This window comes from Drosophila elegans, unplaced genomic scaffold, assembly GCF_018152505.1.
Source record: "Drosophila elegans isolate 14027-0461.03 unplaced genomic scaffold, ASM1815250v1 contig_476, whole genome shotgun sequence".
NCBI classification, from domain to species: domain Eukaryota; kingdom Metazoa; phylum Arthropoda; class Insecta; order Diptera; family Drosophilidae; genus Drosophila; species Drosophila elegans.
The window spans coordinates 15,601,021-15,740,223 of NW_024545863.1; the positions used below are offsets into that span (position 1 = coordinate 15,601,021).

At 41.2% G+C, this 139,203-nt stretch overlaps 18 protein-coding genes and 1 long non-coding RNA gene across 26 annotated transcripts; 10 read left to right on the forward strand and 9 right to left on the reverse strand.

Moving 5' to 3' along the window:
* Positions 1-7,150: 7,150 nt before the first annotated feature.
* Positions 7,151-7,419, forward strand: LOC108150184. Its single transcript, XM_017278181.1, has one exon. The coding sequence runs from the start codon at positions 7,177-7,179 to the stop codon at positions 7,333-7,335; it is 159 nt and encodes a 52-aa protein (XP_017133670.1). The 5' UTR covers positions 7,151-7,176; the 3' UTR covers positions 7,336-7,419.
* Positions 7,420-8,943: 1,524 nt separating this feature from the next.
* Positions 8,944-9,196, forward strand: LOC108134953. The gene has a single exon (XM_017255478.2). It carries the CDS (start codon positions 8,974-8,976, stop codon positions 9,133-9,135), a length of 162 nt encoding a protein of 53 aa, XP_017110967.1. The 5' UTR covers positions 8,944-8,973; the 3' UTR covers positions 9,136-9,196.
* A 78-nt stretch (positions 9,197-9,274) lies between these two features.
* LOC108134917 (glutamyl aminopeptidase) lies at positions 9,275-22,108 on the reverse strand. 5 transcript variants are annotated; one of them, XM_017255458.2, is made up of 7 exons: positions 22,032-22,108; positions 21,585-21,973; positions 20,278-20,648; positions 11,303-12,265; positions 11,093-11,236; positions 10,530-11,021; positions 9,275-10,117 (listed from the first exon to the last, which is right to left on the reverse strand). In XM_017255458.2, the coding sequence occupies exons 1-7, from the start codon at positions 22,039-22,041 to the stop codon at positions 9,442-9,444; spliced, it is 3,045 nt and encodes a 1,014-aa protein (XP_017110947.1). In that variant the 5' UTR covers positions 22,042-22,108; the 3' UTR covers positions 9,275-9,441. The 5 variants fall into 5 exon arrangements, with proteins under 5 accessions (XP_017110947.1, XP_017110932.1, XP_041565536.1 ...); XM_017255443.2 differs by lacking the exons at positions 20,278-20,648; positions 21,585-21,973; positions 22,032-22,108 and adding exons at positions 13,110-13,596; positions 14,397-14,821; positions 19,004-19,226; XM_041709602.1 differs by lacking the exons at positions 20,278-20,648; positions 21,585-21,973; positions 22,032-22,108 and adding exons at positions 13,110-13,596; positions 14,397-14,837; positions 19,004-19,226.
* LOC108134942 lies at positions 20,825-21,219 on the reverse strand. The gene is made up of 2 exons (XM_017255469.2): positions 21,171-21,219; positions 20,825-21,108 (listed from the first exon to the last, which is right to left on the reverse strand). Exons 1-2 carry the CDS (start codon positions 21,196-21,198, stop codon positions 20,921-20,923), a joined length of 216 nt encoding a protein of 71 aa, XP_017110958.1. The 5' UTR covers positions 21,199-21,219; the 3' UTR covers positions 20,825-20,920.
* A 323-nt stretch (positions 22,109-22,431) lies between the features above and the next one.
* LOC108135588 (glutamyl aminopeptidase) lies at positions 22,432-26,378 on the reverse strand. Its single transcript, XM_017256391.2, has 6 exons — positions 26,083-26,378; positions 25,662-26,017; positions 25,416-25,560; positions 24,810-25,343; positions 23,830-24,755; positions 22,432-23,225 (listed from the first exon to the last, which is right to left on the reverse strand). Exons 1-6 carry the CDS (start codon positions 26,221-26,223, stop codon positions 22,553-22,555), a joined length of 2,775 nt encoding a protein of 924 aa, XP_017111880.1. The 5' UTR covers positions 26,224-26,378; the 3' UTR covers positions 22,432-22,552.
* Positions 26,379-27,224: 846 nt separating this feature from the next.
* Positions 27,225-31,554, reverse strand: LOC108135416 (glutamyl aminopeptidase). Its single transcript, XM_017256129.2, has 7 exons — positions 30,212-31,554; positions 29,297-29,394; positions 28,918-29,235; positions 28,729-28,847; positions 28,574-28,659; positions 28,080-28,485; positions 27,225-28,006 (listed from the first exon to the last, which is right to left on the reverse strand). Exons 1-7 carry the CDS (start codon positions 31,512-31,514, stop codon positions 27,358-27,360), a joined length of 2,979 nt encoding a protein of 992 aa, XP_017111618.1. The 5' UTR covers positions 31,515-31,554; the 3' UTR covers positions 27,225-27,357.
* Positions 31,555-32,511: 957 nt separating this feature from the next.
* LOC108150013 (wnt inhibitor of Dorsal protein) lies at positions 32,512-34,361 on the forward strand. Its single transcript, XM_017277969.2, has one exon. The coding sequence runs from the start codon at positions 33,325-33,327 to the stop codon at positions 34,258-34,260; it is 936 nt and encodes a 311-aa protein (XP_017133458.1). The 5' UTR covers positions 32,512-33,324; the 3' UTR covers positions 34,261-34,361.
* An 808-nt stretch (positions 34,362-35,169) lies between these two features.
* Positions 35,170-36,241, reverse strand: LOC108150306. Its single transcript, XM_017278423.1, has 2 exons — positions 35,560-36,241; positions 35,170-35,495 (listed from the first exon to the last, which is right to left on the reverse strand). Exons 1-2 carry the CDS (start codon positions 36,239-36,241, stop codon positions 35,170-35,172), a joined length of 1,008 nt encoding a protein of 335 aa, XP_017133912.1.
* Positions 36,242-38,358: 2,117 nt separating this feature from the next.
* Positions 38,359-39,700, forward strand: LOC108150094 (protein apnoia). Its single transcript, XM_017278061.2, has 2 exons — positions 38,359-38,578; positions 39,116-39,700. Exons 1-2 carry the CDS (start codon positions 38,464-38,466, stop codon positions 39,412-39,414), a joined length of 414 nt encoding a protein of 137 aa, XP_017133550.1. The 5' UTR covers positions 38,359-38,463; the 3' UTR covers positions 39,415-39,700.
* A 2,370-nt stretch (positions 39,701-42,070) lies between these two features.
* Positions 42,071-44,012, forward strand: LOC108150234. The gene is made up of 2 exons (XM_017278294.2): positions 42,071-42,616; positions 43,550-44,012. The coding sequence occupies exons 1-2, from the start codon at positions 42,097-42,099 to the stop codon at positions 43,996-43,998; spliced, it is 969 nt and encodes a 322-aa protein (XP_017133783.1). The 5' UTR covers positions 42,071-42,096; the 3' UTR covers positions 43,999-44,012.
* Positions 44,013-45,074: 1,062 nt separating this feature from the next.
* Positions 45,075-50,541, reverse strand: LOC108134709 (acyl-CoA Delta12-desaturase). Its single transcript, XM_017255108.2, has 5 exons — positions 50,168-50,541; positions 47,369-47,657; positions 46,966-47,302; positions 46,039-46,385; positions 45,075-45,967 (listed from the first exon to the last, which is right to left on the reverse strand). Exons 2-5 carry the CDS (start codon positions 47,655-47,657, stop codon positions 45,708-45,710), a joined length of 1,233 nt encoding a protein of 410 aa, XP_017110597.1. The 5' UTR covers positions 50,168-50,541; the 3' UTR covers positions 45,075-45,707.
* A 9,142-nt stretch (positions 50,542-59,683) lies between these two features.
* LOC108134698 (TBC1 domain family member 5) lies at positions 59,684-63,470 on the forward strand. 2 transcript variants are annotated; one of them, XM_041709676.1, is made up of 6 exons: positions 59,684-60,607; positions 60,669-60,765; positions 60,834-60,976; positions 61,389-61,535; positions 61,602-61,954; positions 62,810-62,921. In XM_041709676.1, coding segments are annotated over exons 1-6 (1,491 nt in total). In that variant the 5' UTR covers positions 59,684-59,858; the 3' UTR covers positions 62,812-62,921. The 2 variants fall into 2 exon arrangements, with proteins under 2 accessions (XP_041565610.1, XP_017110587.1); XM_017255098.2 differs by having other exon boundaries at positions 59,686-60,607; positions 61,389-61,531; positions 62,810-63,470.
* LOC108134687 (protein suppressor of variegation 3-7) lies at positions 63,399-69,366 on the reverse strand. Its single transcript, XM_017255088.2, has 5 exons — positions 68,398-69,366; positions 67,065-67,661; positions 66,549-66,947; positions 64,985-65,980; positions 63,399-64,910 (listed from the first exon to the last, which is right to left on the reverse strand). Exons 1-5 carry the CDS (start codon positions 69,198-69,200, stop codon positions 63,806-63,808), a joined length of 3,900 nt encoding a protein of 1,299 aa, XP_017110577.1. The 5' UTR covers positions 69,201-69,366; the 3' UTR covers positions 63,399-63,805.
* A 789-nt stretch (positions 69,367-70,155) lies between these two features.
* Positions 70,156-71,484, forward strand: LOC108149960 (protein suppressor of variegation 3-7). The gene is made up of 2 exons (XM_017277881.2): positions 70,156-70,239; positions 70,299-71,484. Exons 1-2 carry the CDS (start codon positions 70,208-70,210, stop codon positions 71,359-71,361), a joined length of 1,095 nt encoding a protein of 364 aa, XP_017133370.2. The 5' UTR covers positions 70,156-70,207; the 3' UTR covers positions 71,362-71,484.
* Positions 71,485-72,437: 953 nt separating this feature from the next.
* Positions 72,438-74,227, reverse strand: LOC108149993. The gene is made up of 3 exons (XM_017277929.2): positions 74,125-74,227; positions 72,887-73,052; positions 72,438-72,643 (listed from the first exon to the last, which is right to left on the reverse strand). The coding sequence occupies exons 2-3, from the start codon at positions 73,013-73,015 to the stop codon at positions 72,560-72,562; spliced, it is 213 nt and encodes a 70-aa protein (XP_017133418.1). The 5' UTR covers positions 73,016-73,052; positions 74,125-74,227; the 3' UTR covers positions 72,438-72,559.
* Positions 74,228-74,717: 490 nt separating this feature from the next.
* On the reverse strand, positions 74,718-76,137 carry LOC121467554. Its single transcript, XR_005977605.1, has 2 exons — positions 75,589-76,137; positions 74,718-75,450 (listed from the first exon to the last, which is right to left on the reverse strand). It is a non-coding gene; the product is annotated as an uncharacterized LOC121467554 (long non-coding RNA).
* Positions 76,138-76,200: 63 nt separating this feature from the next.
* On the forward strand, positions 76,201-109,980 carry LOC108134785 (acetylcholinesterase). Of its 3 annotated transcripts, none has more exons than XM_041709153.1 (11): positions 76,202-76,394; positions 76,590-76,696; positions 89,792-90,603; positions 92,129-92,267; positions 92,429-92,974; positions 93,426-93,633; positions 99,202-99,344; positions 100,513-100,662; positions 105,167-105,330; positions 105,442-105,605; positions 108,577-109,980. In XM_041709153.1, exons 3-11 carry the CDS (start codon positions 90,278-90,280, stop codon positions 108,690-108,692), a joined length of 1,956 nt encoding a protein of 651 aa, XP_041565087.1. In that variant the 5' UTR covers positions 76,202-76,394; positions 76,590-76,696; positions 89,792-90,277; the 3' UTR covers positions 108,693-109,980. The 3 variants fall into 3 exon arrangements, with proteins under 3 accessions (XP_041565088.1, XP_041565087.1, XP_017110726.1); XM_017255237.2 differs by having other exon boundaries at positions 76,202-76,360; XM_041709154.1 differs by having other exon boundaries at positions 76,201-76,696; positions 108,583-109,980.
* An 8,571-nt stretch (positions 109,981-118,551) lies between these two features.
* Positions 118,552-119,520, forward strand: LOC108150136 (chaperone protein DnaJ). The gene has a single exon (XM_017278107.2). The coding sequence runs from the start codon at positions 118,713-118,715 to the stop codon at positions 119,400-119,402; it is 690 nt and encodes a 229-aa protein (XP_017133596.1). The 5' UTR covers positions 118,552-118,712; the 3' UTR covers positions 119,403-119,520.
* Positions 119,521-124,991: 5,471 nt separating this feature from the next.
* On the forward strand, positions 124,992-130,991 carry LOC108135936 (scoloptoxin SSD552). The gene is made up of 4 exons (XM_017256888.2): positions 124,992-125,377; positions 128,467-128,667; positions 129,214-129,472; positions 129,947-130,991. Exons 1-4 carry the CDS (start codon positions 125,293-125,295, stop codon positions 130,587-130,589), a joined length of 1,188 nt encoding a protein of 395 aa, XP_017112377.1. The 5' UTR covers positions 124,992-125,292; the 3' UTR covers positions 130,590-130,991.
* Positions 130,992-139,203: the final 8,212 nt, after the last annotated feature.

Consider the following 139,203-nt stretch of genomic DNA (forward strand, 5'->3'; position numbering starts at 1 on the left):
ATCACGTATACGCCATGCATGCCGATGCCGAAGGAGAATGAGAGCGACAGCGCGTGTGGGATTTTAATTACAGACAGTCGCGCCATTAAAGGCTTTTATGGCACTTCTTTACCAACAATTTTACTGCCAGCGACAAGCCCGAATAAATTTTATGCACTTTTTCACAACAAGGATCAAGCAGATACGAGTAGTGGCATCAGGACGATGCTAAAAGGCGTAATCTGCATACAACTATAAGCCAGCGATGGTCAAGTGATTTTGCCAGCAACCACCTAAATACAGAACAGTTTAGTTGCTCTCTGCACCACTTGAGAATTTAATTGTTTTTTAATTGGGATATTTAAATCGCTATTGATTTTCGCTGTGGTATTTACAGACAATCACTACTTTGAATTTCTAAAAAAAATATAAATAAACCAAAGCGGTGGATGAGTAAAAAATTAAAATTTATAGATAAACAAAGCTGTGTAAATAAAAAGCACTTTTAGAAACAAAAATATATTATTTTCCTTTTAGATGCCATGGAAAGTATTGTTATTCTCTACAGTTTTACAAGTACTATTTTGTGTAAGGTTTTCATTAGTAAAAAAAAATACTAAAATCCTTTCAATAAATTATGTAAATTTATACGGCAATTATATATTTATTAAAATCTTTTTATTTCACAAAGATTAAAATGTATTTCAATTAAATTTAGAGTGCCAAAGAAAAAACTTTTGTTTTTAAAGCATGCAAGAAATCTTTGTCAAGATATTTAGCGTTGTGAAACAGAATTGTTCACAATCAACATTATCCATGCTCCGTTAAATCGTTTTTTCCGCCTCGACTTTCCTCAATATTGCCAATAGTTCTCGATTTGCATCGGCCATTAAGTTTTTTGTAATGGAGCAGGAGCCATGGACACGGTGCAGATATTCTCCAACCGGGCCTTTAAGTGGCACTTTAATTTTAACGAGCGCTTAATGTGTCTTTAATTACGAAAGCCGCTTGTGTCCCCCTTTGGGTTGATTGAATGTTTGCCGTTGAAATTGAGATTAATGGCCGGGGCGGAGGAGCCGGACCGGAAAGGAAGACTCTATTCATACAGCTTTAACGAGGGTAGAGCCTGCCTTTTCCGGACCTTCGTCTGTTCGCCTGTTATTTACCCTTAAGGTCTGTGAGTCCATTCATCCAAGTGGGCTGTTTTTTGTATCGTCGCTGACAAAATGCAATATTAATCATGTCGAGAGCTCAACCGGCTGCTGAAACTCCTGCTGATTTCCCTTAGCTCCATTCAGGAGGTAGCCAATTCAATTAGCAGCTAATGAAGTAATTTCGCCAGGTCACCAATTAATTTACTTTATTCTTAAGCCATCAGACTACGCTTCAACAGGTTTTGTGGTCATCAAAGTGTCCCTGCAGCAAATTGGGGAAATATTCCATACGACTGTCATTTCAGATGTGAGATACCAAAAGTAAACACTTCAACGTGAGCACGACAATCCTGGAATTTCACTTTTTTTCGTCTACTGACGCCTTGATTTTATGGTGTTTGGGGGGATAGGCAATTATTTTTTATTGACCGACCAGCAAGTGAGTGCATGTAAATGGCTATCACGATCAGATTATTTAGGCCGCCCATTTGCTTCTTGGAACGTTAATATTAATGTCACAATAACCACATTTATATTTTAAAAATGTTTACAAATTAGCTTAACAGCTTTTAATAAATCTAAAGTTAAATCGTTTGTAACTAAGCCTTTAACAAAGCTGTTTGTATACAATTCTACAGAATGAATATGCAAAAGAGTTTAATTTAAAGTTGCTCTTATTTTGATTACAACTGACTGACTTTGCGCCCTTTGCTGCTGGAAGAGGCCAGCTTTGTTTGCCTGGCCCAGGGCCAACTATTTATTACACTTTTAAAATATTGTTTAATTTTGAAAAGTGTACTTTAATGTTGGAAAACTTAAATAAATTGGTTTGTTTAAAAATTAAACTAAACTTTATTCTTTTCGTAATTCTATATTTTTCTTTGTGGTTTTTCCGATATTAACCAAACCAAATAAATTAAAATTGCATATTAATTTAAGCACACCAAATGGATGGTATTTTGGTTAAAATGTATATTCATTTTAAACTTTTTTTGTGCGCCATTGTATGAAAAGCTGCCAATGTCAAACAAGCAGTACTGGTTTCTTTGAGTGTACACTTTTGTGAGCGAGTGCGGCGGTGGGGCAAACTTTATGGCACACAGGGGCATAGACAAAGGCCAAATGAGATGGCTTGCATTGGTAGCCGACTCCTGTCGGATGGCCAATTTGGACGCCTGCAGCTGTTACAGTTCCAGAAGTTGGCCGTCTACTTGATTCGGCCCGATGTTCATTATCTTGTCTCAATTGGGCCTCGTACAATGCATTAATAGTTGGCCCAGACAAGTCGATTGTGCGACCTTGGCGTTGGCGTGTGGCTGCTAAATGGTTCTTAAAGATTTCGGCAAACTGATATTTATATTTAACCTTAAATCGTAACCCGGGAAATTTATGATCGAAATCAAAGCGAAACACTCGCATATAAAGATAAATGGTTGCCATGGCGGCAGAAGATTATTGGGGCGCAACTTGAACTGCCATTGCTGCTGGAAAATATTGTCATTTATTGTGCCAATGATGGCGATTACTCAGCGATGCCGAATCGAAATTTATGCAGTCCCATGGGCCGCCATCGATGCAGATACATGTGGCCCCATGACACATGTCGTCGTCATTTTTGCGTATTGGCCACGGCCCATTTGGATGATTCTGATTGACTTTCGAGCGGCCTCCTAATCGGTTACGCAGCGTTATCAATTCCACTCGTAAACAATTTCGGAAAGTGTCCTGTTTGCGTCAGGCCCTGTCAACAAAAACACAGTTTGATGTCCTCCTGCTGGCCACACTTTTGGCCCTATAGCATCGGTCATAAAATCCGTCGATAAAACGACACCGAAACGGAATTAAACAAACACTAGCGCGCCGTTAGTTATTTCCGGTTCCGCAATTTCATCAGTTTCAACAGCCGACCAGCCAAAAAGTATGCATCGAATATTTCCCTCGTGTCCGGATAATAAACACATAAATATGGACAGAGTTTCTGCTCAAGGTCAGAACCAGGCAATCAACGGATTTAGTTACAATCGAAGCCAATAATGTGCGTGTGCCGAGAAACGAACCATAAAAATCCACATAAAATATAATTGAAAGACTTGTTAGTTTCTCTTTGAACTGCTTAAGCTCGAGTTGTCTTTCAGGCTGATGCGATTTTCACCAAAGATATTGTTTTGAACTTTCGTTTTTCAAGGATGCCAAAAAGGGAGTAGTAGATATTTGAAAGAGAGAAAGTTTGCGGCCTAACGGCTAAATACACAATTATAAGCTCTAATTTTCTGTGTCTTATCTCTATCGTTTGTCCTTGAATTTAGTTTTTTTTATGTTACATTGTCGGATTCACTGCACCCCTATACACCCCACCATTAAATAATACAAATACTAGTAAGGCACCCAGATCATTTCTCTTTTTCACATAGATTTACAAAGAAGTAAATTAGCTTAAATTAGCCAGTCATTATTTTTAAAGGTAAATTGCTATTTAAAAAAATTATATCTTAAATACAAACAAGCCAGAGAATAAATATTTTTACAATTTTATTTTCTGAAAAAACATTTACTTATCGTTTATGACGCATACAAAACTGCACTTTTGTTTTATTTTCCCTCATACGCTGTTTTTATGTATTCTAATGTAACATATTTGCCAATTAGATTTCGCACATTACCCCCAATGACAGTTAAACAAATATTGAACTAACTTAAGTCATCTCACCTATTTCACACTGCGCGTGCCTTTAGTTTAACTTGGCAGTCGTTAGCATTGCACATTCTGATCAACTTTTTTCAAAAGGCAATCACTATGGAAAAGCTTAGAAGCTGGAACTGTTCACTTTGCAAGTCTAAGTCCCGACGGTTAGTACTACGATGCACTCTGTAATTCTGTTTATAAATGCAATCATAAATGGTTAAATTAAATTAAATTAAATTAATTAAATTATTGATAATAATCGGCTTTTTATACTCTTGCAGAGGGTATTATAATTTTAGTTAGAAGTTGCAACGCAGTGAAGGAGACATTTCCGACCCTATAAAGTATATATATTCTTGATCAGCATCACTTGGAGAGTCGATCTAGCCAAGTCCGATTGTCCGTCTGTTCGTCCGTTTTTACGCAAACTAGTCCCTCAGTTCTAAAGCTATCTGCACGAAAAAATCAGAAACATTAAGAAAAAACATAATAATGTTGCTGTTTTTTATATTTTATTTTAGTTCTTCGAGATGTAGTAATGGTTAAATATTTCAGACAGCTTAGAATTACGCTTTGATTTTTATTTAAACGGAAAACGATATCATATAGCCACCATAAGAACTATCGAATTGAACTGCAATTCATCATAGCTGCAAAGTTTTTAAATATAAGAGGGAAATTCATAATTTTAATGTATTCAAGAATATTTAATTTTTGCAATAGCTGCAAGGGTATATAAACTTCGGATTGCCGAAGTTTGCTTCCTTTCTTGTTTTTAGCTCAAATTCCAGACTGGCCAGCTGACTCGCTTGATTTAAGGGATTATATATGGTTCCAACGTCCTTCACATTCTGCTGGGAGGCATTGTGCCCGTGTACCAGGCTTCCAAGAAAAACCCCAAAGACCATCAATCCCAAATAAGGGCCAGCAACGGACTTATGATCGGTAGAAAACGGAGCGGACAAAAACCCCCATTTTTCATCCAGGGAACCTGTGCGCCTATAAGGATACCATCACTTTACATTTGCCAGAAGGCGTCAGTATGCACTTGCTGTGGGACCTTGTTTCGAACTACGGTATTAAATTTGCTCTAAATCTTAAAGGAAGTTTTAAAGTTGAAGGAAAATAAATTGTTAAGTTAAGTAATTTATAATTTAAAATTAATCCTAGCAATAAAATTACAATTTTACTAAGAAACAAGAAGAAATGCAAGCTTCGGCAATCCAAACTTAATATACCTTTGCAATATACCAAAAATGTTGTGTAGTTTATGCGTTTATGTTTTAGGTTGAAATAATGGTTTTTCCGTTACATGTTTCTATTCTTCGATGGCATGTTGTTTTTAAACATACACGCACATACTTTGAGATACAGATTTTTAATATATATGTCACAGACAAGATCTGAAAAAATCGACTACCTTTCTTGTTGTAAACTGTTACGCTAGTCTACAGATCAGATGCCTAAAGCTGGAAAATCGAGGAATATAAAAGTTGTTTAAGCAAAAATAAACAATAAACAAGCTTAATACTTTTAAATTTTAAAACAAGTATTAATAAAACAGTTATTAACCTTTATTAAAACTATCATTCTTTAAATGGTTGTTTTTGTTGTTGCAATACACCTTGAATTTTATAACAAAAATACTTCACCAAAACACCTGGAAAATTTGATGATTTATTTAAAAGGCTTTTCATTCTACAAGCCAATTAAAATTTGCTTTTGGCTTCCAAGTGTTTTTAATAAGGGGAAACAATTAAAAAATACACTCAATAAATTTATTTGGAGAAACTTGTCCGCTAAACAAAGCATTTTGCATAGCTCATTTAAAAATAATTAAAATTCAATTATAAAAAACAATATAAACCCATTAGTTTTGTTTTTAAATTAACCAGGATTTTTTTTACTGTTCATATTTATACAAAATGGAAATTATTAAATAAAATTATCCGAAACATACAAAATTAAATTAATTGATAATAAAGAACTGCCAAGTGAAAATCCCATACAAACTTATGTTCCATTAGCTAAGGGTTCCGAGGAAGAGCAAATATTGTGTAAAATCAGATACTTAAAATTTTACTACATTTTCCTGCTTACTGTAGAAAAAGTGCCTTTTTCAACATTCAATTTTCACTGCTAAAAATTGAACCTTAGTAAACAGCGAAACATATATTTTTCGCTGGCGCTTTTATTCATTTTAAAAATGAAATTTTTAAATTTTTTAAAATTTTTCGTTACATTTTTTTTGAATTGATGTTATTATCTGAATATTTATTTTAAATATGAACCATATTAAACTATTACACATTTAAAATCAATCAATTCAATATGCGTTGTGTTAGTGATTTTATTATTTTTATACCCTTGCAGAGGGTATTATAATTTCAGTCAGAAGTTTGCAACGCAGTGAAGGAGACATCTCCGACCCTATAAAGTATATATATTCTTGATCAGCATCACTAGGCGAGTCGATCTAGCCATGTCCGTCTGTCCGTCCGTCTGTCCGTCCGTTTATATGCAAACTAGTCTCTCAGTTTTAAAGCTATCTGCATGAAACTTTCCCAAAAGCTGTCTTTCAATTGCAGGTAGTATATAAGTCGGAACGAGCCGGATCGGACGACTATAGCATATAGCTCCCATAGGAACAATCGGAAAAATAAATGAAAAAAAATTATAACTTTGCTGTTTTTTAATTTTTTGTTTAGTTCTTCGACATTTAGTAATGGTTAAATATTTTCGATTTACGGTTTAAATTTCATCAAAGTCGGACGACTATATCATATAGGTCCCATAGGAACAATCGGAGAAATAAATGAAAAAAAATTATAACTTTTCTGTTTTTTAATTTTTTGTTTAGTTCTTCGACATATGGCAATGTTTAATTATTTCAGAATTATGGTTTAAATTTTATCAAAATCGGGCGTCTATATCATATAGCTCCCATAGAACTAATAAAAATATATAAAATAACTATCTAATAATTGAGCTGCAAATCATCATAGCTTCACTGTTTTTCAGTATATACTCAAGTAAATCATAATTTAAATGTTTTCAAAAGTATTTAATTCATGCAATAGCTGCAAGGGTATATGAACTTCGGCTTGCCGAAGTTTGCTTTCTTTCTTGTTTTTTTTAACACAACTTTATTAATTCAATATCTAGATGTTCGTTCTTACTGTTCGATTTTTTTTATCAGTGTACACTTAAGTTAATATTTGTGAACAATTAAAGAATCATTTAAGCAAACTTAATCGGCCAGCGCGAAGAAATGTTATTTTGTTTTATGGTACTTTGGAAGCACATATAAATAGCAGCCCGTTTCAATCTAAAGGTAGGTATAGTCCGAAACAAGTCACCATGCAGTTCTCCACTTTCCTGATGGCCATCTTTGTGGTAACTACGCTGTTGTTGTTCAGCGCTCCAGCAACTGAGGGCACCATTATTTTCATCGCTTGCATGCTGCGGTCACCATTGTGCCCATGGATCACCACAGCTACACCTAAAAAAGTTACATGATTGGATCTGCTGCCGATTTAGCTCACCCTTGATACGATACTTAACATGCACCTCAACTTAATAAAATTATTTTTTGTCGCATTACATTACTGCATTTATACTTTGTCTGTTATAAATCAAACCAAAAAAAACTTTAAAATGTTTATGGTGGTGCCAGCTATCTGAGTTTTAAGAAGGATATTTATTGCACCTCCCCCAGCCTTATTTGCATATCGTAGGTGTCTGTCGACCCAAGGTTTTTATTCTTTGAGCAGTGGGAAGGAAAATATAGCATGATTATAAGAATAACTATTTGGGTGATTTCCGAGCTAAAGCTAACTGTCACTAGGCCTTTTAACGACTAATCTGTTGTCACTATAAGATAATGGTTTTTGTTAATTCCTTGATATTAATACCAAAATTATATTTTTTGTCATTTTTATAAATTTATTAAAAAAATAACAGAATAAATTTTGACATCGGTTTTACAATGTGAGTTTCGGATATTCTGTAAACGTTTAAACGTATGACACCTAAAGGATATAGTCTTCCGATCGTTATATTTTCTTAACATGATCATAAAAAAATACGATACGATACGGAAAGACTCAATAATTTAGTTCCGGTGCAAGTGGACTCATTGTTTAAAAAAACGATACTCTAAATTTTTTTTTATTGTACCATTTTTTAGCTTTTTTCCGCTTTTCACCTTTTGTATGCCTATTTTATTTTTTAAATCCAGTTCCGGCTAACCAATTGCGGTCATCGATAGCTTATTTTACGAGAAATGGAACATTCTTTAACTTTCCCATACATTTCCCAGTATAGATGCTAGCGTTCGACGAAGTTTGAATAAATTGCTAAAACTGAAAATCCTTCCTCATAAACTAGTTCTTAACAAATACACGCCTTAAGACCGAAAATAATTTTATCACATTATCTTAGAGTTGGAACATTCACGAATCTAACAAGCTATTAACCTCAACAATTCGCCAATAAATCTATGTTATAAGGTTCTTTCTGTCGGCACTTTTAAGCACATAGCTTTTAAGCGGTATAGTAACATACGGGCATGGCTATATCAACCCGTCTAGTCATGCTGATCAAGAATATATATATGAGGAAATTTGCTTTAATGTTACATGTGTTTGTTCATAAATATTTAAATCTATAGTAAAAGATGAAGCAGAATCGATTGATATACTAGAGCTGCAATAAGCTTTGCCTTCTTTAATGGCTATCTGACAATTTCTCATAAAACAATATTTGTAACCAATCCAAAGTGCATTGTTAAATATGTTACTGTAATAAAAATTAAGGTAACCCGTACGTTTTCCGAACAATTCGATGTTTCTCAAAATATTTTTTCTTTAAATGATTAACCAATGAATTTATTTTTATTAAATAGATTCTTGGGCTGATTTCTCTTAAGAAATACTTTTTAGCCGTAGAAACTAGGAAAATTGACTGATAATTGCGTAGAAGTGTTGATAGTTTGATATCATTGTTTAAATGCATTCATTTAATGCAAATATTTGTAAGCAATTGCAGAAACATCTAAACAAACTTGCTCGGCCAGTGCTAAGAAATACTTTAGAAGCAGGTATAAATAGCAGCCCGTTTCAATCTAAAGCTAGGTATAGTCCGAAACAAGTCACCATGCAGTTCTCCACTTTCCTGATGGCCATCTTTGTGGTTGCTACGCTGATGTTGTTCAGCGCTCCAGCAACTGAAGCCACTTTCCTTCTCATCGCTTGCATGCTGCGGTCACCATTGTGCCCATGGGTCACCACAGCTGCAGGCAATACCGCTGGCGGTTGATACTTGATACGATACCTAACACATGTACCTTAACTAAATAAAACTATTTTTTGTTGCATTACATTGTTCAAGCCTAACTGCTTTAAGTCTAAGCAAAAGCATTAAAAAGTATCCCATTTTCAAGAAAATGGAGGTAGGGTAAATTTGTTGTCTTGTATTTTCTTCAAAAATATCATAAGCATTCACAATTCTTCGTTCACATTTGAAATGCAATTGCTGCACTAGTTAGCTAAGACTATGTTCAATTCCATTGGTAGTTTTTACATTATTGGTATTTTACAGGGTGCAAATGGCCGAGTGGTCGACTCATTGAATGCGATTGGTGACGGCGGACTGTTGGACATAGTTGGCCAACCACTCGCCCACCTGGGCCTTGTTCACCGATAGCCACTTGATGTTGGCCTTCACCGTTTCCAGCGCCTGTTGGCGGGCCGCAGTTCCGGCTCCCGCCTCGGGATACTTGGCGAAGAACTGCTGCATCTCCTCCAGCTTCGTCTGCGTGGAGAAGCGGGCCGTGATCGTGGGTATCAGTCGGCCCAGAGTGCGCTCGTTGATGCCGAAACGCTCCACCAGCTGCTCCCAGTTCTCGCGCACGTAGTCCCACACCAGGCTCTGACCCACCGGGTTGGAGGAGATGTAGCCCAGCAGCGTGAAGTAGTCCTGGCGGCGCACATTGCTCTCGTCCCAGGCCCAGTTGATGTACCGTTGCAGCAGCCACGGCACCTGCACGGCGGCCAGGCTGTTCATCAGCTTCAGCTTCTCCTGGGCATCGGCCTCGTCCACGTACAGCTTCCACACCTGATCCCACGCAGCCTCCGTGTTCACCTGCTGCAGGCCGTAGTAGTAGACCACGTCCCGGATATCCGGACTGGGTCTTGTCTCCGGACTGGCCAGCCACTGGTTGAACAGCGTGACAGCCTGCTGCAGAGAGCTCTCGTGTCCCAAACTGCAGGCGGAGCTCAGCACCTTGATGCGGAGGCGACTGTAAACAATTGAAAGTTTAAATCGGTTATTAAAGGTGAGTTGAAGTTAAATTAGCCTTAGCCTTAAAATGTAGGGTTTCTGGGTATGAAATTTACTACATATATATTTAAATTTACTATCTTAGTGAAAACATTTATGAATGGAACTTAAATTTTTAAATTTAAGAGGGAAAAGTTTGTATTATAAAACATTATTATTAGATACAAATATGGAATAACTTTTTTTTATGATTTAAATTTCACAATATTTAAAGGGAACAAGTGTTTCACAAAACTTTGTATAGGTAGAGCATTATTATTGGGCAATACATTTTCTTTTTCAACCAAAATTTTGAGATTTCTGTTGATTAATTTGCATTTTAATATTAGAAAGTAATAAAACAATAAATAAAGTAAATAAAACTTTCTTACTTTTGCAGATGATCAGTGCCGACGGTAAAGGTTACGCTCTCCACAATTGGCGTAAGCAGTTTACGGGCGTAGGTGGTAAAGTTGCTGTACAGATCCGTGTAGTGGACGCGGTTCCTCAGAGTTGCCAAAGAGGAGGTGCCGACGCTCCAGGGCACGTAGTCCTTCTCGCTCTCCAGGTAAGTGCTCAGATCGAGAGCCACGGCGTAGTTCAGCTGTCCGGCAGCGGCCAAAGTGTTGGCATCGTTCAGCAGATGAGCACGATCGGCGGTGCTGAAGGTTTCCCGGGACGCCTTGAGCGCAGTGGTCAGCGCTGCCCACTGCTCGTCCGCATAGTTGACCCGGTAGTAGCCCACCTGATCCTTGTTGAACTTGATCCAGCTGGCATCGCCCGAGAGCGTGATGCTGGCCTCGTTGTCGTTGTGGTTGAAGATCGTGGACTGGACCTCGCTGCTGAGGCTGCTTGTGTAGGTGATGGGAATCGACCAACGGTAGCTGTTGAAAGAGGAATCTTATAAGTATGTCATTCTATAACGTAGGGTATAAATTATATATAATCGACTAACTTGAATGACGATGGTTCAGCCTCCGCTGCGTAGTCATCCTCATTGGCCAGGAAGCGCTTTTGAGTGAGCTTGTAGGTGTTTCCACTTTTCACTACCTCCACCACAGGAAGACCCATCTGCTCCGTCCAGGTTTGCATGATCTGTCTGCAGGTTACATTAGAAAATGAAAGCTTGATGAAGGCATCTTTACATTAAGTAAGCAATACTTACTTCACATCAAAGTCGAGTCCTTCCTCCTCCTCGACGGCAGTGAGGTAATCCTCGGTGGTGGCAGTGCTGTAGATGTGACGCACCAAATAGCGAGTGGTGGCATTCTTCAGCTTGGGCTCGCCCACCAGGTTCTCCAGCATGCGAACCAAGGCGGCTCCCTTGGAGTAGGTGATGGTATCGAAGTACTCGGTGATCTCGGCAGGGCTCTCAATCGACTTGACAATCGGATGGGAGGCCAGGGTGGCATCGATGGTCAGCACCGGATGCAGCTCCTCAATCACAAACTGGTTGTCCATGTCCCATTCCGGGTGCATGTGCTTCACACCCTTGTACTCCACAAAGGAGGCGAATCCCTCGTTCAGCCACAGGTCGCTCCACCAGTTCATGGTCACCAGGTTGCCGAACCACTGGTGCGCCAGCTCGTGCGCCACCACGATGGCCACGCGCTGCTTATTGACGCTGGAACTGGTGGACTCGTCGTACAGGAGCGCCGTCTCCCGGAAGGTGACCAATCCCCAGTTCTCCATGGCACCGGACACGAAATCGGGTATGGCCACCATGTCCAGTTTGGGCAGCGGGTACGAGATGTTGAAGTAGTCGATGTAGTAGGCCGTCACTCCGGCTCCAGTCTCCAAAGCGTACTGCGTTTTCTCGACCTGTGCAGGCGGAGCATATACCCTCAACTCAATGCTGGTACCCGCCACCGTGGTGGTCTTGTACGCAAAATCAGACACTACAAAGGCGGCCAGGTATGTGCTCATGGGCAGGGTCTCCGCGAAGGTCACCTCGGTGAGATCGCCATCGACGTACTCACTGGCCACCGGCATGTTGGACAGCACGTGGTACTCATCGCCACTGGGACGAGCCACCGTGATGGTGAACTGGGCCTTCAGAGCGGGCTCATCGAAGCAGGGGAAGGCCAATCGGGCGTAGGTGGGCTCGAACTTGGTGCTCACAATCGATCTGGAAGGGAATCAATGGGCAATGTTAGTGGTGTATATTTATGTGGGATTAAACATGAAACCTTATCGATTATGTTACATATCTTATCACTTTTTAACCCTTTTCAAAGAGCAAAAATCAAAAATTTGTTTAAGTCCATTTACCGTTGATTAAATTTTTAAAAACATTTCTAAAGTAACTTTAAAAAGGAAAATTAAATATTTTTAATAATATGTTAAAAACAGATCAATGCAATAAATATCTCAAAATGCTAACCATTTTTTAAGATATTTTTTATAAGAGGTAGAATTTGGAAGAATAAATAACATTTAATAAAAATTTAAACTTATGTTTTTTAGCTGGGTTTAATTAGGTTGCTTTATCAGAAAAGAAAATAAAATTTGGTTGCGCTTAAAAAGTATGTTGTTTAAGATTTTTAAGTTGCCTCAGTGTTATTATTTTGACCGTGACGATATAGTAGTAACATTAGAAGGAATATTGTTTGGAGATTCTATTCACAGATAGTTTTAACATCTCTATTAACTTATAAGTAACGTAAGCTTAAAATATTTAATATTTTAAAAGCCTTACAAAATAAACTACAGTATGAAACCTTTAAAAACGCTAGTTAATCTAAAATAAAATCTTTGCATTTATATCGTTAAAGTGATCATAAAGTAAAACTTAAAAAAACCGGAAAAGTAGATTTGGGGTTGTAGCCTTAAAGTTTGGATTGGTTAGCTATTTTAGTTTTACCAATTTAAATTAGAAGACCAAAGTCAGCTCCTTAAAGCTAGGTTAGTGGGGTGCATGCTGGGGGCATTGGGTATAGCAGTTAGTAGTTATTAGTTAGTAGCCTGGCTACCTGGAGCGGTTCTTCAGCTTGTCCAAGTAGGAGCTCTGGTACATGCCCGTGATGCGGTCCGTCAGCGATCCGTTGAAGCTGAGGCGCAGCGAGTAGTTACCCACCGCGAGGGGCTGCTCGAACTCGGTCACCCAGTACTCGAAATCCGGGTGGGCAAAGGTCAGCGAGGGGGTGATCTCGTTGAGCGGCGACCCCGAGTCGTCCAGGTGCTGCACCGCCACGGTGCTCACGTTCAGCTGCTTCACGTGCACCGGAATGAAGGCGATGGGCTCCAGGACCTGCAGGCTGATGCTGATGTTGCCGGAGAAGTTCTTCCGGTCGAGATCGGGGCGCAGGTGGAGGCGGTACTTGCTGGGCTTTATCTGCTTGGGCAGCCGGAATCCCAGTTTCTCGAGCACCTTGCTCGCGGCTTTGATGGCGGGCGCCAGGGTGGCCATAATACTCGATTTTCTGCTGGCAGGCACTTGTGTGGTGTGAACGCGATTATCTGCGTTTAATATGCGGTTAAATTATCAGTTATTAGTCTCTTTTAATCTCCTATAATATATGAGTCTCATAAAAGCTAAGAACAGTGTGGCAGTTTTTCCAAAATATGCTTTGTAATGCAGAAAACACACTTTAAAATACCACAAAAAAAGGTTTAGAACTTGGATAAATGCATTTGGTATTATTTACCGCAGAGGTTGCGCGCCAAATTCAAACATGATTTTATGTAACTCATGAATTTTTCTTGCATTAATCTGAAGTCTGACACTTAATGAAAATATATGCTTGATTTGTATAACATTGAATATGATTGATTTTTTACACAAAAATATTGTTTTAAATTCATATAAACAAAAAGAAATTCAATTTTTAAATTTGGGATTATACATACAATAATACATTTTCTATTATTATATTATCCAGAATTTTAAAAATATTTATTTATTTAATTCTTCAAAAATTCCCTTTAAAGTGTGTTATAATTTTTCAAAATTATATGACAAAGAGTCTTCATAAATTGACTAGTAGACAATTGACTGTATTAAAGTTTTGTGAAACAAGCTGTAACTTTATTATTCCCTTTTGAGCCCCAGTTAAATATTATTACTCATTTTCTAACACAAATAAAGGGTCACATCATATTTAAAAAAAAAGCTTTCACCTTACTTTTTACTGCCTCACTGTCTGTTCTTTCTGCCGCTTTCTATACACCTTTGAGCTTGCAATTATCAGATACACTCAAATATTTGATATTTTGATATATATTTTGATCATTTTCCCGACCATAGGGGACCATCGTACCTGAGAGTACGCTCAGAATGGGCTTCGTGGAGAGCAACTGGTCCCGATCCACGTACACGGTGCGTATGGTGGAGTTGAGGGCCCACTGGGAGGCGTTCGAGGGCTGCTGCTGCTGCTGCCGCTGGTGTTCCTCGGCTATGTTCTTGCCCACGTAGACGAGGGCGCCCAGCAGGAAGCCGCAGAGGACGAGCAGGAAGACGCAGAAGGCCGCCAGGGTCAGGATCGTGTTGCTGGGGGCCTTGTGCGGCCGATTGGTGTCCTTGATCCGGTGGTTATCGTCTGCGGAGAGACTGCTGCGCGGGCGGACGTTTTTTGCTGCATACATGCTGACTTTTGATTTCGTTTCACCTTATTGTGTATTTTTTTTAAACTTTTTTGCTATAACTATTTACACTGGTTTTTTGGGTGCTGTATGACTCGTCGTTCTACAACAGTAAATCACTTGGAAATATTATTAAAGGTTTTTTTTTTTTTTTTTTGTGAATTGTCACTGCCGCGATCGGTAAGCTCCGCTTTAACTGTAGTTTTATCACGAACTGAGGCTGCCCCAAAAGGCCACAACTTCATCCAATCTATTGTGTCATCGGCGAGGTAACTCGAGAGCATCATAAAAAGCCGCGTACTGAATTACATGCGTCGCCGGCGCTGCCATCATCAGTTTTTATAATCTCCGAGCTGCTTATAAACAAACCCGGGTTTATTTGCCCGTCCTTTTTATGGCGAGAAGGTGGCGGGGCAGCTCAGCTTCCGTCACATTTCACATTTCACTCCATCTCCAGGTGGAGATTGCCTCAATTTTGTCTCGCTGCAGATCAATCAGATGCCTGTAATTTTCGTCCCCCAATCCCCGCCAATGGTCACGTAATGAAGTTGGTCATTTCGTGAAATTGTTACTACAAATACTCGAAGCCGTTTTTTAGTTTAGTTGCTGGTTGGTGTTGGAACTGGGCTACCCAACCGCAAGAGTTGCAAAGTTGCAATTCGAATCTTCGGGCTTGTTGCAATGATACGGCCACCACAGGCCACTTTCTACAGAGGCGTCTTTTCACAGCAAATTGCGATATGAAATATTGATTTTTTAAGGTTGATCAACTCAGTGACATTATATGCATACGTCAATACAATAAGATTGAAAAAATTCACTTAGTACGAAAGGCGATTGTCAAAATAAGTAATAAGGAGATACAGGTTTTTTTCAAATTTACAAACCACCTCCTAAATGGCAATTAATGTTACCAAATGTTACGATAACAAGTATAGTTCAGCGTATTTCAAATATTTTTCATTAATCAATTTAATATTAATATCATAAATAAATGCAAAGAATTTTCTTCCCGTGTGCAATTGATTGATGGATCACAAAAGGTTGTTGGCTTTTTGACTGACAATTTACCGGGCAGACTAACGACTTTGTTGCACAAATCTCCGGAGCTTGAGCGATGGGAAGAAATTGCAGATGCCATTATTAGCAATGGAAATGAATTGAATTGGCCACAGAGCAAAGGTACACGGCTTGTGCCCTGACAATTATGTCAGGATATAGGAGTATTAAGGCATCGTACCAAGGCATATATTAAAAGAGAACAATATGCGATGCAGCTGCAATATCACACGGAACCTCGCATACACCCGAACCCTATTCACTTTAAATTGTGCGAAATGGGGAATTCGAGACTGCAGAATATGCTAATTTTTCCCCAGCCGCCAGGCAATTGTCTCTGATACCCAAAGCCCACCCCCTCGAATCTTCCGCGGATGATGTAATGCTGACTCAATTAGGGAGCGCACATCGCACAAAGCCACCGCACATCGCCGGCAACCAAATTGCATGACTACTACCTTATGAGAGGCTGAAAAAAAAGAGCCAGAAGATCTGCAGACAATGCCAGCGGCTCTAGAGTACGTATATGCATTATATGTATATATCGCCGACTTTCAAGAGGCAATCGGACACGCCCCATTGCTCAAACGTGGATGTCTTCGCATTCTGAGCCCGATGAAGCGATGATCGCGGGGGCACAAGCCATAACATAACAGTTCTCATGCTTCGCTAATGAGTGGCATAAATTTCACTTCTTTGATGATCGAGTCGAATGTACACAGACGAAATTTTAATAGATGTTTGAAGACCAGTAAAACTTTTAACGGGCACTACGCTTACAATGTCTTACATTTCGCTGTTTTAACATATAGCAGTTTAATAAAAATGATTATGTAAATAATGATCCAGTTGGATAAAGTATTGTTAATTTAAAGTACTTAATTTCAAAACGGTAGCACCGTGATAATTGGGATCATGACTTTTATTTGTTCAATCCTTAAGATTATTTTGTTATTCAGAGAATTTGGAAAAAAGAAAAAAAGTAAACAAATATTCTATAACAAAAGTAATTCATTTTTCTCCAATGCATCGTTTTGTTTACTTCAGAGCTCAATTGCATACAATTTTTGAAATTTGAAATTGAAAGCTTTGATTTGAAACACGTTCTTCGGGCTTTTTAAGGTCATAACTTTCACAATACACAAAGTCGCCGGAGAAAAAGCCGCAAAAATGCAAATCGCTTTACGTGACAAGTGCGCCCCAGAAACACCCAAAAATACAAAATAAAAACCCAGAGTAGTAAAAAATACAGCCTGTAACACCCGCGATGGGATGACACTTGACAAAGGTCGTCTATACGTGCCTGTAATTTACGATATTCACAAAGGAAAAATTAAAATAAAAACAATAAAAAGGCGCAAATCGGTGGACAAAGAAATGATTGCCTCAATTTGCATGTTTGGGGTTAACGGAATGCGAAATACATTTATTATCAATCAAAGAGTTGCATCACTATAAACAAAAATAGACTATGAAATCGGCATACGAAACATCAGCCTTGAAAGCTTTATTTGAATATAGTTAAATGCCCTAAGGTCTGAAATTTAATTAAATTAATCAATTAATTTCAAATCTAAGGCCCAGTTCAGAAATATAGTTATGAATAAAGTAGTCATATACCAATACATACATTAAATATCAAAATCAAAGATCATAATTTACTGCAAGTTGATCCATATTAGGAACAAACAACGCTTGTGCTTACGGTCTAGAATTATAAGCAACTCACTTCAATAAATAACTTGTCAATTAACAAGTCAATTAAAAATAGAACATCAATAAGCGTAATAAAGAAAATCAAAGACCCAGCTAATTAAAACATTAAATTTTAAAGGGCATTGAACTTCAAAGCGTCTAATTGTTTAATTTACACCACACAAAAGGTGTCAAATGCCTTATCAATTCCGCCAACAGCAATTAATTTACATTATTAGCATACAAATCCAATTAAAAACCTTGCACTTTCGAAGGTTTTTTCCCACACTTGAGCGGAATTTCTATTTCGCCCAAGAAGAACAAAAAAGAAATCAGTGTCAATGAAAACGAAAAAAAGGTTTGACCACCGGGCTTCGGCTGAACTTTCAAGAACAAAACAAAACGAGAAAACACAGTGAGAAACGGTGTGGAGAAAAAGACTATACTACGACAACAAGTTGTTTGGCAGTCAATGATGTCGACCCATTTTGTTTCGACTTTTGGAAGAAAGTATTTTCTCAGCGGCCATTGAGTATCCGCCGCATTGGAGATGTAAACACGACGCATTTCTTGGCCAGCAGCCAGTTATACACAGCAAAAAAAAAAGTACTACAATGTGATTTGCACCTTTTTCATAAACAAGTTTTTATATACCTTAAACTCGAAAGTAAAATTGAAAAATAAATTTAATAATGTTTATCCATTCATTAGTTTGGCAATTAATTATTATTATTATTTAAGCTAAAGGGTTGTAAACATGTTTTTCTAGATAACTCATTTTATACCTGATGTATAATTAAGAAAAACAAAAATAAAAAAGCAAAGGAAACAGTCTTTAAAAAAAAATTTGACAATAAAAATTAATGTGATAAGGAATTTGAGAGTCGTTATCTTAGTTGTCTGATTGATAAGCCCGGTTAAAGAATGTTTGAAAGAAAAAAAAGTGCAATTCAAATTTATCACGGAATGCAAGTAAGGTCACAGATGAAAATAAATTTGGATTATCTTAAAAGATCACTCAGAAATCAGCCATAGATAAGCCACACCCCGTTATATAGAAAATTGTTAACCCAATTGCTTTTGCAGTGCAGCGACAGTGGCCGATTTAAGGCCAAGAACTTGCGCGGCAAGTGAACTATGTATGCATTCGGCTCCAAGCCTGTTTGCAGCGGGCCAAATGGTGGGGAAAGGGGCGGGGGGGGGGGGAGCGCTGCAACCTGTTTGATTTAGCCTCGTGGTGGAGTTCTCTTGGCCAGCTTGCGATGGCTCGTTGTTTACCGGACTGCCTGCTGAAAGTCAAAGTTGGCTTAGAATCCGGTGGCCGGTCGCATTTCAGCGAATAAAAAATATTAAAATTAGTAATCGCATCAATGCGTCCAACTAAAAAAGCCCGAATCTCGATCGCATAACGGACTGGGCGACAATGGAGCTTTTGGAGCGGACTCAACGGTATCCGATTGATCTGGGCCACTTATTATCTATTATTTCTGTCGCATTTCGCATTTCGCACTATGCCTTTTACTTGATTTACAGTTGAAATCACAGCTTTTCGTGTCACGTTTTATGTACGACTGGCATTAATTGTCACTTTGCCGGGTCCAAAAAAAGATTCTCTCGTCTAATTTGATAACGGCAATTGCCGGAATGATATCTATTCTTGATTCAAATCGTAAGCGCGCACACGAGAAACACGAGAAGAGCGGAGAGGGGGGATCGGAATAGAGAATCGTACTGCAGACAACTGAGATCGTGTTTCAAGACGCGAGCCGCTCTTTTGCGACCGTCGCTCTCGGCTTTAAACTTCCAACTGAAGCGCGGCTCCAAAGCGGCCACGATCTTCGATCCACGAGCTTCGCCGAAAAGCTCTCTCATCAGCTGAGACCGGCTTTTGGCCCGATGGCCCCAAACAAAACCGTAAACTCCAACATTGGGGGTATTCTTAATTGAGCTGGGGACTGTGTGATAAGCACACAGTCACGGGCAACACAATAGTACATAGCCCAACAAATACTGGTATATAATTGTTATAAGGTTTAAAAATATTTGAAAATTTGTTCATCTTATAAAAGATTTAAATTGACAAGATCATGTTTTTTGTATACACCCAGAGAAAATACCATGGTCATCCCTAATACTTTCACTTTAAATCAAATATTTTTGATACTGATTTAGCCTCGAGGGGTGTTGTGTTTAAATCAAAGTGTGTTACAGTTTCATTTTTATTTTTAAGTATGGAAAAATTTAGTTTTAAATTAGAAAAAAAATGAAATCTACAATTTTCATATTATATTTTCAAAATCAATAATTGTGCTATGTGGTTTTTCTCTGGGTGTAGTACTCTCACTAATATGAATAATTGCAAATTGAGCATTGACTATAACGGAAAGTAAATGATTTGTCTATGTAGTACATTTAAAAAGTTGATCCTTAACATAATATTGTATATAAATAAAGAGTTTTAAAGCTAGCTTAAACTGTTATAAATAAATTAATATATAACGAGCTTCAGTACGTACACTCAGAATATAAAAATCCCTACCTGTAAAATAAAATTTAAAAATTACCTAAGGTTATTTGTGCAACTTTACTGACTAAAGTTATTTAGCATAAAATATGTTCCCAAATGTATATGGAGGGAATAAAACTGACTTACTAAAACAATGAATATTTGCCTTAAATTTCGATTTTTTCTGATTCGTTCTTCTTAAAAATAAAGCTAAAATAAATATACCGAGAAACTTAATAACAAGCAGACATGTGACTTTCGCTTATATCATTTTACTAAAACTTTAAATGGCTACTTACTTTTCGACACCTTCGGCATTTGTGTAGCTGCTGAGATAGCTGCCCACCAGATTGCTAAGGCTGCAATCGAAGCTGGCGGACAGGGTGAAGGCCTTGTTCATGCTGAGGACCTCCCGCAGCTGGATCAAGATCAACTCGCGGCTGGCGTCCGTGGTGACCTTTTCGATGGCCACGCGCATGCGCGCCATCATGTTCAGGATGCTGATGCTGTGCACATTGAGGTCCTTGGCGTGCAGGACGATCAGGTTGGTGGCGTTGTTCAGCTGGAACTGGATGGAGACGGTTCCCTCGCAGGCGCCCGTCTTCAGATCGGGCTGGATGTACAGCTTGTACTTGATGGGCCGCAGCTCCGTGGGCAGTCGCCATTCGATCTGCGGGAGTTGTAAAGATTACTAAACATATCCACCACATCGATAATTAGCTGGGGTCCTATAAAGTGAGCAATGCGGTGATAAGGTGGCGATAGAAACGGCCAAAGTTGTAGTCAGGTCGTTAACAAAGTGGACTTCGTTGCAACAAAGCAACCTTGAGGGGCTGTGAATTTATGTGATATGCACCATTATTATTTTATTATTCTTACGCCATTATTCAAAATACAGTATGTAATATAAAAAAGGCTAATTTTTGTTATTTATCTATCTATCTATCTATTAGAAAGGGTGGCCAGCAAGTGGCTTTGAATGTAGTCCTCCAGCACATCCAACTTCCTTTTGGCTTCATCCAACTCTATCCACAAATTATCCCTGTGGACGAGCACAACTACGAGGGCTACAATCAGACAGGTGGACAGTAGGCCAAAGAATATGGCCAAACGTTCAGCGGTGATCAAGTCTATTTAAAGTGGGATAACAGGTATTTCTAAATTTTAGACTGCTCTCAAATTATATAAATACCCTTAAGCTTCTCCTTTGTGTTGCCCATTTTTCTGACTGTGAACTCTGTGTTGGCCGCAATTAAACTAACTTAATCGTGCCATGGATTTAGCCAAGTTTCAGCCGAAGCTAACTTTTCGTATTTTGATAAAAAGAAAAAGAAATAAACCCGACGATAAGCACTTGAAATGACCAATAAACTTGTGTGGAAACTTGATAAATTTCGAATTGGTGGCCATGCCGACTTTATGACATCCACTGACCAGTTGCGAAAATTTTCCCATACGATGTAGGGTGTTTTTCTGAACTATTAACTTAAATATGCAGCACTTAGTTTCAAATCATTTAAACACTTAAAACCGTAATTCAAATATTGCGTAAGAAATATTTTAAAAAAATATTTTCTTATTTTCATAGCCTTACATCTACACTTACCTTTTCAGGATCGGGCAATCCTGTGGGCAGGGTGGGGTAGATGGGCTTTACGCTGGTGGAAGTGGTTCCGGTACTGGCAGTTGTACCTCCTCCCGGGGAGGTTCCTCCTCCTGGAGATGTTTCTCCTCCTGGAGAGGTTTCTCCTCCTGGGGTGGTTCCTCCTCCTGGGGAGGTGGTTCCTCCATCATCCGTTGGCTTGTTGGGATCTGCTGTGGTTGTGGTCGTCGTGGAGGTGGAAGTGGTGTCCACTGTCAGGGCGTCGATCTTATCGCGGGCGTCCTGCAGATCGTTCTCCAGATCCGCATTCTGGACGGCCAGCACAATGGTGGCAACGCAAAATGCCGTGGAGGCCAGGCCCAAAAAGATGGCCACCGATTTGACCGTCACCCCTGCAATTTACTCCATATAGTTTCAATTCCTTTCTGAATCTTTTGCACCGAAACTCACAGGCAAACATTTTCGGGGGATATTATTTCTTCACGGAGAACTGGCGACTGCTTCCACTAGGCTGGAAGCCAAATTGGAAACTGAATGCAAGTCTTGAATCTGACCCTAAAATTTGGACTTCACAGCCCTGACCAGATTGCTGGCCGATATCTAGACTATATACTATAAAACTTCGTGACCAGATAAATACGGTTTATGTGGCACCATTAGTTTGTGGTCTTGTACGTTTATGTTAACAACATGGCCATATATCGAGTTTTATGGCTGGACAGTCTGGGGATAATTACGCACGATTCATGATTCCATTCTGACCATATACCCGTAACCCCTTTCTACGGCATTTCCTGGCTGCCATAGACATCGCCATTCGCCCGGATAAAATGGAAAATATTGGGTGTTATTTACGGTTTGATTTTGGAATTTTATTTTATTGAACTCGAACGGAAATTTCGCTGGTTTCTTATGCAATTCTAATTAGTGGCTAATTGCCCGGTTTTTATACGCGGTCCATATAGTATGTTTTACAATGGGTTTTTCTTGGTCAGCGGCGAGGCGGTTCCACTCAGCCAGTCGCTGATGTCAGCCCGATTTCTGGCCAGCCACTCGATGTTGTACTTGATGGTCTCCACGGCCTCCAAACGGGAGTTGGCTCCGGCTCCGGACTCCGGGTACTTAATGTAGAACTGCTGCACCTCCTCCAGCTTCACGGCGCTCCTGAAGTTGGCTGTGATCTGGGCGATGAGTCGGCCAAAGTTGCGGTTGTTCAGGCCAAAGCGGGCGGAGAGCTGGGGCCAGTGCTCGCGGTAGAACTCCCAGGTGACGGGTTCTCCCACGGGATTGGCGGCGATGTACTGCACACAGGTGGAGTAGTCCTGCGAGCGGACTATGCTCTCGTCACCCGCCAGCGCCAGGAAGTTGAAGAGCAGCTGGCTGTCCTGCACGCCCGACAGTCCGTACATCAGCTTCAACTTCTCGCTGGCATCCGTTTCGGCCGCGAAGATCTGGAACAGCTGCTCCCAGTTCGCCTGGCTGGTGGACTGCTGCATGCCGTAGTAGTAGACGATCTCGCGCAGATCGGGCGATGGTCGGCTGGTCGGGTTCTGGAGGAAGGCGTTGAAGCGCCGGGCAGCCTGCTCCAAGCAATCAGGCACACCCAAAGCACAGGCTGCCGACAAAATGGATACCCTCAGGCGGCTGAAAAGGAAAATAGAAGGTTTTATCACTGATTTTCATTGGAATTTTAGATACTTGACTCCCCTATTTTTCTCACATTAGTGAATTTTTGGGAAAAATTTCTTAATTTTAAAAATAATAACCTTAACATGGCAAAATTGATGGCCTACCATGTATACTTAGGAATCTTAGGACATGTTCCCTTAATTTAAGAAATTAAGGAAATGTGTTCTGAAAGTCGCACAATTTTAGAAATTTACTAAATATTTTAATGCAAAAATACTTTAGTTATAAATTTACCAAACTGATGCTTCTTATTTTACTATGCTCTAAATAAAGAAAATTCTGCTGATACAGAAATAATTTTTAGTTTCTCGGGAAGGGAAAATGTGGACTTCTCTAAACTTGTTAAAAAATCTTTAAAAATCTTTACTCTGGGAAGGTTTTTTTTTATAATTCCAATATCTAACTGAATATTGTTTTGCATATCAGACATTAATAAAAATATGAGATAAAAGATGCAAACAAACGCTTTTTAAGAAAGCAGCATATTTTTCAAAACATGTACAAAAGTTCTAACCACATTACAAGTGTTAAGTCACCAGATAGGTGCAAAAATGCTTACTTTTTCAGATGGTTGTTGGCGTCCACAGTCCAGCCCACCTCCTCGTAGACTCCGGTTAGCAGGCTCCTGGCGTAGGTGACGAAGGACACGTAGCCCTCGCTGAACATGAGGCTGCGATGGAGCGAGATCAGCTTGTTGGCGGCCACATACCAGGGCACGAAGTCGCGCTCCTGGGCCAAGTAGGCGGTCATCTCGAGGGGAACTCTGTAGGAGAGATGGCTGGCATCGGCCAGAGCGAAGGCATCGTTCAGGAGGTGGGCGCGATCCGCGATGTCGAAGCTGTTGGGATTGCTGGTCAGCTCCTGGATGAGCAGCGTCCACAGGCTCTCATCGTAGTTGACACGGTAGTAGCCCGTCTGGCGGACATTCAGTTTGATCCACTGCACATCTTCGTTGTAGGCAATGCCCACTTGATCAACATTGTGGTCGTATATCACGCTGCCCTCCGAGCCGTCCTGTCCCACATAGGTGATCGGAACACTCCACCTGTAGCCGTAGGCACTGTCTGCCGGAGCCTCCTCGTAACTGGCCGGATTGGAGAGGAATCGCTGCTGGGTGACCAGGAAACCGGCGGCCACCTTGGAAACATTCAGCACCGGATATCCCATCTGTTCGGTCCAGGTGAGCATCAGCTTCTTGACGTCCAGGTCGGCCACCAGGGCGTCCACCTCGCTGAGGAAGTCGTCGGTCTCCGTGTTGCTGAACTGGTACTTCACCAGGTAGTTGGTCACCGCCTCCTCGAATTTGTCGGCCCCCACGAGGGTCTCCAGCATGCGGATCACGGATCCGCCCTTTTCGTAGCTAATTGTGTCGAAGATGGCGGTGATCTCGTCGGGAGTCTCTACCTTCTGCACAATCGGGTGGGAGGAGAGCTTGGCATCGTACACCAGAACGGGCTGCAGGGCCAGGATTTGGAACTGCTCCAGCTGAACAGAGACAGGGTTGAGTATTTAAGTGGCTTCTGGCCAGTAATCCCTTACCATTCCCCAGTCCGAGTGGACGGCGTTGACTCCCTTGTACTGCATGAAGCGGGCGAATCCCTCGTTCAGCCAGATGTCGTTCCACCACTTCATGGTGACCAGGTTTCCGAACCACTGGTGCACAATCTCGTGGGCCAGGGTGCCGGCAATCGACTGTTTGTTCGCCGTGGAACTATAGCTATCGTCGTACAGCAGCGCCGTCTCCCTGTAGGTGACCAGTCCCCAGTGCTCCATTGCATTCGAGGCGAAGTCGGGGATGGCGGCCATGTCCAGTTTGGTTAGCGGATAGGGCACCTTGTAGTACTGGATGTAGTACTCGGTGACAGCTTTTCCGAACTCGAGGGCAAAGTCGATTTTGTCCACCTGGTGGGAGGTGGCATAGGCCTGCATGGAGAAGTCCTCGCCAATGCCATTGGCCTTAACTGTGGTGGACTTGGAGGCGAAGTCGGACACAATGATGCACACCAAGTAGGTGCTCATCGACACGCTCGTCTCGAAGATGGCCTCCGTGTAGTCGCCCAAGTAGATGGATTCCTGATTGGTTTGTAATGGGTTTTTTTTCAAAGGTTTTTTTTTTATCTAATTTAATCTAATTATTGTACTCACAGTTTGCTGCATGTTGGAAACGGCATGGTAGGCACCGCTGGGATGCACCACTGTGATGGCAAAGGTGGCCTTCAGTGCTGGCTCATCGAAGCAAGGGAATGCCTGGCGGGCATAGGTGGGCTCGAATTTCGTAGTGGAAATGGTTCTGCAAAGAAAGAATGTTACATTTGAGTTTAGGCATCAAGTAGAAGTAGTTAACTAGTAAGCCAAGTGCATACTTTTAGGCAAACAAATTAAAAAGATTACCTTGTAGCACCCGCCTCACTTTGGTACGTACTGCTGTACAGACCCACCAGCTTGTCCTTCATCTGTCCGTTGAAAAGGATGCCCAGTGTAATAGAAGCATCCACTGGCAGTTCCTCCGTCAGCGTGATGATCAGCAACTGGCGCTCATCCTCCAGTTCGAACTTCTCCACCTCGCGGTTCAGCACATAAACATTTGTGATGTCCAAGAGATAGGAGTGCAAGATGATCTGGTTGGTGGCCTCCACCACCTTGATTCTGATCTTCAGCTGGCCCGTGAAGTGGCCCGTCTCCAGATCCGGATGCCAGTAGAGTTCGTAGTGCGTGGGCACCAGAGCCGTGGGCAGGCGGTAATCAATCTGCAGGGTATCAAGGTATCAATCTTGGGTAATCAAGTTCAGCTGATTAGCACACTTCGACGTACCGTATCTTCACGCTTCGTCCGGAAAATGTCAATCTTGTCCTGCACATCCTTTAGGTCCTTCTCCACCACCACGTTGGCCGTGGCCAAGGCCACCAACGCCCAGAAGAGCACCACCTGCAGCCAATAGCCCGACACGAACATCTTTGCAATCGCACGTATCGCGAGCGACTAACTAGCGCGTTAGTCAATGGCTCCACACTATCCCCTGGCTGCCCACCATTCGGCTCCAATCGATTGGGGCCCTCGAATCGGTTTATGTTCGTCCAACCAAATGCGATAAAGATTGGCCAAATAAACGCGATTACGGTCAACCGGGCGATAGGGTAAAGCCCAGAGATCTTGGGCCTCTATCGTATTAACTCGCCTGGCTTTTAGTTTAAACACTTTATTATAGCCAATCTCACACTTCTCATTTCTCAAAAACAAATTAACCCTTGCAATTCATTTCGCTTCGGATCACTGGGGAAAATTTAAAGTGATCAAAACAATACCTTTAAGATAAGAACAACCGTTGTTTTAATTTACCTTATTTTTCAAAATTTGGTTAAAAACTTGTTATATTGTTTCTTTATTTAAAGAAAATTAAAACTCTATAAAATAAATTCAAACTTCTATGGACAATAACCATTAAATAATAACAGAACACAATAAAAATGTTTTTAATATCTGACTTATTTCTTAAATTGCTATTTTTCTAAAATATTATACCTAAATGTGGCCCATTAATTTTTAAGAAAAAAATGAATTAATATATAAAACGCGTGCACAAAATTTTCCAATTTAAAAACACCGTTTTTGTTCAGTGATCTTAAGAAAACAATATTAAATAGCTGTATATTTTTTTAAATTTTGATAATCGCGATGAGGCTCTGAGTATTTTGTTAAAATTGACTTATATTTTTGGTAATAAGTACATTACGTAAGCTTTCATGTCTTATCTTTTTAAGCAACATTTTTTATTCTGACATTAAATAATATTTTTTTGGGGCTTCATCATATATCAAGTATATTTCCAATGCTTGTAAATTTAAGGACGGACATTTGAGCCTGCAATAAATGTCAATCAAATCAGTTCGTTTCCATTAGTCACAGCCCCCCGAAAACCCATGTTATCAAATCGAGGCAATCAGTCCGATGGATAATTGCTTATTTATATAGCTGTAATTTCCCATGCCAGCTAATCTTTATTTCCACTTGTTTGGCATATTTTTGCTTTATAGTGGCAATTAGATGAGTACAAATTAAACGCGATACGCGATTCCTCCTCGGACTTTTCTACAGTTGCTGCTTATCCAGCCAGGCGTCCACGCCCTCCAGATTCTCGGCCAGCCACACGATGTTGTTCTTGACCGTCTCCAGAGCCCTCACGCGGGCAGCTGTGCCGGCTCCTGCCTCCGGATACTTGGCAAAGAACTGCTCCATCTCCTCCAGCTTGGTCTGAGTGCTAAAGCGGGCCGTGATCGAGGGTATCAGGTTGCCCAGATAGCGTTCGTTTAGACCAAATCGATCCACCAACCGCTGCCAGTTCTCGCGGACATAGTCCCAGACCAAGGACTCGCCCACAGGATTCGCCGCGATGTAGGACAAACAGGTGAAGTAGTCCTGGCCCCTCACGTACTCCTCGTTCCACGCGAGATCAATGTAGCGCTGCAGTAACCATGGAGTTTGCACGGCGGACAGGCCATACATCAGTTTGGACTTCTCGCTGGCATCGGCCTCCGTCACGAAGAGCTGCCACACGGCATCCCAGACCTCCTGGTCGCCCACAGAGAGCAGGCCATAGTAGTAGACCGTCTCGCGCACATCGGCCTTGGGCCGATCCTCGGGATTGGCCAGCCAGGTGCTGAACTGCTCGCCGGCCTCCGAGAGGCAGGACTCCAGACCCAACGAACAGGCGGCACTCAAGGCGGTGACACGCAGGCGACTGTTGATTAAATGAGTTAATATATATATATATAAATATATATATATATAGAGCTAGGTGGATCAGCACTCACTTATTCAAGTGATCCTCGCCCACCGTCCAGGTGAGCGCCTTGTAAATGGGCTCGATCAGGGCGGTGGCATACTTCTTATACTTGGCATAGCTGCTGGTGTAGTAGAGCGTTCGCTTCAGCGAAGTGAGTCGGGAGGCGGCCACGCTCCAGGGCACGTAGTCGGACTCCTTGGCCAGGTACCTGGTCAGCTCGAAGGCCGTCGCATAGGGCAGCTGGGTGGAGTCGGCCAGGGCAAAGGCATCGTTGAGCAGGGAGGCGCGGTCACCGGCGCTGAAGGTGTTCGGCTCGGCCACCAGTTGGTCGGCCAGAGCGGTCCACAGTTCGGTCTCGTAGTTCACCCGATAGTAGCCCACCTGATCGGAGTTAAACTTGATCCACTGGACGGCAGCTGGGAGGGTCACAGTGACTGCCAAAAACATAAAAATAAAACACACACACACAGAGATCAGTAATCTGGAGAAGCTGTGGCCCTGCATACAGATGGCCTCACTTACTTTCGCTCTGGCCGTGATTGAACCACTGCCGTTGCACCTGCGGATGCTCACTGGTGGTATAAGTGATGGGGATCGACCAGCGGTAGCTAAACGGATAATGTATGTGCGAAACTCGCGATCAGATACCGACCAGGCAATAAGTTCTGCTCACTCACTTGAATTCCGAGGGCTCGTGAGCCGCGTCATAGTCGTTCGGGTTGGACAAGAAGCGCTTCTGCGTCAATTTGTATTCAGTGGCGGATACCTTCTCGATCGTGACCACCGGCAGACCCATCTGCGAAGTAGAATAATGCAAATCGGGTTCACAAATATTCGCCAATTTCGTGGCACTTCTGTGGAATTACCTGCACCGTCCATGTCAGCATGACGTCCGTGACATTGTAGCCCAGTTCCAGTTTGTCGATCTCCGCAAAGAAGTTGCCCGTTTGCGCCGTGGAGTACTTGTACTCGTTCAGGTAGTTGGTCACCGCCTGGCGGAAGGTGGTCTCCCCCAGGAAGTCCTCCAGCATGCGCACCAGGGAGGAGCCCTTCGAGTAGGTGATGGTGTCGAAGATCAACGTGATCTGGTCGGGATTCTCCACGGTCTGGATGATCGGGTGGGAGCCCAGGGTTCCGTCCAAGGTGAGTACGCCGTGCAGAGTGCTCACAATGAATTGATCCCGCTGAGGAGGTGAAGAATTGCATATAAGATGGGGTTTTCTTGGGTCTCTCTGAAGCACTTGCCATTTGCCATTCTGGGTAGACGGCATCCACGCCGAGGTACTCGATGAAGCTGGCGAAACCTTCGTTTAGCCAGAGATCATTCCACCAGTTCATTGTAACTAAAATGAGAATTAGTTTCGTGTTAATACAGCACTCATATTGGTTTATTAAAGTTATCGTTTAAAAGTTGATTAATGACTCTTTTAAAATGTAATAAATTTTAAAAATTTTAGAGCTTTAATAAAAAAAACTCACACTTGGTATATGAACACTTTTTCTTGACTCTCATATTTAAAGGGGCTAGAAGTGTTTTTTTAAATATTTCTTTTATTGCAAAATTTTTCAAGAACGTTGTCTGTAAATTTCAAGTCGATTGTAGCGGAATTTACGAAGGTATTGCAAGTTTTGTATCTGTTCACAAGCACTAGTGTACTAATGCCCAAAACGTTAAGCCGTTTTTCCCACAACCCACGTTTTACACATTAAACTACTGCGCCGATTGTATTAAAATAAAAATGTAGCAGATTTTGTTCGCTAATAACGAAAGTGTTCTTATAAAGTTAAAAATTTTAGATTATTTAACCATATAATTTTGATTTTTAGATTTGGAATGATTCAGTACCGAGTTATGGATGGCACCGCAAGTCTACTTTTTTCCCAGATGATCCAGAGTAATTCAACTCGTTGTCGTACTATATTTATTGCTCGTACTTATAGTATGACACATGATTTACCATTGGTATATAAATATATATTGTAATTAAAAATGTAAAAACATTTACCTTTTCTTTAACGACTTAACCCTACTCCCTATATCTATCTCTGTTTTGTTTGTTGTGTTTGTTGTTGTGTTTAAAACAAATATTAAAATTCCTTGACTTTTTTAAAACCAATTGTATATCTCCCATCACTCAAAAGGTTATTAATTGAACTCACCCAAGTTTCCGAACCACATGTGAGCGAACTCGTGGGCAATTACGCTGGCGATGCGCTGCTTGTTGGTCGCCGAACTGGTCTCCGCGTCGTACAGGAGCGATGTTTCGCGGTAGGTGACCAGTCCCCAGTGCTCCATGGCGCCGGAGACGAAGTCCGGGATGGCGGCCATGTCCAGCTTGGGCAGCGGGTAGGCGATTTGGAAGTAGTCGATGTAGTACTCGATGACGCCCTTGCCAATGTCGACGGCCAGGTCCACCTTGTCCAGCTGCTCCGGAGTGGCGTAGACGCTCATGGTGAAGGACTCGCCAATGCCCTTGGTGTCGATGGCCACCTGCTTGGCGGTAAAGTCGGAGACGATGAAGCAGGCCAGGTAGGTGCTCATGGGCACGCTCTTGGCGAAGGTGACCTCCTGGTAGGCGCCCTGGTTGACGCTCGATGCCACGTTCATGTTGGACAGGGCATGGTAGTCCTCCCCGGACGCATGCACCAGGGTAATGGTGAACTCAGCCTTCAAAGCCGGCTCATCGAAGCAGGGGAACGCCTGGCGGGCGTAGGTAGGCTCAAACTTGGAGGTGGCTATCCACTTGCGGCTCTCGTCCTCCTTCACATACGACGAACTGTACAGGCCCACAATCTTGTTGGCCATCGATCCCTCGAACCCAAGATGCAGCTTCACTTCCCTGTTCAGTGCTAGAGGTTCGTTGAGCTGGAATATGAGGAACTCCCTGAGGGGATCGAAGGATCTCTCCAGGATCTGCAGGGTATCACTGCCCGTGTTCGTCAGGGACACACTCGAAATGCTCAGGTTGAGGGAGTGCAGTACTATGCGATCCGTGGGCTCTGCAACCTTAATGGTGATGGTCTCCTGACCACTGAACTCGCCCGTTTCGATATTGGGAAAGAGGTAGAGATCGTAGTGGCTGGGTATCAGATGGCCGGGCAGTCGGTAGTCGATTTTCTCCTCCGGCGCAGCAGTGGTGCCAGGCGATGCAGTACTTCCAGGGGAGGCAGTGCTTCCAGGGGAGGCAGTGCTTCCAGGGGAGGCAGTGCTTCCAGGGGAGGCAGTACTTCCAGGGGAGGCAGTGGGTTCCAGACTGCTTGGCACATCGGTAGTCGGCGTGGTTGGGGTTGTCGGAGCTGTCGTGCTGGTGAATCCCGCTTCGAGGAGGTCCAGCTTCTCCTGGGCATCGCGCAGATCGCTCTTTAGGTTCGACTTCTGGACGGCCAGGACAATGGTGGACACGGTGAAGGCCGTGAGGGCCAGGCTCAGGCCGATGGCTACCAACTTGGCGGTGACTATCATGGCCACGTTAATCCAGCACGGGCGGAGTCCAACGCGAAACTAAGCGTTCTCACCGCTGAAAGTGCGACATGTCAGGTAGTGGTGGGGGAGACCCTCAAGTGGGCCCCTATATCTTAATTGGCCGATTGCTAATCTAATCGAGGTATTAGCCGGGACACACCAGCAACGAGGGCGGCTGACAATGGGCCGAAACCGAATTTATGGACCCTGTCAGGGCGCTTTGATTAAACTTCGAAAATGCCGAAGATCTGGCGCGTTTTTCCTCGGCCACTCGGAATTCCAAGCTGGCCGCTGAGCCCCGAGGAACTTCCAGTGTCAAGGCCCACATGTGTACTGTCACTCCGGCACTCAGGCACTCCGGCACTTAGGCTTACGCCGACCAATTGAGCAATTTTGTACTACCTGCGGTAGAGCCGTCCCTTTCTGTTCGCGATTTACCCGGCGCTTAGGTCCTAAAAAACCCTTTTCCGGTGCTGTGCAGACGAGACTTTCGACCTAATTAGAGAATCGGTATTTTCATTGTGCCAAAACCCAGGCGGCATCCAAATTTCCGCACACGTTTTCGCAACGCCTGGAATTGAAGCACTTATAATGACTTTACCTTTGTGGGATACGTACTGGAAATGGGAAGTTTTCCATAAAACAATTTGGTTGTTATTTTCAATACACTGGTCATTAAAAATAATATAAAAATTTGATATACTTAGGTTTTGTTCACATGCCGATTTAGATTTAATAAATGCGTTAGTCGTATCACAGTATATTTTAAGTGCTGATTAGCTATCACTGTAAATATATTTTTTTCAGGGTTTCTGGCTTTTCTTTTTAATTACAAACTTTAGACTTGAATCTTAGATTTCTAATTCATGTTAAACCACTTGGTTAACGACAAGTATTGTTTTAATGACATAATTAATAGTGGTTTGCCCAAGATAAACATTTATTTCCAAAAAGTAAATAATAAATTACAAGGTAACCTATATCAAATAAGTTTAATTGTTGTATTTTAAAATCGAATTAAATTTGTTAACATAATGTTTTTAGTTTAAGCCTACATACCTTTAGTAGGCAGATAAATAAATTCTCGTTTTAAAAAATCCCACAAAATTCCGCGGCATAAAAACAATCCCCTTATCAATATCTGGATATTCGTAGACTTATTCAACATAATTTGCCCTAATCCTTGGTATTAACTTTGGCTGACTGCAGCCACAATGGCCAATGGCTCTTCCCGCCGGCTCACCACAAAGCGCAATTAATTTCCCAGATTAGGATCACTGTTTGTCATATGTTTTGTTATATAATTGGCTTGGCCAGTCCAAAACCCAAACAAACCCGACATCGGACATCGATGTTGTTGTGCAGTCGGGGTGGTCGGGGGAAATCCGGCCGGACTGAATGGAATCGGCTGGGTTTCATTCATGAGCACGTCGGGCGCCGCTGGATATCTACCTGCCTAAGCGTGGGAAAGTTGCCGACGGTCGCGAGGCGGAGGAGGAGGATCCTCCCAGGACGAGGGCAGGTAGACGGGGCTGCAGGAAACTGGGCTGCTCCGCAATTGCGTCGCGGGCTGCCAGTGGGTTTATTTGTCCGCTGCCGGGAGTTCCTACCCCGCTGCCCATGCAAAATTTCCAAGTGGAAAACGTCAAATTTCCGGTTTTTTGGCCAGGCCCGAATTTCCCACGGGCCGGCCCCAGGAGGGCGCCCGGATCGCTCGGATCGGCCGGTTGGCGGGACTATTTAAGGTTGCTGCCTAGCTTTCTCATCATTCATTCGAAGCAACGACGTCACAGAGATAACACTATACATCATGCTCTTCGCCATCACTTTGTTACTGGCTGTTACACAGACTTTGGCCGGTGTCCTGGAGCCCATGAACTACTACCAGTACACCCAGTTCCAGGCCCCACTGTCCTGGGAGGACATCAGCGACAAGGGTCTGAAGCAGGCGCTCGACAGCTGCCAGCAAAGTTTCCAGTGGCAGCGCTGGAACTGCCCAAGTGCGGATTTCGTGGAGCGGCACTCAAAGCCGCAGGAGGCATCGCCGGATCGGGAGGATGTCTATGTGGCGGTCATTGCCATGGCGGCCATTGTCCACACCCTGACCAAGGATTGCGCGAATGGCGTCATCGCCGGTTGTGGATGCACTGAGAATGCCCTGAATGTGCCCTGTGCCCATGAGCCGGCAAAAGCCGTGGAACAGTACGAGAAGCACTTTGGACCGGCATCCGGAGCCAGCGGTCACAATCGACGGGTGGTGGGGTCTCTGCTGCAGAATTCCCTGGAGCAGGAATGCCGGTGCAGGCAGCCCGGTGGAGCGGGGCAGGGCAAGTGCCTGGAGGAGGAGTGCGTGGCTGTGCTGAAGCCGTTCGAGAGCATTGCCCAGGAACTCCTCCAGATGTACGACGATGCCATTCAGCTGGACAGTGCCAGCAGCAGCAACCTGAAGATCATGTGGGACAACATACCCCTGGACTCGCTCGTCTTCATGCAGGACTCGCCCAACTACTGCGAGCCCGAGGCACGGGGACTGTGGAAGGGCACCCGGGGTCGCCAGTGCTCCAAGGACGGCAGTGGTTCGCTCGAGGAGCGCCTCTCCTGTCAGCAACTGTGCCGCGTCTGTGGCTACCGCGTCAGATCCCAGCATGTCCGATCGGAGCGGAGGTGCAACTGCAAGCTGGTCTGGGGATTCCGACTCCAGTGCGACGTGTGCGTCCAGCTGGAACGGCAGTACTCCTGCTACTGAACCCTAAAGTTGGGATCGAGTCCTCGACTGGGGCGCTGGTCGAGCCCCATTGGAAAATACTTTACCCTAGTTTAAGTTAATTTATTTGTTCCCAACGCTAATTTATTGCCACAACAAATGCTATCAATAAATACGTAATTTATCATATACCTACATATAAAGTTTTGCAATCACTTTTCCTCGATTTTATGGGTCTTTTGGTAATTTATGGAGTCTACACCAGCCATTATATCATCATTTTCGCTGCAGGTGTTTATTGAAAGATTACGGAAGTCTTTCAGAATTTCATTCACAAAAATTTCTCTCTCTCAAGTTGAAGGTTTTAATTTTAGACCAGTTAAATGAAATGGTACAAATATAAAATTATAAATTTAATGCAATGGCTTTAAAATTGAACGATATAGTATTCAAATATTATATTAAATATATATTAATTGGAAATATATTAATGTTGTGGAAAAAGAAACCAAGTTAAATTATATATTTTAATTTAACTTGGTTTCTATTTGATTTAAATTCATTGCATTTAAATTAAATGTGTTAAATTTAATTTGAGATATTTAAATCAATCAATAAGTCAAATAAAAAAGGTTAAAACATTGTAATGTTTTAATGTTTAAAACAACTAAACCCGCAATGGATAAGAATAAAAGCGGAAAATATTCCAATTGAGTAAAATAATATTTTGATACATTACGCTATTATGTAATTATTATATAAAACACGAAGTTTGGAATGAAATATGGAACAGAAAGCTATCTTAAAATGTATGTAAGATCATAAATGTTTAACTTAAGTTCGACCCAATTGAAAAGGCAGCTTGTCAACCCGATTTCTGTATATGTTTATTTGGAAGCACTAAAAGCCTAGAACCGAATCTTACAGCAATGTGGTATGGAGTGGGAGGGTCTAGCTGATCCAGGTGGTCGGTTTGCCCTCGACCCGGTAGCCATTGTAGGCGGCGGCCGCCGAGGAGGCAGCGGCGGCCAGCTCGGACCGCCGACTGGGCTCGCCGGCCCAGTAGGAGGGCACCTCGTAGCTCTGGACCATCTTGTTGCCATTCTTGATGGCCGAGATGATCAGCAGGAAAATGGCCAGCTTGCCCACCAGAATGGATTTGACCAGCAGCAGCTTCAGCTTGGTGACCAAAAACGGGACAATGGCCGATTGGATGAGGAAGGGGAGGATGAAGAGTGGCAAGACCTTGGTGATCATGTCGTACTTCTTACCGCGACCTAGTAACGATTTAAAGAGATAAGTTAATTTTATTTCAATCAAGTTTACGAGGTAGAAGCCCACCTTCTTCGCTGTTGTCTAGGGTTAGCCAGCGAGCTCCGATGATCTCCTTGAGATTCTCGCCGTCCAGCTTCACGTGCACAATGTCGTTGCTCAGGTCCAGACTGACATTCAGCCCCGGACCCACATGGTACCGCTGCATGCTCTCGTTTTCCGCTGAAGGATCGGGCTGTTCCGTCTCAGATTCCGTCTCGGTTTCCCGCCGCTTGTTGCGATCCTTGCGCTTGCGTTTGCGCCGCTTTTTCCCAGCCAGCGATTCACTGTCCTCGTCGACGATGGACTCCGTGTGGGACTCCGTGTGGGCCTCCATCAGTGCCTCCGCCTGGCCATCCTGGCGGATCTCCTGCGTCAGTGGATCCCGGGGCTCCAACTGCTCGGGAACCGCCGCCTCGGGCGCCTCATTCTCCGACACTGGTGGAGCACTCACGCGATCCCGCAGTCGCTTCTTGTACTCACTGGTCGTCTTGTTGCCCAGATAGGTGCTCTTGTAGTTCTTGTAGATGCCCATGAAGATGTGCGAGTTCTTGCGCAGCGCCTGCTTGTCCTCCGGCTCATAGCTGCTGGCCAATCCTCGAGCGGCCTCTTGGCTGACGGTGGACGTCTCCCGATCAGCGCTGTCCTGGCCAAAGGCCACCGAGGCGCAGATCACGACGATCAGTAAAAGGAATCTCCACAGGCCGCTCATCTCTGGTGCATCTGAGTGGTGCATCTGGGCGCTGCAGTGGTCAGATGCAAAATGTGGCACGATCGGCGGTGGCCAAGCGTTTTATCAACTCCGAAGAAAGCTGAAACGGTGCACAAGCGACAGAGACAGAGAAGCGGCAGAGATGGCTGCATTCTGAGGCTGGAATTGGCATCGGAATTGAGCACAGTCAACTGAATGAGTTGCCGCTGCATCGGCAACCTGTTGCGCGTGTTGCCGCCGCTAGAACACGATTCTTGTGCTGGATCCTCTTCAATTAAATTGCCAGTCCAGCCGATGTCTGTGTTAGAGGAAAAAAAATATCTGGAGTAGGCCTGCAATTTCTCAGTGAACTCGCTCATTGATTTCTTTTAGCTTTAATTGCCCCTGGACCCCGCGACCACCTGTGCTCATCATCATCTATGGCACTGGCATTGGCACTGGCATTGGCATGGCCATAAATAACGCTGCCTCTCTAAGTAGCCTGCTAACGGTTCCCGACTCCATTCTGTACCCCACGACTTCAGACGCCTCCAATTAACGCTACCGCTGACGACCATCGCATGGGAAAGTTGTTGACAAAACTGGCGCAGGCGGCAGGTCGCCAGATCGGCAGATCACTCTGGAAATCCAGAGTAGAAAGTAAATTCTATCCGATGGCCGTGGCGAAAAATCCGCTTTACGTATTTGGTCTCCTAATTTACTTTCACACAATTAGCCAACAAATACTCCAATTCGCAATAGGGAAATTTCGTATGCGGATTGAGCGCAGTAGCCATGGTTTTATTTCCCTAATAACATGGACGATACAGCCGTGTTGTATTTCCACAATGCCACGGTTCGATAACAAGTGGAACACCCTAGGTAATCTTATCTTTTGTCAATAAAAACTCAGCTAATCCATTCCAAGAAATGGCCAAAACACAGCAAACAATGTGCAAGAAAATATGTACGCCACGTAATTGCTTAGTCACTAACAGAATCCTAATTTTCACAAATAACGTTTAAAATAATACTTTTTAATTATAAATACATACAAATCATAGCTTTAACCAAACCAATTGCCAATTTTTTTAATAAAAGTAATTTTATAAAAATAAAAACTAAGGAAAATGGGAAAGCTCTTTAAATACATTTGCATAAATACTCGGGCCGCAGACCCGCTTAAAATTTGCATTTTTATTTATTTCCGTTAATGAAAGTGAATTGCAATGCCGAGGGCGTGGTATGCCAAGCATTCAACAATGAAAATCCGTTACTCAGTCAATAGAGTGAAACATAGTTGCCGTTGTTAAGCACGGGTATAGATTATACATTAAAATGCAGTACCTCATTGTTAATTAGCTGATAAATCATTATCGGGCAGCGACGAAAAATGAAAGCGAATCGATCGCCGATGAGAAGTCGAAGACGACTTGGGTGCTGCCCTCAATATAGACACGCGTCGTGAAAGAATGCCCATGTCCAAGTTCCATGTCCATGTTCCTATGCAGCACACCCCCAAATGCGTTGGGCCCGAAAAAGGGCTCTTGGTTAGTAGTGAAAATAATGACAGTCTGCATGCATATTCAAAGAAATGCACTGGGAAAAATAATTAAATTTTTTAGTGAAAAGGAAGAAACAGAAAACATTAAAAAGGAGGAACACTATAGTCTGAATTTCAGCTAAATTTTACTCTATTAGTCAATTTTAGCGTCCAGCAGATGGCGCCAGCAATTATATTAACCACAAAGTCAAATGCGTCATCTGTTGTGGAAAACACTTAACACTGATTATATATGATTTTAACTTTTTTATAACTTCTGAAGCAATTGTTTGATTTGGCAAGTTAAAAATTATTTTTTTTAATTATTTTCTTATACTTTTCCTACAAAGCCATTTTTGGTTTTAGTGCAAACTATGTTAGAGTTCTTTTTACTTATTTTTAATTACATTTTTCTGAGTGTAACGGCATCTTTGAGTCGGGGGCAGTCTGAGTCGTATGGCAGCGGCACGATTTGCTTGTTTTGGCGCACGTTCGTGCTACGCTGCGGCTGCGCAATGTCCGGCTGCCGAATTTCAAGTAGCCGCCCAGTGCGACGGCCCAGACCCTCGTCGATAAAAGCCAATGTCAATGTGAGCCCTCCATTCAATTGTTAGCCAGTGCCGGAGTCGAGCAGTGCAGTGTCAATCGGATTACCAGATACTCAAGCCCAAGGAACCAACGATCATCGAATCAACTCGAAATGGCCGCCAACCAGAAGATTGTGTTTGCCCTCGTGTGCCTGTTTTTGGCCTGTGACTTGGTGCTGGGTCAGCAGCCGGCGGCCAACAGCTCGGATGCGGATTCGGATGTGGCGGGTTAGTGCACCAAACAATTCCAATATCCTGCTCTTAGTTTTGGACTAAAATCGATTAGTTTCTGTATGGGAATATCCTAGAAAAAACATTTTTAAATGCTACAAAGTTAACTTCGTGGTAAATAACAAAACTAAATGTGTATTAAATCATTTAAAAATGTTCTTGTCCTCACTTAACTTTGCCTTCCAGGCACTAAAAGCATCAAATGTGTTTGCCTAAATACATTTAACTAATTGGTGCACCCAAAAAAAAGTTGTCACAGAAATTAAACAATAGTTTTTTTTAAAGGCACACCTATTAAAACCAAACTTGCAGTTTATTTTTCTGTTCTAATTTGTATTTAATTGAAATATTGATGATCTGTTCATAAAACGTAGTCTAATCTTATCTTTTTACAATATAAATTTGTAAATTACTAATTAAATAGAAAACATTGGTGAAATCTTTGCAAAGTATAATATAATTTTGATCTACCAATCAAGCAAATCGTTAGACATTTATTTGTTTATGAAGTTAACCGATTCGTTCACCCCCCAGAAAGTCGTACTTTTGGCCACCATTTCCTGCGGCGCATCAGCTTTGCTCTGGTGCCCGGCGCCTTCGTCGTGGGCGTGATCACCACCCTGCTGGCGGCCTTGACCGTGGTCTCCATCAAGGGCCTGGGCGTGGGCGTCATCCTGCTGGTGCTGGCCATCGGCCAGATGTTGTCCCGAGCCCTGCCCGTCCAGGCAGCCGCCGCCTATGCCGCCGCACCCGTTCCCGTCCAGGCGCCAGTGCCCGTGGTCTACTCGCACTCGCACACCCAGCAGCCCGTGTGGCTGGAGAAGGAGTGGTAGACGGTGGTAGTTCGAATGGGCCAGGATAACTGATGCAGGACGAGTTGGTAGCGAGGTGGCCAGGACTCACACTTACCTCAGCCTCAGCGAGCATGCAACCAAATAATAATTTAAGTCTAGTTTAAATTATTTATTTAACTTATTTATTTATTACAAGTCAAGGATGGCCAAGTCACTAAGCAGAGAATTTTTGTTATTGAGTAATAATGATGATTAGTCGGCTAAATGATGTAATACATTTAAATTTATTCATATTTATTACAATTAAATGATGCAAGAACCTTCAGTCAAAATTTGTTTTATTACCAAAAAAAGTATTTTCTCAGCTCTCAGACCCAATCAATCAATAATCGAAATTTCCAGCGCTTGATTTTATTGGATTGCGTACGTTTTTCTGCTGCCACCATGGAAAGTGAAATTTCTATCTCATTATGAATTCGACGGAGGGCGTTCGTGATTTACGGTTCTTTTAACTGCTCTTCCGCCGTGTCGCACGTATAGAAAGTCAATTGATACTCCCAGTTCCAAAAATAATCGAAATGGGTCACAGTTAGTCGTACTACCAATGCCGATAATTGGCCGGGCCCGGATTTCTCCTCGACTATACTCATACCTCATTATGGTTAGAGACTAATTAATTAACTCTCACTTGATCCATCGCCACTTAATTCAAAGCATATCGATTTTCTAGCCATCTAGCCGCTCAATCATCTCGAATCCGGCTCTAATTGTTCCACTTTGTAGCAATTTTTACATTTTTGCAGTCTGTCAACAAAGTAACGCTTATAACGAATACTCTTGGAAGGAAAAATGATTTGAAAATAATTTATTTAAATTATTAAAAAAAATTTTTATTTAAAGTTGAGTTAAATAGTATAAAGATATTTACAATAATTGTAAAGATATAAACAATACAATATATAAATAATTTAAATAGTTATGATTAAGAAGAACATATTTTTTTTTATTTTAATAATTGATATAAGTATTTAAAGAAATCTTCCCGTTTAAAAACCTCAAGTTAAAAAATATTTTACTATGAAGTAAAGTTAACTAAAACAAGAAAGAAAGCAAACTTCGGCAAGCCGAAGTTCATATACCCTTGCAGCTATTGCAAGAATTAAACATTTTTGAAAACATTAAAATTATAATTTACTTGCGTATAAGTTTAAAAACATTGAAGCTATGATGATTTGCAGCTCAATTATTTGATAGTTATTTTATATATTTTTATTGTTCCTATGGGAGCTATATGATATAGTCGTCCGACTTTGATGAAATTTAAACCGTAAATCGAAAATATTTAACCATTACTAAATGTCGAAGAACTAAACAAAAAATTAAAAAACAGAAAAGTTATAATTTTTTTTTATTTATTTTTCCGATTGTTCCTATGGGAGCTATATGCTATAGTCGTCCGATTTTGATGAAATTTAAACCATAATTCTGAAATATTTAACCATTGCTTTATGTCGAAGAACAAAACAAAAAATTAAAAAACAGCAAAGTTATAATTTTTTTTCAATTATTTTTCCGATTGTTCCTATGGGAGCTATATGCTATAGTCGTCCGATTTTGATGAAATTTAAACCATAATTCTGAAATATTTAACCATTGCTATATGTCGAAGAACTAAACAAAAAATTAAAAAACAGCAAAGTTATAATTTTTTTTCATTTATTTTTCCGATTGTTCCTATGGGAGCTATATGCTATAGTCGTCCGATCCGGCTCGTTCCGACTTATATACTACCTGCAATAGAAAGACAACTTTTGGGAAAGTTTCATGCAGATAGCTTTAAAACTGAGAGACTAGTTTGCATATAAACGGACGGACAGACGGACAGACGGACAGACGGACATGGCTAGATCGACTCGCCTAGTGATGCTGATCAAGAATATATATACTTTATAGGGTCGGAGATGTCTCCTTCACTGCGTTGCAAACTTCTGACTGAAATTATAATACCCTCTGCAAGGGTATAAAAATATTAAAAAAGTACAATTTTATTTAAAGACTCGTTGAAAGAATAATTTTTAGCAATCTCGCCATAGCTTAATTATATTGTTTTTATATGTAAGTGTTAAATTCTTGAAAGGTTGTTCAACTGTCAAAAAATTCTTTCATTGATGCCTTGTAAATAATTCAAAAGTGACCTGAGTTCTCTTAGTTTTTGATTGAGATATAAGTTGTGAAAATGTTCAATGTTCAGCAAGCACCTGGGACACATTGTGAGTTACTTTTACTTGCAGACGCACTGGTGACACAGTTAAAGCTGCTGAAATATGAGCCAGGTGCTCCAGATTCGCCGCTAGGAAAGAACTGATTCTGACTGAGATTGGAGGCAAACACCGGGACTCTGGATTCCGAAAATTTGGCTGTAAACAATCGAATGCATTGGCCATAAGTCAAGCAAGTGGGGCAAGTTGCAAATAGCAAGTAAGAGCGACCCGCTAAACTAAATCTAAGAGGCAGAGGCAGCCAAGCGTTGGCGATCGCGATGGCAAACCAGTTGGCCCGACTGGAGGAAAGTAGTGGCCAAGAACTGGCATTCGGGGGCCAGACAGTCTACGCTAGGATGGCAGCTGCTCTTGGCCAAGATGTGCATTCAGTTTTGCACTGTCATTGCTGCGGTGCAGTTGTGTTGTGTTTGGCAAAGAAAGAAAATATAATAAACAGAAAATGCGTGCTTTCCCAGCCAGATCCTTATCCCGACACGTCCTGCTCGGACTTTGCCTGTGTCTCCTTCTGAATTGCCAACCATCACTTGGCCAAGATGCAGTGGCTCCCAGCGAAGACCAGAACCCAACTGACTTTGGTCGCAGTCAGTCGGCGGCGAATAGTGTGTCATACTTTAGGGCGTCGATTCCGATGCGGATCTACGAGTGCCTGCGCGAGTTCAGCATGCTACACTGCACGAAATTGTACGTGCTGCAGAAGATGGAGGAGCGCCGCCAGATGCCCAACAGCGGTAACCTGACCCGCGACTTCGTGGACCAGTTCTTCGGCGAGGAGACCCAGATGGGCAGTCTGGTGGGCAAGAAGTACCTGAAGATGTCCGAGAAGGAGCTCAACCAGCGACTGGTGGTCAACTTCCAGCGATTCTTCAAGCACCGCGACCTCAAGCTGCACTTCCTGTCCGGAATGCTGGTGAAGATCGTGCCCAGCAAGGACAACAAGCTGAAGTTCTCGCTCAAGAAGGGTAAGTTCATTTAAGTAACAATTAAAAAAATTTAAATCATGCCATTTCAACATGCAGTTAATTTTAATTCACAGTATAATCTAGTGGTGATTTGATTTAATACCCATTTATCAATTCTATTGTGCAATGAAATTTATGTTTTGAATTTAACCTTTTCAAATTCATTAAAATGAAAATATTCAGACATATGCTTCCACATTAAAATTCATTTACTTGATTTCTATGAATACCTCTAATTTACTTTCACACATTCTGATAATAGTTATTTATGTTACTTTTCACATAACAAGTTTAACAAGATCGATTTAAAGCGTGGACTTAATCATCTTAAAATATTCCACGCATTTCGGAAATAAATGGTTAAGAATTTTATGCAAGGAATTTTAATTGAAGAAATATTAAAAATTAATAATCAGTCGATTCGATTGTGTTATTGATTTTACCATGATTAAACAATATTTTAAGATTCTGAGTAACAACAAAATACCAATGCAATGATTTACATTTTAGAGAACATACATAAATAATAAAACTTATTTACTTAAAAAAACAAATTGTTTAAATTAATTAGCTTGCTTAAACTGATTTTATTTAACTAGGATTTATCAATCAAACCAACTTGAATGGCCTTTAAGTTACTTTAAACATTTGGTTTCTAAATACATACGCATAAATTTAATTCAATTATTGATGGCCTTGCCAAATATTTGTTGTTCAGGAAGCAAAGCTAACTTCTTATTTTAGACAACGAAGTTCAATGAAAATAATCCAAAATTAACCTGTATAACGTGACTATGAAAAACACTTTTAATGCCAGATTGAGTTATTTGGCCATAATGTTTAGAAGCAATTCTTTGTAAATGCACTATGAGTAATGTTTGGTCGATTTCCTCTACTGATTTCATAACTACCTTTATATTTCTAACTTTTCAGTTCCAAAAGCGGAGCGGATGGGCCGTTCCCGCAGACGTGAAACGGAGGAGATGGAGCTGAACCTGATGAATCTGCCGTCGATTGGCGGCGGAGGTGCCAGTAGCGGAAGTGTGGAGAACTACGAACCGGAAGCGGAGGGCGATTCCAAGCAGCAGGGTGCATTGGGGGGCGTAGGGGGCGTGGCTGGGGGAGAGGGCGGAGGCGGGGGACTGCTGGGCAAGCGCAAGAAGAAGAACTCGTACAAGGTGACCATGATGCAGGTGGCAGTGCCCATGCTAATCTTCCCCGTCGTCCTGCTCGGCAGTCTGCTGCCCTTCATCCTGCCGGCCCTCAAAATGGCCACCATCCTGTCGCTGGTGATGAACAACGGCGCCTTTATGGCGGCCCTACTGTACGCAGCCCGCACCCAGTTCAACACCCACGAGGAGCAGCACATCAGCTACAGTTAGCTCCCACGCTAATGTCCCCCTTACTCCCCGTACTTTTCCAATAAAGGCTGTCCCTGTGTTATGGCTTCATTTTTCTTAAATTTCTGGTCCTTTTATTCAATTCAAAACAGTGGTATTCTTTAAAAAAATTAAAAAATGTGTGCAAAATTAAGGAAATATTTCTAAGTAATGAAATACAAAGAAACATTTGAAAAAAATACAAATTCCGCCACAGCTTGCACATTTCTTCCCCTTTGTAGCTAATAAACGAAGTTCTGCTTATAAATGATTTAATTAGAGGCACAAAGTCAAAGTCATTAAAAATATTGCCACATATTTTCAAAAAAGCTTACACATATAAAACTAATTGGCGAGAAATGGCAGATTAACTTTTAAGTTTAGTACTAGCTCAAAGCTAATAAAAGTATTTAAGCGTTTTTAAAGTGTCAATGGGTTAATGATACCTAGTAAAATTTATAGTTAAAACTTAATTAAAATTATGTCATAGAGTAATTGGTGTGATAGTACAAAACTGAGTAAAGACTTTTGCGGCTAAGTTTTTTGAGTGTAAACAACTCATAAAAACAGTTTAATGACATTGGTTTTGCTCAAATTGCTTGAGATATTTTATGTTTTTACTGATCTTAAAAAATTAATAGCGGGTAACTAAATAAATATTAGTTGGATTTTGTAGTTAAAATCTATTGTATTTAACAACATAGTTACAGTAATGTATAAAATCATGTAAAGAATTTTGCGGCTAATTTTAATTAATTTAAACAAGCTATAAAAACAATTAAATGCCATAAGTTTTGCGTCAAATTGCTTGAGAAATTTATAGTTTTTACTTATCGTAAAAAGTCCATAGTAAATTACTATTAAAATTACTATTAAAATCTGGTATTTAAAAAGGGAAACTAAATTAAGTTTGATTGCTTGACTGGTCTTAAAAAAATCCAAAGTAAATTACATTTCAAATCTGGTATTGAAGAAGGGTAACTAAAATAATATTAGTTCGGTTTACCCTCGAATCAATTTCCGACACCAAAGGTGTTTTGTCTTACACAAACCATTTTTAAGTAATAAATGCATAGTAATTAGTTTTTTATAATTTTTTTTTAATTTTCAACAATAGTTGGATTGAAATGTACAATTTTAGACCTACATAACTAACACAATGTACACACACATAAAAGTCGATGCTTAAAATAGATCTTAGCAGGTACGCTTAATTCTAGAACCTCTTGCGTAAATATACATTTATTAATATTTATAAAAATATAGATCGAGATAGAGATAGGGAGGGGAAGTGGGAGAGGGACAGGGAAAGGGAAAGGGAGAGGGAGAGGGTGGCAGATGTGCTCATTAACCCCGAACGACAAGTGCGAGATAGGAATTGTGTAGATAGTTAATAAGGTGCAGATTTTTGTTTAACACTCTGTTGCGGTTGCTGCGAACGAGTTGCTTTGACTAATCTCGAATAGTTTTCAGTTGTTTCGTTGTATTTGGAATTGAAGCCATTGATATATTAGATGTTCTTGCTGCCACCAGCTCTGGTCTCGCAATCGGCATCCCCCTTGTCTTTGAATTTGTCCTTTCTGATTATGTTCTAACAGAAGTGAAGAACAGGCAATTAATATAATTAAATACTGCAGACCCGATGTGGCAGCAAGAAGTGTGTTCGTTTTGGGTGAACTTTGTGAACTGAACCCCGCTGACTGGCACCCCCTCTAGTCCAGCTTGCACTCGGACGACTCCTTGTTCACCACGTTGGCTCCCTTGCGATCCTCCTCGCTGATGTCCTTGTCGTCCCATCCCCAGATGGCGTGCTCCTCCTTCTCGTGGTCCAGGTGGGCCACCAGCTCGCTGGTCGGGATGGCGCTATTATTGTTGGCATCCAGCAGGGCGGCAATGTGGGAGCCATCGCCAGTGCGCAGCACTCGCTTGTAGACCATCTCCTGCGATACGAACTTCAGGTCGTAGGCTTGTCCTTTTGGTGGGGAAACCGCGAAAGGTAACAGTTAGTAAGGGCATAGAAATACCAAGACCCAAAAAACTCACCGATCTTGGCCATTACATCGATGAAGGCCGTCGTCCAGTTGAAGCTGTAGGCGCCCAGCTCGGCTGCCTTGTAGTCCCAGGGGAAGACGTGGTGGTAGTTGTGCCATCCCTCGCCGATGGTCAGCGTGGACACCAGCTTGTTGTTCATCGCACTCACGTTCACGTCGTAGGGCTTCATGCCGTAGAAGTGGGCGGCACTGTTCACCAACCAGGTGAAGTGCAGCGACAAACAGAAGCGCAGCATCGAGCAGGTGAAGAAGCAGACGCGCAGCGAGCTGCCCATCACGTAGTACGGGAAGATCATGGGCAGGGCGAAGCAGCAGATGGGCATGACCACGAAGTAGAGTCTGGATTAAGGTAAGGAGTAAAAATATATTTAGTAAATAAAGATACAAAAAGCTACATAGCAGTCATAGCTCTAAAATTAAGAGAGTAGAAACATTTTAAAAAGAAAACCAAAGTACTTTGTTGGCACTAAATAAAATTTAATTTAAAGCTAAAACTTTTGCGATTTTTTTCTGTGCACTTTTATCATAAATTAATGCACTACATTAGGTAAATTTAAGTTTTTACAAATATTTGTCAAATGGTTTTAATTAAAGCTTCATTAAGTATTTCATTTTAGAGCACTATGTGATTATCATATCATGTGAGATTACTCAAGCACTTCAATAGCAAATAATTTGTTCAAAAATTTATCAAATTTAAAGATTTCTGAAATATATAAGCCATGTTAATGTGCTCAAGTCTAAGCAATAGAACAGATTAAGAGCTAAAGGTTAAGCCGCAGAATATAAAAATATTGTGGCATTAATATTCCATTGCCAACTTTTAGGCACTCAAAGTATTATTTAACTGGCTAATCAAAAACTAATGAAATAACTAAATAATATTTAAATAAATTCTATAGCCCATCCAAAAACTCACTTCTTCTGGAACATGACGACGGGATCCTGCTCAATGTCCTCCATGGAGATCTGCTTGCCCTTGCTGGTCACATCGGGGTGCTTCTTGCACATCAGCCAGCCCATGTGGGCGAAGAAGAAGCCGCGTCGCGAGTTGTGGGGATCGGCGTGTGTGTCGGTGAACTTGTGGTGGACGCGGTGGTCGCGGGTCCACTCCCAGATGCTGTTCTGGAAGGCCAGCGACTGGCACAGCATGAGGAAGATGCGCAGCGGCAGCTTGGCCTTGTAGGCCTTGTGCGACCACAGGCGATGCACTCCCGCCGTGATGCCCAGTCCGCCCAGGAACATGGTGGCATAGACTGCAGAGCAGATGGACCAGCGGTTAGTGGGCTGTCTCATGGACCCTCATGGATACCCAGACTCACCTGGCAGGAGCTCCCAGTAGGCACTCTCGGCGAACACAAGGTACAGACCGTACAGGGCCATCGAGTGGAGGACGACGAAGAGGCCCACGTTGCGCCACACGATCTCCATTTCGTAGGGCTTGTTCTCCGCCTTCTGGCTGGCCTTGTTGGTGGTGGTGGGCGTGGTCACGGGAGCGGAGGCGGTGGCGGCAGAAACGGCTGGTTTGGCGGCCATCTTGGTGTTATTGTTGCCATCGGCAATGGCCGTTTCGGCCAATATAAAGGTGCTGCCTATTATGTTGGGCGACATCTGCAAACGCAACCGGAAAAGATAAAAAAAGATTAGTAAGCCCCATTGGTATTCCAAAGTTTTCTTCCTGATTTATGGCCTGTCGCCCGGAACGCCATTGTCGTCTCGATTATGTGGGGGGGGGAGCCCCACCGAGATGCAAATCAATCAGTGGCTGGGTGCTGCTCCATTGACAGTGCTTTCGCTCATTTGAATGCAGGACAGGCCGCCTCTATGGCTCTACATCCATACTGTAGAAGGCATCACCCATCCAGCTGCACGACTAATTATGGACCACAATTGAGGTGAGTGCCGAGCGGCGACCTTCGCCAGTTGGCCAGATTCAATGATACTCAAAACTGATACAAAGATAGCAAACCGGAAGCGCAAAAACAGAATTCCGAATAAAACGAAATCCAAAACCGAGAAACTACCAAATCCAAAACAGCAACAACAAAATCCCCGCAGAAAAACAATCAATAACTTTTTATGTTGTGCACGACCAATGAAATATTTGCATATCTATTCTTTACAAACGTTTGGCAGTCATTGACAACCAGAAAAGGTTGTTCAAGAACCTTTGAGTTTGAAAATTAAAAATAAGCAATCACCTTTAAAAATTGTGTATGAAAAGAAAAGTTCTTTCGTTAAATCGAATATCAGAAATGCTAGCTAATTTTGTATTTTGCTGGTGACACATATGCATGTTGGAAAATGGTGAAAAGTTCTTAGAAATGCATAGGCTGACTTAAGTCATTTGCAATTTAGGTGAAGCATTGCGAATTTGAATAACTTTGGTGTTTAATTCATGAGCAGAGGCTCACTGAGGTCACTGAGTTCAGTGCTACACATTGCGCATACGCCGTGAGGGTCCATTTAATCACACCACACAATGCACTTTGTAGCAACTTATGTCTTTCTGTCTTTCGGATAATTGCGATGGCACCCGCAACAGAGTTTTGTAGCACCACACATATATGCACGCCGAATGACTGATCTTCAACTCTCTAGAACAGATAAATTAGACAACCGGTTGACCTCAGCGCAGCGGTTGCATGTCTCATATATTGATTCAAATCAGAAAGATCAGAAAGAAACAGAAAAAAAACAGAAAAAAAAACAGAAAAAAAGTATTCTTACCGCTTGGGAGAGCTTTGCTGGCTTTGTGCATAGATTCGAAGCCATTAACTGGCCGCGGTTCAATGTCAAGTCGTGTGTTTTGAATTTTATTCGCCTGCTTAATTCAGGCTGTTGGACTAGCTGGCCTTTGGCATTGGGCTATCTGTAAGCCACTGGAAATTAGAGCTACATGGCGGCTAATTCGTCACCAGGCAACCACCAGGGCATGTAATTGAATATGCGCCAGGCCACCGGCACTAATATCATGCAGGTGCCACGCGCTGGCCAAACCAAACTAGTTTTGCCACGGGCCCTCTTCAGATCGATTCTGAGTCGGATGAGTTCGCCGCTCAATCATCCTTACCGGAATATTAGCATAGTTAAGTAACCGCGATAAATGTATACGTATATTTATGTATAGAACTGCTTTTGTTTCGGGTTCGGGTTTGTGCTTGGGTTTGGGTTTGGGTTTGGGTTTGAGCCAAGGTTGGTGTTGCCAACGAGTTTTCGGGGGGTTTTCGGCTTGTGGCTTTATATCTTGGGCTTAAATTCTGATTTGTGTTTGGGTTGGCGTTCGTTCGTTCGTTCGTTCGTTCTGTCTAACCACGTCACAGATCAGTCAGCGGCAATAAATATATAGTTATGGGACCTGACTCAAATCTAATACCACGGGAGGAGCCCCAGACCCATTGATCGATTCAATTCGATTTGATTCGATTCTATTCGATTCGATGCGAATAGCGCACGCAGTTGGCGACGCTTGACGCATATCAAAACATTACAGACTGGGGACCCAGAACTGAACAGAAACTGGGAACGTGACTTTGGTCTGGTCTGGTCAGTGGTCTATAGCTTTTTAGCTTTTCAGCTTTTCAGCTTTCCAACTAAACAGATCCCATCCCCGGACTTAATATGCTTATGGCCGCATTATGCGTGGCATCCATACTCATTATCATTAGCGCTTACTTTGACGCATTTGCAATTAGCGCACGCGGCTAAGAGCAAAGAGATTCGATTGAAACTTCGGCTATAGATTGGCCATAGATCGGCCATAGAATTCCACTCGGTCTATTTAAGGCTAGCATAATTTTAGTATTATGAGGGCTACGTGAGGCGTCAGTGGACGCCCCTTTTTTGGACTTGCGTCAACCGCTCTATAAGATTCTTTTCATAAATATTTTTTACTGCTCGATGGCATGCTATTTCCTATAGGTGAATCACATATTCGATTGGCCGTTGAAGTGCCGTCGATCGATGTTGAAATTCGGCTGAAACTTTTACGATAGTCTCGAGTTGGCCTTTGCGTTTCCTGCTCGCCGACTTCCGCAAAGCCAAAGAGCATACTGGTTTTAGTGTTCCCAATCTTATGACGCAAAGATGCCCATTTTTTCCCGGCTAACTCCCACACTCACCTTCAAGGATTGCGTTGCAGCTGAAGTGTAGAAGAAGGTCCGCGTAGAGCACTCAAAATCCGCTGAGTTCGTTTCGCTCACAACACACTAGTTCACTGTTAGCACAAGAGTTCGTTTCGAATCCCCTTGGCAAGGATTCGTTTATACGTTAAAGTTATATTGAATTGAGTTGAATTGAGTTGGGTTATCCGCTGATTTGGGGTTTTTGGTCAGCCACTACACACGGCACGTCCACGAGGCGCGATGAATGCACGGCGTATGAGGGATCGGAGCAACTGGCAGTGCTTTTTAAGCGCCTAGTTCAAAGAATTCGCACAGTACCGCGATCGATCGTTAGACGCTGAGACGATCGAGTTGAGAGAGCAGGCGGATGGATGGACGGATACAGTGCCTCAAAAGTAAACCAACACCGAAATTTAAAGCCGTCTCTCTGCGACTTTGACGCTTCTGCCGCTGCTTCGGTTCTTGGGCTGTGACGAGCGTTTCGTTTCGTTTCGTTACGTTTCGTTTCAGATCGGATTGTATCGTATTGGATCTGTGAATTCGGTTTTCGGATCTTGAGGCCGGGGTCGCTTATGCTAGCTATATCTTCTGCATGTATGCTGTGTGTGTGTGTGTCTCAAAATATTCGGCGCGTGGCTGTTGGGGAACTTTGTTTTCTGACTTTCAGACTATTCGATCAGTCTGCATAGAATATCCAGATCACTTGCACTTTCCACTGAAAAGTAATTAAGGCGTGGGGAAATCCCCCTGGAAAAACAAGAGATATATGTAAGTGGCGGAGATCACGTACGCAAAGTGGAACTACAACATTTTGGCCAAGTTGTTTTTATTTATTTTTTTTTTTTTGTGGATCACCGCAGGTCAAGTGGCTTTGACTATCGGTCAAGTGAGCTCGGCACGTCGATCGGTGATTTCTTTAACATTTTCCCATCTTTTTCAGAGTTTCGCAGTGCCTGCTAATGAAGTGCTTGGGTAACATGTTTTCGCATCGGCATTATATAACGTTCTTAGTTCACTTCGGATCTGGGACATATATAATGCGATGTATGTCAGCTGCCAAACGGTTAACCAGTTTGCCACCTCGGCCTTGCCTCTATGCATATTCACATCATTTGGGATATTTTGACGAACTGGTCACAGATTCTAATTGGTTTTTTCGCTTCTTTTCAGACATTTTCCAGCCGCGTGGTCTGGTTATTTTTAATTGTTGTTTAGTCCGTCATAATATTTATGCCAGCCAAACTCATGAAATGGGCCATTAATTGTTCGATTCTTTGGGCGTTTGCTTTTTGAAGCTCGCTGAGCAAACAGCAATTACCGCATTTCAAGTCAAGAAAAGGAGGCCGAAAAAAATGAGTTTTGTTGACAGTTTTCGCGTTGTTGCGGTTTCTGATAAATGCCGGCTTTTCACACCACCGCCGCAGACTTGAGATGAGCTATGTCTAATTTTCTTTAGTGGCGGCCACTAAAACTGTTTGCCATCTGCCAGCGCACGGTGTCAAAAGCCCCTCGTCGAACCGAAGGTTTTCTATGCCCCTTGTGGCAACTTGGCAACTTGGCAACTTGGTCGAAGGTCACTTGGAGCATCTTGCAGTCTGCTCTGTGACTGCATAGTGGTTAGTCACTGGCCAAAATAGCGCCAGGTTAACCGGTTTGGCCACACGTTTCCAGTGATTCCCAGCCAGGCTGCCCTTTAATCGCACTACCTCTACGATCAAAACCCGAACTAAACAAACATGCCTCGCTTTTATGGCTTTCGATTTCAATCAGCATAATGCCAGATTTTATTTTCAACACGTGCCCACTAAAGAGTCATTAAAAGACAACATTTTTGTGGCCACTTGTGAATTGTGGTATAGCAATTATTGCTTATTACCTATTCAGTTAAGTGTATCACTTATTGAAAGTCATTTAAAAACGAAGTAATACTGTTCCAAAAACTGTCACCATTCATTTCTTAACAATAAATATTTATGTTTTCTTTCACAACAAACAAAATTAAAGATAATAATTACTTTGTGGGAAAAAAATTTCCGCTATTAAAGTCACAGCTTAAAGGTAAATTATTTAATGACCCCCCGAAAGCTGTAAATATGGAAAGCAGTCTAAGTAAAATATTACTTAGAGACTAATTATCACCAAAAGAGTTATAGCCCTAGTAAAACTGTAGCCCAAATATTAGTTAAAGCAATTTTCATAAACAAGATATTTGGCAATAGTGTAAAATAAAACATTTAGTAAGTAAAACCCTTAAATAAAGATAAGCTAAATGCTTGAGTTGACTGATTGACTGGGACTAACTTACTAAACTGATACTTCAGCTTGAGTTATTTGCAATGAGTGGAAATAGCTACAAATATGTATTATGAATGATAGCAGTTTCTCGGAATCATTTGCCACTGTGCAAAATCCACTTGTGGAAAAATGCAAAGTCAAGTGCCAAATTGCAACTGAACTCCCTCACGGAGCGCGAAGCCTTCCTCAAAAAACGGCGATGTGTTATTGAAAAATTAAAGACAAAATTGCGAATGCCAAATGACTGTCATTGCGGAGAGTGATGGTTGAACGTCACACAAATGTGACTGGCAGAATGGCAGTAGCATCTGGAAATTGGACAGGGATTTGTGTGGGGGGTCGTGAGTTAGCCAAGGTCGATTGGTCGGTGTTCTTGAGTTCTTGGCGAGTTCTTGAGTGGCGAAAATTGCACAATTAAGTACAAGTGCTGTGAACACGTCTTAACCTGGCCCCAACCTTTAAAGGCGTATCCAACCCACCACAACTCCGCATTACCTAAAATTAAATTTCACTTGCGAGTCAACTCTAAAGTGTCTCCAGTGATGTGATGCCCGAACTAATTGCAGCTAATTGAAATGCACGCAGTCGGCTGTTTCGAAAACACTGCCCAAATGACGCAGCTCCAGCTCCGGTGACAAATTGGCCGAGGCAGAGCTTCTCGAGCGATGCCAAGTGCAAAGTGCGTGAAAAATCCGTCCGAATCAGTCCTCCAGGTGCCGGCGATCGCTTTAACCAAATATTTATGCAAATTTCTGATGTGCGGCAGGAAGAGCGCAATGTCACGTCAACACACGCCTCATTTTGTGCCATGAAAAATAATAACAAAATCAAACAAAAGCCTCATTACATATCCGTTGATGTGTGCCCACATATTCATACAAAAACAACCAAAGACACAGACACAAAAACTTAGAAAAATGTTTAAAAGTCTTTTCTGAATATTTAATTAATATTTAAGCATAATATAATCGTTTAGCATTAACATTTGTAACCCCCTTAAAAGTGATTGCACACTTGGACCTTAGTTCATGTCGGCTTAATATTTAATCAACATTATTATACTTACTTTACCTTACTATTTCCTGTTTATATCAAAACAGAAAGAAGAAAACAATCCATCTTTATTATTAAAGATCGCAGATCTAACTGTTTGAGCATATTAAACTAAATTATTTTTAATCTTTAATCTCTCAATCTTAAAAAAATACATAACTATCAGTCTCACTTAAAACAAAGAATAAATAACATATATACATCAAAATACATATTTACAAACGATTGCACAATTGGACCAAAGTTTACTCTTAATCAACATTTTGAGCTGCCAAATATATGAGAAAACTTTAAGCTTAAAATTTACTTTAAACTAAAATTATATTTCTTTATATTATAGATCTTTTTTATGTCAACACAGAAATGGTTTCTATAACATATAATAAAAAGATAGCAGATTAAAATGTTTTAGTCTAATATCTTATTTATCTTTAATCTCTCAATCTTAAATTAAAAAATCACTTATAGTTTCACTTAAAAGAAAGAGTAAAATCATGTATAAAAATATAGGCGACAGATACCAATTTCATGTCACTTTTTGTTCTGTGTAGATACAGATCGCATAAGGAGAACAGCCTAAATGGATTCCCAGGGCAACGCGGCATGGACTTTGCAGTACCGATCTCATTGTCACTTGTCACAACGCGATCATCCCAATCTGCATAATATGCTAATACATTTTTCTCGTTTTTTTCGGTTTTTTGTTATTTAGGAATAAATTTTTTTCAGCACACGCTTATGGCGAATCTATTGGCCGAATGCCGTTGGCCGCTTTGCGATTCCCAGGCCGTTCGTCTGGCCAATTTATCAAACATTACTTTTACGACTTTGAGGTGCTTGCCAGTCTACGTACAACCCAAATCCATTAGGGTTTAGCACAAGATAATAAAACCTGAACTCCTATTTTTAGACTATTCTTTCAAAATTCTGGCAAAAGCCCGTGCCCATTCATACAAATGCTTGTGGCTGGCACGTTTTGGTTTGATGGAGTTTTATTGGAGAATATTGTTGAATTTAATGAATAAATCTTTTTATTGAATTACGCACAAGCATGCGCATTTTCTCTAGGTAGCTAAAATATTATTTCTATATAACTATTTGGCATTAATTAAGTTAAAAATCTCAATAAACTAAATGAATTTTAAGTTTAGTTTAGAAGTTTTGGTAACTAAAAACGTTTGATTAAATGTTTTGTACAAAACAAAATTAGAATATCCAAATTAAATGGCATAGTTCGCCTTTTCTTAAGTGTCACGAATAAAATTTGTAATACTAGTTTAGTTGCCTTGCCATTGAACATAATATCCCTGAGAAAATGTAATGATCTTAGCCCTGTTGCAAATGTATATAAGCACCTAGCTTATGGCCCATTAAGACTTGTTAACAACGAAGCAATTTTAAAGTGAAAACATTGAAAAGCTTCATAAAAGTGGAAAACCCAAGCAACTCAATATATCGAAATTCTTGAGAGGCAGACAGGGCATTGTCCAGTGAAGGAGGGCTCTTCAATTGACAGCACATAAAAAGTCATGCAAAACATTGATAAGCCATAAAACTAAAAAATTAGCAAATTAATCACGTGCCCTCCAACTTTTTCTGCTCGCCCACGCCCGAAATTTTTCGGCGATGTTTTTTATTATGGTTTTCTATTTTGGCGCAATAGCATTTCCGTACGCCTCGGGCCACAGAATCTCGGCCCGTGGGGAAGTTGGCTTAGCTGGCCAAAAGAACTCGTCACCAAGTGCCCGGCTCTTTTCATTAACAACTCGATCATGATCAGCATCGATAAGCCCCAGGCCCAGAGCCTGCTTAGAATTCTGGGGGAGATCTCGAACCTGATTGGCGTTTTAAAGAGCCTTCGGCCAGTCCGCAGATTTATATATTTCGGGGCTTCTATTCTTGACGCTCTGCTCGTGTGTAAGTGAATTTGCATAAATATGTATGTGTCTCCGGTGAGCACTGGTTACCAACCTGATTACCAGGAGAAGTCGCCACTTGGCCCTTATTATATTTTGTCTAGAGAAACCAGTCGGACAACTCCATAAACCAGGGGCAGCTCATTTAACACCCATGTACACCCAAAAAAAAAAAACTGAAAGTTTAGTTTTGATAAGTCTGCTTTTAAAATAAACTACTTACAAATGTAAACCCTATACTTTTTAGTTTAATTTCTTTACTGAAGAGTTTAAAACTGTAAACTAAGGACATATTTTTAAAGCCTATAAGTTTAATTAATTTTATACTCATTTTATTAAGAATTAATTTAGTTTCTATGACAACTTTTTTGGGTGTAGTCAACGATATCAGTCAAGGCGAAATTGGAACAAAACACCGCCTAGGGAAATGCGTCATAAACCTAATCAAGAACTTTTCGTGACCGAGAAACAAAAGATGCTACAATTAAACAGAAATTCAGTTCAAAATATGGGGAAATAATGTTTAAAAAGATCTGCAACTCCAGCTTCTTGAAGGAATCATTGCAAATTATTAACGATTTATTTATCTAAAGATCAAGTTGTTTGGCCAGAACAAGTTTTGGCCAGCACTAGACCCCGCCAGAGCTGAGCTCAGAGGGTATAAATATAATCATTGGAATCTGAAAAGAATGAGTTATACTCGCTTCCAGATTCCTATTTACATTTAACCGCATGACCCTTGACTCGCTGTGGACAAGGTCAGCGGTTCCCTATCACTTGACCGAATCGATTCCTTGGCTCGATTGCCATTGAAAATCACCCGCCTCATTACACATTACGCAACCGGTGGACTTGACCAGGCCCAGACCCAGACCCTAACCCAGACCCAGACCCAGACTTCCGCCTCGAACTCTTCCGCATAGATGTAACAGTAAACAAGTTGGGGACCGGACCTCCGCGGAGTTCGAAGCCGCATAAGCGGACCCAGCAATTAAAATATGTAAATGGAAACAAAGCCAAACAAAAAGGCCAATGCTGCGCGAAAAAACGACGCCGAAAGATCGACGCTAACCTCGCGTTTGTCTTTGCTGCAAATGAAGAGATGAACTCGAGACCGCATTGGAGCAATGACGGCAAAGAAAGACCCGCCAGTACTTGGTATACCCTCTCTAGGAAACTGGATATAAGTTCAATAACTTTGTCCACAAAATGGCCCACAGCCTTTGGCTGGAAGCACAGAGTTCTCTATTAATTTAATAAGGATATATATAGTTTTTAATTAAAACACTGATAAAACATTAAATCCTAAAAATAAGTATCTGACTATTGGTTTCAAGATGTTGTATTTATTATTTAAATTAGATATTAAATCATAATTTTAATTTCAATGCATATTAATTAGGATGATTTAATAATGAAATAAAACATTTTAATTAATGTGGAACAAATTTGACTTAAAATTGTACTTATTTGATTAATATGCATTTTATTAAAATTAAATATGGAATCAATTTAAACTTAATTTTCAGATAATAAAATCATTTCCAAAAATTGTCAAGTGAAACATTTTTTTTTAAATGTATAATTAAAAATCAAAGCGAATAATATTTAAGCTAAGTGTCAAATATTGGATTTGCTATGTTTTTTCTGACAGAGAAGTAATTGTTTGTTCGTAAATACATCATAATAAAGAAATCTTTGTTTAAATGAGATGAATTACAAAAATAAATTAATTAATATAAATAAATTATAATAAAAGATTAGTGAACTATACTTTATTGCCAACTTATAAAATTAGGTTTTGAAAGTTTCACTGTAAGAAGTAAGACACAATTTCTTAGAACATATTTCAATTGATTGATTAAGCAATAGTAAACATCATAGCAAAACGAGAATAAAGAATAAATAATGAGTCGTATTTTCAAGCCCAACCAAAAACATCATAAATATCATAGCACCCATTTAGTTAGAGCAGTTAAAAAGTGAACCCCGAAATCGGTTTGCTGTCTCAGTTTCGTCTTCAGCTGGCTGATTAAACATCAGGAAATACAAAATGCTAAGCAGGCTAAAGCAAAAGCAAATTGTAACAGGGCCCAAACTCAGCCGCAAAACAAACGAGTTCTCAGGCCAAAGGCAAAATCAAAAAGCTTGGCTTAGCTATTGATAAGCGGCCAAAACTCGTTCGCACTTGGACTGCGGAGATTCGGAGGAGGGCTAAAGCCAAATAGCCCCATTGACTGATTATTGTTATTAATGCGAATGCGATACTGCGGCGGCCTGCTGGTTTTTGCCATTTGCATTGACATTGACTTTGACCGAGAAATTATAAATCGAAGCCAATGTGACGCATACGTGCGATATCTGGTTGCGTTTATGCGGAGCTTGGACAGCTTGCATTTGCATATAAAGACTGCACTTTATTGGCTACTCTGGCTGATAATTGGCATGCAGTAAAAGTAATGCATTTATTTCTGTTTCCCAATATTTATGGTTTCGTGTCTGAAGAATATTGAAGCCATATGTCTGATGGGGAGTACTTGAACCCATAATTATAACGCTGGACACACTCGCTTGAACAAACCAAACCACCCACTAACCGAGCAATCCAATAGACCATCCACCATCCACCATCCACTGCACCCATTCGACATTCAATCATTGGGTCAAAGCCATCGCACCAACCGTCTTTCAAGTTCAAGCCCCAAAGAGATTAGAAAAATTACCCAAGACTAGATCAAAAAACGACATTGACCGGCATGTCATGGCGCACCGCCGGCACACAATCAAAAATAGAAAACTTTAGTGGCCATTAGCAGATGTCGGTTGGTTTATTTGCAATTTTTAGCTTGGCAAGGGGCCAAAACTTCTGCCAAAGCCGATTCGAACCAAGACGATCCGATCCGATCAGATCCGTCCGACGTCTTCGCATTTCGTTATTGTCTTCTATTTCCTGGTTGGATCCGCTTCGCTGCCGACGATTTGGCATTATCATGAATTAATTGTTGCATATTATAAGCGACAAGCATTGACCTCAATAGTTGGATTTGATAAACAAAGTATACACCTCGGATACTACATATGTTACGTGGGGCAGAACGAGTAAATAAATGCGAATTTAAAGCTAATAACTTTTGTTGAATTTTTCTCTAATGGATTCATATGTGCTCATTAGAAGCAGAGCGGCCAACAAGACCAAAGTCAAACTTCTTTAACTGAAATCGCAATATATATATACACCGAGAGCATGGTGTTAGGGGAATCGTGTGTTAGGAGCTTGAAGAAGCTTGACTGTATAAACAATTGTACTTTACTTGATTCTCCTCTAAACACTAATGGCAAAATATTTTGAGTTGATGATTCGGCATAAAATAAAATTAATGAGATGTTCAATTTCGTTTCAAAGCTCTGGATAAATCATACTGCCATTATGGGTATTAGTTTAAGTTCCGTACTGCCCTCAAATTTATTCTTGGCTGCGTGCCGGGATCAATAGAAGATTGTGTTTGGTGACTAGGGTCCTTCCTTTACTTAAAACATCTGATTTTTAGTCGGATTTCACGTATTAAGGACTGTATTACATTATTACATTTTTGTTTGTAAATAATGGAACCAAATTTAACCGAGTAAGTCAAAAGACTTTGGGTCAAAAGGAATTAAAATGTCATAGAGAAAAGTATTTTTAGATATCATATTTAATAGAATTATCATTAGGGGATTCTCCCCTTTTATTATATATATCTTGGAGAGTGTTTTATAATTTTAGGAACAAGTTTGCAAAGCAGTGAAATTGAAAAAGACAATGTAATATAAACCCACAGGAGAAAATATAACTTCGCTGTTATTAAATTTATAGGAATGGATGGTTATGGCTTACTATTTTCGAATTAAGGTATGACTTTTACTTAACGAGCCATCTAAAAATCCAGCAGATCATTGTTTTTATATATATATGCATAGAAATGTAATTATTTTGTAGAATATTTAATATTTGTAAGAGCTGCAAGGTTTTGCATCTTTTCTTGTTTATTGTTATTGCTAATGCTATCTTTTTATTTGTATAAAATTGCAAAATAGGAAACTTGGATATACTTTCGAAAAGGATTATTCCAAATATTCAAATTTAAATTCAAGTTTTGAATACTAAAGTATTAAATCCGTTATTTTGAGATTGGTATTTTTATAAGTAAATAAATTACGGTATTTACAGCATATCAACATGAAGCAGCGGTATATTTTAACGGCTCGCATACGGTCACACTGGCGCACACTGTTATCTTCGGGAGTTGAAGTGAATCCACTTTCTTCGGTAAATTCCATTGTTTGTGTTTAATTTGGCGCCACCCCCTCCAACCATCGGAATCCAGCGTTGACATGGCAACGGGGCGGACGAGCGCCAGCATTTAGCGCCCAGCCAGCGACGAGCAATGACCGTTTGGGGCATAGAGGCCATCACACTGAACGGATCATCGGCAAGGGAAAGCGGGGAGCAGCACCTGGCTGAAAGGGACGTGGGCGATCGTGATCGTGATCGTGTTCGTGGTCGGGTGATTCCGGAAGCGGGAGCCATGAACTCCATAGAGCGCTACCGGCAGGAGTGGACACAGCTGCTGGAGAACCTCGATGCCGAGCCGGAGGTACTCCGGCAGTCGGCGTTCGCCGGCGACCTGAAGATGTCCAAATTTCGCAGCGTTCACTGGGCTCTCCTGCTGCGCGTCCTCACCTCGGAGCACCGGAGTTGGATTGGCCAGCGACTCCAGCAGCGGGTGCGTTACGACAAGTTCCGGGCGGACTACGTCCGGAATCCCCACCAACTGGCCGTCGACTGCAACGATGATCCGCTGTCGCAGTCGACGCAGAGCGTGTGGAACCAGTACTTCAGCGACCAGGAGCTGTTCGCCGTCATCCGGCAGGATGTGGTGCGCACCTTTCCGGGCGTCGACTTCTTCCGCAAGCCCCTGGTGCAGAACGCCATGGTCAACATACTGTTCTACTACGCCCGGGAGCACCCGTACATGTGCTATCGCCAGGGCATGCACGAGATTCTGGCTCCCATCATCTTTGTCGTCTACAGCGATCACCAGTCTCTGCTGCACTTCAGCGAGCTGGCCAAGACGGACATCAATCCCACGTTGCTGGACGTGCTGGACCCCGCCTATCTAGAGGCGGATACCTAGTGCGTAATACGAAATATATTATATGTAAAACCCCCTTACTAAGTTGTGCACTTCTTGCAGCTCTTTGTTCTCACGCCTGATGGCCTCCGTGGAGTCGTACTATCGCGTGTCGAATCTGGTCTCCACTCCCGGTGGCCACATCGAGCAGCGGGCCGAGGTACGTCGCAGTTTGCGGGTGCAGCAACCCAATCCCATATCGCTTATCGCTACCCATCCCTCTTTCAGACCCCCGGGGACAATGAGTCGCCGACGGAGGCGGAGGTTATCAGCCAGCTGAACTTCATACGGGACAAAATACTTGCCAAGCAGGACCAGCACTTGCACCACTATCTCCAAAAGATGGAAATCCCGCTGCACATATTCGGCATGTAAGTTGCAATCGGAAAATGCGGATTTCTGTTGCCTAATCTTGAAGAGCTTCAGTTGCTAAGGCAGCTTAAGAAGATTTTAGTTTATAAATGCATACCCATTTTATAGAGATTACTAAAATTTGTCCATATTAGTAGTTTATATAGTCAACAGCTTTAAATTCCACAGAAAATTAAATGTTTTTTGGTCATGACCATAATTTTAGACGGATGATGTCATTTGAAAATTTTAACCGCTCTAATAATAATGCCATTTACCTATAATTTTGTTAGGGGATTCTTTTTTTTATATAGAACTGAAATATGTAAAGGTTAATTATTTAAAAACTACCATAAACTTATATATAAATGGATTAAGCGAGTGACTCAATAATCTTAATTAAATAATCTATTTTACTTTGAACTGAAAAAGTCGCTGGCTGAGACTTCTGTTTGGACGGGAATTCATGCTGCTGGACCTGCTGCTGCTGTGGGATGCAATCTTCGCGGACAGCGATCGCTTCGACCTGCCCAACTATATTCTGGTGGCCATGTTGGTGCACATCCGCGATAAGCGTGGGTACTCCCGCCTGGTGCTTCCCGATCTGAGTAATAGCGTAACTTTTCTAACTATTTGGGGTTTCAGTGCTGCTCAGCGACTACACCACATCGCTGACCTATCTGATGCGCTATCCGGGCAACGTGGACGTCCATCTGGTGCTGCGCCATGCCCTCTTCATGCTCAATCCCAAGCAGTTCGACTATCCCTCGAACGCCTTCACCTGTGTCTCCTTCGCGAACAGCGGCGCGGGCAAGGAAGTGCCTCCTCCTGCGGGTCAACGGCCGCGCACTGCATCAGAAACCTCAGCCGGAGCCACCAGTGGCAGCCAGATCGATCGCCAAATCACCTTTATGCAGGAGCGCAATGCGGCGAATTCTTCGGCTCTGGCCAAACTACAGGATTCCCATCGCGTGGCCATGGATGGATACTTGGAGAATGTGAGTAAACACGAAGATTTACCATTTTTAAATCGTTCTTTAAACTGCTATACAATGCAGTCACCAAAATGTTAAAAAAAAACACTTTAAAATCGTTGGAAACGTCTATATATTTTTATAAAATAGTTGTTTAATACAACAATACATTGAAAAAAAAAATTCTAGAAATATATAGCTTATGGATATGGTCGTCCATTTTGATTAAACCGTGGAAGCTTTTTTTTATTATTTACTTAAATATTTTTAATAACAACGGAATAGTTCAAACTGCTATACATTATAGCCGCCAAAATGAAATCTTAGGAAACGTCTATATATTTTTATAAAATAGTTTTTAAATACAACAATGCATTGAAAAATGAAATGTTCAACTAATATAAAACTTATGGATACAGTCGTACATTTGGATTAAACCGTGGAAGCTTATTTTAATATTTGTTTAAATATAAATATTCCAACGGAATGATTCAAACTGCTATACAATATAGTCGCCAAAATGTTTTAAAAAAACACTTGAAATCCTAGGAAACGTCTATATATTTTTATAAAATAGTTTTTTAATGCATTAAAAAAAAATGTTCAACTAATATATAGCTTATGTATATGGTCATCCATTTCGATTAAACCGTGGAAGCTTATTTTAATATTTGTTTAAATATTTATAATAACAACGGAATGTTTACAATTTATGCCGATCGCTTGTACATAGGTTCATTGACCCAATTCACTATCTTATAGCTTTAAAACTCTGAAATGTGTATATTTATTTACGTTGTGTAAATAAGATAAATATGGGCAATTCCTTGACTGAAGATGGTTGTTAAACGTAGACCCATTCCGATTTGTCTCTTCCAGAGTCCCGAGCTACTCCGATTGGAGCTGAAGAATGCCCAAACGGTTATAAAGATTGCGCGCAGCAAGCTGCAGAATTACCTGGGCACTGTGCGACATCACGTGGGAAAGCAGGCGAATGGGAACGAGGAGCTTAGCCGGACGCTGGACGGGATTGAGGAGCTGTGCAGCTTCCTGGACGTCAAGTTCATGTTCCCGCTGCACGCCCGCTCAGCGCCCATCGACCAGGCACTGGAGGCCAACGAACAGAAGCAGCTGAACACGGCCAATCCGGCGCCGAAAGCCACGCCCTCGTCCGCTCCCAATTCCACGACTGCAACTGTGGGCTACCAGATGCCCGAGAACGCCTTCATGCACAGCTCCATGCGACGCCTGCTGGGGGAGCTGCGCGAAATCGAGCTGTCCACGATCACGAGCGACGAGAAGCCGGGAGAAGCGGTGCTCCAAAACGGATTGCCGGCTGCAGAGCCCCAGCAGCGGCAGCACAACGAATTAAGCTGATCGAAAGATCCTCTCCTATCGACTGAACTTGAATTTAGACTTAAACAGAGCAACCACAAAGTGGCTGAATCGGAATGATTGAAGAGTATCATTTAAAGACATACGATTAAAATATATATTTTCGACTTGGGCCAGTCTGTAAACCTAAATAAATCGATCCAATTTATAAGTGCTTAAACCGAAAAAAAAATAGTTGTATTTAAGTAGTGCGGGAATGGTTCCGAAACAAAACGCCATCAAAAACATGCATGTTTCGGGACAAGCAGATTCGTTTTTTTTTTTTTAAGTTCTAACTCTAAACAAGAATGTTAACAATCTTGGCTTGTGTGTCTGTCTGTGAGAGGAACTCCTTAGTTCTAGTCGGTCAATCTTAACTTGAAATATCTATCTTGCTTGCAAGTATTCATCTTTAACATACAAAATATGTGAGTTGAAGAAAGTTTAAATAATGACAATGACAAAAACTATAACTATGGATGATTCGTATTCTTAGGAGCTCTATGGCCGGCGGTTGTGGTTCAGCAGGGACCGGAAGGTTGTCATTTGAGCGCCATTGCTGTTCGGACCGCCCCGCATCATTGGTGTCGTTGTCATATTTCCCGACTGCTGCTGCTGCTGTTGCGGCTGCTGCTGCATGGGTGTCTTGGTGATGGTGATCATCTTGGAACTGTTGTTATTATTCACACGTATCTGGCGGAGCATAGCGAGCGTGTTGCCATTGGTCATGTCCGCCTGTGGAGTGGACGGTGCTTCCGAGGAGCCACCTTGGCTTGGTCGCCCATTTCCGTTGATCCTGTTGTGCGTTGTCAGCTTGTCCAGGGGCACACAGCGCACGGGATCCGTGTCGTAGCGGTTGGTCACCTGCACCTGCGAGGAGCTAAAGATGCGCCGGATGTTCTCCGGCAGGTCTTTGGGATTGCCGTTGATGGTCACTTGGGTGGACGCGCCACCGCTGGCTGGCTTGCTCTGCACCGTTTCTGCCTCGTTGTTGTTGTTGTTGTTCTGCACAGGTTGCTCATCGTCCTGGATGGTGATGACACTGGAATGCAAGTCTACATCAGCAGCAGCAGCAGCAGCCGAAACTGACGAGAGGTTAGAAGCAGGAGGAGGAGGAGCTGTAAATGGAACGGTCGGAGCTGGAGGAGCCACTGCAGCAGACGATGTGGAAGAGGGTGCGGCTGGAGATGTGGCTACCGCCAACGAAGTTCGCTGCATGGCTCGAACTTCCAGGCCACACACGAGCTGCATAATCTTGGCCTTGCCCTCGGCAGCCAAATCCGGCGGCAGGGACTTCATCGTCGGCGCAATACTATCGAAGAAGAGATCTAGCACGTGTCGCGGCTCGGGTGGCTGTGGCGCAGTCACCGTCGGCGCCTGCGCCTGCGTCACCCTGGAGTCACCCTGGGCGGCCGCCTCACGCTCCAGGGTGCGCAGGCGCGTCACAATGTCGAACGAGGAACAGATCATGTCCTTGGCCATGTCCATCTGAGAGCGCTCCTCCTGGGGCTTGCCCATGGAGTCGCGCAGGGCGCGCAGTAAGCGACGAACTTCCATTGAGCGTCGCGATCGCTTTGCGGGCGGCTCGGCCATGCTGCCATCGGATCTGAGGAGGAGACAGTACGGTTATAATGAGAAACTTAACCCACCCAAACCAAACCAAACCAAACCAGCACTCACCTCACGCTCATGTCACCGTCGCTCTCCTTCTCCAGACCGGACTCCTGCCTCTCCGCATCGGCGGTGGAGTTCGTGCCGACGGATGGAGCTTCTGCGGCCGCGGTTACGTTACTCCTGCTCCGCTCCAGACTGTCGGCGTGTTTGCGCGAAGCGTCGTGCTGCCGCAGATAGAAGACCTTGATCGGCAGTCGGGTATCGCAGACCCGGCAGTGGCAGTGGTTCTCATCGTTGGCATCCGGATCCAGCCAGTCGTACTTGGCCTGCAGCTCGGCCATGGCCGCCTTTTGCCTGGCCTCGCCGCTGGCCAGAGCCGACGCAGTGGCCACCACAGTGGAGATTTCGGCTGGGCTCTTGGCCGCAGCTTGTCCTGCGTTGCGCTTGCGGTCGAAGCGGAGGCGAATGTGCCGCGAAGTCCGCTGGTGCTTTGAGGCCCACTTGGAGGTGGGCAGGTAGAGGGACACCTCGCAGAGCTTGCACCAGGCATAGTTACCGCGCTGCTCGCTCTTTTTGTACGAGAGCCACGGGAAGCGGCCCTTCCACACCATCACCTTACCCTTCGTGGTCGCCGGAATGGGCTTAACGAACAGTTTGGCCGCTGTTCGCGGTGGCTTCCGCGTCTGCACGGTGCCCGAGTCCGTGTTGCTCTCGCCATCGCCATCAACCTCCTCTTCCTCCTCCTCCTCCATCACTTCCTCCTCTTCCTCTGCCTCTTCCTCCCCGTTTTGGGCCTCCTCCTGCTCCTTCTGGCGTTTATTTCGAGTCTGCTTGACTGCACCCTTGGCCTGTTTTAGCTGGCGCGCCTTGACCTGCTTCATCAGCCGGATGTGTCGCACACTGAACTCATGCCTTGCCTTGCCCGCCTCGTTGTAGAAGCGCACGCGGCAGAACTTGCACAGCTGGGTCTTCCGGTCCTTGGAGTAGCACAGCCACGGGTAGAACTGCACGCCGGCGCGGATCTTGGCCTTTCTGGGCTCCATATCCGACTTGGCAGCGAAGCTGGGATTGGTAAGAAAGCATTAATAAGCATTATTTAACTTATAAAACGATTAATGGAGTAAAGAAGTAAATAACTTCAATAAGTATATAATTATCTGTGTTAGCTTTTGATATTCTGATTATCAGGGTGTAACCCATGAAACTTTAGAGATTTTATAAAAAGTTGTCTTGACTTTTTGAATAAATTTATCTCTCAAGTGCACCTTATTTTCGGCGGAACGATTAATAAGGCAATTTTTTGCTTTTTGGGTTGACAGCAACAATGGAAAGTGTAATTTAAACGGTTTTGTAAAATTTGAAATCTTACAGAAGACACAAGGACAGAAGTCTTATTTTAACAATAAGCCTGACATAATCAAAAACACGATTTAAACAGTTTATGTAAATATCACAAACTTTAAATTATCTTTCTGAAATATTTATACACACAAATTAAAAATAAGTATTGAAGTAGTAGAAAATTAACTACGTTAATATTTATAGTATATAGTTATATATATAGTATTATATATACTATACTATAGTTATAGTATAGTATTACGCAGTTTAAGTTTAGTGAAACACCTACCCTTTGCCAGCTTTTTGTGTCTCCGACCAATTGTCATCGTCCAAATCCTCAGTGCCCTCGCTATCTGACCGTACTTCCGACTGGGCTGGCTCACTGGCGGCCACCTCCTCCTCCTCCTCCTCCTGCTCCTCCTCCGCATCTTCATCGCCCCCGTTCTCGTTCCTGTTCTCGTCCTCCTTGGCCTCAGCCAATGAAGCGTCAATGATCGCCTTGGCGGTGGCCACTGCCGATGTGTGCTTCTCGGAGTTCTCGTGGTTCTTGCGCTTGATCTCGGAGTTTCCGTACATAAATCGTTTGCGGCAGATGCTGCAGTACCCGATACTGGGGTCTTCCGGATCGGCGATCAGCCATGGATGCAAATCGGCAAACACAGCCCAAATACCGCGAATGTCATCAGAACTGAAGTGCACATAAAATTAAAGGAAATTCATTATAGTAAGTTCTATCATGACAGTTTCCCTTATTACAATGCTGATAAGCAGCATCGGTTTTTATATTGGTCACCAGAATACCCACCTCTTTTGGACGGGTTCCATTAGCTTGTGGCAGTGAGCCTTGGCTTTGCAGTGCCGCAGGAAGCTGGTGATCGCCATCGGCATGTCGCACAGCGTGCATCGGCACTGCTGTGGACTGGTGTCTGGAATCAGCTCGCACCACTTGCTGGGGTCCTCGCCCGGGTTCACCCCACCGTTCATCACCACCACGGGCGTCTCTTGCGCATCCTCCGTCGCCGCCACCGGCTCTGATTCCTTCTCCTGTTCCTTCTCCTGCTCGGCCTCCTCCTCAACAACATTGGTTTCACTGGCGCTCTTGCTGCGCTTCCGCTTCCGGCTCGGCTTGTCGGATTCCTGAATCCGCAACGCCTCCAAGTGACCTTTTGTGGTCTCGTGACGTTTGCGCAGATAGACAAACTCCACGTTCATGCGCACGTGGCAGACGCGACATGTCCCAATGGTTCCCGTCGGCTGGGAGCGCTCCAGCCACGGATGCCAGCGAAGCCAGCGCAGCCAGTTGAAGTTATTGAAGGCCTCGGTCTCCGTGACTCGCTTCTGCTTCATGGCGGCCACATAGCTCTTGGTGCCGAACTCGTGCTTCACCTCGTTGTCACTGGTTCTACGGGAAATCGGGAAACAATGAGTTAAGTTCAAGGGGTTTAACAGTAAGAATTCTAGAATTCAATGGTTATATTTCTCTCCTGGATTATAATTCTTAGGTATCATCATATTTTAAGAGTATTTTTAATCTTTGAGAGCTAGTTATTCCGTAGTTTGCAAACTACATAATTTTTTCTTTTTCGTTTTTAATAGTGAGTGTGAGTGAGTTTCTTGATAACAGATTTTTTCAAAACCATGGAAACCATGTAAAAATGGAGTCAGCCTTCATTACGTGCATACACAACCGCAAGAAAGTGTAACAAAATGTTGAACAAAGAAGTCTGTTACCAATCTCTAGGTATTAAATTACGTTGAGAAAAAGTTTCAAGCCACAGAATCCAATTAATTTTTAATTGTCATCCCATTGAGAAAACTGAATATTTAAAACGGGGAATGTTTAATGCATATTCGCTTTGGATAATTTGATACCAAGCTCTAGTTTTCAAGTGCTTGGCTTAGGGAGAGTGTAATTTTTCCGGTTTCTCCCAGCTTTTTGTTCAGAAACTTGTTTCTAAGGGGCTTCTTATCAATGAGTTTGATAGTTGTTGTAGAAATTTAAAGAGAGTTTGGGAAAACCATCGTTTTAGTTCTGGATAATATTATAATATCAACAGGTGGCACTCTTCTAAACCTCAGATTGAAGTGACTATCAGCGCGCTTCACCATTTTATTTTATAAATTAAGAGTTTACTCACGATCCGCGGGTCTGCTCCTCGCTCCTCTTGAAGGCCAGGTAGTTGCACTCGCGTTCCTGGTGGTACAGCGACATGTTGTGCTGCTGGATGTGCCTGGAGCGGTTGTTCACGTTGATGTTCATGTTGCAGTAGAGGCAGAAGGCGAAGGTGCCGTCAGAGGCCTCGTGGAGGATCCAGGGCCATCGCTTCATCCAGATGAGCCAGCGCTGCGAGCGGGACATTTTGCGGCGATTGGAGCCGCCGTGGCCGCCACCGTTGCTGCTCTCGTCCACGCTGTAGTCGTCGTCCTCGTCCTGGCTGTCGCCCGCCTCCTGGTTGTCGATGCGCTCCAGCAGGCCCATGGGATCGTGGTACGAGTGGTTGCTCTCCGCATCGCTGGAGGGTTCGGTTTTGGTGGACACGGTGTCCGGGTCCCGGTCGTGATCGTCCATGAGCGGATCCTCGCTGGCGGGCTTGTCATCTGGGTTGTTCAGGGCGGACTGCAGTTCGGCCACCAGTGGGGCATCGTCGTCGTCCATGATGTCCTCCAAGCCCGCGTCGTCCGGCAGCGGCTGCTCCTGCTCCTCCTCATCCACCTCCATGTCGGCCTCCGCCTCGTCGTCGTCCACCAGGATGACCATGGGGGCCTCCGCTTCTTCGACGAGATCGGGATCCGTCGCCACCACCGCGCCTCCCTCCACGTCCATAATTTTCAGCTCGTGCGTCGTCGACGCCAACGATTCGGAATTCGCGGACGCCATTTTGAGACCGGCGTCTGTCGACCCGTCCAAGTTTTTCGCCTGTGCACTTTTGTCCTGATCCATCGCCTGGTGCTCCAGATCACTGGTTGTCTAGGCACTGTGCTGATTTCTCTGCCAGTCGTCGCACAATCACAGCATGCGTGGTTAATTAAAAAACAAATGGCGAAAATTGCAAGTAAAGTAAACTCCAATTCGCAGCCGAGACTATGAACAGTGTGACCGTCACTGTTATCTTGGACCGGCGGCCAGAGGACAAAAAAAAAACCAGAAAATGTAACGACGTGGATGCACTGACCGCATCATAGTCGGAGAGGCTAAAAAGCGATCGTTTACACCAAGGGTTCGCATAAAAAAAGTTTTAATTTTTAATAATTATTATTAAGCACAAATGTTTTTGTAAATAGAATGCTAAGGGAGACAATAGGTAAGCTTGCTGGGCACAATTTGCTTTACACTAAAAATATTTTGTTTCTTCCTTGCGGTCCATTTCATTACTGTTAATACCCGGGCAAGGCAAGAAAATTTCTTTTTTAAATTTTTATTTCTTTGGATGAATTAGTCAAATTTTTTGCTCTGCACTGTGTTCGTGATTTTATTGTAGATGTGTTGCCTCCTTCTGTTATTGAGGTTCAAAAAAATATATCAAAATCGCGATTTTTAAAATTTGTATATCTACACTTTCATATACATGCAACAAATATAACAATGGTGTTTTGCAACACAGTGACTGTGGTGTCCTCGAAAAAAAAATTCATTAAGTTGACTGAGATTGAGATACATTAAAGAAGTACGTTGTTTGATTGTTGAACAGTAACATTTACGATCACTTTTCATAAGATATTTATATGGCGATTGAAAACATATACAAATTAATAATTGAGAAAAAGTATAAGTTATCTTCTGAATAAGGGACATGAAGAAATATATATGAACCACCTTTTATTTAAATTAATTAAAAAGGTAACAACTCTAAATGCAACTGTGAAACGCGTTTTGCGGTATTGAGGTGCTATTGCAGTACGGTCATACAATACTTAAATTTGTTTATATTTTGGAAAAGAACTGCCCAAATGGCAAACCTTCAGTTAACTCAGGAAAAACTGTGAGTTAAGCGAAGCACCATATCAGAAATGATTGATTACTAACCCTATTTTCCGGCAGAGATGCCCTACGCTCCGAATACAGGCCACGCCGGCCGTGCGCCCTGCTGAAATACCCGCGCCCCAAGACGAAGCCGGAGTACCAGGCGATTTATCCGTGGTTGCTGCCCGACGAAACGGATCCGCACTTCGTGTTCTGCGCGGTGTGCGAGTGTAGACTCAGCTGCAAGAGATCGGATCTGGGCAAGCACGAGGGCAGCATAAAGCACTCGGAAAATGCGCAGAGGAAGGCCCTGCCGGCCAAGGCAAATCATCCCGAGGCGGAGGGATCCGGTTCCGGCGCAATGAAGTGGGAGTACAACGAGGACGAGGAGGGCCTGCTGCCGTACGGCACAGATCCCCCCGATGACGAAACAGAGGAGGAGGAGGGCGAACCGGACGATGCCGAGGCGGATTGTGAAGAAGGCGAGGATGATGAAGATCAGGCTGATGAACTGGAAACACTTAACGACTTTGAAACAGAACCCGCCTCCAAGCAGCAGCGCCGCATCTCCGAGACGGACTCGCATCACTCAGGCATGCTGGATTATCTGCCCCTCCACGTGACCATCAACGAGTTGCCCTCGAGTGTTACGCCCGCTGCGTCCTCCTATCCCACATCATCCTCTGCGGCAGCACCAGCAGCTCCGCCCTGCAGGATCACCATTAAGAAAGTGCCCGCGCCCACCACTCCACCCAATGCAGTGTGTCAGGGACAGGAGATCAGCTCCAAGGCCACCATCACGCCCATCCACACCACGCCCTCCTACGCCGCTCGCCAGCTGCAATCCTACCAGCTGCAGCCGGTGTCACCCATAACGCCGCCTCGGGATTCCCTGGAGTTATTCTTCGACAGCATCTGCGCCACCGTCAAAAATCTGCCGCCCAAGCTGGCCACCGAGGGCAAGATCCGGGTGATGCAGCTCATCGGGGAGCTGGAGCTGCGTGCCCTCGGCGAACAGGAGGCGTCTGCTCAGCCCGCCGGACATCAGGCTATCGATCTCGCCGGCAGCTCAGCATCCGGAGCAGCGGAAGCACCGGGCAGTGGGCAGCAGAACGCCACGGTGGCCTCAACCACGAAGTAAACTCAAACGGAATCGTAAAGCGGCTCTCAGCCGGGCTCACGTTACAAACAAGAATATCTGGTGGCTTCATTTTTGAATTTGTTAACTGATTTTCTTTAATAAATTTATTTATTAGTTGTTGTAGTTCTAGGGATTTTGATTTATTTTTTTTCTTATACCAAAATGTTAAAGAAACTCAAGGAAAAATTAATACTGATTATTTTGATATGAAATCAACTTGTTAATTTTTTAAATCGAATTTTGGTTAAATGCCAGATTTTTGTAAGGTATATTTAATTGAATTAAAATAAAACACCATTTTCGATTAATGTTAAAATGAATTATAAATGAACACAAATACGAATATGAATTCCTGAACGCAAATAAGTTTGAAATGTATATATTTATTTACTGACCTGTTTAATTTAAAACAAGAAATGATGCAAACTTCGGCAAAGACGAAATCGTAAAATTATGAAATCAATGTGTTAATTTGTATTAATTTTTGATTAATAAAAACATATAAAACATAGCTACTGAATTCTTGTAAAATACCTGAGCTTTATAAGAAATATTTAATTTCATTAAAATGAAGGAACACCTTTTTTGTGAATAAAAGCAGGAATGTATAAAGTATATAAATATATACAAATTCGGAGTTTTTTTCACTTAAATTCTTGATTAAGTGCGATTAATTAAATATTATTTTTGGCTATCAAAAGCAAGTATATAAGGTAAATTAAAATATTTTTTATTGGTGCTTATTTATATAACTTCATGTGTTTGCCGAAACACATTTTTTTCATCGGATTTATTCATTTTTTTAATTGAACATATTTCAAAACTGTTTTTTATCGTTTTTATCGCTCATATATGCTCAATTAGTCACAAGGGAATTCTCTAGCATTGGTAATAAAAATGTTTATTTGCGAGGTCAACACAAAGTAATCTAGAAAGTTTATCGCACGATATTTAAAATTATGGTTTATGTAGTTAATAAAAAAAATCTACATTGTCATGGAAATTTCTTAATTGTAAATGACATTCTCTCTGTAAAGAGAGCAGTAAACGTCTCAAACAAAATGATATAAAAGCGATTTGTTTGTAAATATAAGTTAATAAATCTTTATTGTAAAAAATGATCGAAAAGAAGAGTTATCAGTAGTAAGGCACTTAGTAAGCTATAAACACTACGTAAGATATGGTAGGGGGATCCCTCCTAGAAGGCCGGTTTGCCCTCCAGCATGGCCTTTCCGCAGTAGAACGGAAACTGCACGCCCTGGAGCAGAACGTCCGATATGCCCTGCGAATGGTAACGAAACAAATCGGTTAGCTACATATGTATGTTTCTGGGGTCTGGGTTGGGCAGAAATCGCGGCCAGATATCGTTGGTGCCTATAAGCCCTGGTTGTGTTTCTGATAAGTCGCCGGAATGACTAATTGGTTAAATATCTTCCCAGGCCCGATAACGCAGGTGCCTCACGGAACTAACAGGTAAAGTTTTTGACTCACCCCCCAACTAAGCTACACCCACATAACCACTTACCGTGAGGGCGGGAATGCAGGAGGCGAAGGCGTACACCCAAATGTAGCAGAAGGCGCAGAAAAAGGCCACGAAGAAGGAGACGAACCAGAAGACCAGCAGCCAGAAGATGAACCACAGTGGATTGGGCATCGTGATGAGTGGTGTGGTTTGTTCAGAGCGATTCCGGCTGTGCGATAAGATAAATACAAGGGATCTTGTTTAGTGTATGGCCTCGAAATGGAGCTTATCGTGGGCTGTCTAAATGGAGCAGATCCCATTAAAATTTTTTAGACTTCTTTCTGTACGAAGTTTAACAGATTGCGTTGATTTCTTATCAAAAACGCTTGTTATTAATTAAACTAACAGGATATTTTGTTGCCATCTGCTAATATGAATTTTAAAATATTTCTAAAATTAAACTGCCAAAAAATGTGCCTATCTTAATTAAAAGAGCTTTTGAAACGTCACTGCTATTTTTAACGTATTTTTAATATCACTCTGTCAATGTCCCAATTTAAGATAGTGAATGTCATTGCTGTTTAAGTAAGTAAACCATTAAAAAAAAACCCCATTTGTGACTGAATTTAAAAATAGTTTTTACTCATGTGCATTTTAAAATACGCGCTTTTCAAGCAAGTCAAGCCAAAAACGTTGCTTTCCCCAATAAAAGATCTGTAACTTTCAGTAGAAAATTAAATATGCATTCACTCAGGTTTTCCCTCCGAAACTGCATTTGAATGGCTTTCTTCTGCATTTAGATTTCACTTTTGAGTTCGTGACAAACATGCGAACGACCGATTTGGTTTGGGTTTCAAACTGAATTTAGAAGCAATGACGTCAAAACTGATTATTTCCAAAAAAAGGCAGCTGGGGAAGTGTAAGGCCAAGACCTCGGACGCAGATCTCGAGCCAAATTCCACAATTGAGTGCTGATTACAGTCTTCTCAAAACAAATGTCGTCATTATGCAAATCGTATTGCTAGCATGTACTATACTTGATGGGTGTGTCGTTTTAAGTCATCCCCCGTCTTAAGTCATCAAAAAAACAATTGCAGATTGCCGACAAACCGGTTGGCACAATTAACACTCGGAGAAATTCGAATTAATTAGCCCGAACATGAAGCATCTGCCAAATAATTAGATTACGCTAGACTATGCGTAGATACTTTATAAATACTTTTTTTTTTACCGCGCACCCACGTAAGATCGAAAGTCACTTAACAGAAAAATGCAGAGAGCTAAAGCAAACAATAACAAACCAAGTTGAAGATCGGAGGTCGACGTCCGGGGGATTTGAGAATGGAATGAAGACTGAGAATCGAAAACCGGCGCAACAAGTTGCATGGCTAGCTGCAGGCAGGGTTGTCACCTGTCGCACTTCGCTGCAGAGTTTTGAGTAAAAAAGCTCGCTATCAAAGCTTTTAACAACGAGGGTGGACTTTATAGTTATTGTTTGTTTGACAATCTTATGTCTAAGATTCAGATAAGCAAGCTTATTTAAAAGAGCGAGAATAAATAAAATTAAAATTAAACATAATTGTAAAATGTTAATTAAATTACTTATTAAAATAAATATAACTATAGTATTGTATACAATGTGTCTAGCGCTACGTTAATTAATTAAAATAAAATTAAATTAAAATTAACTATAAAAAAGCATATAAACAAAACAAAAATATAAAAAAGGGTCGAAATGGCATACTTATTTCGGAAAATTACCTAAAAGACAAGCATAGCCTAGAAATAATTTACTAAAATAATACTTAGGTCAGACTTTATGCCACTTTTCTTGAAATGTTTAAGCTTAGCTCATCTTTTAGGCCATTAATCCTAAATTTAAGTTAATTGTAACTATTTTAACAAGTCATTTTATTTTTTTGGGTGCGCTTGGCAAACAATCAAATTATTTTTTAAAATGTCAGAAAAGGAATACAATGGCTACTAATTACTTATTAAGAAATAATTATAATTATTATTCCAAAAAAAGAAAAATAGTTTTGATTTTCATTTTGTACCGAAACAAGAAACTATGACAAACAAAAATCGATTTAATTTGTGTAGAGCCACACTGTGAATACCCTTATCACCAGAATTTATCAGCCAAATGTTTAGCCATTCCGTTTATGCCTGTTAGCGCTTATCTTACACATTGCCGCATTCCGTTTCCCGGCCAGCAATCAATCGACGCTAAGAATAAAAACTTTTCCAACCTCAGCTTCGTTTTCGGAAAAGCTTTGCGCTTCTCTTGTGCCGCAAGAAGAATTTCCACCAGTCGAAAATGCTAAACTGTTATACACCCTCGTTACTAACAACAACTGTGTGCACACAGCTGAAGGCTAAAAGCTTTATGCGGCTGCTTGTCAATGTTTTCATATCAAATTTCCTATAATATGTAGGCCCCCTATATAAGATGTACAGGTGTTTGTGTGTGTGTGTGAGCGCGGCCAAAAAGTTTTTCATCCCGGACGCCGACGCCGCTTGTGCAGCTGTTGTTGTGGTCGGCTGCTGTTTTCTACGATTTTCCGATTCTCCGCATTCTGCTGCGAGTCGTCGGTCACGCTGGTTCCGATTTTGTTCCGGTTAAGCTAGAAAAGAAATATGTAAAGAAAATATATATAACCAAAATAAATAAATAAGTTCGGTACATTGAAAAATGTGATACAATCGAGACTTTCAATGGTTTAAAAAGAGTTTTTAAATCTTTTCAAAAATGTGTAGCATACCTTGCGGCTCAAAACAGCTGCAGCCTGTTCGTGTGTGTGTGTGTGTGCTGGAGAGAGCCAGAGAGAGTGGGAGAGCTGGCTGGCTATTAATGTGTTTGTGTGTGTAATACTGACTTTAAACGTGTGCGATCGATTTTCGGTTGTTTTATAAAAACAAACCAAAACTATTAATTCAAAGTATATACAACAAATTTGATAAGACCTTATCAAGTTAGATTGATTAATTTAATGCCCATTAACGTTGTCAATTAGGAACAATAACATTTAACGAATTTAACGAATAAACAAACAATGCGGCCACTCGAGATAATGAAATTTAGTACGGTTGGGCAGAGCAACAACAAATGCGGCAAAGTGTCGCAGGCGAAAGTTTCCGATTTCGATTGCGAACAAAAACAAGCCAAAGCTTTTGGCCAAAAATAATGAGAAAGATGAGAAAAGCTATTTCGGCGAGAGAGAGAGAGAGTGAAAGAGAGAGCGAGTGGAAAAGCCTTGTCCGTTTTTCCGCGCTGAGGTGTGTGTGTGTGTGTGTGTGTGTGTGTGTGTGTTTGTCCCTATCCGTGTCTTTCGAACAGTTTAAAGTACGCATTGCGATGCCATTTGGCTTCAGTTTAGCTAGAGACATCGTCGTGTTTTGAGCGGCTGACACATATTTTCCGAGTCCAGCGGATCGAGCGGACTACGCCACACTAGTTTTCAATTCAGTGCGCAAAATAAGGCATAAAGAAAAACAGTAAAAGTAGGCGAGATAAAAAGGAGACAACGGCACAAAGTAAACCCAAAGGCAGACTATTCATTTTCAAAGGGTAGCCCTCCCCCCTTTTCCCATCTCTTTCGGTCTTTAAGCCAGCTCTCAAACAAGCTCACACATACACTGGCATGCATGTGGCATAACACGGCCACAGAAGGATATTCATTAGCCAGGTTTTGTGTGTGATAAAGTGAAGTTTTGGTGCAAAAAACGAGAATTCAATGCAAGCAGTTCCCCATTTTATTTGCAGTTTGGAAAGTTAGTAAATCGCAGAATCGGAGAAGTTCTAAACAAACAACAAACATCAACAGTGACATGTAGTGAGCGGCCAAGTGCAGCATTTTCAGTGCACAAAAGGTGAGTCGTTAATGTGTAAGGAATAGAAAAAGTCTGTCAAAAGGAACTGTGAGAAATAAGATTTTCATATTATTGGTTTTTTAAAAATTTTTAAGTATACTGTGACAAGCAATCAGTAATTATATATTTATATATGTGTATATTAATGAAACAACTTAAGCTGCTAAACGTATAACTTTTCGACCAGATATAAAATTAATAAACAATTGTGTTCTTCAAAAGAGAACAATAAAGACTTATTTTACATTAAATATTTTAATAAAAAATCTCTGTTCAAAAGAAATGTTTTGGCTGTGGAAATTCTTGTTTCATTTTAGCACTTAACGATTTTTGATGAGCTCCTTGATCCGTAAAGTCTTTAGCACACACACACTCCCAAAAAGGTTGAACAAATGGGGAGAAAAAACAGGATATACAGGGAAAAGGGAGCGAGTCTTACAAATTCATAATTTGTCTGTTTACATACGAGGACTTGGTCACTGGTATTGGTGGTTTATCGAGTGGCGCTGCCTCAACGTCCACCCGCTTGCCCCACCGCCCCGCCACCCCCATCCCCGAACGAAAGCGAAATTATTTGTTTTTTGTGTTTTTTCTGTTGTTGTGGGGCACGTAGGCTCCATAACTTCCGCTCGGTCGGCTCACGCGCACACCTGTACCCACTCTCATACACAAACTTATACACACTTTTTGGCAACTCACATCGAGGGCGAGCACATTTAAAATTCTGATGAAAAGACACTTTTACTTTATTCTTTCTTTCGTCGTCACACAGAACAAAATATTTGTTATTATATTTCAACATGTTACAGAAAAATGTATAAGTAGTTAAATTTAAGGCCAGCAAAAACAATAAAAATTGTCTACACAAATACAACTATTGAAACACATTCCCTCCGATTAAATGGGTTATATTGGTGAAATACTTATAAGATAGATAAGTTAACTGAGTAGTCTGATTAAAATTTTAATTTAATAATTTAAATTGCTGGGGACAGACCCAGTCTTATTTATTTCTTTCAGTGCATCGGCATATCTTTTTTCATTTCTTTCGATTATTGTGTGCCCGAGTGCGTGAGTGCGCTTAACTCGGGTGTGTGTAAATATTTCGCTTGATTCCCAGCCGCACAATTTCTCGCATACTCTCCCAGTCGCCCACATGTCGCTTAATTCAACTGTCGATTTATCACACTTAACCCAAACACACACGGTTTACTGTTCACTATCCACTATACACTAGCCACCATAATCCGCTCATATCATGCAGCATCATCATCATCATCCCATGATCATCGCGTCATCATCCACCGGCGGCTTATTAGGTACAAACGCTGATTAGTTGCCCAGATTCGTGCGATTGCGTGCTGGGCTGAGTTGAGTTTGCTTTAGCTGCAGTTTCTGTCCTATTCCGTTTTTTTTTGACTAGTCCCCCTATTTACATACCGCGGCCAAAGATACATTTGTATCTATGTATCCATGGGAGCGCTAAAATGCGACCAACTAGTTTGCTGGGCTTTAGGTGTCTGATATGGTTATGGTTATTTTTTTATGGGTCTGTGAACTGCATTCGTGATTGAGATTTATGTTGCATACATATATATATATATATGTATATATATGCGCTTTTATTACACAATTATTTTATATTTTGTTACACGTTTTTCGTTCACAGTACGAATGTTCATCCGTTTTTATGGAGATTGTAACATAAAATTTGTATTCCTTAGTTTATTTTTATACAGTATTTTCGTTCAAACAAATCAAGCATTAATTCTGTTTTTTTATATTATTTTGATTACTCTTCAAACATAAATTTGGCTTCACTATTTTTCCAACAGAAGTCCAAAAATATATTAGCTTTTTCTGTTTGTGTTGTACAAGAGTCAAACCAATTATATATATGCACTTCGGTTATTAAGTTAAATATTTTTGTTGTCCGATTATTTAATGTATATCTGATTTTGGCAGGGGATAAGATATTTATATTTATTTTTACATATTTTCTGGTTTAAAAATGGAGAAAAATCTTTATATGATAGATAGCATAAATTGATATATGTTTTATGAATTTCCGAATAAAAATATAGGCTCTATAAATAACGAATAACGGATATTTCACTGCCAAAAAGCTGAACAGAAAATTGAGCATAAGCTTAAATCAAAATCAATTATAACAAATGACCGTTCATTTATATTTATAAGTTATTGTTAAATTATTATAAAAACAGAAAATATAATGAATTTGTATAATTTCTGGTCAATACATATTTCCCTGGTGTCGTTAATTTCAATAGGCAACATAGCATTGCTTAACAATTCAAATGCCATTAATTCAATTTGTCATTTGTTTGCCTCCAGGAATTATGTATAATTTAATGCCGCTGCTGCGGACTTCCGTTTATCACTGTTTATCCATTATCCAACCGAATCCATCAATTCCACGCACAATGCACCCGTCCACTGGCCTGCAATTGTGGCATATCTTTTGCGTCGAGGGAAAGTGCAATTTCGTGGTGCCTAGCACAAAAAAATACGGCATGAGATGTTTAAGTTAATTGAATCAGTTGCAAAAAAAAATGATTAAATCACAAAGGAGACCGCCGGGCGTGGGAACTCCGGCTGTGTTCTTTGTGTTGAATTTATGCTTTGGGCTTCACAAACAAAAAGGTCGAGCACAAAACACCAAACACACGGCAAACAGCACTCGCCACACACAAAGCAAACAAGCAAAAGGCGCAAGGCTTAAAGCGTGAAACACTTGAGAATTGTTTTACACTTTTTCGTTTGCGTTTGGGCACCCCTCTCCATGCCATTTTTCGTGTATTTTTCCAAATATTTTGTGCCCCGTCAAATAATTCACGGAACGCTGAAAGCCGAAACTCAAATGGCAGGCAGAACTTGCCTCTCGGCAACCAAGGAACTAAGGAACCAAGGAACAGGAGTTGCCCTGCAGTCCGTGGGGAGTGCAACGCTTTTCCACTTGGCTCCTTTTGCATTTCACGGAGAATCGACAAACTCATAAAAGTCTTTTATACGTGTACCGGGTGGGCAACACGCGAAAATATGCAAATAAAATGCCATAAAACAATGCGAAGGACAAGCAAACAGGCGAGCATAAAAAGCCAGCAATAAAATTGAAACAAAGGGGACAGTTTTATACCCTCGGCTAATATGAATATTGAATGACGAGCTAAGGGATGGCCAAAGAAAAAGTTTCTCATCCGAAATTCCTTATTTCTAAGAAAGTCCTATTGACGTTAGATTTCTGTAATACAAAGTGCTGTATATCCTGGCAAAATAAAAGCTTACATTTTCGAATAAGACACTTTTGCTTATCTTTATAAATTTTATTTTTTTTTTTAAATTAATAATTTAAATTTATAATTTAATTTTATTGATATTTAGAAGCCTACGGAAATAGTAGATCAAAAGAATCTACATCCTTTAAACCTATATTTCGAAGATCATTTAAATTAAAACATTTTATTGACAAGACTTTAAAATCATGTACAAAATACATTTATGTTTGTACCGTCGTTACAAGTATTCATATCCTAAGCTGAGTGTTTCTTAATTCGTATAAGAACAAGCCAGCTCGGTAAATGGGTCGTTTCTTGTCCGTTGGAGCAGCATTAAAACGCAGTTTTATTGCATATCCTCGTGGGCTTTCGGCCAGCCATCATTGTCTTAAGGGTCCGGCGATGACGATGGGCGATGAAAGACCCGAAACCTACCGAATTGAACACAAACTAACCAAACCAGACCGAAACTCACGCAACACAAACGGAAAACAGAAAAAAGAAAGCAAAAAACAGCAGACAAAGGACAGAAACAGGGGCAGAAGGGAATTGTTTAACATTAGTTTTATGCGATCCTTTTATATGTCTGTGCTCTAGCTACTTTTATGAGTTTTCTTGTGGTTTTGCCGTCTGAATGTTGGTGTTTCCCTCTTGGCCATTGCTTGGCGATAATAACGCTATTTGTTGTCTGCTGCAGTCTCATTAGATTTTATTGGTTTTACTAAGAATCAGGAGAATCAGTTGCAATAACATGGCACATAGGATTGCGAAACTCAGGCGACTTCATTTCGGTTGTTTTGCATTTTCTTGGTTAAATTAAATGTCTGCTTAAAGTGGTTCAAAAACTGAAAACATCAACTTTCAGGAAGAAAACAGTCTCTAATAAATTTAAAAATATACATTTCTTGGAAATATACATAAATCAGTTGGTCTTCTTAATTCCTAATCATGACTTTACATTTGAATAAAATAGTCTTATAGCTTATTTTATATTGATATTGTTTGCAAATATTCATTTTTAAATGACATTATCAAAATGGAGAAGATAAGTGAAGAATGTGTTTACGATAAACAGCATGTTTCGGCTAAACAAATAAACAATTTTAAAGTACTTTATAACCCGTTACGTTGAGAAATGCGCATCAGAGTATGGGAATATAAGCTCCTACTTTCTACGCCATTTTTACAGGCAGATAATCACTTATAAGCACACACACACGCACACACACGCATTGAGCCCGTGACGTGTACTGGGAATAAGCGGCTTGATGTGTGTCTGTCTGCGCGCGTGTGTGTTAGCCCTGGTGCTCTGGGCATTAAAAGCAACCCAGGGTAAAATAAAAGCAAGTGCCAAGTGTGGCGCATGTGCCACTCAAAGGCAAACAAATGCGAAGTTCTGCTGTGTCTTGGGGAATACGCGGCGTATGCGCGATTTTAGTGTGATTGTATGCGCCAAGCTTTGCCTGTAAATCGCTCAGTGAGATTGTCGCTGTTGTTATCGCCGGTGTTACCAACGCTGGCTTTGCTTTAACATGCACAGATTAAAGTTGAATAACATTAACGCTGCGAAAAGTCGTCGTTCTAATTCTATTTAATTTTGCATTTGTAGTGTTTAAATTTGTTTCTTTGATCAACGTTGAAAGTATAATTATTGGAAAAATCCAGCAAAATGTTTTGAAAATGCAGAAACATAAAATTTGATTTATTTTTAACTATTTCGTGCAGGGAAATTTTAAATTTAAGTCAATTAAGTATTTGCGGACATAATTGATAATATAATTGCTTACCTTTTTGCAACAAACTTAAATCTCTTCTTATTTATGAAAATTCATATTATGTTAAATTTTGTATTTTTTTAGTCAATTGAAACTCAATGCCATTAATTTAGTTTAACTTTTTATGAAACGTGGTAAAAGGAAAACAATGAGATGAATTGAAACGTAAAGCCGTAATCAAGTTTTAAACATAATTAATGAGTTGACGGAATTTTCGTTTTAAATCAGAAAACCAATATATTTTAATTTGTGTTTTTTTGTTGTTGACCAGTGAAAGTACTTAGCAGAAAGTATAATTTTTTAATCAACCCTAATTGCATGAGCCAGACTAATTGACAAGCGACGAGTCAACATAAATATTAAATAACTTTGTAATTATTGTAACAAATTACAAATTATTGATGCGTGGGCCAATTAAAATTCAATTTAATTTCCAGCGTGTTTTCCACTTAATTTTTCGCATATTGTTGTTGCTTTTGTTGCCGTGATTGCTGTAATTGTTGCTGTGGCTGCAATTTGGCTGCTGCTATAAATTGAATAAGTCAGGCAAAGGCACACGAGCACACACACCCAATGATATGGTGTATGGATGGTGCCCAGGCCTCAGTTCCACTTTCTATGGCCCCGACAGCCAGCGCTCTGATTATTGTAATAAGCAGCCCAATTATAACTCTTACGCTTTTATGAGCATAATTATCGGGGGAGCAGCATCCAAGTCTGTTATCTTCACAAGCATCGCATCAATATTGATTGTTGACTTTGTTGTTTCTGTTTTTGTTGCTCGATGATGCGTGTTGTTGATGCACCGATTGCATTATGCAGCTATTCAAGCTCAAATCGATCCAAACTTGGTAGTTGTGTAGGACGTTTCACAGGTCGTATGCGCAACGTATTCAGAGCGCTCCGGATGCTGATGACGTTCCGTGCGATTAATTAACCTGCCTGAGGTAACCAAACCAACAAAGCCGAACATTGCTATTCTGCTGGGTCTCTTGTCGGCATTTTGTGGTCAGAAAATACATATATGTGCAGGGACCTATGGCCGTGACGTCACTGGGCAGGCCAGTCATTGGCATTGTGTACTTGGATGGTTGGATGGATGGATGCTTGCCCTTTGGCAGTGGCGCCCCAAAAGCGAACGCTTTTATTTCTTGCGTCATTTCATATGAAAGCAGCACTCACATTTGACATTTTACAGCATCATCAGTTGAAAAGGGACAAAGGGATCGCAAAGGACCGACCATCAGGGATTCAATGTTGAGTATTCATAATCATTCAGGCCAGAGAGCTAGCGTCCTCATGGCGTATACTTTATATTCAAGCTGATTATTGATATTTTAGTAAAGTGTGCATCCGAAGTAACATTCAATATGCTCTGTACAATTTTAGCTTTACAACTTTTGGGGTTTTATTAAAATGTCGATAATATTTAATTAACTAAATTTTATTTCAATTGAAAAATAAATAAAATGTTGTACATTAAAGTTAAAATATTCTTTCGCTCGTTTTAGATTATTTATCTTCTGGTCGCCCTCTTTAAAATTCCATTACCAAATCGTATATCATCTGCTGGTTCTACTTCATCTCTCAGCGTTCCATTTCTTTCCAGGGTTTTGCATTCTCTCTAGGTTAACGACTCTATATATTTCATAACCAACTGCAAGTTGAAAAATACATAAATAAGAAGCGAAACTGCCATAAATTCGAGTCGAGACCTGCGGTGCACGTTTTTGGGTCGTGTGCCGAGTACGTGTCCCGGGGACTACCCAGCTCACTTAGGTTACTTAATATACAACTTTGGCCCCCGAAAAAATACAAACACCCGCACACATGCCTTTTTTTCCGCGCCTCTGTGTGTGTGGTGTGTGTGGTGTGTTGGAGTCAGGAGCAGTCAGAAATGGCGGCTTCGCCTGAGTTCAGCTCAGCTGCTGTTGGCTGTTGACTTGTCATTCCCCGATTATTGATTTTTTATTTCGGCTTTAGGTGCAGCACACCCACCGAAGAGGCCGAGGCCCAAGACATCGACACCAAGGGCAGGGGCAAGGGGCAAGGGGCAGGAACGGGGGCGGTGGCGGTTCTGTGTGTGCTTGTGGGCTAGAATCGTGTGAGCAGGCAGCTCGCCCGAGAGAGATTCGCACATGTCTTGGCCTGCACGGAGAAAAAGTGATTAAGATTAATCAACAACTAGGAACTGGGGTAAAATAGTTAGCAATACTACACACACAACTTTGATAAGCTTATTATAGAATATCTTGTTGTATCTAAATATCTTTATCCTAACTTGACAAGCTTACAAGTTAATTATAAGTAATTGTTGCAATTTATTTCAAACAAATTATATAATATATATAATTTTTCAGTAAGGTAGGACAGATTAAGTGAAACTTTGAATTGAAACTTTGATGGACGATTTAACAAAATTTAACTGAGAGATATAATATTTCATTTATTTTAAATTAATTATATATATCCATCTTGTGTATACTTTTTTTTTTAACTCATTAGTGGGTCAAAATAATTAATGTGTATGATAGAGTTTTAAGGAATATGTCCTTTCTAATATATCAACTGAAATATGTAGTTTTTTAAAGAGTTTAAATTAACTTATTACACTCATTTAAACATTAAATATTGCTTTAATGATTTAAAATTTGTAGCGTGTTATATATGAAGATATATGATCCAGCTATAGCCAGTTAAAAATTAAAACGTTTTGTGAGTAAAAATGTTTTAGAGGAAAACGATGTGTTTTTGCCAATTTTCTCCGTGTGGGCTTGGGAGCGGAAAGGCAACAGGAAGGGAACTGCGGCCTGGGATGACGATGGCCACGACGACATGGCTGTGGTGATATCATCAAGGTCAGTCACACGGGCGCAAGCGGAGGCAAGCGGAGCGCGAACCTGAATAAGTCGCGCTAAATTGAGCGTCTCAGCGTTAACGAGCCCCGGTGACGGGCGAGAGCCACTAAAGCCAAACTCGTGCACCGGACGTAGTGCCGGCGCCACCCACTGCCACCTCCTGCAATCCCTCGCCACCAAACACCAGACCACCGCCCATCTTCCCGCTTCCACCCCCCTTTGAGGGGGTCACTTCAATCGCCGCAGCCGCCACATGCGGCGCCATGCAATAAAAAACTAAGCGCTACTGGCTGCCTCCTCAGGCCCACAGTTTTTTCGTCTCATGCTGTGCAATTTTGACGTATTAGTGGGACTCTACGTAGTTTCATTGCTTAGTTTTCAGCAATTACACAATAAAATCGAACTCAGCAAATTCCACAGAAATTTGTAAAGCTTTGTTTATTGTTATTAATTGAAAAGTTCCATGAAAACCAATTATAAACTTCTGACTTCTCTTATTTTCTATATACTACTTTTTGTTTAAAAAAAAACTACTGTAGCTTTCATTGACTTTTAAGTTCATTTTAAATTAATTAATTATTTGTTTTGTTTGTAATGCAAACATTTTAATTTTTGTAGTATAGTTTGTAACATTTATAATATATAAGACCGAAAATAAAACCACCTCCATATAAAGACAATGAAAAGATTTTATATTTTCAATGGGGTGTTTCTTCTAACAAAGAAAGTGAATTAGAATGCATTCCTGCAGCAATGGAGTCTTTGGTTAGACTGCTAGTTTGAAAGTGATTAATATCTGCATTTTCAAAACTTGAGTTCCATTTAAAAACAAATCGGTTTCCGTTGCCCAATCCACTAAAAAAGTTTTTTGGTCGCAACAATAAGGATACAAGTTTGGATCAAAATGGCTAAGTCTTTATATGTATATTAATATTTATATTACTAAAGCACAGGAATTAATCGTTATTAAAAGTTTCAAGATACTTCAAAGAAAATTATTTAAATTCTGAGCAGTTTCTATCGTAAGATGAACGTAAGTTCCTGGTTCTTGGGTTTCTCTGCCTCTGCGCCACGCCCGAGCATTTATTTTATAGTTTTCCTGGCGCCAGACATTCGCCGAATGGCCGGGCTAAAGGCCTGTGATCTGAGTCCTGTCGCCCGGCAAATGAAAAGGTCAAATGGTCAGTGAAAACTTGATGATGATTGTGCCTCATTAAAGCAGATGGCCATATTTTTCGGGGTTTAATGATTGCTTGGCGGTTTAAAAACCGGAAAAGAATGCAGGGAAATGGCCTGGAAAACATTAGGTAAGATTTGCTTAGTGAGATACAAATGTAATACACGTAGCTTTAACTCTGTCACTCTCCTGAAAATGATTCTATTTTTGATTTTCTTCAGGGAATAATGTCTTGCCTTAAGCAATCGTCAGCATAAGAGAAATTTTTTAAGCCAACAGCTCCTTAGGTATTCAGTCCATAATAGACATCAATCCCTCACTTCTTGATTTACCCTCTGGTACCAATTAAGCGTCGCTGACTGACGGTCTACCTGTCCGTCACTACCCTCTTCAACTCATCAATTAAAACAGACACCTTATACACTGCCAAAATGGTAGCTAGGCAGTCAGATCTAGGAACAAAATATGCTTTTCGGTGGCCCATAATAAGTAAGCTATTGTTGAAGTATATATATTTAAATACTAAAACTCAATTCCACTTTCTTTATAAGTCGGTTGTGGGAAACTCTAAAAAATCTTATAAAATTTTAAAATATTTTTTGGTTAAGAAAACAGCTTATTCCTAGACAATTTGTAAACAATTTTTCTGGGATCCTTTTTTTGTTAGCTCTTAAAAATATTGTTTAAAAAAAGGTTTGCAATTATTTTTTATGTATTTGTCTTGATATTCATACAAACAAGGAAAAAAAAATAATATCATAGAAAAAACATGAATGCCAAACATCACAAGCCCGTAAACAAAAATGAAAACACAAACAAAACACAGTTAACTTTTTCCCTACTCCCCCGCTTTTCCGACTTTTCTCTTTTTCCTCCGCCATTTTCGGTGTCTCTCGTCTTTGTTTTTGTTTCGTTTGCTTTTGTGTTGTTTACCCTTTGGGTTTTACCGTTCGTTTTGTCGTTTGCCATGTTTTTCAGCATTTGCCAAATTTTGAAAACAAGAGCAAACGAAATAAACAATCGATGGCGGCGGTGAAAGTGGGAAGGTGGGAAAATGGGGAAAATAAAGAAAGTTGATTGGGAGCAGAGAGGGGGTCGTTGGGGGCTGGCCAAACCTTTTTTCCTTTCTGCTGTCGCTGTGACCTTTGGCCAACAAAGCTGACCCGCATGAGCAAAGGGGTGGGGGTGTTGGGTTGGGAAAAGGGGGCGGGGATTGTGGGTGGGCGGTGCCTTTCACCTGTGTCCTTGTCATCGTCGTCATCAGCAACGCTCCCCGTCCCCCGGCACGCCGAAACTTTTGAAATTATAATTTAATTTGAATGTCATTAAAATTTTCGCGCTCCCACTGTCTCTTTCTAACGCTCATTTTCCGGCTATCCTTGTCCCACTTTGTGGGTTATCATATCCATGACAGCATTTCAGCAGGGAAAAGGGAAAAAACTAAAGCGAAATCGAAACAAGAAAAACTATACAAAAGCAATAGCATGTTGACGCTGTAGACAGATTTTAAACTTCAATTAAAATATTTAAGATTTGGTTTCCTCTTCCTAACAAGAATGTCAAGAAATATTTTGCTTAATTTCAGCTCTGATAATTTCGAATTTTCAATTTAAAAATGATTGTTTTCCATACTTATTGAACCGGAATTAAGCTAAAAAGCAGCAAGACCAGAATTTTGTCTACCGTTGCCTCGAATTAAACTTAGACTGCTTCTTATAGTTAAACACACTTCTCTGGATTTCAGTGGCTTCTCCAGCCAAGTTTGAAGTTGACATTTTATAAACACAGAGTTAGCAAGAAAAACGGCTCGTGTCAGCTAAAACTAAGCGCTTTAGCTGTGAGCTTCCAGGCACTGGCAGATATAAAATAAAATAAGATAAATACAACTTCTGGTCGTCTTTCGCCCGCTCAAAAAACCCCTCCTTTGGGCAGGGTAAAAAATGCGCATGTTTATGGAAAAGTTCTAGTGAAAAGTGCGTCCCGGAAAACAGAGGGAAAAACTGCTGCAGTCGCAAGAATTAAGAAAATATTCACTTAGGCCAGGACGTCTTATCTCCCGAGTACCAGGCAGCGACCATTTAGAAACACTCTCGGAAAAGCGCCTCAAAGATTGCGACAGTTGCCATGGAAACTCGGGGAAAATGCAAAGAGCCAGAGGAAAATTGAGCTAATTTAGCTAAAATGTGCACCTAGGTGGGGGAGGTGGAGAGCGAATTAAATTGCCAGCCTGCAACTCGCATTTCGGTGCCGTCTTAATGCCATTTTAATTGCGCGGCTAAATAACATTTAAATTACTGCGGCGCCAGCTGCAAAAGCCTCTAGGTCCTGGTCCCTTTGTCCTTATGCAGACAAGTTGCCAAGCAAAGGGATCTAGAAGGGGTCCCAAGACTTAAGGCGGTGCAACTGCAGGGGGCGTGGCAGCGGTATTATTACACGAGCACCATCTAATGGACTGTCAGCATGCAAGGCTCAGCCGAACACAATTCAAGTTTCTTGGCTTAATTCGAAGCCAGCAGTTGCTGCAACCTGAAAACGTCAAGGACGTGAACTAAAAAAGGAATTTTCCACTGGGAAATGTTTGTTTTTCCTGCCAAACAGCAGCTTCCCAATTTAAAATGTTCTAAAACGGCGCGGGATCAGGGAGCACAACTTTATTTCGTAAGATGGTTGTCACATTTGGAACTTTATTTATATTTTAGCATGTGCTAAGAACTTGTGAAAACGAAAAACGACTGTTTTTCCTGTAATGTTTTAAACATTTGATCTTTCTAAACTACACAAGAGCTTAGCATTATTTTTTCAAGTTTATTATTCTGAATTTAGTAAAAATCAGAAGGTAGACAAGTTATAATATATACTTACAAAACTTTTTAATATAAGATCATAAGAAACAAAGTTTTCTTTAGATCGAAAGATTTTATAATATGATACATACTTGTCAAACGCAAATTTATGAAGGTTTTCTATCCAGTATTCATTTGTATTGTTACTTTAATTGGGTTGCCTTTGAAATCGAGTTTTGGTTATACCTTTTTATGTTTTGTACAGGTTTTTTTTTGCCATTGGACCAGCTTCAGAAATTTCAAATTAGCACAAAACGCCCCGGGATTCCATGGGCTTACCCCGACTGCATTGGTTTGAAAAGATATTTGCTTAAATCGGTCAAGTGACTCTAATGAAAGCATATAAGAAAATATGTTTAACGACGTTGCAGGCAAAGCCTTAGAGAGCGATATGCGCCACTCGAGAGTATCCGGTGAGTGGCTTGGTTGGTGGCTTGGTTGGTGGCAGGTGTGCTGGTTACCCACCGGTGGGTGATGGGTGGTGGGCGGATACAGGTGACACTCAGAAAGTTTTGAATGCAAGCCGAGACCAAGAAAGGAGGCAGCTTTGCATCTTTGCCCGAGTGGTAAACACACACACACTAACCCAAAGGCAAACACATAAATATTGCAGCATACAAACGGGGGCAGACGACACAAGCACCCAACAAGTCAACTCGTCCATGTGTCTGTGTGAGTGCGGTGGCAGAGCACTGAGAAAAATTATTATATCTAGACTTTATTGTCAGGTAAAATTATCCATAAGTACTATTTTACAATAAACTATCAAGCTATCTGCATATAACTTTCCCAAAAGTTGTCTCTCTATTGCAGATAGTATATAAATCGAAACGATCCGGATCGGACGACTATAGCATATAGCTCCCATAGGAACAATCGAAAGAAAATATAAAAAAATTATAGCTTTGCTATTTTATTTTTTTTATAGTTCTTCGATTTTTAATGATGGAGTATTATTTTGGAATTAACGGTTTAATTTGGACAAAATCGGACGACTATATGTAGCAATGATTTGTAATGGGTACTCATATAAGTCATTTAACCGAACAAATATATCTAAATTTTTGTACCGTGCAGCCACAGCAATAAAATACCCAGTCAGGAAGCCCAGACAAATAGTTTAATGCCTGTTCCTTCTATTTGCAGTTCAAACACAGCCGGAGCCGAAGAACAAAAGCCGAGCAGCCGGAGCGGGCGCTGCAAAAGTGCAACAGCTGCACAGGAAAGCGAACTGAAACCCCCGCCCGAACAGGTCCATAAACAGATTCAGATTCGAACCCAATTCCCAGTGCCGAGTTGCCAGATTCCGGATTCCAAAGCTGCTGCGGCGGGAGAATGTGTAGTGCAACACACGGGCGGCAGCTTCAAGTGGCAATTGTGGCAGCAGCAGCAGCGGCGAACTCAACCGGATAATAAGTTGTGGATGCGGCTTGCAGCCCCGGGCAGGCATCCCGAATCCGCCAGGAACACCAACTCCTAACCGAGTTACCCAGCGTGCAGAAATCGCGAATCGCCACCAGAGACAGTGGTCAGTGTCAGTGACGTCAGGCCAAAGTAGGACACCGCCCATCGCCACCGCCACCACCACCGCCACCGCCATCGCCACCCATCGCCGCCCTGCGCATCCGCGTCATGGCCTCCGTACGGCAGAGCAGCCTCCTGCCCATGTCCTTGCCCCTGCCCCTGCCCCTCTCGCTGCCCCTCCCCCTGGTTTTAGTGCTATCGCTGCACCTGTCCGGCGTCTGTGGCGTCATCGACCGCCTGGTGGTGCAGACCACGTCCGGACCCGTCCGCGGCCGCTCGGTGACGGTGCAGGGCAGAGAGGTGCACGTCTACACGGGCATCCCCTACGCCAAGCCGCCCGTCGAGGATCTCCGCTTCCGCAAACCGGTGCCGGCGGAGCCCTGGCACGGCGTCCTCGACGCCACACGTCTGTCCGCCACCTGCGTCCAAGAGCGGTAAGTAAACTGGGGGCTTTTGAAGGAATCTGAGTAAAGGGGGGGATTAGATTGGATTTTAACTGCATTCTGAAGGAGAAGATGGTTATTCATAGCAAATTGCTGTCAATTATTTTATAAAAAAGCGGAAATTAAACATAAATAGAGTTATTTTTATATAGTTGTAATTTTATGTACTTTTCTAATACTCGCTTTGGTGCGTATACGTAATGTTATCGTGGGGAAAAAAGGAAATGAATAGGAATTCTATTTTGAATAATTTTATAGAAAACGTTATTGTTTGACCTTAAATGCAATATTCACAAGGAAAATGTTAATAATAATTTATTATGTTTTAATAGCTTAGCCAGTTATACATTTGTTAAAGAATTGTAAATGTGAGAATACAATTTTATCTTTTAAAAACAATTTCTCATCTTTGGCTTTAGCGGATATTTGGGGGGTCCGAAAGGAGGTGGGCTCGTACGCTCCATTTTTGCATTTGACCTAGAAATGAAAAATCGCAGCCCGGCTGCAGAGGCAGCTTGCTGTTGACCTAACTGTTGCCAGTGACGTCATGCCGCATGCAAAAAGCCGGTCAAAACGGAAAACAGAAAAGCCAATTCGAAACTTTACTCAGTATGTTGGCTTTGCCAATTGCAATCGCGCTGTATTTACCTTTCAATGTTTGTGGTACGGCAATATATTGCTCGCAAACATACGACTAATGTAGATTCAATATTAAATATATTTAACTTCAAGGACCCAATCATTTTTCAAGCCTTACCATTTCTCGGCAAATACTCTTCTATATGCTTTAATGTTTTCTTATAAAAATTGTATATACAATATAGTAGAAAATCTCTAGGGCAATGGATATTTAATAAATATGCACCAGAAAAAAATAACTATTTCCTTCCCCATTCATTAAATCAAACTTATTTGGTTTCGTTTACTTTTGCTCTTGAAATGGAGAACCAAAGTTTTTCCGCACCCCAAAAGAAAAGTCATCAAAGTGTGTGAGCCAAAAGGAAATTAGAAAAATATAGTGATAAAGGCGAATGGCAGCTGGCGTAGGAAACAGAAATCGCCTCTTCTCTCTGTCTGTGATAAATTACTTTTATGCGAAACGGCAAAGTTAATTTTAATGGACACGAAGCCAAACACACCTAAGCATTCACATACACACACATCCACCGGCATATAGAAATAGGTATATCTATAGAGACGGGCAGACAAATGCTGTGCTTTGTAGGAATGCGTAGGGATATCGATTCGAGCGATTCAACATTTATAAAGCGGAAAAACTATGTCAAATTGTGGGGGAGTACGAGGTGTGTGAGTGTGCCAGTATTTGCGGGGCAGCTCAGGGTATGAGCAAAGCTGGCAAAACGGAAGAGAGACCGAATGAAAATAAATAACACAGCTGGTTAGTTCTACGTAATTGGCATGACCGAATTGCGGATGGGGGACAAACGGCCTTTGATTTGCATATGGGTCACCAGCTAATCAAGAACTCTCTTCTCCTTTCTTTTCCGGCACCCAGTTACGAGTACTTCCCTGGCTTCTCCGGCGAGGAGATCTGGAACCCCAATACCAATGTGTCCGAGGACTGCCTCTACATCAACGTCTGGGCACCGGCAAAGGCTCGACTCCGCCATGGGCGGGGTGCCAATGGGGGTGAGGTAAGTGTGGGGCCCTAATGTACTTGAATAAAAAAATTTTGGGGTAAAAAATACATTTTATAACCCAATACTTTAAAATTAAAATAAATAAAATTAATTAAAATCATAAATAGTTTTTAAATAACTGAAGGCTTAGTAACTTTTCATATTTATTTCCATAGCACGCCAATGGCAAACAGGCGGACACGGACCACCTGATCCACAACGGCAATCCGCAGAACACTACCAATGGCCTGCCCATTCTGATCTGGATTTACGGCGGCGGATTCATGACCGGATCGGCCACCTTGGACATTTACAATGCAGACATCATGGCCGCCGTGGGCAATGTGATAGTGGCCTCCTTCCAATATCGCGTCGGTGCCTTTGGGTTCCTGCACTTGGCGCCGGAGATGCCATCGGATTTCGCGGAGGAGGCGCCCGGAAATGTGGGCCTGTGGGACCAGGCTCTGGCCATTCGCTGGCTGAAGGACAACGCCCATGCCTTTGGCGGAAATCCAGAGTGGATGACCCTATTCGGGGAGTCGGCGGGGTCCAGTTCGGTGAACGCCCAGCTCATGTCGCCGGTGACCAGAGGCCTGGTCAAGCGGGGCATGATGCAGTCGGGCACCATGAACGCCCCCTGGAGCCACATGACCTCCGAAAAGGCCGTGGAGATCGGCAAGGCGCTGATCAACGACTGCAACTGCAACGCCTCCATGCTGAAGGTTAGTAGGGTGCTGGAAATGTAATAAATTAAATATATATATATATTAAAAAAAAGTAGTGCACAACATTTTAAAAAGAATTAGTAAAAATATGCATTTAAGCTGCTTTACTTTAAAGAGACTTTTGATACTGTTTTGCACCTAGAACTTTAGAAGTTTTCGTTGCATTTAAAGGCAAAATAAAAAATAAAATAAAGGAAATATAATAAAACGAATAACAATAGCTATATATAACCCATAGAATATTTTAAATGGCATTTTAGAATTTACTTGGGAAAGAAGTTTTTATAATACAAAAGTACTCCCAAAAAAACAAAATGTCTTAAAAACATGTTATTTTAAGGTAAAGTTATTAAAGGTTACACAATTTTGCAAGATTAGTTTTAAAGCTTAAATAACTCAAGGATTTAATTAACAGAACTTGAGTGATTAACGATTCTCCCGATTCCAGACCAATCCCGCTCACGTGATGAGCTGCATGCGGTCGGTGGACGCCAAGACCATATCGGTGCAGCAGTGGAACTCCTACTCGGGCATCCTCAGCTTCCCCTCGGCGCCCACCATCGATGGAGCCTTCCTGCCGGCCGATCCCATGACGCTAATGAAGACGGCGGATCTGAAGGACTACGACATCCTGATGGGAAATGTCAGGGACGAGGGTGAGTGTGCTGGGCCTAAGGAGCCGCAGAAATTTCCTCCCGCCGGTGACTTCATCGCGAGCATCCTTTTTCTGGGTCGTCCTTGCCTCCATTGTTGTATCCTCGTCATCCTCTTCATCCTCTGCGGCTGACGTCAGTGCTAGACTTTATCCAAAACAAAGTACTACCCATTGCCAATGTTGTTTGCCAAGCTTTTTAGCCCAGCTTCCTGCCTCCGCGCCCTAAAAACTTTTACGCTGCAGCTCGGAGCTCTACATCCATTTGAGATTTTATTACTTTTCTGCAACTATACATGTATTTATATACACTTTTTGTTGTTGACTCGCTGGCAGACAAAATGCATTTTATTCTTGTCGTTTCATGGGTGGTGGTGGTAGTACTGGTGGTGGTGAGGTGGCCTAGCCTGGCTGCTTTTCAAAAATGTCCTGTCCTCTGCCCATTTCGAGCACTCGTAATGCATTCGGTACTTTCGGTTGGCTCGAGTGCTTAATTTTTATGGTTTATTGCATGACACTGAGCGGCGAATCGAGGGGTTTAGTTGGTCTTGGGTTTTGGGGGCTGGTAGTGGTTCTGTGGGTTACATTGTGCTCGACTTAGTTCTGGTTGGGCTGTCGCAAACTGCACTTTGTCTAATGTCCTGTATTGTTGGCTTTTCCGGCTTTGGCTTTTGTGTTCTGGTTTTTGTTCCCCTCTTGGCTGCACACACAAATTAAGAGTTTCGTGAACTTTAAATTTCAAATGCGGCAAGTGTAAGTGGAATGTCAGTTGAGATAATAACAAACATTTTTAATTTTTAAACGAAATAGTAATATTTATTCATCGACTAAATGGACGCATTTATGTTCGTTTAAACAATAAAAGTTTAAAGGCTTAAAAGATGGTAAAATATGTCAATCAGTTCTTTGTTAAGTTGAAAAAGTCTTCTTTAGGACTTTGCCTTGTTATCTTTGCTTTTTTCCCAACTGCACACATAAAGTGGTAGCTTAAAAATCGGAGTGTGTGGCATGTGTCAACGCACCGGAATTGCCGGAGTCAAAATACAGAAAAAAACACAAAAAGCCGCTGAAACTTGCCAGACTCGCCCACGCAAATTGCGGTGACCCCGGGAAAAAAAGGAAAACTTCCGTACCCACACTCACACACACACACGCACACACACACACACACACACAGACACACACGCACTCAGATATGGCGCTCAGCTGTGCGGGACGGCATCATAAATTATTTAAATATATTTCGCTCAGGTGACAGCGGGTGGCGGTGGGTGGAAAAGCGAAAGCAAAAAGCGAGCCCTCAACTTGATGGGCGGAACGGGACGCGTGAGTGCCACACGTGCCGCAGCAATAGCAAATGGCAAGAGGGGGTTGGTGGCAGGAGAGGGGCGGCCTTTATTAAACAGGGGGCTACAAACTATTACCGCTCAAAGTTGAGTTAAAGTTAGGCTGTAATTATTTTTTATTACCCAGGCCAGCAAGGAAAAATATTTTACCTATTACAGACAGCGACTATAAATCACTATAAAAACTTCTCATAAATTTCAACATGATTGGTTTCAATTAATTTTATAGACGAAGCTAGATTTCATTGAACTTTATTTTATTAGGCAAAAGCAACAAAATAAATGTGTGCATTCAAAAGAATCAACATTAATTATAACTCATACTGGTTTAAGAGTGTAGATTGAATATAATCAATCTTTCAGTAGGTATACATATATTGTCTGTTTTTATTCAGAGAATAATTGCCAAATTATGATACTTTTGATATTGTTGTGCCTTGATTTCGTAATTGCATTACAAATAAAAAGCTATTAGTTCTATAATATTTTTTTTTAGTTTTTTGAGAACTGCATATGCTTTGTTCGATATTTTTTTAAGTACACCCAGAGAACAACCCCATAGTAAAATTAAACATTAAAATATTTGGATGTAACATTGTTCTAAATTAACCAACTTTGTTACATAAAAATTAATTAAGATGAAAAAAAATAGGGCTTAAACTTATTTTGTATTTAATTAATGCCCTAAACGTAGTTGGAGAACTATTTAGATGCTATTAAATAAATTTATATCTTACCATTCTTTTTTGGTACTAAAACTTATTTTATTCTCGATTTAAAGTGATAAAATTGTTAATTGCCAAAAAATAAACATATGACTGGTTTCCAAACTGCCCAATTAATACAATAGTTGAAAATCGCATTAGACAATTCTTATTTGAGGTCTCTGGTAACTTTTCGTTCTGCCAAATGTTGCTGTTGATTCCTTCATTATTTACCCCTCATAGTTTATGTCTTACACTGGCTGTTGTTCTTCTTAATCTGGTGCGTAACTCTTTGTGTGCATTGTGTTTGCCAGCTTTTCCGTGCCAGGCCGTGTAAGTGGCGCACTTGTAACAAATTTTCCGTTTGCGTTTTCCTTTTCTTATTATTTCGCGAGCCGCCGCCACAGGATGTCGCTGGGTGTTTTGGGTGGGTGGTCCTTTTCGTGGGTTGTGTTTTTCGTATAACAGATTGAAGAAGATTCTCGGGGCTTTTGTGCCAGTTCGTGCTTTGGCTCTGGCTGTCCTTTCTTCCCTTTCGATTTTCTTGTTGCTGTTGGGCGATAAATGTTGCTGTTGCTGGCATTGCTAGTTGCTGTTGCTGTTGCTGTTGTTGCGGCTGTCTTGCCAGGAGCAGAATAAGCCAGCAGACACGTGTGCTTCTCTGCTCACTTTCACTCATTGCTCACAGCTGCTGCTTTCCGCTTTCTCTCAGCTCTTGACTCTCTTCAGCGCGCTCTCCGTTCTCCGTTTACCGTTCACCGTTCACCGTTCTCTTTTCTATTTTCTCTTGGCCAAAAAGGTGTGCGTGCATGGCCGCCAGGCAACTGCCACCATTTTCCGTGGGTACAAAAGTACCGTTACTCAGCTGAGCGTGTGTGCGTTTGTATGTGTATGCCTGTGTTTGTGTTTGTGAGTTCAAGGTCATCTAGCATTTGCAACAATACGAATACAAATTCAAATACCTTACGATGAGCCGCTCACATAAAAGCATCCTTTTCTGTTTGTTGTTTGTTTTTGACAATTCAGTCGTCCTTTCTCCCTTCACATTCTATATACCAACAATATATTATATAAATATATCTATATGTATTTATTTGCATTTTTACGTGTTGTCCTCAATAAACCATTTGGCTAGTTAAAATGCCCTGCTGTTTTGGGACTTTTAAATATATAATGCAAAACAGAGACTTTCTTCAAAAGCCAAGCTTTGTTTAAAGTCATCTTTTTTTAAAACATAACAAAAACAACAGCAAGTTATTACCATTTAAGAGTTTTACTTGTATACCTAAGTTTTATTTAGTTATTTATTTTTTCTATTGAAATATGTATTTACTAGTAAAAGTTACAAAATCTTCTATAAAACAATATATACAATGCTATAGTCAAAAGACTGTTAACAGATGGCTAGAGAGCCTATAACCCTAATACTTATTCACTCAAATATAAATTGAATGTTGTTTTAAGAATTTTCTGTGGGCGGAGAATCTTTGAAGTGCAGCCGAAAAGTATGCAATGAAGTCAAGGCGCCAACTTTTCGGTGCTTAAATAATTCATTTTTGGTGGCAGTTCCTTCTTCTGACTTGCGATTGCATGCTTCTCGTTCTGACTATGTATGTGTACCCGGGTGTGTGTGTGTGTGTGTGTGGTTGTGCCTCCTTTGCCTGTGTGTGTGTAAGACAGCTTGTTTACTCGTTAATTGCTTCGCGTTCCGAGACGGCCAACTTATCGCTGGCTCCATCGTTGTTGGTCTGAGTCCTGAATTCCGCCTCCAGCCGGGCGTTGTTGTTGCTGCTGCTAACTCAATTATACACTCATTAAAACCGTATTTACATTTCGCTTGTGTGTATGTGAGGGAGTGAGATTTCCCGCAAAAAACCAGAGAAATTTGTGGCCACAGAGTGAGTGTGTTGTTGGCAATTTAATTAAAATCGTATGCCCGACATCCAGTAATAGTTGAAAAGCGCAAGGTCGTTTCGGCATATAGTAGAAAATATTAACATAGTTGTATGACTCTACAAAACCTTAAACCTACAAAAGTCCAATGCGTTGCCATTGCTGTGCTCATTGTAATGTGGAAATTGTTGTTTCCATATTAAGAAAGTCTTGAAGAATAAGTTGACAGAAGTTTAACTTTGCATTTACAACTATAGCAAAGCTTGGTTTGGTTGACCTCTAAGTTCCATAGAGTGTTAAATGGCATTGTTAGGACCAAACGATCCAAGCCTCAATGTAAATATGTTTCTTGACTCTCCCCTTTTTTCCCGGCAAATACTTATCGACTTTGGTAAGCGACAGTTTCAGGCAGCTCTTTCAAGATTGTTTGCAATTCAAGTCAAAGCACCTCGTGCCTGGCTTTGCATAAGGTCTTGACCTTAATGGAATCGAAGCAAACATAAACACAGTGGGCCTGCAAGATAAATTGGGAATGGGTTGCACGTGCCTTCGGCCAACACAAACACAGATACTCGACTGTATGTCCTGATGTTGCTGCTGTAAGTGTTGGTGTTGCTCGTGTTGCTGGTGTTGCTGCTATGTTGTTGCTGTTGTGGTCGTGTTGCTGCTGTCGTCGCTCATAGGCAGCAATTATGGTTCGTTAGTGTGGCCCGTATTTGAAGTGTGCGACAAAGACAAAAGCCCGAGAACAACAACTGGGCCAACAACAAGTGCCATAAAAATTAAGTTAATAAAAGGCAACGACGAGCCGCTTTGTTCTGTCGTCATGCCTTTTGTACCCTGTGTTATTAGAGTACAAGGGTTTATTGTTTATTGTGAGGCCTATACTACAATATATAGTATAGCAATATATTCTCTAAGCCTTTGAGATCTTAAGCTTAAGATATTATCAAACAATAATACCTCTTAACGAGGTAAAAAAGTCGTTACGATCGCAACTTTTGTGACGAAAAATTAATAAGCATTCGACCAAATAAATACACTTTTAAAATGTTCTCATATTTTGCCTACACAGGCATTTTTATCTCAGCGTGCCGAATTTTAACCTTTTTCTAATACTGTAAGTTGATTTAAACAATTTATTTAGGTTTCGTACTTAAAGATTAACAATAAATTGAATGCTGTTCGTGAATAATAACTTTAAATTCTTCATCTGCGTCCAATAAAGCCAGGTATTTTATGGTCGGCGTTAGTGTATAGTGCCGACTTGTTTCAGGCACAAGTTTTTGCTTTATTCTATTGTGCACTCTTTCACTTACTTCTCCTCGGCTTCTGAAACTGTTATGATTGCTTTTGCCGCTGTTGGTTTTGGTATTGTTGCTGCTGCGACTGCTGTTGCTGTTGGTGTTGATGTTGCTGCTGGAACTAAGGACTTGGGGTTAATCCTGAGCACGGTGTCCTTGGCACGGCCCCTCCATTGTGAGTCGGCATCTTGAAGCGCAGCCTGTAGTGGTAATTGTTTTCCCAGATTGGCCAACATCCCACTTCGCGTCTCCGCTCACCCAGCAATTGTTATGACATGACCTCGCCTCGCACGGGTTAAAGCATTTTCCCCTCCCTATTTTGCAGGCACTTACTTCTTGCTGTACGATTTCATCGATTACTTCGATAAGGACGATGCCACGGCGCTGCCACGGGACAAATATCTGGAAATTATGAACAACATTTTTGGCAAGGCAACGCAGGCGGAACGCGAGGCTATCATTTTCCAGGTAACTTTCCACTACGCATTTGCATTGATCGGACAAAAACGATATGTGGTGCATCTGCGAATGCATTTGACAGATACACTGACAACAAATTCCATACTTATTTGAACTACATTTTTATCCATTAAGATGTCTAGCTTAGTTAGATTTTAAAGTTTGTTTTGATCTTGAAAGTTTTTTCTTTCTGTTATGAATATATTTAGCTAAAAAAATTAATTTCAAAATTGTAATAATTTTTACAAGTGCATCGTCTGAATCCTTTAAAGTAAGTTAGTGAAACGTGCAACTACTCCGTGTCGTCAGCAGATTCGCTGCATGTTCTAAACACATTAAATGCGACGTCAACGGCGACGGCTGGCTGATTGAATTGCATTTAGTGGCTTTATTCATTTACTCTGTTCTGTCGCCGGGAAATTTCATTTTGCGGCATTCTGCGTCAGCAGTGGATATGCATTTGACAGTTGAGCCATGACAGAATCCGGGCATTAGCTGGTCCAGCAGATTTTCAACGAACCAAAACCCCCGTAACTAGGCGAACGGAAATTGGCTAAACTGGCTGATAACTTCATTTTATGATTGATTGGGGACTGCATTCTTGTGAAGTTTTCAACCTAATTTAAGTCAACACTTTCACTTATTTTATATGTTTTAACTTTTAGAGCAATCACCGCGTTTCGTTTCTTTATTCGGGTCATGTACCTAGAGAAAAGTCATGATAATTTCAATTATTTTCACTTTGAATTACATTTTTTCGGTACTGTCTTAGCACCAATGGGTGTTGTGTTTAAATTATTTTTAAAAAAATGTAGTTTTAAATTAAAAAAAATAGAAATCTAAAATTTTTCTATTGGATAAACCAATTAAGTATGTTAATAATAATGTTATTATTATGTTATGTTAACATCATGTTGTTAGTTTATTTTAAGTAAGTTTGTATTTTGAAAAACAATTTTACTTTGAGGTATTTTTATGTTATATTTTACTATGACGTTTTTTTCTGGCTGTGTGGTCTGTGCTTAATTTAAAAACTTACAATTTATCAGTTTTCAAGTCAGTTATTGTTCCTAGAAGATTTTTGAGTTTATAGACTTCTTGATGAATACAAATACCATTTTTAAATTAATCAGATTTCAGGGAGTTTTTTTTAACATCCGCATCTCTTCTTTTTCAGTACACCAGCTGGGAGGGTAATCCTGGCTATCAGAACCAGCAGCAAATCGGACGCGCCGTGGGCGATCACTTCTTCACCTGCCCCACCAACGATTATGCCCAGGCTCTGGCGGAGCGAGGCGCCTCCGTGCACTACTACTACTTCACACACGTGAGTACCACAGCGGGGGTGTCCACTGTAGCCGTTCGCGAAAGGACTGCGCTGGTTGGCGGCCATTAAATATTTCTCAGGCTCTGACACGTAAGATGGCGTTGAAGCGCGTGCGTCCAATCGTAATGCGGTCAAATGGGGCGCAAGTGGCGCAACGGCGCAAAAATCCACGCTGAAGCCACTGCAACGCAGGCAACTGCAATTTGCGTGTCATTAAAATTGCACACAAGGCTAATGGCAGGCACAATCCAGCTCTGCCCCAAAGTGGATAACTGTCGCAGGTATTCGACACTGGCAAAGTTGATTCTCAAACTTTCCTAAAAAAAACTTTATTAAATGAAAACATTTTTTGTACACTATCAATGCACTTTTTTACGGTTTAATAATACTTTAAAGTCGTAAACAACATGAACATTAAGTACGACATCTTAAAAGCTTTAGGTTTAGAAAAGAGTATTATAGTGTATAACATGCGACCCATTCAGTTTGAACTTCCTATGAAACTATGTTTTTTTATAAATCGAAGTCTAATGCTTTTAATTTTTATTGTTTTCTATTGTAAAGAAATTGGTATTAAGGAACACTACTTGTGCTTGTTGATCATTATAACAACTTAAATAATATGAGAACGCTATAGTTTTATATGACAAAAGAATATTTTTCAATATGAAACATTCAAGAAGGAGTATTTCTCTAAATGTACTGAACTGTGGCTGCATCTCAAGCACAAGCAGCTACGTCTGCGTCAAATGTCAACGCGACTGTGTGAACTTTAATTATTAATGTCTGAATGATGGCGGGGCGTTTCCAAAGTCTGATGAGTGGCGCCGGGGATGAGGGGTTGAGACGCCTGAAGGCAGAGCTTGCGGCTAATCTGAAGCACAGAAAGTGAACGTTTTTTTTTTTTTACCAGAATGAGGTCAGGAGCAGACATTTGATTGCTTTTAGTCAAGAATAGCGCGAACATGGAGACAAGCCAGTGTTATTTCGTAGTCTATAATTATTCGGGTAATGAAAAGTTTATGAACATGCATCTGTGAATGTTAAGGTTGAGATGGAAATTGACAACAAATGTTTAGACTTACCAAATGGTATCGTTCTCCTTGATCCTTTAAAATAACTAAGGTTTTATGTTTTCAATTTGTTAAGGCTTTATTGTTTATTTCATGAGTTTTTTGTTTAAACTCAATGTTTAGTATCCTTTACCGGCGATGAGTAAGTGCCTAAAGTAACGATTTCATTAGCCAATTAGTTTGTCAACCTTCTGCGATCAGTCTTGACTCAGGCCACTTGTGTATTTTCCGCGTAATTACTGTATTTGTTATGATTGTGATGATTGAAAAATCACTGTCAGCGGATGAAGTCCCTTGCCATGTGCAATTTTGCTTGGCGTGTCCAACCAGTCCGTGTGTATTTTTCAATTAATCAAGCAATTTGTTGACGAGAGCCAGTCTGAATGCGTGCAATCCATTTAATTGGACTTCATAATGTCACATCTATCGGGGGCAAGGGTCGCTGTTGTCGTGGTAGTTGTCGTTGTCGTTGTCGCAGTTGTTCTTGCTGTTGTTTAGCTGGCAGGGAAGGCAACCTTGGCCGCCATAATTATGGTAACCAAAAGTTTCACGCAACACACGCCCACCAGCGAGTGAAGAGCCCTCATACAGACACATACTGGCACACACAAAAGCCCCACGTTGGGCGCCAATTAAACTATACGCACTCGCACTCGCACAAGAAGGTTTTCTGCGGGCAGACACAACAACTACACAACTACTTTGCTGTGCGGGAACAGGACCGGCAATCGTTACTGGATCACGACCTGAAAGAAGGGGCCGGAGCAGGGAAGCCAAGTCGACTAATGAAACTTCAATTTACGAGGTCACGGCCCGCATGCCCTGCACGTGTGGGGCATAATTTCAGTCAGTTATTTGTTTAAACGACTTTGGCTGCGGTGCCTGCTGTCGACGATTGATATCGCCTGGTTGCAGGCCCAATTGGATCGGCCTAATGATTAACAAATACGTAGCTACAATGCGTATACGCAGTGTGGCCTTTGTATAATATATTGATTTTCGTTCGCCGGCTTCGATTCCTTGAACACACATATACTAATAGCTACGAATTGTAGTCGATATTGACCGATGATAAGTGGTAATTTGGCTGAAAAAATCACAGCAGTAGGTAGATCAATATTACGCATACGCAGCGTGAAACCAAAATGCACAGCGTCGTTAGTTCTTTTAAATAGCTTACAAAAAACTGCACAGTATGGTGCACAATATGCTCTTCACTTTTGATATATGCTCAATGCTTGCGACAGTTTGCACCGATAATTAAACTGTTATCCCGCCGAGTCGTCGCTCCTTCCAGGTGATTGCACAATATGCAAACTGAGTGCGTGCAGGGCGCCAGTTGGACTGCATTGTTTATAGCAAATCGCCCGTTAATAATCCAATAGCCCAGCAGAGGCGCTGGCACTCTGGCTGCCTGGCGACCCCGAAATGGAAATGAAAGCAAATGAAATTAGTTTTAATTACAGCCGTCAAGTTGCAGCAGCAGAACTCGTAACTCACTTTGCCCATAAACGGGGCCGCGATGGGGCGACGAAGCATGGCGAATGGGGTCGCCAGCTGCTAAAGTGCCTGCCAGATTGTCTATCTGCTTGGCCGTTGACCAAGGGGGCGGGGCCGTGCCCCAATGGCCACTGGCCACATGTTTGACTGACCAGCTTTCCTCCATTTTCCCCCATTTTCCACCGCTTTCCCGCCCTCCCCTTTTCCGGGTCTTGTTTCTGTTTCATTTCTCCATTCGCCATTCGCCTTTCGCCGTTGACTACTGCAGCGTGCAACGTGCCTGGCACTTAAATAAGTTTTCCTTCTCAACTGCTCCTCCTGCTCAACTGCTCCCCTCCCCTCCATCGCAATTTCCGCTTTGGCCGCACTCCAGTGTACTCTACTCTACTGTAGCAGAAGCCAACTACACCACTACACCACTACTCCTCTCGACTCGACCATGCCGTTTCTCATTATGACCTCCGCGTCCAAGTTTCTCTGCTATGTTTGCAATTTTGCGCTTAAATCAAAAAGTTTTGGTTCCCAGCTCCGGCTGCGTACAATTTTTCATTATTTGCACGAAAAGGCGTAAGGACTGGACGGCAAGACTTTTATGTTATGTGAGTGTACATGGACTCGTATAGGGGACGTGTGTCCTGACAGCCAACGGCCAAGTCGCATAAATTTCCAACGACTTGGCAGGAGCAGAAGGAGCCGAGGAACAGAAGCCCGCATTAGCAGCATTATCCTTGGCATATCCCGGACACTATTCATTATGCGACCTGGCACTTGCCTGCCAGCCTGTCAAGGTGCAGCTCAAGCAGAGCCCGACTGCGGCCACCTCAAGTTGAATGGTTAAGTGGTTAGCCCTCAGCTTTCAGCTCCTGGCCAGGCCTAATGGTCGGCAGGATCGCCAATGCTTTGGCGGGCTTTGGTTTTTCGCATTGCATGAGATTGCATTTTACAAGGGGATTGTCTAATTAGCATTTCGGATGGAGTGGCTGGCTCTGCCAGGGAATGTTAATCATCAGATGGCAACAAAGAGTGCGGCCCACTAGTAACGTTAATAAAAGCCAGAAAGTATGCTTTGAGTATGAACAAGTCTAAGTTTCTGTTTCAACTACTTATGTTCTCAGTTAAAGAAAAGACTAGATCGTTTTATTGTCAGAAATATGACAACTTTAATATAATGTCAATAAAGAGCCCAAAGATTGGAAAGATTTGAAAATTTTTAAATTGAATTTAATAAGGTTATTGTCTAACTAGCATTTCGGATGGAAATCATCAGATGCCAACAAAGGGATTTTTAACATTTAAGCATTACAGGGTCTGCATTACTAGTTAATTTACCTTTTAACCAGTTTCATTGACTGCAAAAGAAAATGTCGAACTAAAGCTTAAATTTAAAAAATACCTGCACCTTTGGCTATCATGCTTTTCAACTTATCCTCATGGCGGACTTGGTCCATCGCATGACGTGACGTATACGCAGTGTGGTCGCGCATGCACGTACCAATTGTAACAGCCTGTCCTGCAATTGCGCGTCCCCAGATGCAGTTGCAGTGCATGCTGCTGTGAGATACGTGTAAACGGCGCCACGCGAGAGCATTTAATGCCGCTGCCTGTCAAGGGCGACAGAGTTTCGGGCCGAAAGCTGTATGCTGTATGCTGAATGCTGAACTCTGAACTGGCAGTCGACCAGGCGTTTACTTATTTATTCATTCGTTTTTTCTTTGCCGCTCCAGTGCGCGGCATGCTGCGACAATATTTACAATTTACAGCGAGCGCCAGTCAGCCAGCCAGCGAGCCAGCGAGCAAAATCAAATAAATAAATAAAAAGGGTACATGTTTATCTGCATAATTTCTGGCTGAGTTTACGACAGCGTCGCGGCACTCTTCTCGTTTTTCAACGGCCTTTCCTTGGCTTTTTTTTTTTTTTTTGGTTTTTGCAGCGCACGAGCACCTCGTTGTGGGGCGAATGGATGGGCGTGCTGCACGGCGATGAGATTGAGTACTTCTTTGGCCAGCCGCTGAACAACTCCCTGCAGTATCGACCTGTGGAGCGTGAGCTGGGCAAGCGTATGCTGAGTGCGGTCATCGAGTTCGCCAAGACAGGGTGAGTTTTGTGGGCCGAGCTTTTCACCTCGAGCTTTTTTGTTGGCCCTAGCCGAGTTTCTCACAGATTTGCCATAACGAAAGCTTCATCCACTGCCTTTACCACTTCCAGAAATCCCGCTCAGGATGGCGAGGAGTGGCCGAACTTCTCGAAGGAGGATCCCGTCTACTACATTTTCAGCACGGACGATAAGATCGAGAAGTTGGCCAGAGGTCCGTTGGCGGCCAGGTGCTCTTTCTGGAACGATTACTTGCCGAAAGTCAGGAGTTGGGCAGGTGAGTGATGACAGAACTATAAAAAAGTGTTTGAAAAAAAGTGAATGAAAGTACAGTCATCGTTGGAGGTTTTGTTTGCCATTGTGTTGCTCTTGCTGTGTTCTTTTTTTTCCGTTGCGATGTGTCGTTTTCGTTTGTGTGTAAGTTTGGCATACAATTAACATAAATTTCGTATTCGCTACGATATATCGTAAAAAGTGGCATTAAGTCTGCTAATGGCTGTCGGCATCATCCAAACCACACCTCAAGACGAGCTGGGATTCGGTCTCCTCTGAGTCTGGGTTCAAGCTGGTCAAGCGAAACATTTGCCTCTAAAGTGGATTACTCACTCGGATAATGTATAATGCTGATAACAACGATAGAAGTGTCAATACTTTCTTTCGTCAATCTCTGGACAAAGAGCAAGTGTCAAAAAATCGTTAAGCTTAAAAATTACAGCTCGAATGATTGATGATGACTTAAAATGGCACTGAAAAAAATATAACCGATATAGGTGAACATAACATGTATTTACTCAAATTTGTATGACAAGAGAAAACAATATTTTCAGCTTACTGAAAACATTTTTGTTGCATTTAAAATATTTTTTTATTATTAAAAAATCATTTAGTGTGATATAAGAAAAATTTGGCTTTAGTTATCATTTTTGGTGCAGTCTTCATTAAAATACGATTTGAACATAGACTTTTTAGACTTTTTGAGAATAAAATGTCATTCCAATATGTGTTTACTTAGAATCGATTGTTAATAATACAGGTTTGCATATAATCCGATGTCTCCTTATAAATATGTTTTTTTTATATAAAGCAAATATATGGTATATTTGAAAATTGACCAATTTTAGATTATATTTATTGTAGTGTGCTATACAGTTAAAGCCCTTTTGGCTTCTTCATTTTCACTTAGTGGCATTCATGAGTCAGAGGTTATGACTCGACTGTTTCGGTGAAAGATTTTATAGTTATGCTTTTTAATTTATTTCATTTATGCTTCCACGTTTTTTATTTATGGCCCTGTCAGCTTTTCAAAATGTGCGCATCAATCAGGGAAATGAGCTGCGAGCCAGATCGGACGACTGACCGAGAAAGAAATGTAAATGTGGATATGTGCCATAAGCCTGGCCCTGACAATGATCAATGACGAGCCCCGTAAAAGCCGAATGTCTCTAGGTTTTATATGTAGTTTAACTTGTGAGTCGGTGGGCGTCGCGGCTTTATACGTTTGCACTTAAATTGTAAAAGTCGCAGAGCCATTAAGGCGAGTGGACAAGTTTATGGGTTTTGGGTGAAAGATCACCATCGCCATTGCCATCGCAGAGCACCGCGCCACCAAGTCTAGCACCGCAACCACCAGAGCACCACCGGTCGATGAGTGGCACAAAAGAAAATTACTGTCTCACAAATTAATAAAAACTTAATTTATGCTAATTAGCCGTGTTGGTTTAAGGGGCTAATTTTGGTTTTACATAAAGCCGATCGATCGGGTATGCAAATGCGGCTGGGGGAAACGAACTGGGGACTTGGGGAGAGCGGGCGGTGCAGCCTCCTAATGCAGATATCTGCCCAATCGATCATTTGCCGGCTTTAGGATATATGTATATGACAAGCTCCAGATCGAGACTTAGCGTTACTTTTGATCTGCCTGCGGTAAAAGTTGCCACACTTAGCACCCGAAGATCTATCCCCCTTCTACCCATCGAAACGGGTTTTTGGCAAATTAATTAATTTGCATTTGTATATGTAGCGGTTTATTCTTTATGGCCAACCGCGCGCTTGCCAACAATGCTTCCCATTTGCCTTAATGGCCATTTAAAATTTCACCCAAGATCTAGTTTGTATGTCTCTTATACAATGGGAACTGGAACTGGTCGTCGGTCGTCGATCGTCGGTCGTCCTGCTGTTTTTACCAGACACGCTGGCACCGCCGAAGTCGAGAAATGTCACCGGCCGCGATAAATAAATGATTGCCGTGTCATAACTCAGGCGCACGCGTTGGGATACGGATTAAAGACCGTCTGTAGATACAATATCTTTTGCATTTGTATGGCCTTTTCTCTTTAGCTTCGCTTCATTTCGTATCGTATCGTTTGGTTTCGTTTTTGTATTTTTTAGCTTTAGCTTTAGCTTTTAGCTTTTAGCGACACGTGTTTCAAATGTTCGCCGCGTTTAATTTGTATGTGGTTTTGGTTGCGGCTGTGCCAATTTATTTCTTCATTATCCGAGCGTATAATCTATGGTTTGGTCAGCCTTTTAAATTCAAATTAGCAAAAATTAAATGCACGCGACAGCGTGGCTCAAGAAATATGAACAATTCGGATATTATAAAGGCGATTTATGGCCCAGCTCTAGCCGAAGATTGATTTCGAAATTGATTTGCTTCGCTTTGTTTTATTGCCACGCTTGATTTTCAGTCATTTTGCACACTTGCACTTCACATGAGGGGATTATAAATGATAAGTCGTTGAGCAAGTTATCCCTGTACTTTGCCGGGTCTGTGGGCCTGGTTTGGCGTGTTGAAATTTGATCGCCGGCCGGGCCATTTGAAGTTTGTATCTTGTCTGGTTTTTGTTGTGGCCAAACAACTTTCGAATGAACTGGCGATGTTTGCATAAATGTAAAAAATTATGATACGACAATGCAAAGCAGGCCGTTCTGAGGGACTTTTTGCGGTCCAAGGTAAGTTCGCGTGAAATTCTTTCTTTCGTTATCAATGCACCGAAACTCGCACCGAAAACCCGAAAGCCTGCTTTTCTATTTTTTTTTTTAAAGGTACCCAATAAATCCTTATCATTTTTGACTTATATGATGACAGAGCAGTAGATCAGAGAATATGGCAATTAGTAGAGAAGGATAGAAGTTGATGGCTTGAAGATTGACCTTTTCAACAACCGCCCACATTCATAGACAATCATTAATGAACTCTCTAAAATTTTTGCCTGAATAAAAACTCCTTTCTCTTTCTTCTTTCATAGGAACAGGCTGCGATGGCGGTTCAGGAAGTGCTTCCATATCCCCCAGACTGCAGCTTCTGGGAATCGCTGCTCTGATCTACATCTGCGCCGCATTGCGAACCAAGGGGGTTTTCTAAAAGAAAACCTCTGCCGGCAGAATCCACACACACACACACTGGAACACACACCACATCCACGCCACGCCACACCCACACCCACACCCACAACCAAACACACACTTAAAGTTAGAACACGTATATTAATAAAATTAGCAAACGGAAGGAAACCAAATTTTTTGTAGGCGCAGAGACATTTGTGTAGGAGCAGCAGGAGATTTGTTTACGGAACTTAGTAGGATCGGTTTGAGCATGTCGATGGCAATTGCTGAACATTTGTAAATTGAACTTAGAGCTCTACGCACGCCCCAGGCAGTCAGAGGGTCGTCCAGTGTCCTTCGAAGGATCCTGCACCACCCAGCCGGACTTCCGACTGCAGAGACCACTGTTGCCACAAGCCAGAAGCCACAAGCCACGCGCCATAGGCCAGGCCCAAACCAAATTGTTTTGTGTAGCACAACGCTAAATTGCTTCATTTGAGAGAAATTAGCCAATGGGCGGGCGCAATTTTTGATAAATATTAATGCAAATAGAACTTAAAATGTTTGTCATGCCTTCAGGGGGCAGCCAAAATGAAACAAAGTTTACAGATATACGTTTACCGAACGGAAAACTCGCTCAGATGACAGACAGTTTTTGCCACGCCCACATTATTGAGCGATCTTTGAGCGCATTTAATGGCACAATTTTTGCTTTCAGTTCGAAAAAGTCCTTGTCGCCTAACGATATTTGGCCAAATTGCATTGGTTTCATGCTTAGGTTGAGGGTTCGTTTGATTTCGATTTAAATTCCCAAGGAAAAACCAACCACACACGAAATTTGTAACCACACAAGATTCTTATGAGAAAACCCAAATGGAAATTTACGCAAAAATCAACAATTGTATTGTACAAAAATTGGCGTTGGTTTATTAGGAGGGACGAAATGAAAAATAATGAATATAGCCCCAAGTCTAGCACTTACCCAAGACAAATTTTTTCGAAGCGAACAAAGCGAAGCAAATTGATAAATTGTACTAAAGAATCGGTCGAAAAATGAGATTTAAGCATAGTTCGGGGCGAAGACGATATTTATAATGCAAAACATATCAGTATATTATTGTATTTGTACTAAACGTTTTACAAATTGGCTTAGTGAGAGCTTGGATGGAGGAAAAATGAAATGATTTAATACTGAATAATGGTAATTAGAAATTTTATACACATAGCGAAATTGGATCAATGATTAACACAAAACGTATTGTATAATGAGTAACGTATATGTACTTGGTATGTCTATATCTATAAATAAATATTGTTCAAAACGTAAATCCAGAAAATGAAAGGTCATTGTCAACCCTAGAGTTCAGTGTGTGTCGCAGACTAAATGAGAGCTAATAAGTAATCGTAATTGTAATCTGTAATCGTAACCGTACTCTGTAATCGTATTAAAGGCATATCAATATGTATTAACTATGGAAATCGAAAACCTTTCGAAATTTACTAAGGTAAGCCACACTGATATTAATTAAGTTATTTTTATCAACAATTATTATAATACCACACACTATCTGATAATACATAGATTCAACAAGTATTAGACTTATGAAGAACAACAACAACATTAACTGTTTGCTAACATTTGAAAGTTTTAAAACCAACCAATAAACAAAAACGAAAAATCCTAAAACCTAAAACCTAAAACCTAAAACCAAAAACTTAAAACCAAAAACCAAAAAACCAAGCGAATCCCAAATAAATAAACGATTATTGTATTGTATTAGGTATGAACTGTGGTCGAGGCCTACTGAGCGATGTTCGCTTTCAACTGTAGCATCTAGGAAAATTTATGTGACCCTCTAGCCAGGTGACGAATGCACTTAGGACACTGTATATCTGATCGTTATGTCTGATACTACACATCTGATACTCAACACCAATGCAAGCAACGATAGCAAGCCACTCACTTAGAAATCTCCCCATAGTTATACGACAATTGCACCGCGATTAACGAGTAATTCTACAATTGAGCGAAATGCGAGAGGAGGGAAGCGCATCGGAAGCAGCAGATCCACAAGGCATTCCTAAGTTATGCATTACTTTAAATACTTCTTAAAGGGACAAACAAGAAACTAACATAACGAAACAAATAATAACACTGCATGATGCGAAATAATAACTTAAACAAAAGGATTTTTTAAGTATATGTGGAACATTTATATTTTTATACCATGCAAGAAGCGAAATGAAAAAACAAAATAAAAACCGAAATTGCGTAAAATGGAGATATTAACAAATGATGAATAACTTTAAAATTTTGTACTAAGCCATTGTCTAAAACTGTGGACACGAAAAAAGTGTGAGACGAACTCCAAGATAACTAGCTTTAATCCCTATCCCCTATCCCTATGATTGCACCACGTTCGCCTCTTAACCGAAACCAAAAAGTAATTAAATCTAGGTACTATATATACATAAAGTAACCGATTCCAAGACTAGACTTGATAGTTAATCCTGTAATTCTGTAGAGAGGAGTGGGCCCGAGCGAGTGCTGCCCGTGCCACGGCCACGGCCACGCCCACCTGGCCGGCCTCCAAGGTCAGGTGGGATCAGGGGGTCAGAGGTCACCATTGGGCAGTATTAACTGTGCGCCCACTCACAGAGAGTATAGAGTTAATGAATATCAAAAAGAGAATACATGTGTTTACCGTGTATTATGCCTTCTGCCTTCAAAAACAAAATACAAGAGAAGTGAAAAGTGAAAAGTACTCATTCTACGACTACGTTGTTACCATTTATATGCATTTTCCTACCTTTTTTTCGTCTCACCCGAAATTAGGAATATTTTTTGTCATTTTGCATGGTTTTCGGCTCAAGCCAAAGAATTGACAATATAATATTTCGCCTTAGAAGCAAAAGGAGCAAACGAATGAAAGACAAATTCCAAGTGTTATGCTTATAGATCTAAATTTTTATACATGGACATGGACATGGACACTTCGTCGTCTCATTTTTTTGGTGAAGGTGCACTAATCGCTACTCGTATGATTTGTACAGGTTATGGCTTTCGTTGCGGTTCTTCCAGGTCATTTTTAATAAAATATATTTATATATTTATACGATAGGACAACCACACACACGCACTCACGCACCCACTTTCACACACCAACACATCTCAGTGTGCTTTTGCTGTAGTAGTCTGCCAGTTGTAAAAGAATTTATATATAAACGAATCGAAACGGAACCGGAAACGGAAACACTCATATTCTAATCTATGATAATAATGAAAGCATGCTGGTCACACACACAAGCGCGCATACCCACACAAACACACACACACACTTCATAGAAGGACGAATCGTAGGAATAGAAAATACATGAGCAGAATCCTTAGACGGTTATTGTGTTTGTGTTTTGTATAAAAAAGGAATAATAAAACCGAAACGCAAAAAAAACATAGTTCATGTTTTTGTTTATTGTGTATTAAAGACAAGTTAAAAATTGTATCAGCTACGACATCTGATAATAAAATCGAAATCTAGGTGGTAGACAAAACTCTCTGTACAATGTAATAAATATGTTGATTGCTATACAATAGAATACAATACAAAGTACACACTCACAAAAACAGAATCTAAATCTGAATCTGATGAAATAAAAATATATAATACGATAAAAACTGAAAAATCCAGGCACAGATATGCATTTGACATTACAACAATTCTCACAATTAGAGTTAAAAGGCAGAGACGAAGTTTAGTAAATTAAATACATAGTCTTTTATGTATAAAAATCAAATACATATCAATATATGGCCTATTGTTTATTTAGTTTAATTATATATTATGAATAACACACTCGAAAGCAGCAGGTGTGCAGTAAGGCTCTGATTTATGACTTTTTAAGTAGGCAATTTGTATAAATTAAGCAGCAAGCAAACACAATACAAACAGAAACAAGCCAGAGAACGGAAAACAAAAACAAATTGTGGTTAAATATGTGTTCTTACTTGTTAGTGGTAATAAAACAAAGGTAAAAGTATAACAAACGAAATAAGCAAAAAAATCTGTAATTATAACTGTTAGCTTTTAATCATGCCAAGCATTTTCCGTTGAATTCCTCGATTTTCGTTTGACACCTCGCTTGAAAATATGTTTTCACTTAGAACACACATGGATTAGCTTATATTGCAATTTGTAGTAGCCCCACACACACCCACACACCTATGAGAACACCCACACCCACACACACACATACAAATGCCCGTTTGAGTGATGTGTAATGGCTATGAAACTACTTAATGGCAAACAAACACTCGCGACGGGCATCACTAATGCAAATAAAGTTAAAAGGTAGCTAAAAATAACAAATAAGACAACTTTTGTTCTCGCAAAAGAGCAAAAGTCAAGAGCAGATCGAAAATTAATAAATCGAGACTCATAAAAGTGGATACAGTGGATACACCCATACACATACAGCTAGTACAATGGCAGCTCCAAGTCCTCATCTTGTGTTCCAAATTTGAATATATCATTTGATGGCGACGCTTTAGTGTTCAGCAAAACAGTAAGCAAAAAAAACCATAAACTAAAGCAGAATTCTATTTAATGTATATGACGATGTTTGTTTGTGTGTCAATGACGGAATGTTGTTAACGATTAAATTAAAATTATTATTGTCGCAGAACTTACTTTAAATTCAAGGAAGATGAAATGAATGTTCATTTCCCGAGGTGCAGACCTTGCGCAGACGACAGATAACATATGCAAAACATAATTGCTGTTTTAAGATATTAACTATATATAAATATATATATATATACAGACATACATCTAGATTGAAAAATATGACATGAGCATACAAAATGTAGGGATCATTTTACTGAATATTATATACATACTACTACATATAATCGAAACCAAAAATTCTGCTAAACAAAGAACAAAATAAAAGAAAAAATACAATTGAATGCTAAATGTAATACGATTACTGAACTCAAGAGAAGGCAAGAAACTACCAAGAGAAAATGTAATGTGTAAACAATTGAAAACCGCATTGAAGCAGCATAAAGAATACAAAAATTTAAGTGAAATTATATTACGAAATATATTGTATATCGATACAAGATGGATACAAGTAAAATACAAATAAAACTCATGTATCATGTACTAAACAAACAGTCGTTCGCTTTTATTTCCCGCCCCGGTCGTCGATCATTTGTCAATGGCATTTGCACATCTCTCCACGATTTCAGTAAGTCATCATCGGCTTCAGGAAACGTCTTTCCACCGAGACAACAGCTCCATCACTCCCGACTTATTGGCTGCTAATTACACGGCACTTTGAATTCGCATTTGCATTAAATCAATAAAAACTGAAATGATAAACACCAAATAAAATCGCATATTTACGGCTCACTAAGCCGAGGTGCAGAAAACTTAATTTATGATGCTTATAATTCCACAATTATGCCGCCACTTCCGCATGCCGTGTGCAGGCCGAAATATGCAAATTAATCACGGCAAATTAAAAGGAAAGGTGCCCCATAAATGCCCACCATAGTGCTGCACTCCCTCCCCCCTGTCGTCTCCCCAATTTGCGTGCCAACATTTGTCAATTTGCCCAGGGTTCAGGGCTGCTTTTATGGTCACCATTTCGCGCCCGTAATAAAACTTAAAGAGGCCCCGACCCGAGGCAAAGTCTGAGTACTGTGTAAGAATCTATCTGGTCGGTAAACTGCTGGACACCGAATAAACCAAGCTCTATCTTGAAATCATGGAAAGTAAAGTATCTCTTTATCTAAACAAAAAAATTATTATATTCTGCTTAATTATAGTTTACTATTGTCAATAATCAATCATTTAATTTTTGATATAATATACAACAATTTTATTTTAAGATTAAAGTTGTTAGGTGAAAATCTAAGGTAGGATCTCCTTTTAAATGCTGCTTTTAAAATAATAACTCAAACTTGAAGTGTTCTTTAATTATATTTAAAAATAAAGTGCAATAATAAGAGTTAAATGGCATTCAAATAAATTTCAACTTAGCAAAATTAGAAAGCGAAGGTTAACGTATTTGATTTATTTAGTTACCAGCTTATTTTCTTCATTCAAGCCATTCAGCCTATTTTTAACTGAATTAATTTTCGGAATAATAAAATCTGCCAAAGTTAGCGAGTAAATAAAATTATATTTTTTCACAACTATATAGCCTTAAATGATTTGCTTTAAGCCAGTATAGGATTTGGTTTCTCACTAGTTAAAATAAGATCTAACCTGATAGTTTTAAAGTCTAAAATAGTTTCAAAATTTAAGAAAAAGTCAGGTCTCCATTAATAGATAGAGTATAGAAAGGAAGACGATGCATTGTCATTAGGGTTTGGCCCTCAAATGGTCGCTGGCATTAAAGAGAAGAGCCGACAGCCCTGTAAATGCAAATTAGCAATGCAGTATTTAAGTATTTGAGTACATAGCCGTTAAGTCTCTTTATGCGCGGGATGTTCAGTAAAGTTTATGTTGTTTCTGTGTCTTCTTTTGCAGAATTTGTGCAGCAGCTAACCAACATGGCCACCTCAACATTTGTCTACCTGAAGACCTGGCTCATTAGTGGCTAAAAACGAGTCCTATTTAGCACCTCTCACTTAATCATAGTACTTAATCAGGCACTATTCATATCACTTCCACGGAATGCAACGGAAAGTCTGACTGAAGGATAGTTAGGCTAAGGAAATGGAAACTGAGATATTAATTTAAAGGAGATAAGGCTGCAGGATTTTAGAAACAAGACGAATTTAGGAATGAAAATCCCAGGGCTTCGAAATGCAGTTTGATACTGAGTAGCTTTGTAAGAAATCGATAGAGGTCAAGTGCTGGACACCAGAAACTCGTACTTCCCCCCATTAAATATATTCAACAGATATTCAAATAAAATTGTTCCACTTGATTGATGCAAACTCTGGCTATTTGCGAAGTTTGAGTATTTCCGTTTCTAGCCGGTTTCGCAGACGCCATTACTTAGTTTTAATTGATCCGCGGACAATCGCCGAGCGGAGTTAATCTTGCGATCAAATAGGTTTTTACACGCGAAAGGCAGCAGCAGCCTTCAACCTGACATATGAATAATTTTAATTTCGCCTTATGCCGTGCTGCGACTCGATAAACCAACTCGAAACGAATCGAATCGAGTCGAGTCAAATTGAATCGATGAGCCATAGTCGGCGCAGACTTCTTGGCAACGTTCCTGTCCATTGACCCAGCATGGAGTCCCAGCCCCGCAAGAAACCCTCGTAAACTGGCCACCGAAAAAATCAGACAGGCCAATGAAAAACTCTTGGCCCGTCAAAATAATCGGGGGAGAAAGGGGCAGCCGCCGCATCTTTTATTCGGCCAGATAAATGAGCCAGCACTCGGCGGAGACAACCAGTCACCACCCGTCGTAAATCTTTTGCTCGCTTCGGTTTGGTTTTGGTTTTGGTTTGGTTTGGTTTGCTTCGGGACGGGATGGGATGGGCCAGCTAATTCTTCAATAGAAACAGAACCTGTTTCCAATTATCATTTTGCATTTGGCCCGACAGCCAGGCTTTCTCGCCGGCACACTGCGTTTGGCTATGGTAATTTCGACGGAAACGTGGCTAGATGGCCCGTCTTGGTGAAACAAATTGTTAGTGTCAATTAACATATGGGCTGTGGCCAAATGATGCTGCCAGAATACACCCAACCCAGCTGCACAGTGACGCGCGAACGATGATAATGGATGGTGGCTCAGTCAAGCCCTTTGATCTAGTAAAAATAGATGGCGATTCCGGCGACATGAAACCATTTAAAGTCGCCAATCGCTAATGACATGCCCATCCACAACCGGCTAGTCGGCTTAATCAATTCCAATTAAACGTTCGCAGCTTTTCGCGATATGTTTTGGGAGCTCACCGCCTCGAGGTCACTGTTCCTGGGACTCAAAGAAGCTGTCTGGTCAACTGAAACCAATTAGCAGGTGGGGTTCCACTCCCGGCCAAGATATGAAGTCTACAAATGATGTCAAGTCGGAGACTGGAGCCAACATATATCACTGAGAAATTTTGTTTAGTATTTTCTGGCTTAAGTTGTTTGAATGCTTTTTTTTTTACTTACGCAATTTTCAACTTAACGATAGGATTGAATCACTTTCAATCTACATAATTATTTTCTTTAATTTTCAACTTTATAAATTATATCTAAGTATATGCTTTAAAAAAAAAAAAAGTTCATATGTTTATGTATATTTTCACATTTTAGAACTATTTGTATTACTTTAAAAGAGCACTGTAAGTATTTTTTTACCAAATCTCTTTGAAAAACATTTTCATAACTTAAAAATGAAAGAGTAATGAATTATAGGCGGGTTTTTCAAATGTAAAATGAATTAATTTCATCTCACCGGGTAACAACAAACGACAGCATCTCTATTTATAAGCCCATTTATGGCCACACTAATTCGTAGCTGAATGAATGACTCGCTGCTGTGCAAATATTGTGTTTCACTTGAAATTGTCAAACTGCGTATAATGCGCCATCAAAAACAATTGTAGTAATGTTTTGTGCAAATATTTTTTGCCACCTTCGACGTAATCTATCTATCTCATCACCGCTGACGCACTGGGCAAAATCCGAGTTCAATGGAATTGTTTATGTCTCCAGCGGCGAGAGAAATGACCCACTTGCCTCGACAATGCCACCCACGCATGGCGGCGCTTCTTGGCCAAAACTATAGGTTGGCTTTGCAAAGTGAGTTATCAGGTTATCAAGCTAAATGCAGAGCACACGCGTCGCTCCAAGCGTGGAAGATTCATTGCCAAGTTCGTTGGCACTTCCGGAAGGTCAGGCAAATAGATAATGGCCCACAAATCATACCACAATTGTGTGACTCTGTCTGTTTACAGAATTGCCTTGGTGTCGCTTATATAGTCCAGGGTCGATCTTTTATCGCTCGGGGCTGTTGACAAAAAAGTTTGTCGCCCCGTTGGCCAAATATGGGGCATTTGATGCTGAGTCAGGTTACGTTATTGGGGTTCCGAACTGCGCTCTTTAAATCGTTAATCGTATAACAGAATTTATAAATTTTCAATTAGATCACAGCACAGCCTTTCAACTTTATCTATCTTTTTGATTATAATAAATTTGTATTTATAATTACAAATTATTTTTTTAAAAAATAGTCGACGTACATTTATCTTTGGTTTCAGCCTTCCATTAAAACGCTACAATACGAAATTAAAATTTTTTACTTTGACCATAAATCTTTTATATAATGGTTATTTGTCAAGCGGAAAACAAAACGCAAAAAATGAGTTCTTTTGACAATCAAAATATATTTTTAATATACCTAATATAATACTTCGGAAAACAATTTATAGAAATAACAACAATAAAGTTTTAAATGCATATTAAAGGTTTTTTTAAATAACTTTTCTAGCAATAGCCCCGGTTTATTTAGTACTTCTAAATTGTATTTTAATCTTCCATAAATCTGCTATAAAAAATGTTTATTTATTTTGATCTAAAACTCATCGAAAAATATGTTTATTTGTCAAGCGGAAAATAAAACTCAGAGAATATGTGTTTTGTGGGTATATATATATAAATAAATCTTAAGAAAAAACATATTTGATGCAGTTTTAAATACAAATTAGGAAAAATACGTTGAGATAAGTTAAACTAAGAAATATCAATTTTAATAAAATTTTTTGTAATTCAAGGAAAATGATTCTAAAGTAATTCTGTTTAAAAACTTAACAAGTCTTTGGCAGCTCATTTTTGTTATCCACAGTATATAGAACTTTCATAAAATTAGGCGTTTTAAATTTAAAATTTTTTTTTGTTTTTACTAAGATAAACTTTAGTTGAACTCGATGAGGTACGATTCGTGTTAAGTCAAAAATCCGTACACATCCAGTTCAGATCGGTTGACGACTGTTGAGCAGTCAAATAAATTATAACCCGAATACATTTTTTTTCATGCGAGAGCAAGAGTCGTAAAAATTTTGCATTTTTAGAGTAACGGTTTGGGACCTGCAAAATTCACGTGAATGTTGAGGACCGTTCAGAGCTGTGCCGGTCCGCCGGTGCGCCAGCTGGCCAGCTACGGCTCCAGGTTCACGTACCAGAGCAACCCGATGACGCAGCCCCGTCTCGAGAACTACTACCAGGTGCTGAACGTGCCCGTGGGCTCCAGCGGCCAGGAGATCAGGCGGGCCTTCATCGAGCTGTCGAAGAAGTACCATCCGGATGCCAGCAGTCAGACTGGCGACTCGGCGCTCTTCATGAAGATCTGCGAGGCCTACCAGACGCTCCAGCGGCAGCAATCCCGCCAGCTCTACGACTCCCGCCTGCGGATGCAGCACCAGGCCACGCCTCCGCCGGAGACGGCGTTCACGGGGCGTCATGTCTGTACGGTGTGGTCGCAGTACCAGTCCGCCGTCCGGAACAAGCAAATGGGCCGGGGATCCAGGCGGTTCGGGGCCATCAAGCCCATGGTCTTCAAGGGCAGGATGGTGCTCAACAAGTGGCAGCCCATGCGAACGGCCCTGGTTGACCTGCAGCGGATGGGCTTGACGGGGTCCTGGCAGGAGCCGGAGTACTCATTTCCCAACAGCCCCATCTTCTACCTGTACGCAGTGGGATTCTGTTTCGTGGGCGCATTGCTCCTGGCCGATGTGATCGGCCGATTCGAAGAGCAGCCACCATCTGAAGAGGGGGAAATTGAACCGCAAAGCTAAGTCCTTCGGCCTCAACAATCATATATACCACCTGCGCCATAATGTTTTTCTGTCGAATCGGCCGTTGTTGAACTACCTGGTCTCGTTTGAAAGAAAAATATATAAATCTGTTCGTTAATTGTGTGAATCTCTCTGTGAAACTACAACTTCGTCTGGCAGGCTGATTATGCATAATTTGTCATTTCAGCATAACCGATTGGCTTGTACAAACGAGTTTCGCGACTCACTTCTAGTTCAGTTTTCAAGCTAATTAGGAATTATGAAGTTTAGCGCTTTTGCTCTTTATTCCAATCCTACCCTAGGTAAAGGGGTACTTATAAACAATAATGACGTTTGCCTTTTTAATGATTTAATATTGCTTATGCTAAATTTTTAGCTGGTTTCTGTTTAACAAACGGGTTGATCATGTAGGACGTATTTATTTAAGAACATTGGTGGCATTTAAGCTTTTGTAATATTTTAATAAGCTAATAATAGTAAACCTGTCTATATATTTACAAAGGTATTTAACGTAAGTATTTTATAGTAGCTCTAAACAGTTTGTCGAACAGGTTAAGTCTAATCAGATTAAACCTTTCAAGTTATTGAACGTAATCATTGCCAAACTTCCGTACTTCCCCTACTCTTCCAAAAAACTATTTATAATCACTGGGAAAAACTCTGTTTAATTTAAGAACTTATTGAAATTTCAAAACTGTTACTTTGGGGTCACTTTAAAAAGAACTGTTTTAAACAGCAATTACAATTTTTTAACTAAAATATGGGATTTTTTTAAGACTGTCCTCGGTTTTTTTTCAATTTTATTTTTGAGACGTTGAATTTCATAAGATTTTAAATTTTATTAAAATACTTGCTTATAAGGCAGGCAATTATTCAGTTTTTATAACGTTACAATATATTTCTAAGACTTTCATTAAATATTTCATTTTTTTACTGTCTTTTTCAAGAATGATTTCTTATACAATTTAATTAACATATCTTAAAACAGTTTTCCCACAGTGTTCGGTGGCTCCAAACTCCTCTCACATTTGGATTATATCTGATGCGGTATCTATTCATCGCGATCCCGATCGGGTTTCGCTGAACTTCCGCGCTTTGACCTTTGCAGAGCCAGCAGGCAGACGATAGACGATCCCCAGATAATAGATACGTTCGGCTTAAGTATGTTCTATTATGATGCCATTAAATGGAACGTACAGTGGCAGCCGAAAGGCAGCAGACGCTCTCAAGGCGAGCGAGTGGCGGCTCATGAGTGGGGGGCCTCCAATCAGTGGGAGATATATATATTATATATGTACGGATTCCGGGCTTGTTAGAGCCGGCGGACCACCAATGGTTCCAGCGTGGCACCGTTAGTCAGGCAGTAATAATAGTTTTGTTAATTTGACTATTGTATTCTCCCCTGTCTTTCGGGTTGTTTTGTTTATTTTTCCGCCTGACAGAAATTGATAAATTATGATAGGTGCTTAGCTTTGATTAAGTTGTCGTGTCGCTTCTATGAATTCATCGGATGTCAAAGGCAGCAGAGGCGAAAGATCAAATGCTCTGATATAGTTTGCCACCGCGTTCGAGTTGAAGTCCGAAATTCGAGTCTTCGATTTCCATTTCCAATCCAAAATGGCAAATAAAGTGAAAAAAGCAAGGCATAAATCAATATTCGCATCGAGTGTCGAATATCGAGCGGCGCGATAAAGAGCGATAAAATTATGTTCTGTCGCCTGGCTGCGCAAAATAAATACATACAGCGATCGGATCCATAATGAAGCCTATAAAGAGCCGGGGCGAAATCGGCTCAGCAGGCGCAAAGTGAAAAAAATAACAAAAAATGGTCAAAATTTATTGTACGCTGACGGCTTTTTAATGAAAAAACGTTGGCTACCAAAGCGAATTAATGAAGGTGTGTGCGCATATATCCCACATCCCAGATCCCGATTTCCCCAGTCCCCCCTTTGAAACCCTTGTCATTTTTTATGCCGGCACAAGTTCAAAAAAAAATAATGAAAATAAAGAAGCGCAGATTGATCAGCATTTGAATCGATTTAGCATAAGAATGAAAACGTTTCTCTAATGAAAATTGTTTATGGTTTTACGACACCGGTCATTCATTCATTCAAACACGTGTTGCTCTTGGCTTATTGACTTATTTCCCCTGTTTATTTTTGGCCGCAAAACAAAATAATAGAGTAGCTCCTATTATCTTTCTGACTCTGACTCCGATTTCGTTTCCGATTCCGATTCCAATTCCACAATTTGTTAATGGAGCTGCTCTGGCCACTCACAACTTCATTGTAAACGCAACCAGTATGACATTTTAATTATGCGCCTGTCAACCAGACTGGCTGGCAGCCAGCTTTCAATTGCAATTAATTATATTTTAATAATAGTCGTTGTCCCCGTCGACTGCAAAAACTGAAGTGTTATGGAAATGTTTTGTCAAATGGATGCGAAAGGGGGTTAAGATCCCTCGCCGAATTCGGTATAATAAGCTGGTTCGATTGACTTATCAACCAGATCAGTGGCTGAACCCTCATTTATCTCTGCCTCCGGGTTTGTCCCAAATGTGTTCTTTATTTATTATTTGTTTTGCCTAAGCCCGTGTTGATCATCAGTCAGTTGGGGAAGATTTATGGCAGCGGAAGCGATTGCAGCTACACACCGAGGATGCGCCGATGACACTTGACACTGCATTGCCAAGTGGCGCATTGGCAACAATAATAATAATAATAATAACGATATCACACACTCAATGACAGCGCCAGGGGCGGAATCTGTATAGTTATGAGCAAATGTCAATTGGCAATCATATTCGCAAACTGCAATACGAGTGGTTCCGCAAGGCGATCTCCGCGATAAACAAACGGCGGCCAAGTGACTGATTAGAGAAATTATCAGCAACCTTCGTTCGTTATATTCAGATGTCGTTATATCATCAAATGGAAAACCCGTGTTCCGATCTCCGATTCCCGATGACATGGCTGATGACCTTATGGACGGCATTCTGACTTTCTAACCGATGGTGGGCAATTGGTATTGCATATTCATTAGTCAAATTCAGCCAATCATTTATTCTGCCATCGCCGGTGTCTTGTTTTACTTTCTTTATCTAGAAGTTTAAAATATAGAAATAACATATACTTTGCATGCGCGGGTCCCAAAGAGAAACTCGTTTTTTGTGGCCATTAAATTGTCTATTTTCGGATCGTAGAGTATAAGCGTGTGCTATAAACGTTATCTTAATTTAAATTGTTTACGGCACTCCCAATGATCTCCCACAGTTCTATAAAATTGCGATATTACTCCTAATATGTTCGATTTTTTCCATTAAATTGGTTTATATAAGTTTGTCTTCATCTATATGAATTCCAAGTAAACAAATGAGTTCGGCATTTATTAACCGAAATTCAGCTGTATTTCTCCATCCAAGTGAATCAGTGGACGATTCACTTTCCTTGCCGCGATTAAAAACAACTGGGTCACATGAGTCAGTAAAGGTGAAGCGATGACTTTATAAAAAATTAATATGCAACGCCAGGATTTCAGTGGAAAATACTGACTGCTTCCGAGTTGTGATATTTTAAGGCAGAGAAAACCAACCAAATGGCCAAAATAAAAAGCAAAATAAATGAATGAAACATGCTGGTCCAGTGGGTGGCATCCGATGTCCAAATGGACAGCACACGCGCACCGCAAGAAAGACATTAAATTGAGTCATAAAACCACACAAAGGCAAATCGGAGGAACAACTACAGAATCAGCAGGAACAACAACGATAACCGGCAGATGATGCCAAGTGCTGTTAAATTGAGTTAAATGAGGTGTTGGGAATTTTTTACTTCGCTTAACATGCATGAATGTACGCAGACAGGTCGGACAGATTCACGCAGGTTTATTGAAATGCAAACACCGACAATCGAAGGCCAATAATGTTTGCTTAAATCTCAGCTGCATAAGTATTGTACCAGCACAAATAAAATCGCACTCGAGTAGGAAATGTAAACTAGCCGCGAAACAAAAACATCGACAACCTGGGGAGCAACAGCAACAGCAACAGCAATAACAACGGCAACGGCCACAGCGAAGAGGAACATCAAAGAACATGTATCGGGCATATGTTTATTTCATATTTCTGTAAAGCATAATTTTTAATATTTATGTAGTTTTCGTGAAATAAAATAAATCAGCAGACCAGCGGAGACGTCACTGCCGGTGCCCGATCGCTGATCACTTGCCTCCGATCGCCGAGTAGTTGCTCGTTGGATGTTGCTTGTTGGTTACTGGGCCCTGGAATTGGCAACTGCAACTGCCACTGCCACTAGGATTGGGCCCGAATCTGGGAATGGGAATGAGACCGAGACCGAGCCGAGCCGAGAACGAGACCGAGATTGGAACCCTCACCCAAAACGTCATGTGTGGCATCAACATGGTCAGCGGCATCAGCGGCACTAAAACGAGGTGAAATAAAGAGAACCAGTTAGCAGTTGCCACACTCAAGAAAACATCGATTTTTAAAAATGTATGATCTCAAGTATAACGTATAACGTTTCAGAACTTAAAAATATTTACTTATACCACTAAAACTATCGGTGTAATCGACATAAATTTAAAATATGGTGTTACTGTTTGAAAATATATTTTTTTAAATATTAAGGCACAAAGACTCCTTGTGTTCGATTTTAAATTTACTGCATTGTTATTTGATTATTTAATAAATTATAGATTTTTAAATTCATTGATTAGATAAATAACAAATAACTTAAACAAATGCTTTTACAATAAGTTTTTAGTGATTTAAAAAATACATTTAATTTAATAATTATATTAAGTTTTCTACAGAAATTAATATTAACAAAATTCCACGTTTGCTTGAAAATGTATATGTTTGCTCTTGTAAATTTTAAAATATTTTCCCTTTTCTTCTCAGTGCATCCATAGGGCTCTGTTGGGTCAAACGAAGGCTCTGCTGGGCCGGCGCAATCGTTTGTACTTGTTAATGGCTTTGTACGCGTAATTATTTTGGCAAGAAGCCAGCGCGAAGCGGAAATGCGCGGAGCAAAAGCGAACAGGGCCAGTACATATGTGAATGCCCCACTAGCGATGATGATGGTGAAAGGATCAAGTGGCATTTGTTCTTGTGCGCCGCGACTGTGCATTTAATTGGGTGTTTTTATTGGTTTTTAATGATACGCGAAATGATCGAAGCTTCGACTGCCCTCGGGGCACCTGCTCGCCGATTTCGCAGTTTTCGCAGTTTTCCCAGCGACCCGGCCAGCTGCCACGCCCTCCTGGAAAGGCGAGTGATTGTTGCCCAACCAGCCGGATGATTAATATAAGTTCAATCTTCAATTACGCCGGCCAAAGAACACAAAACGTCACAGCAGCAGCAGCAGCAGCAGCAAACTGTTGCGACTGCGCGGCGTTTTTAGCATAGCTCTCTCACTTTGCTCAGTTCGCAGGTGGGGAATCCGATCGGCAGCTTCTTTCGCTGCTGCTGTCGCTGCTGCTGCCGCTGCTGACTTAACCGCTGCCGCCGTCGCTGCCTCTGCTCGGCGGTATAAAAACGTTGGCGCCGTCGAGCGGTTTACCAAACAGGCGACGCCTTCAAGTCTAGCTGCACGTACACGAGAGTGGAGTTGGAGTCGTCGGCTTTTTTCGTGGCGCTCTTTTTTTCGGTTTCTGGCAAACGGCGGATACTTTTCAAACCCCCCTTTAACCAACCGTCCAAAATTGTGATATAAAAATTTCTAGCAAAATTCAAAGCTAAAGTGTATGAAATAGTAAATATAACACTGTCGTTTATGAAGAGGTTATATTTGCAAAATTAAGAAAGTGTCCAATATATAAATAATCAAATAAATCAACGTGTTGTTCAACCCAAAATTACATAACTAAAATGATGCAGCCAAGTGCGCTATTACTAACAACCATCATGATCATCTCCTGCGGAGTGGCATTCGCCTGCAATGGAAAGATAATTGGTAAGTAGTCGAAGTGTCCAACCCAAGGTCCCTCAAAATCGATATGCATGTCAGGAATTTTGGGTGTATAGAAAACAGAATTTCAGGGCATGTCTAGCATGATTATTGGCGTTTTTTCTAGTTCATTTTGTCTACACGTTTCAGCCATTAACAGTGTGAATGAATACAGTGGAGTGTAAATATTTGGCCGTAAAAAATCTGTTTAATCTGCGTTCGTTTTGTTTTAGCGAGGGTCGCTCGAGAACTTTGTAGCCATTTGGGCCCTCTTTGTAAGCCAGTTTGTCAGGTCTATCCGAAAATAGACACGCATTCGGACAAACGAGTCACCTTTCTTCATTATCCAGTTTTAAACAGTGTATATATTGCATAATTAATAGTTTAGAAAAGCAACAAAAACGAGCGGCATATTACTTAAGCTTCGACCGGGATGAAAACCGGTTCAAATATCGGGTTTACTTAATTTATATAATTTTTGTCAGTGCCCAAATGAATTAAAAGTATATTAGGTGGCTGACCTGTCAACCGTCGGCTCATCCAGTCAACGGCCACTCAACTTGAAATCCCACAAATCGAATGAGATCAGAGCAGGAGCCTCGTAGAACCCTTGAAAACGATTAGTGGCGTCTAGTAACGCCATTGAACTGACTTTGGTATTTTAATTGCCACACGAAGGCGAGCTAAATTTTTGTAAACAAATTAAATTACCAGGCGCCACAAATGCGCTTGCAAATTATACAAAACACTCGATTTTTGATGGGTCATTGAGCTGATCGATCCACGCTTATGCGGTTTTGGAATAGAAATAGCTCGAAATGGCCAAAAAGATAATCGTTTTAATGTTCTTTGTTCTGCACACGCGGCGCTTAAACACCCAAAAATTCAAAAAATCCCAATCTACCACAAAAAAGGCGAAATGAAAACGAAAAAGAACAGATTTTTATAGTGCGCGTGTGCGTTGCTGATGGATGATTGCTTTTATGCTTTGTCTTCGATATCGGCTGGATTAAATGGTGATCCCTTTGGGGACCCAAGTTAATCGCATATCATTGGTGTCGTGGTATCATGGTGTCATGGTGTCAATGGTGTCAATGGTGTCAATGGTGTCATGGTATCATCGCTGTTAAGCCCAGTTTTGCTGCGGCATCAATCAAAAGGCGGCCGTGCTAATAATGTAATTAAATATGTGGAGGGGCGCAAGGCTAGTTGTAGTGATAATCAGTAAATGATAAATGAAAATGAAACGGAACATAAAGCATAACTATGAAAATTAACTCGCGCTAAATGCGGCGGGGTCCTTGCCACTTAGCCCCGCTCCTTTGGGCCCCGTTTCATCTGTTCAAGGTGAAGTCAACGCCTGGCAACGACGCGCTGCAGTTAAGCACTTGTTAACATATTGTCGGCATTTGGCTGAACGGTCTCGTTTCCCCTGCAAGTTCGTTGCTTGAGTCTTTCGTTTCGTTGCGCTGCGTTTCGGGCCAGCGAACGGCAAAGACTGCGAGCTGTTGACGTTTCGTTGTCAACATTATCTCAGCGGTTTGTTTCGTCCGTAAGCGGAAACTGATCGACAGCTTTATGTGCAATTTGTCAGCGAAGGTAGTTCACAAATTTGCATAGCGCCCGCCACAATGCAGCCGCAGCATCGATACACAAAACACGAGATACACGAGATGTACCGAGGCTTTGCTCCGGATGATTGATGCCCGCTCTGACTTAAACACACAGCTCTGGGCTTTTGGTTTTTAGTTGTTTTTTTTTTTTTTTTTTGATTTTTAGTCTTAAGCTTTTGGCTTTCGCCTACCGGTTTTCGCATTGATACAAATGTAGCATAATTTGACAGCTGCCGCCTGTCTGGGGTCTTGAGTTTTGACTCCTCGGTCTTCTGATCGATCGCTCATAGGCTATTTTTAGTCCCAACCTTGGGAGCATATTAAGATTAAGTCGAGAGGCAAACGCCGTGTTTAGCATTCTCGGCTTTTGTTTGACATCTAGACCCATATATTTGAGTGAGCGGCGGCGTCGACGGCGGCAGCGACGGCAAAGCTGCCAATTTATTTACTTGGGGCGCGTCAAGTTGTCTGACTTTAAATCTGATTCCGACAGACACGTCCCAGCACTTGACCGGCCGACAAAAGCCATGGTCAAGTTGGAGTCGGTAGTCTGGTAGCCTGGTAGCCTGGAAGAATGGAAGCTCGGCTTAAATGCTATCACGTCGCGTTGGGCAATCAGCGCCCATCGCCTGCTCCATTATTATAATTATTAAAAATTATTAAGCGCGCGTAATTATTTAAATGAAATGGGGCCACTCCCCAGGGATCCACTTCCGTCTGAGCCTGCTTTTTGGGCCGCTCTCCGGGTAATTAACACCCCGGGGCAATTCGTCTTAAACTGCGTCCACTTTTCGTGCCTGATTGGCTGACACACTTCGGAGCAGCGTCATGAGTCAGGCGCCGTAGGACCATGACTTTGGCATTAATTCAAATTCGACTATTGGCCAACGGTCCGAATTTTAATCGACGCCTTTGAACACAGCACGCGCCGCTCGCTTTTTGCATTTCATTTCATTTCATTCGATTCTATTCGATTTCGTTCTGTGTTCTATTTTAATGGGCTAACATTATCGAAACCGGTTGCATTCGGGGAGCAGCCAAACGCTTTAAGGAAAGTGACACAGATGTCTTGTGATCCGACCAACCGGCTGGTTACATAACACACAGCGATCGTTGGCGACAATTTGGAGCACACATTGTGTCGCCGGGCAAATAATTAAAACATATGTAAAACGAAGGCCAGTGTAAATTTGCGGCCCCACTTGAGATTTCTGTGAGGCAGAGCCAAGTCGCCTAAGATTTCGACAAATATTAGCTGGATAGAAACCGGCTTGCTGGAGCTCACAGCTCCAAGCCATCAAAGGAGAAACACCAGCCCGAAGAGATCTTCGAGAAACTAAGCATTTTATGCAAACAAAAATAGAAATGATAACATTCTCCATCCAGCTGCGTGTCTCATGCATATTCCCCCAATCCCCCCTCAATAATTCCCCCTCTCAACGACTCTCTTAATTTATGCAAATCTCGACCTAATCATTTCAGCATCGGGCATCACGGCGGAAGAGAGATCAATCATCTTGCAGGAGCACAATCGCCTGCGGCAGATCGTGGCCACGGGTCGCTATCCGGGTCAGCCGGGTGCCGAGAATATGCGCGAGATCGTCTGGGACGACGAGCTGGCCGCCCGGGCCCAGAAGTGGGCGGACAACTGCCAGTTCCGCCACGATCCGCACCGCACAATAAGTAAGTCATCCGGTCTATAGATCCCCCATCCCTTCTCCATCCCACACATACACACACCTACGAACCCGGAGTTGGATCGATTACGCGTAAAGCATGTGGCGCGTATCTTTCGGTTTGAGGTCTACACACTGTACGGTAAAGCCCATTGGGCTGTTCATTAAACCTAAGACTTGGCAGAACATCGTTATTTATAGCGAATGTCTAAATGCGACTTTTACGACACCTTCCAATTAAAACGAATTTTAATTAATCACTTTGAGGTATTTACCATACAGAGTGAATCATATTCGAATTGCTTTAAATTCTAATGAGTAATTACCACTTAAAGAACCTAAAGTTTATATATTATATAGACCAATAACTTAATGACCAGCCCAATGCGTCTAGTTCTTAAGATCCTATCATACTTTCCATTTTCTGCCTGCACGAAGCGCTTTTAAAACACTAAGACTAACCTCGCATATCCAGCACCTGCATCTCCCAGAAATCCATTCCCCAAATATAAATAATAAGCAATGCTAATGTGTTCATGCTATTCATCAACAGATCGCTTCACGATGGGCCAGAATCTGGCAATCATCTGGAGTACGGCGCCACTGGACGCCGATGACGGGGACTTCCCCTCGCGCATCCAGAGTTGGTTCAACGAGGTGCAGAAGTACTCCTTCGGGGACGCCTGGTCCCCCAAAACTGGACACTATTCGCAGCTGGTTTGGGGCGAGACCAGCTTGGTGGGATGTGGATATGCGGAGTACAAGGATACCAGCAAGTACAACAAGCTCTACGTCTGCAACTACGGACCAGGGTAAGTTAGTTATCGAACTCATTTGTTAGGAAAGTTATAACTTATTTTAGTCAGAGAACAACAAATATTAGGGATTATTAACCTTTTCATTTATGTAACAATAAATAAATAAATAAATACTATAGCTTTCCATTTTGAAATATTATAAATGAACAAATTTCTGAACTTAGATACCTTAAGATTTGTTTGAAAGTTAATTAAATTACACTATATAAAGTAAAATATCTAAGAAAGTTATTATAATATAAAATTATTAAAATTTATTATTTTTAAAAGATCTTTGGATTATTAAGAAATATATTTAATTTGTAGATTTTTTTGTCAATTAAGTTACCACAGCTTTTAAAAACTTTTTACTTAACATTTAGTTTAACAGGAAATTATTTTTGAGTTGCTATTTTTTGGGTTATATTATTTTAATTGTTAAAAAACTGCAAAGCACATAATTATAACCCATTCTTGTGTTTCTTGCAGTGGCAACGTGGTGGGCTACAATCCTTACGAGGTGGGCAAACCCTCGTGCTCCACATACGGCATGAAGCCCTCTTCCCGCTACCAAGGACTCTGCTCCGCTCCCGGATCTTCGCAGGCGACCAACAGCGTTTACGGAGCGAACAGCATTGAAACGTATGAGTACGGCTACAAGAGCAGCCCCAGTAGTCAATCGCAAACCGCCAATAACAATCCGCCGACTAACAACATTAACAATGGCCAGCTCAGCTACAACAACCGACCGCTCAGTAATCCCAAACCCGCGCAACCCTTGCGTCCCTCCCCCTTCAACCCACAGGCAGCGGCACCATCGACGACCGGCGGCGGCAGTTCGTTTGGCAGCGCCTCGAGGGGCGGTAGCCACGCCTTCACAACGGAGTCATCGCAGTCGGCAGGCCGCTATCAGCACAACAAGTTCGAGGCGTATCGGCCCAGTGCGGCCGAATTTGAGAAGTCCGTACACAAGCATACCATACTACGCACCTACATAGAGCAGAATCAGCAGCGGCAGGATCAGCAGAGTCAGCAGGATCAGCAGGATCAACAGGATCAGCAGCAGGATGAGGTGCCCACCAGCACCAAGAAGCCCAGTCGTGGCTGGAGCCTGTTGACGTGGCGCGGTTGAGTTCCAATTACCCGCCACCAACCCATTTGCCAATCCAAAATGCCGCTCAATGTATTAGGCCATTAATAGCTACTGTGTAGTGCCATTAGCCAACCACCAGGATTCATTAACATTCACCTCCTCTGTCGCCGCGCAACCCCTAGCGAATCTTATTTAAATCCCCCAAACAAATGCCATATGAGTTGTAGTAGCTTTCCTTCTTTGTAAATTTCCGACAAAAGATGGAGCGTAGGCGGCGGACTATTCATTCGCCAGACGAACATTTGTATCAAATGTTTGCCACCCACCAACCACCACTTACCACCTGAAACTGTCATCCTGTTAAACCAACCAATCGGCATTCAACATCGATCAGCTAGTTGTAGTATTGTGTTCAATAAAACAAGAATATTGATTTGTAAATGAAGTGTTTGATTCTTTGGGTTTGGCTTCGTTTGCATAACAGCTTGATAAGTTTCAAGATTTGTATACCAATCACTAGAAACAAAGTAATGGTAGTTGAACCAAATTTAAATTTCAATGATGTTAAAGATTATAACGTTATCCAAAAGTACAGCTAGATGAAAAAAAACGTAGTTTCGAAAAAAATTATAAAAAGCTTAAAATAGGTAAATGTCAAAGTGTATTTTAAAAGTGACAATTTATTTCCTTTTAAATTTATTATTATTAACATTATCCAAAAGTGAAGCTGGATGACAAAATCTGTTTGAAACCGAGTTGAGGCGATTCACAAAACCTAACTGCCATAAAACTCAAGTTTAGTAGCCAAAGCCAAAGAGAAATCGTTCTCAGATATAAACCAGTTAAGAGAAAATGTAAAGAGAGCGCATGCGTTGCGCATCGCATGCTCTGCTGAATTGAAGAGAGCTTATATGTGAAAATTGAGGAAAATTAAGGGGAAATTGGCAGCCCCTTTGCCTAACGCGATAAATGCAACAATGCCAACGCACAATTAAAGCCGGATGTCAAAAGAGCAAATTAACAATGAGCTAATGAGATAATGAGCTGCAATGGGGAATGTATCGAACTCAAGTGTTTTGGCCAATTTAGATTGCGATTTGGTGGGGCGAATGTGTGTGTGACTGTGTGTGCTGCGCAGAATTTTGGCAGCCTTGCACCTGCCCAAGGTCGTCCAGGTGTCTCTCGCCCAACCACCCACATTGTTGGACTGCACAGTTGAAAGTTTTCCTCAGATAGCTGCCCATTTCACTTCCCTTTCCTGCCGAAAAAGTACTTTGTGGATAACATTCTGCAAAATGTGGTGATTTTCACCGCATGCGGTGACTTTATTTCCGGTTTTAATTGTTCCGTGTTATCAGCCAGCTAGCTGTCCCCAAAGTAACACTCCAACACACACTCATTCTCAAAAAGTGTCAATTTCGTTTGTGACAAGGAATTAAGATAGGCAAATATGGCTGTCAATTGTTGTAGGACCGCCCCAATGACAGTCGTAAAACACACACGATATGTATAGGCATATGCCGAAAGGGTTAAACTTGCAGTTATGTTTATGCTCTTGTCGCAATATGCTTTATTCATATTTCTGTGCTTTTGCACGGAGGAATATTTTATGTTCTTGTAAAATAAAATATTTATGTAACAGAGTAAGAATGAGTAAATGAAGCTGAAACTGAATGTATAGAATAGAGTTTTGCCATTAAGAAAAAGAAAATAGGAAAAAGATTAGGAATAGATTTCTGCAAAAATATTTAAGAAAATATAAAAATATCAATAGAACTTAATTATATTTAAAATATCAATTAAGTAGGGTTATAGGTATTATGTGAAAATTCCATTTTTAAAGTTTATGTAAATATGAGTTCGCTATTATTTTCTTTGTTAGTCAACTGCAAACAGTAAATTAAGAATTTTGATTTGTTTAATTGATATTTTGTCGATGTTTTACCAACATTACCATTTAATACTCTTCCATTATGTTGGTTATTTAATGGCGGAATCTGCCATAAAGCACAGTTAATGTTTGCTGTGCATTTATTTAATGCCTCCTCGTGAGCAGACGCACTTCATCATCCTGGCCTTTTCGCAGATCCGGGCAGCGTGAAATTAACTGACAGAGTCCTCGGCAGGACATCTTTTTATTTATACGCAGTCATACATTTAAATATGACGCAAGGCCTGAGAGGCGGCGAGTTTCCCTTTTTCGCTGTCAGGTCAAGAAGAAGAAGATGTCCTGATTCTGGATCTGAACCGGAATCTGAGCTGTATCCGAATCTGTATCTGTGGATGACTTCGGACTTGACCCACAGCTCGCAGGACTGCGCGTTTGTGCGGGCTGATTTATGACATTTTATACAAACGTCAATTTGATGCAGCTGTCACTGCAGCGGAAGTGCAATCTGCGAGTTAAATGCGTGCAAAAGCCATTTCCAGGGCCATTTCCATGGCCAAGAAAAATAAAATTAAATGGCCGCATGTAATTAAGTCGCTTAATGTGCCTCAAATTGCCAACTCGCTTGGGCCAGAAAAACGTCCGGGGCTTATGAATTTCCACGCATTAATTTTATTTCCCTCAATTTTCGTACCCTTTATGCGGCCCTTTTTTTTGCATCCTTTGTTTATCCCCACTGTGGCCACTTTGCCGCTGCCAAGTGTCAGTTTTGATTGTTGCCAAAAAAAAAAGAAATTATACTTCTGCCTTTGGGATAATTAGCGAAAAACTTTGCCCAGCAATTCGGCTGGCAAAAAGTGGCCATTAAAATGTGCCATTATCGGAATTCTCCGGCAGGCTAAATGGATTTAACCGAAAATTTAACTTGAGATTTAGGTGACGTGTAGGACTTCAGAATTTATTTTCAATTTGCACACGTCGCACAAACTGACTTGGCAGGATTGGGTTCCAATTTGAATGCGGATTAGGAGTTCAGCTGCATATCATAAATGACACGCCCCCCGCCCACAAGGAGCGGGAATGAATGAAACAATAAAAATATCCGCAAAGCTGCATCCGTATACGAATATAATGCAATAATAAAATGGGTAACGAAAGCAAGAAAAAGCTGATATTGGAAAAGTTTTTCAATTTCAGCAAAGCTTTTATTTTACATGCAAAGATCCCGCACTCACACACTCGCACCTCGGAAAATCGTTTTCCCACCACCCGCCACCCCCCCACTTATCACCATTGGGGCCAAGTGCAGGCGGGAAAACCAAAACTATTTTGTTCTGAAAGAGAAATCCTCACACATCCCAATAGAAAATACAAAATTAGAAATGGGAAACCCAGCAACAGAACGCAAAATGTAAGCAATAAGCGAAAATGAAATGAAAACTCATGAATGGCCAACGAGAGGAAAGCGAAATCAAACCGAAAAAGCATTTTCCGAGTATTATTGGTTACCAACTCCCTTCCTCCTCCCTCCTTTCTCCCCTCTTCCACCACTTGCCCTTCCTCCATTATCCCAGCTCCATCTTCATCACCATTTCCATTTCCATTGCCCACTCGCATATCCATTTCCATTGCCCACTCTCATCGGCATCGGTATTTGTACTCGCTATGCAGTTGAGAGTGGAATTTTGCATGCCGCAACGCAGTTGGCCATGAAATGGAAAACGAAGGCCAGCATAAGCTGAAAATTACCGAAAAATCCTGTATCCGTATCCGGCAAATAGAATCAAAAGAGCAGAACTCGCGCAGACGAAGCGTGTTATAGAGTTGCTCCTTTATTTATGAACGTCTGCGGTGGCTAAGCGCCGTTTTTCCCCTCCAGTTGCCCATGACCGCTTACCCATTACCCATTCTTTAATTAGGCTCTGGACCAGGACCTTAAGGGCCGATCTCTGCGACTGTCGTTAAATACACATTGAATCTGGAGAGCTGCCCATGACTGTAAATCATTTCTGATTCTGTAAATTGGCAACATGCGAATAATTCATGCGAAACACTTTGCAGGAATACACAGGAATGAAATATATCACGAGAGAAAGCTCTAAAAATACTTCTCAAAGCTGAGTAGGTATTTTTAATATGAATTTATTTATTGTTTAATTCAATACCTAAAGCCTAGAGTTCAATTATACCAACTTTGTTTAAAATAAAATGTCAAAAATATTGGCAAAAATATCTCTTACATAAGAAACTTGAATAGCGCATTCGTCAATTTATTTAAATTGAACAAAAAAGTAATAAGCCCCAGTCAAAAGAGACAAAATTGAGTTTTTGGTGAAAAATGTGCCTATTTTTAGCAGTGCCCTTATCAGACATGAACAATGCCATTAGCCACTTCCAGTTTTAGACCTTGATGCATTGCCGGAAAGAAGTCTCATTTTAAGCCAGACAACTGTTGAGTGTGATTTTCACTTAAATGGAGAAAACCTCTGACTTTAGTGTAGATGTTAAATCCTTTCACTTTTCTGCCCTTGACTCTTGACAAATGTCAGGCAATCTATGGCACTCGCCGGCAGATTCGATGGAAATCATCAGATTTGACCAACCTTTTGGTAACAAGAAGTTCAGCCCACATGAGTGGAAATTTATGTGCGCTCCACACAGTGCTGTAAAAATCCTGCATGAATTTGCATATTTTCGGGAGCACAAAGCACATGGTAGAGAAAAAAAAGGTAAATAAATAAACGAAATTTGCTGGAAGAACTGCTGGGAATACGTTTAGCTATTGTTGAGCTTTACGCGTCAAATTTTACATAAATCTTTATTTTCCCAGTGCGAAGGAAGCTGTTTGGTTTGAAAAATGTGCTGCATACTTCTGTTTCGAACGCGGTAGATTGGACTGAGGACTGTGGACTGTGGACTGGGGACTGAGGACTGGGCAACTTCGCCTCGTATCGGATGAACTGTCCCTGCTTGGCAACCGGGCCAAATGGAAGGCAAACACGAAACGACAGCTTCGAACTGCCGTTAAATCAAACATAAAACCCAGAGTCAGAATGTGAATCAGAAAGCAGTAGCTGGAGAGCTGGAGAGCAACTCGCCTAGCAACGGCCACTAAACCGAACAAAGTCAGCTTTATGGGCCATCAAAATTGCACAACAAGCTGCCGCTGCTGGTCCCACAGGTTAGTTATGTTTGCTGCCCAGATTGGTGGGTTCAAAACCACCTAAACCCCACTCCACATCATTTCCATTGCCTAGTTTCAGGCGCCTTGATTGCACAAAATATGGTTGCGGTTGTCCGTTTTCAATCTAAAATGTGCTCATCAAATCTACATAATTTGACCCACAGGATGGTAGGTGGTTCAATCAGTCCGGCAATCAGCACTTTTATTGTTGCTAATCAAAGGTCAACCACACGGATTGTAACGACACAGAGTTTCGGCTAGTTCTGTGGCCAGCATCCGTTCATCCTCGTTCCGGCCAAATCTCATTTCTCATTTAGTGCTACCCGATGGCAGCCTTCCATCATCCTCATCCGCATCCTCATTCGCCTCCCATCCGCATCCTCTTCCTTATCCACATCCACATTCGCAACACGTAGTCGACGCATTTGTCGTCCGTTAATCAGTGCGTTGATTTTTGAGGATTTATGACAGAGCCGAGTGCAACTGCCAGCTCGGTTTGGAATATGCTTCATCAATTAGATTGCGATTTTAGATTGGACTTTCAAAGGCAGGTCTTTGTAGCTTTAAGGCGCTCTGTGATGCAAGCAAATATTCCCCGATTTCATCAATTAATTGCTTAATCTGGTATTTCTTTGAAGGCTTTCTGACTTACGACTGCACTGGGGCAAATTTAGTACTGCTGTTATAAGTCAGTTGCCGAAAAGTTGGGCAAATAATGCTTAAATTTATAAACTCAATGTTAAATTACTGTTGAGTTGTTTTATATATTTTTTTTACTTTTAATGTCAATAAAAAAATCATTTTAGTAATCGTTATTTTTAAACCAATTTTATATATTTAAATATTTGAAGTACTCTCAGCACTTAACACTATCAATCATTCGTATTACAAAACGTTTAATTGCTCCTTTAAATTTCATTTTATTGATCGGTTCCTCAATGTTATTTTTAAAAGTAACTATCTTAATTTGTCAAAGTTTTTAAAATAAAGTATAATGCCCAAAAATATAATTTAAACGTCTTTCATCGCTATGTAAATATAAACATATTTTTTCACAGTGTATCCACTCCATTCCCGTATCATTGCTACAGCCATTTGCACTTGGTATAGAGTAACGGTATCGGGCCGCAGGAAGGAGCTCATCCCTCGGATCAGGCATTGACTTGTACAAGAAAAACCAATTAAAATGAAAACATGCAACGTGCCATGGAGCAATTTATTGCATATGTATAGTAAATGGTATAGCTGTTGTGCGGCTTTGCTCGTTTTCATGTAGGAGTAGCTCCCTGCGATTGCTCCGACTTTCCCCGATTTAATACCCGGCTCCTGGTATTTATCCTGTGTGCGCATCAGTGACTCATTAACGGGGCAGGGGAACTGGCTGATGATGAAGTATTCCACACATTCGCTCCATGCTGATTCGTTTAATGCAACCGATTCAGCTGAAATCTGACTGACCGCCTCCTTCGACGCCAGCAAACTCAGCTTACCGATATAGATTGCACATTTGTTTTATTGCTAAATACCATGGTTTCCTGGCTTATTGCTTTTTCCACTTTGGCACACACTCACAGAGACAGCCACATATCAAGTTGATTAATTAATTCCTGAATTATGTGCTCTGCCCCAAGGAATGCGTCTTTTATCCAACACATTCATTATATACGAATATCTTCGGTGCTGCATCGCCGTCTGGCCAAAAACTGTTGACTCTGGGTTAGATGGAAACATTATTTTAGCATTAATTGCCTGTTCGCCATGTGTTTGCCTAATGCCTGGCCTTTTACGTTTTGCTTGGCAGTTTATTGAGACCCGACAGACTTGTTGAACAGCAAATAATTACATTTGACTAGTCAAGACCAAGCTTTAAATTTAATCTTGTTATGGTTGATAAGGTTCATTTCATAGCAATGTGACACTTGGAATTTTGCTGAATTTCCTCGTTGGCAATACATTTATGATATGATAATTATGTAAATATTTACAATTTATTGAGTCCGAGCAATGCACAGTTATACTGTTCTACTGTTCATACTGGATAAATCATGTTCAATAAACATTTTGACATTTTGGTTGATTGATTGATTGCTTCGAAAATGTATACTTAGTATGCTTCTGAATATTAAATGTAGAACAAGATAGGCAACTTTGAAATCAATACTTTCGAATTAAATGCGTTTTATAAACAATTTATCTGAATATTTGTGTCAACAGTGAAAAGACCTGAAATAGCTTGGGAAATATCCTTATTTTAGATGGTGTTGCTGCTGTGGTTGGTGTTGCCGCAAGTCTGCAGCGGATGTTGCAAATGCCAGAACAAGGGGCCAGATTCCTTAGTTCAGCCAGGCGGCAAGCAAACTTTTGCCACTGGTTGTGTGCTCGAACCGGGCTCAATGGAAAAAGTGACACATGTGCCGCATTTGTTGTCTCAGTTCTTGTTCGTGTGCATTGGCGTAATTAATTTGAAGCGGCGCCGAAAGCGGATGCGTCCGCCCCCGCCAGATGCCCCCATCCGTATGCTAATTGTGCGCATCCGCATCCGGCGATGCGAAATTCCCAAAAATGCCCCCAAATGATTGCCGGCATTGTGGCGTGTCAATTAGAAAAAAATTCAACAAAATCACAAAGCTGCTGGTAAAAAACTTAACACACTCGGCCTGCTATAGAACCGTTTGCAGTGCGCATTTAAGCAACTTTATTGCTCGCAATATTTGCATTATTTCTCAATTTGCTGGGGCCACGTTTAAACATTCGCACTTATATTGCCGCCATTTTGCACAGCTGACACAGAGCCATTTGTGCCGTCAGTTTCCATACTCCCTGGTGTCACTCGGCACGGCAGCTGTTTAAAATTCAATAAAAAAAAATGCAAAAATATGGCAAGGCATGTAAATTGTGCCTAATAAAAGTCTTATTGAATTTGCAATATGCCAGCGGGAGAACAGAATTATTTACCCGATATTCAACCTATACATGTATGTTTTTGAGCTGCCACATGGACTCAATAGGGATTTACATTTAAAATAGATTGCAGAAAACATACATAGGTGACGAAGCAATGACAGAATGAATTAAAAATAAAAGTGCCGCGAATTCTATACACCTTTAAAAATAAACAATAAGTCCACGAAGTCTTAAACAAGAAGTGTGTAAAGCACTTTTAATTATCTCAAAAGATAGCTAAGTTGTGTGGGCTTTTATATTTTAAAAGCTTAAAAACTTAAAAATAGAAGTTCACAAAATTGTATACACTCTTTAACCACTTCTAATAATCTCAAAAGACTACTTAGTTCTATTAGCTTTGATTTTTTAAAAGCTTAAAACTCAAAAATAAAGGAGACCCAAATTCTATACACTCTTTGAAAAAAAAAAAAAAAAAAAAATAAACAATTAATCCACGAATCCTTTGGCAAAAAGTGTTTAACCACTTTTAATAATCTCAAAATACAGCAAAGGTTCATGAGCTCTAATTTTTTTAAAGCATAATAAGTGTCGCATTTTACAGCAGATTTTTGGACGCAGATAGACCGCAAGTCTAAAGTGATTGCATATACTCGTAATCTGTCCGTATTGGAAGTTGA

Bases quoted from the DNA above. Each gene is read 5' to 3' on its own strand.
- LOC108150184 (XM_017278181.1), top strand. From the start codon at position 7,177: ATGCAGTTCTCCACTTTCCTGATGGCCATCTTTGTGGTAACTACGCTG.
- LOC108134709 (XM_017255108.2), bottom strand. From the start codon at position 47,657: ATGTCGCCCAACATAATAGGCAGCACCTTTATATTGGCCGAAACGGCC. The intron at 47,303-47,368 runs GTGAGTCTGGGT...TCTGCTCTGCAG, and splicing joins CTACTGGGAGCTCCTGCCAG to TCTATGCCACCATGTTCCTG. The intron at 46,386-46,965 runs GTGAGTTTTTGG...ACCTTAATCCAG, and splicing joins GTCGTCATGTTCCAGAAGAA to ACTCTACTTCGTGGTCATGC.
- LOC108149960 (XM_017277881.2), top strand. From the start codon at position 70,208: ATGGCAAACCTTCAGTTAACTCAGGAAAAACT. The intron at 70,240-70,298 runs GTGAGTTAAGCG...ATTTTCCGGCAG, and splicing joins CAGTTAACTCAGGAAAAACT to AGATGCCCTACGCTCCGAAT.
- LOC108150306 (XM_017278423.1), bottom strand. From the start codon at position 36,241: ATGAGCGGCCTGTGGAGATTCCTTTTACTGATCGTCGTGATCTGCGCC. The intron at 35,496-35,559 runs GTGGGCTTCTAC...AATCGTTACTAG, and splicing joins CCTAGACAACAGCGAAGAAG to GTCGCGGTAAGAAGTACGAC.
- LOC108150136 (XM_017278107.2), top strand. From the start codon at position 118,713: ATGTTGAGGACCGTTCAGAGCTGTGCCGGTCCGCCGGTGCGCCAGCTG.
- LOC108150234 (XM_017278294.2), top strand. From the start codon at position 42,097: ATGCGTGCTTTCCCAGCCAGATCCTTATCCCGACACGTCCTGCTCGGA. The intron at 42,617-43,549 runs GTAAGTTCATTT...CTAACTTTTCAG, and splicing joins GAAGTTCTCGCTCAAGAAGG to TTCCAAAAGCGGAGCGGATG.
- LOC108134953 (XM_017255478.2), top strand. From the start codon at position 8,974: ATGCAGTTCTCCACTTTCCTGATGGCCATCTTTGTGGTTGCTACGCTG.
- LOC108134942 (XM_017255469.2), bottom strand. From the start codon at position 21,198: ATGGGCAACACAAAGGAGAAGCTTAAGG. The intron at 21,109-21,170 runs GTATTTATATAA...CACTTTAAATAG, and splicing joins CACAAAGGAGAAGCTTAAGG to ACTTGATCACCGCTGAACGT.
- LOC108149993 (XM_017277929.2), bottom strand. From the start codon at position 73,015: ATGCCCAATCCACTGTGGTTCATCTTCTGGCTGCTGGTCTTCTGGTTC. The intron at 72,644-72,886 runs GTAAGTGGTTAT...TACCATTCGCAG, and splicing joins CCTGCATTCCCGCCCTCACG to GGCATATCGGACGTTCTGCT.
- LOC108135416 (XM_017256129.2), bottom strand. From the start codon at position 31,514: ATGATAGTCACCGCCAAGTTGGTAGCCATCGGCCTGAGCCTGGCCCTC. The intron at 28,848-28,917 runs GTAATTCCACAG...TCTACTTCGCAG, and splicing joins TGCTGACATGGACGGTGCAG to ATGGGTCTGCCGGTGGTCAC. The intron at 28,660-28,728 runs GTGAGTGAGCAG...TTATCCGTTTAG, and splicing joins CACGAGCCCTCGGAATTCAA to CTACCGCTGGTCGATCCCCA.
- LOC108150013 (XM_017277969.2), top strand. From the start codon at position 33,325: ATGCTCTTCGCCATCACTTTGTTACTGGCTGTTACACAGACTTTGGCC.
- LOC108135936 (XM_017256888.2), top strand. From the start codon at position 125,293: ATGATGCAGCCAAGTGCGCTATTACTAACAACCATCATGATCATCTCC. The intron at 128,668-129,213 runs GTAAGTCATCCG...ATTCATCAACAG, and splicing joins CGATCCGCACCGCACAATAA to ATCGCTTCACGATGGGCCAG. The intron at 129,473-129,946 runs GTAAGTTAGTTA...TGTTTCTTGCAG, and splicing joins GTCTGCAACTACGGACCAGG to TGGCAACGTGGTGGGCTACA.
- LOC108134917 (XM_017255443.2), bottom strand. From the start codon at position 14,721: ATGTATGCAGCAAAAAACGTCCGCCCGCGCAGCAGTCTCTCCGCAGAC. The intron at 12,266-13,109 runs GTAGCCAGGCTA...ATTCCCTTCCAG, and splicing joins AAGCTGAAGAACCGCTCCAG to ATCGATTGTGAGCACCAAGT. The intron at 10,118-10,529 runs GTAAGAAAGTTT...AATTGTTTACAG, and splicing joins GGCACTGATCATCTGCAAAA to TCGCCTCCGCATCAAGGTGC.
- LOC108135588 (XM_017256391.2), bottom strand. From the start codon at position 26,223: ATGTTCGTGTCGGGCTATTGGCTGCAGGTGGTGCTCTTCTGGGCGTTG. The intron at 26,018-26,082 runs GTACGTCGAAGT...GATACCCTGCAG, and splicing joins GGACGAAGCGTGAAGATACG to ATTGATTACCGCCTGCCCAC. The intron at 24,756-24,809 runs GTAAGGGATTAC...GTCTCTGTTCAG, and splicing joins TCCACTCGGACTGGGGAATG to CTGGAGCAGTTCCAAATCCT.
- LOC108134785 (XM_041709153.1), top strand. From the start codon at position 90,278: ATGGCCTCCGTACGGCAGAGCAGCCTCCTGCCCATGTCCTTGCCCCTG. The intron at 93,634-99,201 runs GTGAGTGTGCTG...CCTATTTTGCAG, and splicing joins GGGAAATGTCAGGGACGAGG to GCACTTACTTCTTGCTGTAC. The intron at 99,345-100,512 runs GTAACTTTCCAC...CTTCTTTTTCAG, and splicing joins GCGAGGCTATCATTTTCCAG to TACACCAGCTGGGAGGGTAA.
- LOC108150094 (XM_017278061.2), top strand. From the start codon at position 38,464: ATGGCCGCCAACCAGAAGATTGTGTTTGCCCTCGTGTGCCTGTTTTTG. The intron at 38,579-39,115 runs GTTAGTGCACCA...TTCACCCCCCAG, and splicing joins TGCGGATTCGGATGTGGCGG to AAAGTCGTACTTTTGGCCAC.
- LOC108134698 (XM_017255098.2), top strand. From the start codon at position 59,859: ATGACCGTTTGGGGCATAGAGGCCATCACACTGAACGGATCATCGGCA. The intron at 60,608-60,668 runs GTGCGTAATACG...CACTTCTTGCAG, and splicing joins TATCTAGAGGCGGATACCTA to CTCTTTGTTCTCACGCCTGA. The intron at 61,955-62,809 runs GTGAGTAAACAC...TGTCTCTTCCAG, and splicing joins TGGATGGATACTTGGAGAAT to AGTCCCGAGCTACTCCGATT.
- LOC108134687 (XM_017255088.2), bottom strand. From the start codon at position 69,200: ATGGATCAGGACAAAAGTGCACAGGCGAAAAACTTGGACGGGTCGACA. The intron at 65,981-66,548 runs GTAGGTGTTTCA...TACCAATCCCAG, and splicing joins ACACAAAAAGCTGGCAAAGG to CTTCGCTGCCAAGTCGGATA. The intron at 64,911-64,984 runs GTGAGTGCTGGT...TCTCCTCCTCAG, and splicing joins GACGGTGACATGAGCGTGAG to ATCCGATGGCAGCATGGCCG.